Genomic DNA, 139,792 nt, shown 5'->3' on the forward strand with positions numbered 1-139,792 from the left:
CCCACACGCCCCGCAAAGCCTGCGATGTAACGCAGGTGTTTCCTCTGCACCCTTCATGCGGCGGCTGTGCCGAGAGAAAGCCGGCTTCGGAGGAAAGCAGGCTGCGGCGAGCCGGAAGGAGCCTCTTCAGAACCTGTGCACCCAGCGATCCGGCAGGTGGGCCGCAAAGGGCGGGCGGCCTGAGAGGGGGCCGAGGGGAGGGGACAAGTAAAGTTGGAGGGACCCCGGCGATGTGCCAGCCTGTGCCTTCTCACCCACAGAGGTCACGGTCGGGGAGCCCCTTACTCAGGGGACCACCGGATACTCCCGGGAAGCACGTGCAGACCCTTCCCCAGGAGATCTCGACCTGGGAGGGGCTGCCCCGAGCTCTGCCACGTCCCGAGCCCACGCGGAGGCGAAAAGAACCAGACACTCTGGCTGGTGGCGGCGCAGGTGCCCTGAAGCCCTGGGACGTGCGGTAGTTTCCTCGGCTTGGGCCAGTCTAGGTGGCTGTTTCCTGTCACCTGCGACCAAAGGACTCATAACCCATACAGACAGGATCCCATTTTCACGTAAGGAAACTGAGCTCACACGGCTATTTGGTTGTCCAGCTGAGCTTTTGGCTCAGCTCTGTCTGAATCTGTCTGAAATAAATCACACAGTTCATCAGTTCTAAGGCACGCCATTATTTTACGGAGCATGAAGAAAGAATTTAAAATGCTGCCAATTAAAAGTTTAACGCAATCCTTTCTTTTCCCTTATAATTTCATTTGACGATTTTTGAATTTTTTTGTCATCTATCCTTCGCATACATATGTAAAAAGGAAAACCCGTGGAATGAATTGGGGGTGGTCTTTCCCAGATTCCGTCCCGCTCAGAGCCCGGCTCTCCCGAGTCACCTTTTGACTCACAGCCTCGGACCCCAGGGATGCCCGCGGCGTCACCCTCCGCCCCGCTTCCGGGCACCGAGGACGGGAAGGACGTGTCCTCTTCCAAGGGGCCCCGGTCACGTCTGGACTCCCCTACACACTGCGGGAGACCCTCACACCACACGTGCGGCCAGAACTTTCCAGGTCTCGCCAGATGGAGTCAAAGGCAGGTTCTCATCCACGCCGGGGCTGCTCCGTCTCCGGACGGTCCTTTAGACGGCCTGCGGGCCAGAGAACAGACGCAGCAGTGGTCCCTACCCCACATCCATGGACAACCCTTCCTCGCCTCTGCTGAGCTTCTGGGGGTCTCTGGCCATCCTCGGGGTTCCCCGGCGTGAGGCTGCATCACTCCACCTCTGCCTCCGTCGTCCCACGTCCTTCTCCCTGGTGTCTGTCCATCTGTGTGTCCAGATCTCCCCATTATGAGGACAAGCTGGGTCAGGGCCGTTAGGCTGGGATGGCCTCACCATGACTACTTCCACCTACAGGGACCCCATTTCCCTAGAAGGCCACATTCAGGGGTCCTGGGGGGAGGCCTGACTTTGGGGGACAGTCGTGGTTGCCCTTTGCATGCATGCCACCACCTGTCGTTGAGTGTCTGGTTGTCGCCTGGGGCTTTTAACACTGCAACCCCCACCCCACCCCAGAACTCCTGGTCATCTGTCTGTCCCCCTTTGCGCCCGCCCCTCAGTGGGGTCCAATGTACCCCGTAACTCACCAATTGCGTGATTATTACTCTCCACCTCCCTTGCAGGGTCATCGACTTCACCAGGGCAGGTATGTGGGGTTGGTTTCATTCGTGGCTGTGTCCCCAGCCGTGTCCCCAGCAGCTGTGGCCATGCCTGGTACATCCAGGTGCCCAATAACTGCTGACGGGACGGGGAATCCTTATTCCACCTGACATAAGGCAAGTCAGGCCGTCAGCACAGCGCCTGGCCCGTCGTGAGTGCTCGATGCATGTCGGCACGCTTGTCACTATCATCCAGCTCCTCGGGTGGCTGGGGGAGTGAAGGAAATGGAAAGCTTGTCCCCGGGTGGCCCAGGACACTGTGCAACAGCCACTGATGCCACACAGTCAGGAGGGAAGAAAGCGCTGGGTTAGGCCAGGTGAGATGAGGCTGCAGACAGGTGACCTGGTGAGGGGCCTCGAAGGCCAGGCCAGGGAGACCGGAGGCCCCCCACCCCCCACCCCAGCCAGCCCGGGCTGGGACAGGCCAGGGCACCTCTCGGGCTGCCCTTTGGGTGGGCTTGGCTGCCCCTGCTCAACCACGCGCCAGGCAGCAGCTGCTCTGGCACGGGATGGCCATGCCCAACGTGTTGCGTTTGCCTTGGCAGCCAGGACCCCCACCGGGCTCGGCCCTGGGAGGTGCCCGGGGCCTGTGACTGATCCTCTGCTGCTGCAAATGGACATCGGTGATGCTTTGCGACGTCAGTGCCCGCCGGACGGGTCTGACAGTAAACCTGCGGGGCAGATCCCAGCTCCAGCTCCGCTTCTTTGTCCTGGTTAATGGAAGACTTGGAATCAAGCTGCCAAAGTGCACACCCAGGGGGTGCTAGAAACGCCCCAGCCTGAGCGTCACGGGGACCGGCCAGGTTAAGAAGAGATGGGCCTCTTTGGAAAGCTCTGAGGCGTCTTCCCTGGAAACCTGGGACCACCGTTCGCCCCTCCCCAGGTCCCCAGACACACCAGCGTGGCACCAAGGATGCCCTGGGAGGAGCGAAGGCTGAGAAGCAGAGCAAGAAGCAGAGTCTGAGACAAAAAGAAGAGAAGAGAATGCTGGGGAAGAAAGGGAACATCAGATCAGCCTTGGCCTGAGTCCTGTGTCCTGTTGGTCGCTCTGGGTTTCAGCAGGCAGAGTCCCCCGTGGATGGAAAACCGTGATCCTGGGGAGCCCAGACTTGACCAACCCAACAGGAAAGTCTGAGCGGAGACAGTTGCCTAAAACCAGGGCAGAGGCTCCGGGGGCCTCCTGGGCAGCGGACGCCGTGTGAAGGAAAAGACCCTCATTGCAGACACACGCTCTGGGTCCCCCATGGCGGGCACCGGGCCTCCTGCTGGGGTTTGTGGGAGCGCAGGGCCACCAGCCCAGCAGGGAATCCCTTTCAACAAAGCCACCCCCTCCCTCCCGCGCAGCACAGCTGCTGCTTCTCACCAACACATTTTTAATCCCCTGAGTTCATTCCCTGGTGTTCGCCAAGGTGTTTGGAAACTGGGAAACCGAAATTTCACCTTTTCTAAAGAAGCAGCTGCCACTCGCTGCAATCCTGTCCCGCCCAGAAGATTCTGAAGGTTGTTGGGAAAGGAGCATCTGCCCTGGCTCCCTAACCTGCCCTGAGCCCCATTCACCTGCCCTGTGTCCCCCCTCACCTGCCTCATGCCCCATCATCTGCTCTGCACCCCCTTCACCTGTACTGTGCTATCCTCACCTGTCCTGTGCCCCATCACCTGCCCCATGCCCGCCTCACCTGCCTCACCTGCCTCACGCCCCCCTCACCTGCCTCATGCCCCCTCACCTGCCCTGCACTCCCAGGCACCTCCCTCTTGCAGGCCAAGTCGGGGCTGCACTGGCATCTGGAGAAAAGGCAGGCCCGCAGCTCAGCCTGCCAGCTGCCTGGCTGCCGCTTCTCCTGTCTCATCCTGCCCCCTGGTGCTCTGGGGGGAGAAGGCCGAGGGAAGGGCTTTCCAGCTGGCTGCACCCCTGTCCACATTTACTCAGCACCCCCGTTTCTCAGCCCCCTCCCTGGAGACAGGTGTGCCCCTCAGAGACCCACGTGGTGGTGAGGCAGATGGGGGTGTCTGGGTTCAAATCCTGATGCTCCCAGCTCCTTACTGTGCTCTTGGGTAAGTTCCGGTCCCACTGCATGCCTCAGTTTCCCCAGGTGCAGCACAGGGGCAATGAGAGAATCTGGCTCGCAGGGTTGTCAGAATCAAGAAATTCATGGGAGAGGCTTAGAACAGCACAAGGCACAAAGGACAATCTCAAAAAATGTGGATGTCACACTGTCCTGACCGGAGTGGGGCTGAAACGACAGGACATCCCAGTCATTCCACCGGTGGCCGCCAGGGGCCTGCTAAGCGCCTCCTCGCTCCTGTCCCTCCTCACCCCACTCCGGTGTCAGCTACCTGTGCAGGTAGGTAAACACCCTCTCCCCTGCAGGGGACAGGTACAACCCCGTGCTGGCCAGACATTGGGGTGGCTGCGTCTGCAAGGCTGGGACATCAGCACATCCCGCTTCCCCTGCCGTCCTCGGGGGTCTCCCCAGCCCCGCTGTGCCCACCTGCCCCCTCCTGGCACCGCCAGCCCAGCCCATGGATGTGACAATGGACCCCCAGCCCCAGGGTTCAAAAGTGTCCTCGGCTGGGAACTTGGGGGACAAATGGAAACCCCCATTCCCGGACCGCAGGCGCTCGAAGGCAGCCCTGCTACTCCGGGGAGGCGCAGCCACGGGAGCTGAGCGTCCTGGCAGCAGGGCTCGAAGAGCAGCCACTGGGAGAAGCCCCGGGCGCCTGGAGCTGCGAGCGCCGCTGCTGGGACTGGGACGCGAGCTCCGCCCCGGGGCCACCAAGGAAGCTTGTCCTTGGGAGACGCCAGGGCCCACGGGACCACCAGGGCTTTGCCAACCCTGGCATAATCTATTGTTTGAAACCCCAGGCAGTAAATGAACAACAGAACTCCCTCGATGGGGATAAGGATGGTTAATTTCTCACGCCTTAGGAAAGACCTCTGGTTTGTAGAAGCCATGGGGTCACTGTAGGTTCGGCGGCAGAGGGGAGCTTTGTGCAGCTCGCGGCCTGGGGACCGCCTTCACGGTGATGGGGTGGGGGGTGCTTCCAAAATCCTTGTGGCGTGGAGACCCGGGGCCCTGAGAGCCTCCCTTTGAGCAAATATTTAAAAATATTTAAACAGCATGAGCTCTGGACCTCTGCTGGAAGGTTGCATCCCTTGGCAATGGAATCAAAAAATTTTAGTAAATTAAAAGTTATTCAAAAGAATACCTTTCTCTCACTGAGAACAAGGCAGCGTGCCTTCCCCCCAGAGAAAAAAGTTCCACAAAACCTTTTTCTTTGTAATCAGGTGCATACAATAGGCATTCAGCAGAAATCAGGAAAAATGAGACAAGAAAGTTCCAACCAGCACCTGAGAAAGGAAGTTAGAGACCCACTAGGGCAATGCTTCATTTTCTTATTCTTTATGTGTGTGGGGGGAAGGGGAGGGCCAAGAGGGAGGGAGGGAGAACAGAGATTTTCCTTCAATTTTCTGATCAGGTGTAATTACATCTTCTGCAACGCTCATGTTACATGCAGCATCCTGGAACTGGCAAATCCAAGGGAAAAGATTATCCCCGCTTTCTCACCTCCAGGTTCTTGCCAGCTGAACCTGCTAGAAAATGCCCATGAGCTCCAGATGGCTGTCAGAGCACCTGGGGCCAGGCCCAGGCCCTGTGGCCGCTTCCTGACCAGGGGCCAACACCCCCCAAAAACCAAGGGGCACCCACCAGGCCAGATAACGGAGCAGATCCTCCTCCCACCTTGTGCCCGGGGAGGGGCTGATGCCAGAGCAAGACAAGGCGAAACCATTTCCTTCCACAGTCTGGCGAGACTGGGGTGCCAGCCAGCCTTGGCACAGCACCCGCCGAGCAAGGGAGGTCCGTGCCAGTCCACACCTGTTAGCTGCTGGGTATGGGCAGCGGCAACCCCATCCTGCTCCTCACATTTACGTGTGGGGCCGTTTACCCAGACTTTAGCCGCCTCGGAAGGCGCTGGCCCGAACGTGCTCTGGACTCTTTGGGCCAGCACGGCTGGGAGACCAGCCGCAGGGACAGTGGCAGGCCCGGGCCCTGCAAGGAGATTAGGGATTTCTCCGGGAAGAGGGGCAAGACAGAGGGAGTGGAGACCGTCGTCTGCCTTTCTGCACCCTGTCCCCCATGGCCGATGTTGGGGAGCACACCTGAAGTCCCCCATAGGACCCCAGGTTATCCGGAGCTGCCTCCCCTGCTGACGCAGAGGCCTGCTGGCTGTTTTTGAGAACTCACCATCTCCCTTATAAGAACCTTCCTTCCTCCTCGGAGGCCCACCACACAGCCTCAAAACTCCACGGGGATCCCCCACCTGGCCTCATCCTCAGAAGCAAATGCTGCTATTGCGAAATCCCTCCGGGCCCACCTCGCTGAAAGCAAAGCCGCGGCCTGCAGTCTGCTGGGAGGACGGCTGGCCTGCAATGCCCCGTGCCCCCCAGAGCAGACACTTCCTCCTTCCCGCCTGCTGTCCACTGCAGCCAGTGCCCTGCCCACAGCTCCACCTGCCCCTCGGAGAGGCCCTCACCTGCCCCCACAGCTGGAGGGAGGAGTGGGCGGCTGGCACGTGGGGACAGGCCTTGACTTGAGGTTACTCGCTCCCGGCGCACTGGCTCCGCATCCCACCAAAATGTGACCTTGACAAGAACAGGCGGAGACACTGGGGCACCAGGTAGCTTTCCTAGGTCTGCGGGGGCAGGGGTGCACATGGCTACCCAGGTTCCACGAGACCCAGACGGACCCCAAAGAACTTATCCCCGCACACAGCCCCCCACCCAGATCATGACCAGGGCATGGAGGGTGAAATGACCACCAGCTAACGATCATCACGCTCATGGGCAAAATTCATCTCTTTGGCAGCTGCCCCTAACATGTCACTGATGTTTAGCCAAATGAGCCAAAAGGGTGAGGGGACACAGCAGCATGTGTGTGTGGGAGGCAGAAATAAATCTGCTGCGAGAGACTAATTTGCACATTGCATTTTGCAGTCTGAGCCTGGCTTGGCATTTAATATGATCATAGGCTGACTCCCAGCCCCACCCCCGTTGCTCGAAGGCAAGGGAGCTCTCAAAATAGGGCTTTTCATCTTTGCGCTTTTCTCCCTGCCTGCCCAGAGGTTCTCATAAAACCGCACTTTTTTAATCTAACTGGAAATTTAGCCTTTTCCAGGCTCCACAGCTTACAGGCTTTTTGTTCAAAGGGATTTGCAATTCGGATCCCCCGTGGAGCTGGCAGTGAGGGGCTACCACGGAGCGTGGCCAGTGGCTTGGAAGCGTTTGTGCCTGATGACGTCACAGGTCATGGTTTGCAAGATCCGTCCCGATCACAGTGTCATTACCACCCAAACAGACCATGTTCTCTGTGTTGTCTGTCGGCGCAGACGCAGACTACGGTTGTTCCAAACTTCACGTACCATGAAGCATTTCTCTGCCCACTTCGTGGGTTCATCTCTGACTCCCCAGGTAGAGGCGAGCTTCTCTGCACTTCCCAAGGCCCTCTGGCGATATCGCCTGCAGAATGTCTTACAGTGCCTAAGCACATACAAAGAGCTCAGTACATATTTCATGAATGAAACAAATGGATTCCAGTAGTAGCGACAAGGTGTTGAGATAATGGCTGGAGACAAGTTCTGGTTTATTCCAGTGCATTACTCTGGGACCCGTTTAGGTCTTCTAGTTTGCTAATGCTGCTGGAATGCAAAACACCAGAGATGGATTGGCTTTCATAAAAGGGGGTTTATTTGGTTACACAGATACAGGCTTAAGGCCATAAAGAGTCCAAGGTAACACATCAGTAATCGGGCACCTTCACTGGAGGATGGCCAATGGCGTCCAGAAAACCTCTGTTAGCTGGGAAGGCACGTACATGGCTGGCAACTGCTCCAGAGTTCTGGTTTCAAAATGGCTTTCTCCCAGGATGTTCCTAAGCTTCACTTCTCAAAAATGACACTCTTAGTTGCTCTTGGGCCATTTGTCCTCTCTTAGCTTCTCCAAAGCAAAAGTCTGCTTTCAATGGCCATCTTCAAACTGTCATCTGCAGCTACTCTCTCATCTTTCTGTGCATTCTTCAAAGTGTCCCTCTTGGCTGTAGCTCCTCTTCAAAATGTCACTCCGAGCTGCACTGAGTTCCTTCTGTTTGTCAGCTCATTTATATGGCTCCAGTGATTTAATTTAGACCCACCCTCCATGGGTGGGGTAACACCTCCATGGAAACTATCCAATCAGAGTCATCACCCACAGTTTGGTGGGTCACATCTCCATGGAAACACTCAAAGAATTCCAATCTGATCAACATTGATATGTCTGCCCACACAAGATTACATCAAAGATAATGGCGTTTTGGGAGACATAATACATTCAAACTGGCACAGGAGGTATATAGAGATTCTCCTTCATATATGTTTTCATCCTGGCTCAAAATGATTTGGAGTTGCTCTTAATAGAGATAAAAGCACAATTAGAATCTTTTTTGAACATGCACAATTAAGTTTGGGTTTCCCACCGGCAAGTGGCCACTCGCCGTCCCTCCCCTGCAACTCGCCTGCTCCTGACCATGTCTTGCACCCATGAGGACCTGGCAATTCTCTTTTTTTAATTATTCAGTGACATTTCCAGAGAGCCAAAGTGAAAACTGGAAGAATCAAAATATTTTCCCATGGCAGACAACTGTCCTACTTGGGGTTGTTACTGCCCCAGCAAAGTCAGACAGAAGGAGAAGGGATGCTTCAGAGAAACCTTTTATTCAGGTCAATCGAAAGAGAACAGTAACAAAGAAAAAAAGAGAGGCTGCGAGCTTTTTTTGCTTGTGATGATCCCTCCGTCCCTCCCTCTCTTTCTCACTCTCTCTTTTTTAATCATCGCATCTTTCTTTTCAATACCCAAGGTTGGAGTCTAAGCCAACCCCACATCTCACAGGACCTGTTCACTGGGAGTAAAAGGCACGCTCCATGCAGAGGTGGCCTCGGTTAACAAGTCCACAGACTGCTCATCAGTGGGAGTTCTCTTCCGTCTCCCATCCAGCCCTGCAGTGTTTGTGCAGGGTAAACAAGAGCCGCGTGCACACTGTTTAAGCAGTGAGTTGGGGCTCTGGGGGAGAATACAAAGTTCCCACAGAATCTACAATCCGCCCCCTTCCTTCGTCGGCAGTCTCACCACCACCCATCCATTCAACAGACATTCTTGAGCCCCTGGTATGTCCCAACTTCCGCACTGGGGGCTGGGATGAAGGTGGCGAGCAAAGCCCAGGCCCCACTTTCAAGAGTTTACAGTCGACGGGGGATAGACAGCAAGCGAGGAATTGCACAAACACCACACCTGCAGCCAAGATGAAACCTCTCACCATGCCCTGAACCCCGGAGAGGCAGGGGTATAGGCGATCACAAATTAAAAACAATGTGACGTGCACCCAAAGAACCCAGAAAGATGATTTTGGACTTCTCCCAGCCTCAAACTGTGAGCGAATAAACTCGCATTGTTTAACCTGACCCATTTCATGGTATTTGTTTGAGAAGCCAAGGGAACTTAAACAGCTCCCCAGCCCAGGGCAAGGCCTCCGCCAGTTCGGAAGGGGCAACCTCTGTCCAGTCTCTGGCTCCCCTGGACATCAGTTCTTTATCAAGACTTCCTGCCTGTGTCCGTGGAGGTGGGAGAAGGAGGCGGTAACTCCTGATCCACTTCTGCTGGTCACTTCCTCCTGAATGGACTGACATCCCCACCCCCATGAACTGTCACAGCATTGTGTGGTTTCTCCCCCGCAGCACTTAGTGAGCTACAGACTTACAATTCTTTATGAAATCGAGCCAATATCCTGTCCCTCCCACTGGACACTCAGTGCTAAAAAGGCAGGAGCAGAGTCTTGTTCAGCTCACAATCGTTATAACCCCAGCGCCCAGTCCCACCCCAGGCCCATCGTGACAGCTCAGCAAATAAATGCTGCATGAGTGAAAGAGTGAAAAGACCCAAGATGCCACCGTGTCCTGAAGGAACAAAAGCAGAATGCTCCAAAAGTTGTTGTTCTAGTTTGCTAATGCTGCCTTTTTGCAAAACCCCAGAAACGGATTGGCTTTTATAATAGGGGGGTTATTTCGTTACAAAGTTAGTCTTAAGGCCACAACATGTCCAAGGTAAGGGGGCATCTTCACTGGAGGATGGCCAATGGCATCCAGAACACCTCTGTTAGCTGGGAAGGCACGTGGCTGGCATCTGCTCCAGAGTTCTGGTTTCAAAATGGCTTTCTCCCAGGACGTTCCTCTCTAGGCAGCAGCTCCTCTTCAAAATGTCACTCTTAGTTGCTCTTGGGGCGTTTGTCCTCTCTTAGCTTTTCTGGAGCAAGAGTCTGCTTTCAATGACCGCCTTCAAGCTACTGTCTCAGTTTCTGTGCATTCTTCAAAGTGTCCCTCTTGGCTGTAGCAAGCTCGCTCCTTCTGTCTGAGCTTATATAGTGCTCCAGTAAACTAATCAAGGCCCACGTGGAACGGGTGGGGCCACACCTCCATGGAAATTATCCAATCAGAGTCATCACCTACAGTTATGTAGGTCACATCTCCATGGAAACACTCAAAGAATTACAATCTAATCAACAATAATACCTCTGTCCACACAAGATTGCAACAAAGATAATGGCGTTTGGGGAACATAAACCATTCAAGCCAGCACAGCTGTCATTGGCAGACTTGACTGAGTGCGGGAGGGAGCCCTCCCCCTCCCTGAGGACAATGAAACTTTGGCCAAGTTGAGTTTGGAGAATGGATTAGCCAGGCACAACGGGGGTGGCGAGGGCACTGGGGACAGAGGGTGCAAAGTGGGGAGGGGGCTTTGCGGCTATCTGGGGCCCGAGAGGAGAGCAGTGTGGGCAGCAGGAGGGCAGGGAGGTGGCAGTGGAGCTAGATGAGTTGAGAGGAAGAGTGAGGGGAGTTAAGCTTGCAGGGTCTTCCGTCCACTCATTCAACAAACATTTATTGGGCACCTCCTATATGCCAGGCCTGTTGGGTCAAAATAGGATTTTTGGTCATGATCCTAAAAGCAGTAGGGTGGCACTGCAGAGCTGTAGCAGGGGGGCAGGTCAGCACTGACAAACAATCACTGGCTGCTGTGGACAGTTTGGGCAAGGGCAGGCTTTGCAGACTAGAAATAGCAGGAATCGGGGCCACTGGATGTGGGCCCTGAGAGAGAGAGACAGACGGCTGCCAAGGAGCCCCTAGGACTCACCCCTGAGTAGCAGAATGGCCAGAAATGACAGCCACAGAGATTGGGGAGTTTGGGAGTACCCCAGAGCACGTATGGGAAGAAAGATCCAGAGACCCGAGCCACAGCAGGCACACTCAGGCAACACAGCATTTAGTATCCATTGACCCCACCATGACCCACGGTAGAGCCAAAAACTGGCTCTCAGCAATCAATGCCTAGTTTATAAGAACTTTGAGCTGTGGGGGATTCCAAAATAAAACCACCGAACCAAGCTTATTATGAAGCCAATTTCAGTGAAAATGGGACAGGTTAGGTGTTTAATAGAGTAGCACGTTGGTTGTTTTTTTTTTCTTTTTTTTCCTCACCAGCTGGCAGGGATGATAATAGTTTCTTTTACAAATGGATTTCCTGCCAGTCACACATTTGTCTTTTCCTTTCCGTGTATGCCAGGGAAATAACACAGTGAGAAGCACACGGCTTGGAAAGGTAGAGGAGTAAGTGTGTGTGTGTGTGTGTGTGTGTGTGTGTGCAAAGATTTCATGTGCCTCCACTCACAGCCAACAGCAAAACCCTATGTGCAGTCTCACTGACCGGGTCCTGCCTAAGTACCGAATAATGCATTTCTAAAGAGAAAGGGAGCCTGTGTTCTGAAGAGCTGGCGGGATCGGTCAACACTCACTTTGTACGCACTACAAAGAGGCATCCGCTGGATTTCTAGGCTTTGAGGGAGTTGTTCCATAAGAGCAGAGTACATTAATGCTTCTGGAAGAGAGTACGAATCGCCTCTCTGCTTTGGAACAATGCACAGGGGGACCCTCGAGCAGTAAATGAAACAGCAGCTCAACATACTTCACTTTTCAACCTTTCCAATTCAACTAGAAAACCTGATGCTTCTGACAAAACTGCCTGATTTAAATGTTCTCACCTGTAAGGAAAAATAATAATAAAGAAACACCACTCTATTTCCAACGCATGGTATGGGGTTGTGGCACGTGTTTCACGGGAAGCTGATCTCCACTGGTAACACTTAGACAGACGGCAGCCACCTGAAAAGATTAAAGAACGGAGATGGACTGGAAGTCTTGTGCCACCCGTCGTCCTGGTCCTTGGGCCCCTGAAATGTCTTTACAGCCCAAGATATCCTTTTCCAAGGCACATATGCCCAGAGAATTTGGAGCCTGGAGTGTTTAAGGACAAGATTGGACTTGTTTTTATTTTTAAAACTCTTAAAAATAGAATAGTGGTCGTCTGGCCGACCTCCCTGAGCAGACAAGACAAGGGACTTTGTCAGGGGCTTTGAAAAGAGACCAAAGATCCCCTCCAAGCAGCCGCTGGGGCAGAGGAGAGCTTGAGGAGGGAAAGCTGGGGTCGAGGGATTCGAACAATGTAGAGCCTCCTGAGGGGGTGAGCCCAGCTGGAAGAGCCGCCACTGCCCTGCATTTCCACCACGGCGAGAAAGGGGCTTTACAGAGGTTCGGAGAATGAGGTCTGTGTGAAGAGCTGGGGTTCATTCACAGTGACAGCCATCACAGAGGCTCGGGGGCACCCCAGAGGCACCGGGACGTGACCTCGGCTCCCTGCGATTCAGTTTTGTCCCCTGCGACATGGGCTAATCCTGACACCCACTTCCCAGGGGTGGCAGGCGCGAACTGAGCCGGCATAAAACTGTCTCCTTCCCACTTTGGCAACGCTCCACACGCAGAAATCCCAAAGCGGCGCTGCAGGGGGCCCTCTGCGGCCTCGAGGTCGGCCCCGCTCCTCACCCTCCATGGGAGCAGCCGCTGGGACCCGTCCACCAGGCCAGCCGGAGGGGCCCCGCGCTAGGACAGCTCATCGGGGGCTCAGAAATCAGGGGACCGTGAGCCCTGGAGAAATCGTGGAAAAACCACTTCCCGCCCCGCTCCAGGCGCGAACCCCTCGCAAACATGGCGGCCGCCAGGCAGCCCGGCGAGGCGCCCCTCACAAACATGGCCGCCGGCGCGCCCCCGGCGTCAGCGTCCCGCCCCCCGGCCCTCGCGCGCGAGTCGCCCCGCCTGTGACGGAAGGAGCCAACCGTCTCGGGTCACAGGTCTGCGACGCCTGACGCTGATTGGCCACCCTCTGGTGACGTCAGACGCCGCCCCGCGGGCTCCGGCCCACCAGGTCGCTTGTCGGAGGCGCTGGGCCGGGCTCGGGGTTCTTCGCGGCCCTGGGGCGGCGGCGTGGGCGCCGCTCACACTCATGAGGAGCCGGAAGGTGAGGGGGTCGAGGCCGGGCAGGGACTGCTGGCGCGGGGGCTGCGGGGACGGGGAGGGGCCGAGGCCACGCCCCGCCGGCCCGGGTGGCGATCCGCGGCGGAGTGGGGTGCTGCGGGGTCCCCTCGTGCTGAGGGGCGCGAGGTCAGCGCCCGCCCGCGTCGGGGCGAGAGCAGGGGGCCCGGGCGGGGGCAGGGGGTCGCGCCGCACGGTGACCACGCCGCGGCCCAGCCCCTCTCCTCGCGGCCGGTTTTGGGAAGCCTCGTGGTTGCTTCCGACGTGGCGGCCGACGCGGTCTGCTCGGAAGGAGGCGATCTCGCGACGAGAAAGGCGTTTCGGCTTAGGGGTGTTTGTGTGGGGGCGACCCACTTGCCCGGTTGGGGGCGATCCAGTTTCCCAAGTTGGGAAAAAGTGTAGTCGATTCTTGGCGTTTTGGAGCTGGCACCTCAGAGGTGGTTTTAGTCCATGATGAACCTGAAGCCAGAATGCTACCAAAACTGATTCTTGCAAATCGAGAATGGAAAATATCAGCAGCAGAAAGTCAGAGAACCCAACTGAAAAATGGGCAGAGGTCTCTAGTAGACGTTTCTCCAGAGAAGATACACACAGAACCATAAAGCACAAGACGAGGTGCTCGGCATCATTAGCCATTAGAGAAATGCAGATCACACCGGCTGGGGCGGTCTAAGAAAAACAGTGACACGCGGTGGGGCAAGGTCATGGAGAAATGGGACTCTCCTGGATTCCGGTGGGGATGCAGAGTGGTGCAGCCGCCTGGAACACAGTTTGACAGTTCCTCAAAACGTGAAACGTGGCATTACCTGGTGACTGGCACTCCCTCTGCTAGGTATGCACGCAAAGAAACTGACAGCAGGGCTCGAACAGATACCTGTACCCTCAGTTCATGGCGGCTTTATTCACAGTCGCCAAAAGGTTAGAAACACCCGGTGTCCGTCAACAGGTGAGCAGATAAGCATGATGCGTGGTATCTATACGGTGGACTATCATCCAGCCCTCAAAAGGCATGAAGTTCTGATCCACACTACGTGCAGACGAACCTTGGAAACATGATGCTGAGTGAAGTAAACCAGGCACAAAAGGACAAATACTGTTTGATTCCACTTATGTGAAATATCTAGAATGAGCAAATTTGAAGAGACATAAGTAGATCAGAGTTTACCCGGGCTGAGATTAGGAGGGAACGGGCAGTTACTGCTTAATAGGTACAAAATTTTCTGTTGGGGTGATGGATGGCACAACATTGTGAATGTAATTAATGCCCGTGAATTATACGCTTAAAATGGCAAATTTGATGTTACTTCAATGTTACCACAGTGAAGTTAAAGGCACCTGCACCAGGTGCCTCTAACAGCCACCGCTGAGCCTAGGGCCCAGCCGAGTTTATCTCTGCCAAGGGACCTAGAGAGCTGAATTTTAACAAGCCCATCCAGTGAGCCTGTTGCACCTTAAACTTGGAGACCTGCTGCTTCTGGGGGTGTGCTAGCATTTAGAAGCAAAGCTCTGCAGAAAGAGCCTGTTTGGTTTAGAGTCATGGACCCAAGATGACCCTGGTTCAGTCCCTGCTGCAGGCAGCAGGGCAGTTCCAGGAGGTTGGCTTTGGGACATTATATCTGGGGTGACCTGCGATGATGGAGCAGGGACTTGCAAGCCAAACATCACCTTTGTAACCCTGGACGCGTTTTTTTTACCATAGTTGTCCTTTTCGAGGCTGTTAAAACAGCAGTCACAGAGCCTGGCTTATCACCATTCAGTAATGGTGGCATCGGGGCCATCGTTTTCTTAGAGAACCTAGCTTGGGAAGAGTAAGGAGTGTTGGGATTTGTCTTGGGAAGGTTATGCTAGCCAGTGACGGTCTCGGACTAAAAAGATTGATTCCCTGGTCTTAAGAGTGGCAGGTGTTCAGGGACATGCTTGTCGGGACCAGGTGGTAGGGTTTTATCCCAATGACAGAGACGTCATCGGCCACTGTTTGCAAGTTTCATCACCTCTGTAGGCCTTGGTTCCTTCCGGGCATCTTACCGGCCCTTGGAGGTGATGGAAGCCCAGCTCCCCTGCACCCCCTCCTGCGATCCCCTTGATTGCACTACAGGTCACTGGGTGCCTCGTCCTGGTCTCAGCTGCTGTGCTTTCCTTTCCCTTCCTATCAGTGTGATCAGTCTTGGTCTGTCTGTCCCACCGAGCCTTGGTGAGGAGCTCCCACCTCCAGTGGCCCTGCATGGTGGGGACAGAGGAGACGTCATCGTGTTCTCTGTTCTGTTGAAGCTGGTGCCTTTCATCTGTTCCCTCGTATGCCCCTCCTGGATGTTCAGTGCTAGGGTCTGTGGTGACAGTAGCTTGCAAGCATTTTACTTAAGAACCTCTACCTGCCATTTAGTTGAGCTTTAAAATAAATTATTTCCTAAATGCAGTGTGGCATCCAGTATTGGGTCCTGGGAAAGTGTGTGAGTGGAAAATCTGGTGACCCTTTCTTGTTATTTAAAAGACTTGGCATTTGGGATAAAAGAGAGACCGACCAGTTTGTTAATGTTAAGATTTATCAGACAGAAGCTAACTGCTTTAAACTGATACAATTAGGACTCTCTGTATCTATAATTGAGGAGAGATGGGGGGATTGTTGTTTGTTTTTTATGTTACCTTTTATGAAGAACTTTGACACTATAATAAAAGCTTGAGAACTTCCAAGGAAAGATATGTGCTGCTAATCTTAAACATCTTCAAAGTTCATTTTAAAATCTATTAAATTAGAAATGGGTGGTTCATAGAAACATGAAGGGGGGGAATTGACCCAAACTTCCAAAATCATGGAAGGAGCAGATCCTTTATCTTAAACCCAAAGAGAATTTTGTTTGAGTTTGTGCATTTAGACCACAGAAGTCTTTCCATAAAGACAGTAAAAATGTCAGTGAGAGGCTGTTGTCTTTAAAATATGAGACTCATCTTGGATCACTTCAGGTTTTTTCTTTAGGGAGTTTCCACCTCCATGCTTGTGTTCGTTTCATAAGAGCATTTTCTGATGAGGCCTTCTGATGGAATCTAGCTCGCAGGTGGAGTGCGCTCCTCGGCCCGCCTGAGAGGCAGAAGTTGCTCGGCAGCCGCGTTGGCCTCTGCACAGGAAGCGGACGTCACCAAGTCTGCCAAGACAGTGTGTCTGGTAAGGCCTCGTTAGAGAGTAGAACAGGAAATCTTGATGCATGTTGTATGTACATTTTTACACAAAATTTCACTCTTGGGTATGTTATACTAGAAAACATTGATGGTTGCTTGTATGCCAGAGGGGAGAATATTTTAGAGGAAGAGGTAACAGTGCTGTAATTATTTTCAGAAAAAGATACATTCTCCAGAGTAGGGGTTTGCTCTTCAAGTGTTCACCCATCTGTGTGTGTGTCTCAGGACTGGGTCTCCAACAAGCGCCCTTGTTAGTCCAACTTCTGGTGCAGTCTTTGAGGGGTGTTGGTGTTTGATTATGGTCCTTCACCCCAGAAACATTAAGGGATTGGTCAGTGAGCCAGGGAAAGGAAGCTGCTGTGGTCTGCAGTTCACAGCCTGTCTCCGGGGGGTTTTAGTGTTTCGGGTTATGCAGTTGACCCCTAGAGCAGGCTGCTTTCCGGAGCACACAGAGATCCCTGCCTCCACAGGGCTTACGGTGTAGTGGGGGTGAGGGAAAATGGGCTTCTTTCGTTGTAATTACATAACCATACAAACACATGCTTCTGAATTTGCCCACAAAATATGACACCCTTAGGGAAAACCAAAGTTGTAGGATTAATGTTTGGAGATGTTTCTAGCTCTTTCCCAGCTGTGGATTTGAATTCTGTTCCTTCAGTGGCAGAACAGTGAAACAAACTGTCTGTAGGCAGTTCCAGCTATAGCATTTATGTTGTTAAAAGAACTGTGAAGAAATGTTAGTCTCTGAGATTGAGCCTTTCTTCATTTGCTATCCTCTTCCTAAATGTATCTGGTTTTCCCTTATATTTTTCTTTCTTGGTAGACTTCCTCATCACACAGAGCTACTGAGAGGCGAACATCCAAGAAGTTCAAGTGTGACAAAGATAGCCTTGTGAAGTCAGAGTTACAGAAACTGGTAACTAAAAGTGATAGTGCCTCCTTGCCAAAGATCATACCTGAGGCCCCTGGTGAAAATGAGCCTCCAGAATTTGCTGGAAGCCAAGTATTGTTTCTGGGAAATGAAGTTGGTGCCCCCATGCCACATGAGGGCGAAGGCCTTCCCCTCAGTCACCACAGAGTTGTGGATGACAGCTGCTCAACAAAGATTGGAGACAGCCTGCCCCTGCCAAATCACAGAGCCAGCGCGGAAGCATCTGAGAGCAGCTCCACAGTGCAGGATGAGGCAGCCTCGGAGGTAGAGAAGGTGCAGAAGCCACCACTGCAGATGGACAACAGCGTCTTTCTAGATGATGACAGCAATCAGCCGATGCCAGTGAGCCGATTCTTTGGAAATGTCGAGCTCATGCAGGTAAGACAAGTGTCTCGGTTTGCCAGGGCTGCTGTCACAAAGTACCCTAGATGAGGAATTTATTTTCTCATGGTTCCGGAAGCTAGAAGTCCAAATCAAGATGTCAGGAAGTCCATGTGCCCGCTGGAGTATGGTAGCAGCTCAGCACAGCCCGTAACTCAGTCTCTGCCTCCGTCCCATGGCCGTCCCTCTCCTCGTCTGTCCCTTCTCCTCTGTCCAAATGTCCTCTGCGGATAAGGACTCAGTCACACTGCATTAAGGCCCACCCTGATCAGTTTGGTCTCACCTTAACTAGAAATGGCTGCAGAGGCCTGTTGGCAAAGGACGAAGGCTCAGGCCACAGGGCCGGGGCTCAGGCCACGAGCCTGTTGGCGGCGGGGGAGGGTGCTGTTTCGATCCTCAGCAACTGCTGTCATCTTCCATAAGTACTCATTAGCAAACTGTACACTTAAATTGTGTACTCCTAATTTATTGCATATAAATAATACCTCGATGGTAAATAAAAATATAAAATAATGATAGTAGTAACTGTAACCCCGGAGAAGAAAATAAAAAACATTAGCTGCTCTGGGGCACTTCCCCCACCTGTCCCAAGCTGAGAACCGCGGCCGTGGTGACAACGGGCACCGTCCTGCGGCCCTGGGCACCTCGGCGTGTGCTGCTGGGCCTCCCGCGGCAGGGCTGGGAAGTCATGTTTGTGCTTTGTTCATACATCCGCCCAACACTTGCTGGCCTTCCGCTCATCCTTTTCTTAACCACATCCTTTCTTCCTTAGAATATTAAAGGCAGAGGGTCAGACTCCCAGCAGTTAATAGGAGGAAAGTGCTTCTCCCGAGAGAGAAAAGGAGGGAGACGATGAGCACAGTCTTGTTTCTAGCCCAGTGTTTTTCCTTTGCCTTGTCACCTCATCCAGCCAAGATCCAGAGAGCGCGTGCTGGGACTCCGTCCTCCTCCTGCTGTGTCAGTTCTTACTGAAATTGGTTTTTTTTCCTTCCCTAAGGACCTTCCACCAGTGTCTTCATCTTGTCCTTCGATGAGCAGACGAGAGTTCAGAAAAATGCATTTCAGAGCCAAAGATGATGATGACGACGACGATGATGCAGAAATGTAGATAATAAAATAAATAAAATAATTTCTTTACATATTTAGTCAGATTACAATTCAACAATTTAGCAGATTACAGGATTCATATAAAATTTATCTCAAAGAGCTGTTCTTAATCAAGAACTTGCTCATAGAAGTGAACAAATAATGCAAAACACCAAATAACCTGTGATATGATCTGAACTGCTGTAACAATCTTTGAGATTGTAAAGCTGCTGTCTCCATGTTCCTGTATTTTCTTATATTTGTATGTGTGTGTATATATATATATAAAAGGATGGTTTGAGTCAGCTGAGGGGGGTTGGGATTAAATAGTGGATACATTTGTAAAGAAAAATATTCACTTAAATAGTTTTAAATGAAGATGTAGTTTTGATAATACGCAAGTTTATTTTCCATTGTCAGATTTTGATCATTCTTGTGATTAATTCAATGCCAGTTCTTAAAGAACTCGACTTTCTCTGTATATGATGCTAATATTTACCTTGGAAATTTTGCAGAATACATATAGGAAAGAAATAAAATGTGTTTTAAAAATATTTTTAAAGAAGTCTTAATTAGGTCTTGAAAACTCTTCCTTTCCAAAATGTTGGAGAGACAAGCGGAGAAAATGAGTCCCGTCCTGAGTTTTGTACCCAGGCAGCAGCCCGGGAAGGGAGGCCCTGAGCCCAGTGGCTCTGACGTCAGGGTCACGGCCCCGCGAGTGGAAACGTCGGAAGTGCTCCGCACACCTTCGCCCGTGTCCCCGAGGTGGCTGGCTGCCCAGTGGAGGTGTCCTCTGTGGTGCAGAAGCCTTACCAGGTGCAGTGGTTCCAGCACCTCGTGCTTCGGGGAGAGCTCTGGGCCTCGTTCTTCCTGGTGGAATGTGAGGAGAAGCAGTGTGGGCAGGCAGCAGGCAACCCCGAGGCCGGGACGAGCAGAGGAACCATCCCCAGGTGAGCGACTACCAGTAAGAAAAGCCGCCTGCAACGCAGGAAGACCCTTTGGGATTTTTCATGAGGAAGCAGGAATCTTAACATTTATCAGCTCCCAGACATTTTTGGTTTGATTATAATGGCAGTTAGATTTAACCCCATTAAAATGTCCTATGCAGCACAATATTTGACGTAACAAAAAATGGGAGCAAAATGTAGTTGCTGTGTCCGGTAGGAAAATTCTCAACTCTGCCGTTCAAAACCTGCCCTGCAGGAAAGATACTTTTCCCAGCCGTCACTCTTTGCCTCCAATATGCAATATCCATTATCAGCTGTGAACTTCACCTTCTATAATTTTGTGACTTATTAATCAGCAAATTACCCTATTTAATAATTTGAAAATGTTGCTTGTAAAATCATTTTATGACAGAGAAACCCATTCACACTTGAGATTACTGCATGGCTGTGGCTGTTCGGAGCTCCTGGCACCAGTGGGGAGGGAGCCGCCTCAGCCTTGAGTTCTGTCTCCTGTAAGCCAACCTGAGTGAGACGCACTGGCCCGAGTCCTAGTGCACCTGCAGGAAGGTGTGTTACCTTTCCACCAAAAAGCTGGACGAGGCACCTGGATATTCTAGGCAACCCCTGTTCACTTGGAGTTTCTAATCTGAACTGACAGAGCGTTATCAGGTAGAAACACTTTCCTAGGCTAACTGCACTTTTAAAAATTCGCCCTTTGGATGTCCCAATGTGTGCTGCAGTTTTCCTTTCTAATTTATAATATAGCTTAAAAGGCAGCAAGGCTTTGCATTGCCTTAGGTGCCAGCTGGCTTCATAAAGGTGAAGAGGTTTCATTTCTTGTGGCAGTTTGAAGGATCTTTTTGAAGTACAAAAAACTGCAGGTGGAATCTCCTAGGTGTGGAGAAGGCGGCAAGGATGGCAAATAAGGTTACCATCACTAGCGTAGAAGATTAACATAAACGCGAGATGTCCCATGTTAAAGATATGGTACAGACGAGCGTCAGTTTTTCAGAGCCCTTGCAGGTGTTTGGGACGGCTGGGGCGGCTGGTGAAGGAGTAAAGGGGTCAAAGAGCAGAAAACCCTTTCCATGTGCTCACAATGCAAAACAGCACAACAGACAATGTGCCTTTTGATAAATTAGAGCAAGGCCATTTCAAGCTATCTTCAGGACCAAAAAGGAATGTACATTAAGCGCTAGGGAAAAAAAATAAAATTTCAAAGAGTGTATGAAAATATATAGTAAAATTTTACCCTAACTCTGAGCACTCAAGCCATATAGCCAGACCAGCAATCTGTCAGCATTTAAAATGAGTGCCTGGCCTACTGTAGGAGAGCAGCTGTGTTAGGAACATGAATTTTTAGAAACAATTTCTAATGTTAAATCTGGAAAATACCTACAAGTGCTTGAGCAGCATAGAGGAATATTAGACCATCCTGTAAGTATTCTTTGCTTTATCACAAAACACAGACCTGGGAAGTTGACACTAAACTAAATTGTCTTCTGCTCAGTCTGGCACGTCTGTGTCAGGTCCCAAAGACCACCCTTGGGCTTAGGGAGCCACGAGGAGGACCCCCGGGACTCCGGAAAGCCGATACACTCACGGTTCTTATCCCAGAGAAAGGAGGCGACGATTAAAAGCAGGGAAAAGGCGCCCGGGGTAGAGTCCAGGAACGCGAGATGCAAACTCCCAGGGTCCCCCAGGTGCAGCTGCACAGGGTGAGGTGTCACCTGCTGAGGGGGGCCCGCCGGGGAAGACCCCCCAGCCGCGGCATCCGGGGCTTGTCCTGCGGTTGGTGCCGAGAGCAGGCAGCTCCGCCCCGAGGTGCAGCTGGTCCCGCCGGGCCCAGGGCCGGGGCAGCTGCCGCAGCGCTCACGGGTCACATGCCAGCGTCCACCGCACGGCCAGGGCCTCCCTCGGGTGGGAACTGATGACGCGGAAAATCCCAGGAGGAACGTGCAGGGTCTGGGCGACCCGGGCCTGCCACGTTAACAGTAAAAGTTCCACACACAATCAGCTCATTGTGAGGTATTTCTTTATTTCAATTTAGAGAATAGAACAATTTGGGTCCATTTTCAAAAAGTCATCGCTCCCATATGTTTTATCCTTACGTTCATCATTTCCTCAATGAGTACAAACTTTTTTGACATGTCTATTTTTAAAGAATCTTTATTGTTTTTCTGATTATAAAATAAATGTAAAAATTGAAATAAAAAATGCATGACTTTCAAATGTTAATTTTTAAAAACCAAAAAAGTTAATTTTTAAATGTTATGAAATGCTTATTTCAAAAAATTCAAATATTATAAAGAATATGACTTAGAAAGTAAGTCCTTGGTAATCCAGCCCCCCATAGGCTACCTGGGATAACTGCTGTTCACAGCCGGTCCATGTCCTTCTAGAACGTCTCTATGCACGCACTAAAATACACATATGGCACATAACACAGCGCATTACCAGGCTCACACTGCAGGCAGCCGAGCCCCTTGCCTTCTGTGTTTAGCAGCTTCCCGATTCAGTTTATCTCATAAATGCTTAGTCTGTCAGCAAGTTTGGCATTATGTAGCTGTATTAGGTTCACTCAGATGAAATTAACATTCTCTGACCATTTTTGACAACAGCAATTTTACATGGTTCAACCTAACACCATCCCCACCTTTTCCCCAACTGGGCATTGGGAGGGTTTCCCGTTTTTGTGCCATTAAAACAATTCTGCAGCGAATGCCCTGCATGTGCTTTATGGAGCACACACACTTTGCCCCAAAGAGTCAGAACTCCTGAGCATTTAAGGAGCGCCCAGGGGTCAGAGCACTCTGTGTGTCCTGGGATTGGAGACCCAGCAGAAAGCCGAGGAGCAAAGAAACGCCTTGTCCCTCGGCAAGAGTGATGAAGTTCGGGCAGGATACCTGTTAGCATGGAGGCTATAAGCAGACAAAATATCGGTACAATCGTGGAGCAAAACAAAAAGAAAAAATGCTGAGTTCAAAGAACAGTTCCTTACGCAACCAGCCAGGGCTCCCGGGCGCTCCCAGACGCTCGGGGACACGCCAAAGGCTGTGCTCTGCAATCTGGACCGTCAAAAGGCTCAGCAGACACCAAGGTACCAAAACCAAACATCTGTAGAAGAGAGCTAAAGGCCAGTGTTTATTCCCGGAGTGAATAAAAAAACAACAAAGGGCGCCTGCAAAAGTCACGGCCGCTGTCAGCCCGCAGGAGGGCCTGGGCGGGGCGGCGCGGTCACTTGCGGTGCCGAGCGGGCCGCTTAGGCCGCGTCCTCCCGGGCCTGGGCCCGGGTTTGTAGATTCTGTCTGGGTCACAGCTGAGGTTGTGGGAGGTTTTCTTGTGGCAGGCGATATGCACCAACTTCAGATTCTCTGAGGTAAAAAGCAGGCCGTAAAAATACTCCCAGTCTATTTCTCGTCCATCTTGTTCCCGGATCGCTTCAGCCAGAGTCGGAACTACGGTGCGTTTCTTTTCGATTCTGCAAAGCAAGGTGAGAGGGTCACAACCCCGCAGCGGCCGGCTGCCCCGGCACCCTTCCTATTAAACCAAAGGGCATTTAAAATGCGGCTCTTGCTTGGGTGTTTTTGCTAAATCATAAAGCAGTTTGTGGCTGCTCACAGGAAAAGGCAACTGGAAAATTTTTTTAAGTTATTAAAAGCAACAACACTTGGAAACATCCAGGAAGGACCAGGATGAAATGTACATGATGCAGAAAGGACTCTTCTTGGGCTTTTCTCCAGCGTATCGCGAGCCGTCACCAGTCCTGCCACCGTGGTAGTTTCTGCATAAAGTTAGTCCAAGCACAAAACTGAAACTTGGTCATGTCTGTGGGGCCAGGTCTCTCCAGCAAAGCCTGAAGCAAACAACTTTGCTTGTTTCACTTTTTAAATTTTATTTGTGGATTTTTTAAGTACACAGAAAAAAAAATGGCAGCCAACCATATCTGTATCACTTAGAATGAACTAGCAAAACACTGTGGCTTATTTGCATCTACACTTTCTTCTTTACAAGAAGAAAATTATATAGTAACATATGGGAATTTTTTAAATAGAACTAATTACAAATGATGATAAGCCAACTTAGACTAGCACCCTTCATCTCACCTCCCTTCCAAACCTGCCCAGAGTAATCACTATTAAGAGTTTGATATGAATCTTCTAGTCCTAATCTTATATTTTTATATCCATGTATGTGTGTCCATTAAAAAATGGTGTTGCTTTCTGTAAACTTGCTTCACAATAAAGTATTTAAAAAAAAACACAATAAGTGTAAAAACTTATACATTGACAAGAAGGGATTAGAAATTCCACAAGTAGGGGGGTTTGTGCGAGATGGAGACTAACTAGCACAGACAGACTCCTCTCCCCAACCACGAGATGCTGGATAAAAGGTCCCAAGTTGTTTTTATTTTTACATAGTTAGGATCAAAAGTCAGAAGGGGCTCCCCAGCTCCCGGGAACCAAGAGAAGTTCACGCTTGGCCCAGAGGGCAGGTCACACCAGCGGGTAACAGGCCCAGGGGCCCTCGAGAGTCAGGGGAGCACCGGTGGGGGAGCACTGGCCAAGGAAGGGGAACACAAGAGCCCGAGGAGCATCCAGGGCTTTGGGTCAGAGGAAGGAAACAGCCACTGCGTCAATTACCTGCTGTGTGCAGCCAGCCGCACAAGCACTGTAGTTTCTGTGGGTGGGTCTGGCCTGCTGTGGCTGCTTTCTGCTGGAGGGTGGGCTGGGGGCTGGGCCCCTCTCCCCGCGGGACCCACACCAAGGCTACAGCAGCTCCCCTTGGCGGGCAGAGGCGTGTCCAGACAGGACAAGCCCCAGTGCGCGAGCACTTACCCTCCAGTGCTCCTTGCATGCTGGGGTCAGGCGGCACAGCCGGAATCCAGCATGGGGGGCCTGCCCAGGGCACAGACATCGGAGGGGTGGACCCCCGGGGGCTGTCACCCATGGAATCCAGAGCCCGCGGCTTACATCTCACCAGGCTCGGAGTCCACACTTAGAGCAGGCACAGGGTCACTGGCAAGACGCTAAGACACCCCCATTTCCAAGCCCCTGGGCCCCTGGGCCCCCAGACCACCAGCAGGGACACACACAAATGCTCTACGGAGAGCCTTTCACGAGCCAGTGCACTGAGGATGCGGCAGGAAGAAAAGGACTCCCAGCGAAGATGAACTGAGTCAAACCTCACAGATGTCGTGAGGAGTAACAGAACCACAGCGACAGAGGCAGACACGCACACAGCACGGTCCCCGACGGAGCCGCCCCCACTGGAGCACTCAGAAACGGACCCCAGAGCCGAGTGCCCACTGTGAATGAGCCAGGGGGTTACAGAGAAACAAATACTGAAGAGTGGACTGGTATGAAAAAGGCCTAATCGAAACAGAACCAAAGGGCTTCTAAAAAAGAACTTATATTCTATGGAAACACAAGCTCAGTGGATAGGTTGAACACATTAGAGCTGAGGAGAGAATCATGGGCCAGGGGCGGGGAGAGAAGGAAGGCCCCCCTGTAACCGAGCCCCCTGAGCCAGAACGAGGACAAAGCAGGCATCACGGAGGAGGCTGAACGAGAAGGCCCGATGCACGGCTGAGGGTTCCAGGAAACCGAACAGGGAGTTTCCAAGAGAAGCAAGACCTAAAAAATGCCAGAGAATTTTCCAGAATCAAAGATAAACGTAAGTTCAGCCCAAAGAATACAAGCCCTGGTCAGAAATTTTAAAAACATTTTTAAAAAGATGTGTACCTACATACATATTTTCAGAAAGAGAAAACCTGAAATTACCACAGAAAAAGCAGAATGTCAGACTGACAGCGCCTTCTATGAACACAGATGAGAAGACAATGAATTATATCTCCAAGTACTGGAAATATAATACCTTTCAACCTAGAATTCAATATCAGCTAAATAATTACTCAAGAGTAGACACTAAATGGACATCATTAAAAAGAGTTTACCCCTTTTGGGGGGCAAGATGGCGGACTCGTGAGCTGTATGTTTTAGTTACTCCTCCAGGAAAGAAGGTAGAAAGCCAGGAACTGCGTGGACTGGACACCACAGAGCAATCTGACTTTGGGCATACTTCATACAACACTCATGAAAACGTGGAACTGCTGAGATCAGCGAAATCTGTAAGTTTTTGCGGCCAGGGGACCCGCGCCCCTCCCTGCCAGGCTCAGTCCCGTGGGAGGAGGGGCTGTCAGCTCCGGGAAGGAGAAGGGAGAACTGCAGTGGCAGCCCTTATCGGAAACTCATTCTACTGATCCAAACTCCAACCATAGACAGACTGAGACCAGACACCAGAAAATCTGAGAGCAGCCAGCCCAGCAGAGAGGAGACAGACACAGAAAAAAACAACACGAAAAACTCCAAAATAAAAGCGGAGGATTTTTGGAGTTCTGGTGAACATAGAAAGGGGAAGGGCAGAGCTCAGACCCTGAGGCTCATATGCAAATCCCGAAGAAAAGCTGATCTCTCTGCCCTGTGGACCTTTCCTTAATGGCCCTAATTGCTTTGTCTCTTAGCATTTCAATAACCCATTAGATCTCTGAGGAGGGCCCTTTTTTTTAATCCTTTTTTCTTTTTCTAAAACAATTACTCTAAGAAGCCCAATACACAAAGCTTCAAAGACTTGCAATTTGGGCAGGTCAAGACAAGAGCAGAACTAAGAGAGCTCTGAGACAAAAGGCAATAATCCAGTGGCTGAGAAAATTCACTAAACACCACAACTTCCCAAGAAAAGGGGGGTGTCCGCTCACAGCCATCATCCTGGTGGACCGGAAACACTCCTGTCCATCGCCAGCCCCATAGCCCAGAGCTGCCCCAGACAACCCAGTGTGACGGAAGCGCTTCAAATAACAGGCACACACCACAAAACTGGGCGTGGACATTAGCCTTCCCTGCACCTTCAGCTGGTTGTCCCAGAGTTGGGAAGGTGGAGCAGTGTGAATTAACAAAGCCCCATTCAGCCATCATTTCAGCAGACTGGGAGCCTCCCTACACAGCCCAGCAGCCCAGAACCGCCCTGGGGAGACGGCACTCACCTGTGACATAGCACAGTCATCCCTCAACAGAGGACCAGGGGGTGCACAGCCTGGAAGAGGGGCCCACTTGCAAGTCTCAGGAGCCATACGCCAATACCAAGGACTTGTGGGTCAGTGGCAGAGACAAACTGTGGCAGAACTGAACTGAAGGATTAGACAATTGCAGCAGCTTCAAAACTCTAGGATCACCAGGGAGATTTGATTGTTAGAGCCACCCCCCCACCTCCCTGACTGCCCAGAGACATGCCCGATATACAGGGCAGGCAACACCAACTACACACGCAAGCTTGGTACACCAATTGGACCCCACAAGATTCACTCCCCCACTCACCACAAAGGCTAAGCAGGGGAGAACCGGCTTGTGGAGAACAGGTGGCTCGTGGACGCCACCTGCTGGTTAGTTAGAGAAAGTGTACTCCACGAAGCTGTAGATCTGATAAATTAGAGATAAGGACTTCAATTGCTCTACAAATCCTAAAAGAACCCTATCAAGTTCAGTAAATGCCAAGAGGTCAAAAACAACAGAAAATTATAAAGCATATGAAAAAACCAGACGATATGGACAACCCAAGCCCAAGCACCCAAATCAAAAGACCAGAAGAGACACAGCACCTAGAGCAGCTACTCAAAGAACTAAAGATGAAAAATGAGACCATAGTATGGGATACAAAGGATATCAAGAAGACCCTAGAAGAGCATAAAGAAGACATTGCAAGACTAAATAAAAAAATAGATGATCTTATGGAAATTAAAGAAACTGTTGACCAAATTAAAAAGATTCTGGACACTCATAGTACAAGACTAGAGGAAGGTGAACAACGAATCAGTGACCTGGAAGATGACAGAATGGAAACTGAAAGCATAAAAGAAAGAATGGGGAAAAAATTTGACAAAATCGAAACGGACCTCAGGGGTATGATAGATAATATAAAACGTCCAAATATAAGACTCATTGGTGTTCCAGAAGGGGAAGAGAAGGGTAAGGGTCTAGGAAGAGTATTCAAAGAAATTGTTGGGGAAAATTTCCCAAATCTTCTAAACAACATAAATACACAAATCATAAATGCTCAGCGAACTCCAAATAGAATAAATCCAAATAAACCCACTCCGAGACATATTCTGATCAGACTGTCAAACACGGAAGAGAAGGAGCAAGTTCTGAAAGCAGCAAGAGAAAAGCAATTCACCACATACAAAGGAAACAGCATAAGACTAAGTAGTGACTACTCAGCAGCCACCATGGAGGCCAAAAGGCAGCGGCATGATATATTTAAAATTCTGAGTGAGACAAATTTCCAACCAAGAATACTTTATCCAGCAAAGCTCTCCTTCAAATTTGAGGGAGAGCTTAAATTTTTCACAGACAAACAAATGCTGAGAGAATTTGCTAACAAGAGACCTGCCCTACTGGAGATACTAAAGGGAGCCCTACAGACAGAGAAACAAAGAAAGGACAGAGAGACTTGGAGAAAGGTTCAGTACTAAAGAGATTCAGTATGGGTACAATTAAGGATATTAATAGAGAGAGGGGAAAAATATGACAAACATAAACCAAAGGATAAGATGGCTGATTCAAGAAATGCCTTCACGGTTATAACGTTGAATGTAAATGGATTAAACTCCCCAATTAAAAGATATAGATTCACAGAATGGATCAAAAAAAAATGAACCATCAATATGTTGCATACAAGAGACTCATCTTAGACACAGGGACACAAAGAAACTGAAAGTGAAAGGATGGAAAAAAATATTTCATGCAAGCTACAGCCAAAAGAAAGCAGGTGTAGCAATATTAATCTCAGATAAAACAGACTTTAAATGCAGGGATGTTTTGAGAGACAAAGAAGGCCACTACATACTAATAAAAGGGGCAATTCAACAAGAAGAAATAACAATCGTAAATGTCTATGCACCCAATCAAGGTGCCACGAAATACATGAGACAAACACTGGCAAAACTAAAGGAAGCAATTGATGTTTCCACAATAATTGTGGGAGACTTCAACACATCACTCTCTCCTATAGATAGATCAACCAGACAGAAGACCAATAAGGAAACTGAAAACCTAAACAATCTGATAAATGAATTAGATTTAACAGACATATACAGGACATTACATCCCAAATCACCAGGATACACATACTTTTCTAGTGCTCACGGAACTTTCTCCAGAATAGATCATATGCTGGGACATAAAACAAGCCTCAATAAATTTAAAAAGATTGAAATTATTCAAAGCACATTCTCTGACCACAATGGAATACAATTAGAAGTCAATAACCATCAGAGACTTAGAAAATTCACAAATACCTGGAGGTTAAACAACACACTCCTAAACAATCAGTGGGTTAAAGAAGAAATAGCAAGAGAAATTGCTAAATATATAGAGACGAATGAAAATGAGAATACAACATACCAAAACCTATGGGATGCAGCAAAAGCAGTGCTAAGGGGGAAATTTATAGCACTAAACGCATATATTAAAAAGGAAGAAAGAGCCAAAATCAAAGAACTAACGGATCAACTGAAGAAGGTAGAAAATGAACAGCAAACCAATCCTAAACCAAGTAGAAGAAAAGAAATAACAAGGATTAAAGCAGAAATAAATGACATAGAGAACAAAAAAACAATAGAGAGGATAAATATCACCAAAAGTTGGTTCTTTGAGAAGATCAACAAGATTGACAAGCCCCTAGCTAGACTGACAAAATCAAAAAGAGAGAAGACCCATATAAACAAAATAATGAATGAAAAAGGTGACATAACTGCAGATCCTGAAGAAATTAAAAAGATTATAAGAGGATACTATGAACAACTGTATGGCAACAAACTGGATAATGTAGAGGAAATGGACAATTTCCTGGAAACATATGAACAACCTAGACTGACCAGAGAAGAAATAGAAGACCTCAACCAACCCATCACAAGCAAAGAGATCCAATCAGTCATCAAAAATCTTCCCACAAATGCATGCCCAGGGCCAGATGGCTTCACAGGAGAATTCTACCAAACTTTCCAGAAAGAACTGACACCAATCTTACTCAAACTCTTTCAAAACATTGAAGAAAATGGAACACTACCTAACTCATTTTATGAAGCTAACATCAATCTAATACCAAAACCAGGCAAAGATGCTACAAAAAAGGAAAACTACCGGCCAATCTCCCTAATGAATATAGATGCAAAAATCCTCAACAAAATACTTGCAAATCGAATCCAAAGACACATTAAAAAAATCATACACCATGACCAAGTGGGGTTCATTCCAGGCATGCAAGGATGGTTCAACATAAGAAAATCAAAGTATTACAAACATTAAAAATTCAAAAGGGAAAAATCAAATGATCATCTCAATAGATGCTGAAAAAGCATTTGACAAAATCCAACATCTGTTTTTGATAAAAACACTTCAAAAGGTAGGAATTGAAGGAAACTTCCTCAATATGATAAAGAGCATATATGAAAAACCCACAGCCAGCATAGTACTCAATGGTGAGAGACTGAAAGCCTTCCCCCTAAGATCAGGAACAAGACAAGGATGCCCGCTGTCACCACTGTTATTCAACATTGTGCTGGAAGTGCTAGCCAGGGCAATCCGGCAAGACAAAGAAATAAAAGGAATCCAAATTGGAAAAGAAGAAGTAAAACTGTCATTGTTTGCAGATGATATGATCTTATATCTGGAAAACCCTGAGAAATCGACGATACAGCTACTAGAGCTAATAAACAAATTTAGCAAAGTAGCGGGATACAAGATTAATGCACATAAGTCAGTAATGTTTCTATATGCTAGAAATGAACAAACTGAAGAGACACTCAAGAAAAAGATACCATTTTCAATAGCAACTAAAAAAATCAAGTACCTAGGAATAAACTTAACCAAAGATGTAAAAGACCTATACAAAGAAAACTACACAACTCTACTAAAAGAAATAGAAGGGGACCTTAAAAGATGGAAAAATATTCCATGTTCATGGATAGGAAGGCTAAATGTCATTAAGATGTCAATTCTACCCAAACTCATCTACAGATTCAATGCAATCCCAATCAAAATTGAACTTGAAAAAAATTGGACTTGGAAAAGCTAGTTATCAAATTTATTTGCAAAGGGAAGATGCCTCGAATTGCTAAAGACACTCTAAAAAAGAAAAACGAAGTGGGAGGACTTACACTCCCTGACTTTGAAGCTTATTATAAAGCCACAGTTGCCAAAACAGCATGGTACTGGCACAAAGATAGACATATAGATCAATGGAATTGAATTGAGAATTCAGAGATAGACCCCCAGATCTATGGCCGACTGATCTTTGATAAGGCCCCCAAAGTCACTAAACTGAGTCATAATGGTCTTTTCAACAAATGGGGCTGGGACAGTTGGATATCCATATCCAAAAGAATGAAAGAGGACCCCTACCTCACACCCTACACAAAAATTAACTCAAAATGGATGAAAGATCTCAATATAAAAGAAAGTACTACAAAACTCCTAGAAGATAATGTAGGAAAACATCTTCAAGACCTTGTATTAGGCGGCCACTTCCTAGACTTTACACCCAAAGCACAAGCAACAAAAGAAAAAACAGATAAATGGGAACTCCTCAAGCTTAGAAGTTTCTGCACCTCAAAGGAATTTCTCAAAAAGGTAAAGAGGCAGCCAACTCAATGGGAAAAAATCTTTGGAAACCATGTATCTGACAAAAGACTGATATCTTGCGTATATAAAGAAATCCTACAACTCAATGACAATAGTACAGACAGCCCAATTATAAAATGGGCAAAAGATATGAAAAGACAGTTCTCTGAAGAGGAAATACAAATGGCCAAGAAACACATGAAAAAATGTTCAGCTTCACTAGCGATTAGAGAGATGCAAATTAAGACCACAATGAGATACCATCTAACACCAGTTAGAATGGCTGCCATTAAACAAACAGGAAACTACAAATGCTGGAGGGGATGTGGAGAAATTGGAACTCTTATTCATTGTTGGTGGGACTGTATAATGGTTCAGCCACTCTGGAAGTCAGTCTGGCAGTTCCTTAGAAAACTAGATATAGAGCTACCATTCGATCCAGCGATTGCACTTCTCGGTATATACCCGGAAGATCGGAAAGCAGTGACACGAACAGATATCTGCACGCCAATGTTCATAGCAGCATTATTCACAATTGCCAAGAGATGGAAACAACCCAAATGTCCTTCAACAGATGAGTGGATAAATAAAATGTGGTATATACACACGATGGAATACTACACGGCAGTAAGAAGGAACGACCTTGTGAAACATATGACAACATGGATGAACCTTGAAGACATAATGCTGAGCGAAATAAGCCAGGCACAAAAAGAGAAATATTATATGCTAGCACTAATGTGAACTTTGAAAAATGTAAAACAAATGGTTTATAATGTAGAATGTAGGGGAACTAGTAGTAGAGAGCAATTAAGGAAGGGAGAACAATAATCCGAGAAGAACAGATAAGCTATTTAACGTTCTGGGAATGCCCAGGAATGACTATGGTCTGTTAATTTCTGATGGATATAGTAGGAACAAGTTCACAGAAATGTTGCTATATTAGGTAACTTTCTTGGGGTAGAGTAGGAACATGTTGGAAGTAAAGCAGTTATCTTAGGTTAGTTGTCTTTTTCTTACTCCCTTGTTATGGTCTCTTTGAAATGTTCTTTCATTGTATGTTTTTTTTTTTTTTTTAATTTTTTTTCATACAGTTGATTTAAAAAAGAAAGGAAAGTTAAAAAAAAAAAAAAAGAAAAACAAGGAAAAAAATATGTAGTGCCCCCTTGAGGAGCCTGTGGAGAATGCAGGGGTATTGGCCTACCCCACTTCGATGGTTGCTAACATGACCACAGACATAGGGGACTGGTGGTTTGATGGGCTGAGCCCTCTACCATAGGTTTTACCCTTGGGAAGACAGTTACTGCAAAGGAGAGGCTAGGCCTCCCTATAATTGTGCCTAAGAGCCTCCTCCCGAATGCCTCTTTGTTGCTCAGATGTGGCCCTCTCTCTCTAGCTAAGCCAACTTGAAAGGTGAAATCACTGCCCTCCCCCCTACGTGGGATCAGACACCCAGGGGAGTGAATCTCCCTGGCAACGTGGAATATGACTCCCGGGGAGGAATGTAGACCTGGCATCGTGGGACAGAGAACATCTTCTTGACCAAAAGGGGGATGTGAAAGGAAATGAAATAAGCTTCAGTGGCAGAGAGATTCCAAAACGAGCCGAGAGGTCACTCTGGTGGGCACTCTTACACACACTTTAGACAACACTTTTTAGGTTCCAAAGAATTGGGGTAGCTGGTGGTGGATACCTGAAACTATCAAACTACAACCCAGAACCCATGAATCTCGAAGACAATTGTACAAAAATGTAGCTTATGAGGGGTGACAATGGGATTGGGAAAGCCATAAGGACCACACTCCCCTTTGTCTAGTTTATGGATGGATGAGTAGAAAAATAGGGGAAGGAAACAAACAAACAAACAGACAAAGGTACCCAGTGTTCTTTTTTACTTCAATTGCTCTTTTTCACTTTAATTATTATTCTTGTTATTTTTGTGTGTGTGCTAATGAAGGTGTCAGGGATTGATTTAGGTGATGAATGTACAACTATGTAATGGTACTGTGAACAATCGAATGTACGATTTGTTTTGTATGACTGCGTGGTATGTGAATATATCTCAATAAAATGAAGATTAAAAAAAAAAAAGAGTTTACCTGTCACCGACCGTCACTGGAAGAAGTTCTAGAGAATGTTCATCAGTAAGTAGGAAATTAAACCAGAGTGAGATACGAGGAGGAATGGCGAACAGAGTAACAGGTAAATCTGTTGGTGAATATAGATATTAGCCACAAAAACACACAAACACTTTGCGCAGGGTTAAAAATAAAATGGAACTAAAACATTAACAGTAACCTGGAGGACTGGAAAGAGGCAAGATTGCGAGTGAGGAAGACGCTGATCCTAACTTTAGATATTCATGTGTAGGGACATGGTTAAGAGAATAGAAATAAAATCGCTTTTCCCAAGCAGTAAAGGGTGGGGTGATTGGCAAGGTGAGAAAGAAAATCCAATCAGACAACAGAAAACACAAAGGAGACCAAATCAAAGTAAAGTCAAGGTGCATTCCTCAAGAAACCCAAAATAAAGCAGTTAAAATAAATCCAAATATACTTATTCACCCAACAAAATATTCAACAAATACTTTTTAAATGGCCACACTGTGCCAGGCACTGTCCTGGGCTCTGGAGATGCAGCTTAGAACCCAAAGCAGAGCTCAACACTCAAAACAGATAAAATGGGTTCAGGATGCCTGTTTAAAAGTCAGAGATTCTCAGGTTAGATAAAAACAGAAAGCAGGTAAGCTGGGCTTATAGGAGACACGCCCTCAACCTAAGGACACACGACGGTCGAAAGTAAAGGGGGTGGAAAATGCCACGCTGACCAGAAAACAGCTGGGCCAGCAATTCTAAAGCCCAGCGAACTGGAATGGCAGGCAAAGAGCATCATGAGGTATGTAAAGAGAGCTGCTGGATGTTCACAAACAGGGACCATTTAAAAGGCTAAAAGGAAATCACAACAATTACCAAAATCCCACAGACCTCCTTCCCCAGCCAGGATGAAAGAAAACTAGAAATAAAACAAGACATGAAAAAGAAACCAAAATCATGTTTGGAAACTGAAAAAAAAACAAGACTTCAAAATAAACAATTTGTAGATCAAAACTAAAAGCCATAATGGAAAGTATAAATCAATCTTTAGAGCTGAATTACAAAATACTGAACTGATGGGATGCAGCTAAAGCAGTATTAGGGAAAATTCATAGCCTTAAATGTACAAATTAGAATACAAAGAGATAAAAATTAATGAAGAAGCACTTGAGTCGAGTGGTTAAAAAAGTAGAAGAAACCCAAAAAGTAAAAAGAAGGAAATCAACTAAGAAAGCCAAAGCAAATGAAGTTGAGGAAAGGGCTAACAATGGCCAGCGACAACTGTGAAGAAGCGTGAGAGGGAAACGCTCCGTGAGAGGGGTACATGTGCTGACCAAGCCCCCTCTGGCCCACCCAGAGCCCTCACCCGCGCCCCAGCCCCAGCCCACCCCAGTGACACTCCGGGTACACAGGCCCCAGGCCTCCTGCCCAAGTGCCCCTGGAGCTGCCCCCGGGGCCTGCAGAGGCCTCCCTGGCCCAGGGGGCAGGTGGCCAGGGCTGGGTGTGCCTGCCACAGGCCCCCGTGCTGTGAGGTGGTGCCAAAGGTGGGGAGACGGGGCCTGGGGCCAGCTCGACCCCTCGTTCCCGTGCAGACTCCAAGGAGCCAGCGAATTCTCCACATGAACCTGACCTTCTACTCCAGAACCGTGCATATGTCAAGGTAGGAGGATAACGAGTATTTTATTTAACAGTTTCTTAGCTGGAGTTTTAAGTTTTCAATACAGAAACATGTGTCCTCGAGGCCTCACAAACATCAGGGACAGGCCTGTGGTGCAGGGAAAACAAAACAACTCGTGTTTTCCAAACTTCTTTGATGACATTTTAAATCAAAACCTAATATACGTAACTGTGTTTAAATGTATGTTCTTGACAGAGGCCCTCCACCGATGAAAACATTTTAAATCTACAGGGATTAAAGACCTAAATGGAAAAAATGCATTTCGTTTCTTTAATTCTAGAAGAACACAAGGTACCTTTATGATAATGGGGTAGGAAAGATTTTTTAATCTACAAAAAGGAAAAGATAATCTGAGTGCCATAAAATTTAAAATTTAAAACTTGTCATGGTAAAAGACATCACAGAATTTAAAAAGCCAAAGACTGGGAAAAGATATCTGTGACACAAAGAGCCAACAAAGAGTTAATGTCCAGGATATGTAAAGAATTCCTACAAATAAATAAGAGCAAAACCCCAATGAAAAACGAGCAAAGCACATAGAAGTAAATGGCCAGGAAACACACGAAGATACACACAGCCTTCCTAGTCATCGGGAAAATGGAAAGTAAAGCCGGAGAATCTGCGTCTCACCCACCTGAGTGGGGAGATTCAAACGAGGCCAAGGGACCAAGTGCTGGCAAGGACAGGGAGCGACGTGCAGCCGCACAATCAGCGAGCGTGTGAGACACGGCCTCGGGCGAGCAACCCAGCTGTTGCTGGGAAAGGTGAGGCGCACTTGCCCCAGAGCCGGTGCTCTCCAGAAGGAGCCATGGGCCGTGGGTGGGCTGGGTGGGGCCTGAGGCTGCTGGTCCATGAGCCACACTTCAAACAGCATGGAACCAGGTGGCCACGTAAATGTTTGTTCCAGTTTTCATAACAGAGAAAAATCAGAAAGATCCTAAATGCCTACCAGTATGGAAATGGAGATTAAAAATACAGTCTAGTCAAAAGTGGAATATCTATACCTCTTCAAATGAATGAACCAAACCTACAGATGCATCACCATAAGCATGACACTGTGAAAGCAAGTTGCAGAATGGCAGTGATGCCATTTACATATCTAAAAACATATTATATATATATGATAAAGGTATTTAAACAAGCATGGGAAGGAATCACAAATTTCAGAACAGTGGTTACCCCTGGGCAGTAGGGAGGAAGGGGACTGAATTCAAGAAGGGATTAAAAGGGGCTTCAACTCTATCTATAATGTTTAATGACATCTGAAAAAATCTGAATCCAAAAAGTAATATAGCCATTTAAGGGGTATTTGAACACTTTCATTTGTCTTCATAAAAAGCAAGGTTAAAAAAAAACAGAAGCAACCCAAGTGTCCAGATGAATGGATAAACAAAATGCAGTCTACACACACAATGGAATACTATCAAGCCCTGAAAAGGAATGGAGTTCTGATACGTCGACCACCTGAAGGAACCTGGAAGACATCAGAGTGAGTAAAGTCAGCCAGACACAAAAGGACAAATATTGTATGATCTCACTGATATGAAATAATTAGAGTAAGCAAATTTGTGGAGTCAGAAACTAGAATACAGGCTATCGGGGATCAGGGTGGAAGTAGAGAATAGGGAGTTAAGTGTTTAATTGGTAAAAAATGTCTTTTTGGAGTGATGAAAAGTTCTGGTAATGGATGGTGGTGATGGCCGTACAACACTGTGAATGTAATTAAGAGCACTGAACTGTATATTTGAATGCAGTTAAAAGGGGAAATTTTAGGTTGCATATGTTACTATAAAATTAAAAAAAAAAAAGTAACATAAGATGGCAACACTGTGAACAAACCCTGATGTAAACAATGGACTACAGTTAATGGTACAATTACAAAAATATTATCTCATCAATTGTCACAAAGGTACCCCACTATTGCAAGATGTTAATATGGGAGAGAAATCTGGGAACTCTATTTTCTGCATAATTTTTTAGCAAACCTACAACTTCTCTAATTAAAACAAATAATAATAATAAAAAAAGGCAGAGGGAAGGATACAATCATACTGAAGGAAAGAATCTCTGGTTAAAATAAGATTTCCTACATCGGCTCTTTCTACAGAACGTGCTGACCTTGAGCAGCACAGGGGCAAAAATCCCACCTGCTCATCTGGCTCAAGCAGAGGCAGCCCCACAGGCCAAGGGCACAGAGAGCTGCCGCTTCCGGTTCTAGCCAGGAGCTGCACCTAGCCAAGCGCCACGGCAGCCCCGGCCAGGCGAGGCCTCCCCAGACCAGCCCACCAGCCGCCATGGGAAGCTGTGCCCCCCACCACCACCAGTTCCCTTCACAGGCAGGAAACGGAAGGGGGAGGAGGAGCTCACTTGGGGCTGCCCAGGTACAGACAGGGTCTGGGCCACCCCTGCTCTCCTCGGGCCACCCCCATGGGGCTGGAGCCCGTTACTATGTTGAAAGCCCACCGAGGGCAGGAAGGAACGGCGTGCGTCCAGCAGGCCCGGCACGTCTGCGGCCAAGCAGCCCCCCAGGCCACACGGCTACCTCGCTCTGCTGAGGCGTCACTTACATGTGGTCCAGGTTCCACGTGCTGAAGAGGATGCGGCTCTCCCTGTTGCTGTAGGGGTTGATGGAGTGCTTGGACCCACAGTTGTCCACGTCAAAAGGGCCCTGGGCGCCGACAGGGAGCAAAACAGAGGCCGTCAGAACAGGACCTGTGCCAGTTTCGATGTATTATGTCCCACAAAACGCCATTATCTTTGATGCAATCTTGTGTGGGCAGACATGTTAGTGTTGATTAGACTGTAATTCTTTCAGCATTTCCATGGAGATGCGACCCACCCAACTGTAGGTGATGACTCTGATTGGATAATTTCCATGGAGGTATGGCCCTGCCCATTCAGCATGGGCCTTGATTAGTTTACCGGAGCACTATATAAGCTCAGACAGAAGGAGCGAGCTTGCTACAGCCAAGAGAGACACATTGAAGAACACACAGGAGCTGAGAAAGGAGCTGCAGACGAGAAACATTTTGAAGACAGCCATTGAAAGCAGACTTTTCCTCCGGAGAAGCTAAGAGAGGACAAACACTCCAAGAGAAACTGAGGGTGACATTTTTTGAGCAGCTGAAGCCTAGAGAGGAACGTCCCGGGAGAAAGCCATTTTGAAACCAGAACTTTGGAGCAGACGCCAGCCACGTGCCTTCCCAGCTAACAGAGGTTTTCTGGACGCCATTGGCCATCCTCCAGTGAAGGGACCCGATTGCTGATGTGTTACCTTGGACATTTCATGGCCTTAAGACTGTAACTGTGTGACCAAATAAACCCCCTTTTATAAAAGCCAATCCATTTCTGGTGTTTTGCTTAACGGCAGCATTAGCAAACTAGAACACGGTGCCTCCCCTCATCACCCCTTGTGTTACACTCTGGACAGGTGGGCCCTGTACAAAGTGGCCTCCTGGGATCTGAGCGTGTCCAGAAGGCCGCAGTGGAGCTGGGGGTGACTGCCAGGTTAACGAGGGCCAGAAAATATCACATCCAGCCCTGAGAAACCTGAACACTGTCATCCAGAAATCTCACCCAAGGGGAAAAAGCCGTTTTTCAGAGGCTGCGGAAGAGCCCACCCTCGTGATTTAGTCTTATTTGCTGGCACAAGGGCTCTCCCTAGGCCACCACTCACTCCAGATGCCGGTCAGGTTTTCAGTGGAGTCCCCGAACTGCAGCACCCCCCGGGAACTGGCCAGCAATGCAGAGTCTCAGGCCCCACCCTGTCCCGCCAAAAGCAACTCTGGGGCAGGGCGGCCCTCTGTGTCCCCAGTCCTCCAGGGGACCGCCACAGCTGGCTGAAGTCGTCTGTCCTCACCCTGGAGGTGGTGGACGCCCAAGGGATCTGCCTCCCTACGGCTTTGCCAGGGCCGGCCAAGGCCTGGGTATGCCACGGACGCCAAAGCGCCACTCACCTGGCAGGAGAACCAGCCCTCCAGCGTGCAGAGCCGGCCACTGGCCTTGGCGCCCCGGTCAAAGTAGCTGCCATTGAACTGCACTGACCTCAGCTTCTGGCCCATGCAGCCCACGATCCTGGCGTACTCCTCCTGGGCCCCCGCGCCCACCTCGGAGGCGTAGGTGCTCACCTGGAAGACACCACTGCCTGGTGAGCCTGACATCCTGCCCCTCGCCTCCGGGCAGCAGCTCTGCACTCAGGGCCACGGCGACTCCCCAGCTGGGACACTCTCAGGGCCCAAGGGAGGGTCAGTGATGGCACATGGCCCTCGGACAGTTGAGGGTCACTCGAGAGGGGACGTGGAGAGTGGTAGGAGCCGAGGTGCCGAAGCTGCTGATGAGAGGAAGGAACCGAGACGCAGGAGGAGGTTCCGGGAGAAACAGAAAATCTGGGGGAAACGGTGATGCCAGCGCAGTGCTGTCACAGCAGCAGGGCAGCCAAGGGAACGGGGACGAGATGCACCCCTGTGACACCCCGAGGCGCCCCTCCTCGGAGCTGGGGTATCATTAGGGGAAAACCACATTCAGACACAGCAGATAGAAATCAGGGGCGAGCAAGTACCCCCAGCCAGCGGCACCTTAGGGAGAGTGAAGGGAGGCTACGAGGGGTCTGCAGACCAGAGGCGCCCCTGTGGAGGGGCTGTGCTCCACGTGTGGACGGGGTGCAGCGGCCTGCCCCTCGGGGCTGCCTGGCCCTGCCAACAGGTCCCAGCCCTGGGCCGGTGCTCACAGCCTGGTGAACAACGAACTTCCGGCCCACTGTCATTCCACGGCCCCACCCGCAGCCCTGCCCACGGCGGTTCCCAAGCCCGGCCAGGGCAGGGGCGCAGACCCTCGGGTGGGCTTGGCCGGGGCCAGGGAGGCTGGCAGGGGCGCAGATGGGCAAAGCCACAGGGGGCCTGCTGCCAGGCCCAGGGCTCCAAGAGCACCCTCGGGTTTTCTTCCCCATCGTGTTTTATCTTTATAGAGCTCTGGGCCGGGGAACCTCTTTGGAGGCGACCACCAGGCCGGCCCCTCCTCTTCCCGTCTGCGTTGACGGGCCTGAGGGCGCTGCACAGAGACCCCCACGATGAAATCCCGCTCCAGAACGGTACAGCGCTCCATTCTGGTGGGCGCAGCCACCACTGCCTGGCCTTCACTTGGAACTTCGTTTGTCAACTGGGTCTATTTCTTTGCAGAAAAGGAAGCGGAGCAGAGACCTCGTCGGGTAACGGACCTGTGGGCTCATTTCTTCTTGAAAGCCAAGGGCGGTTTCCACTGGGAGCACTTGAGCTTTACATCCTCAACCACTGCTTTCTTATATCTCCCAGAAAAGGAGGAATTCCTCTATTTAGCCCACAGTCAGCACTCAGTCCCCACAGAGTGCCCCAGAAAAGGCTTCCGGGCCACAGCCGCGACCCCGCTCTGCCCGAGCTTCTCAGGCCGGACGGCAGTGCTCTGCCTCGGGAGAGAGAAATAGATGGAAATTCCGGGGAAAGAAGGCAACCGCGTCAGCAGTCGTCAAAGCCGACGGTGGACAGAAGAAAGATGCTTATTTGGGAGAAGTTCACCAGACAGAACTGCCTGATTTATGGAGACATTCAAAGGTTATTTCTTTTCAGGAACTACAGGGAGAATGACATCCATTTCGGAAGGGGAGGAAAAGCTTCCCTGGCTTGGAAGACCACAATTCTGATCAAAGGAGCCAGCCCCAAGTGAGGGGCTGGTGCCGCCCTGTGCGGGGAATGGAAGTCAAACGCAAAAACTGTGCAAGAGAAACCTGGCGGGTTAGGAAAACGGGGGAGTGGCGGGCCCGTGGGGTGCAGGCACCCAGGCTGCAGCTCCTTCCTGGCTGTCGGCATGGACTCACCTCTCTCAGGTAACTCCGGATGCGGCTCTCACAGCTGTACCTCAAATAGCTGGACTTATTCCTGAATCGGGACTCCAGGCCTGGAGGAAGAGAGGAGACCCTCGTGGAGTCCACAGGGGCAGGCCTGTGTGTGCTGCCGTGCCAGGGGAAGGTGGGCAGTGAGAGGGTGAAATCCTTCATTGGGAAGAAAGTTCTGGTAACTCTGTGCACAGAACCTCTGCCGGTTATTTGTTTGCTCACTTTCAGCACAGGAGGATTCTCCTGGCTCACGGCCTGGAGCATCTCAAACATCACATCAAACATCACAGGGGGCTTTTGCCAAGCTGGAACCCGGGCCGCCCTGGACTCGGACCCGCCTCGCGCAGGGCAGGCTCTGGGTCCCTGCTGGGCACGCTCCCACGAGGCCCTGGGAGCACCCGCTTAGCCGCGCTTTGCTCAGAGACCCCCGGCCCGGCCCCCAGACACCCCCGGGAGCCCAGCAGGCCCCTTCACTTCGTGAGCTCCAGGACGACTGCTCCCAGGCTCACTGGCTCTGAGGGGGCCCCTCTGCCCCTCCCGGGGGGCACCAATCCGCACGAACCTTCAAACCACGGCTGGTCCTCGGCCCTGGTCTCGGCAGCGATGTTCTCACTGACGGTGTGCAGGAGGTCCGCCAGGAGCCGCTGCCTCAGCGGGGACTGCTCGTCACGCAGTAGCTGCCGCGCGGCCCGGATGACGCCCACGTGGGGCTTCTGGAACACGCTGAGGAGGTGGCCGATGTCACTGACGTCTGCCACCCAAAGGGGAGACAAACAGGAAAGCGTCCATCCCGAGAAAGGCTCCCACCGTCCCCACTGGAGCTGTCACCCGGGCCCAGGGGCGCAGGGGCCGCTCACAGCCGGGCACGTCACGTCTGTGATCATGTCCTCACCCAGAACCGAGCACAGCCTGCCATCCGCCCACAGAGTTACTCTGAAGGGCACATTCCGGAAGTCCTCACTTTCTGGCCACCAGCCCTTCCCTGGCATCTCCCAATGTTCCTCCAGTGCCTGACAGGCAAGTGGGAGGCAGAAGTTATTATTCCCATTTCATGAAAACGGTGCTTTCTCAGGATGCACCTGCACCTGAACGTGCTTTCTCGGGGTGCTGGGTCACATGGAGGAGGACCCGGGCCCAGCCTCACGGCTGGGGGCAGACGGAGGGCCCCCAGCTCCCAAAGGAGCCCACAGGCCTGTGCCTTCAAGGCGTGGAGCAGCCCTGGGTCCCCAGGGGGTGGAAGGCACCTGCCTGGGTCCCCCTGGAAGGTGGCAGGCACAGGATGTGTCCCCCTCCGCCCCCACCAATGGGGTCTTGGGGCTTCAGTGCCCTCATTTCAGGCCAGGGCTCAGCAACGGGTTCTCAGCCTGAACACCAAAAACACAATCAAATAGGAAAAAATCGACAAACTGGACCATATCCCAACCAAAACTTCTGCTCTGCAAAAGACCCTGTGAAGAGGATGAAAAGACAAGCCACAGAGTAGAAGAAACTATTTGCAAACCACACACCTGACAGAGGACTAATATCCAGAATATATGCTCTACAAACTCTCAAAACTCAAAAAGGCAACCAATCCTATTCAAAAACAGACAAAAGACACAGCAAAGAAGCACCTGGCAAAACGTTCACCATCATTAGCCATTAGGGAAACGCACATTAAAACCACAAGATAGCACAACACATCTAACGGAACAGCTCAAATTAAAAGTGGCAACACTACCGAACACCGAGGACGCAGAGATGGGCCCCCTCACACAAGGCTGGTGTGCCAGTTTGAATATATTGTGTCCCCCAAATGCCATTATCTTTGATGTAATCTTCTGTGGGCACATGTTATCGGTTTTGATTAGATTTCTTTGAGTGTTTCTTTGGAGATGCACCCCACCCGACTATAGGTGATAACTCTGATGAGATATTTCCATGGAGGCATGGCCCCACCCATTTAGGGTGGGCCTTGATCAGTGGAGCCATACAAATGAGCTGACGGGCAGAGGGAACTCAGTGCAGCTGTGAGCGACATTTTGAAGAGGAGCTACAGCCAAGAGGGACACTTTGAAGAAAGCACAGGAGCTGCAGATGAGAAACAGTTTGAAGACAGCTGTTGAAAGCAGACTCTTGCTCCAGAGAAGCTAAGAGAGGACAAATACCCCAAGTGCAACTAAGAGTGACATTTTTGAGGAACTGCAGCCTAGAGAGGAACGTCCTGGGAGAAAGCCATTTTGAAACCAGAACTTTGGAACAGACATCAGCCACGTGCCTTTCCAGGTAACAGAGGCTTTCCAGACACCATTGGCCATCCTCCAGTGAAGGTACCCGATTGCTGAAACTTTATGGCCTTAAGACTGTAACTGTGTAACCAAATAAACCCCCTTTTATAAAAGCCAATCCGTTTCTGGTGTTTTGCATTCTGGCAGCATTAGCAAACTAGAACAGCTGGTGAGAAGAAGACTGGTGCAGCCATTCTGGAAAATGGTTTGGCAGTTTCTTTAACAAGTGAACATGCACTTACCCTACAACCCAGCGATCGCACTCCTGGACACTCACCCAGAGAAATGAGGACTTGGGTCCCTGCAAACCCACACACATCGGTCTGCAGCAGCTTTATCTGTAACAGCACAAACCAGGAGCAGCCAGTGGGTGGGCGGTTAAACCAAGCATGGGCCATCGCTCTGGACCAACGCTCAGCAGAGAGCAGAGCCATTCACACCACAGCTTGGAGGGATGTCTAGGGCTTTAGGCCGAGTGAAAAGGCCCATCCCACAGGTTGCAGGCGAGACCAGAGCAACACGGCCAATTTGAAACTAGGGCAGCTCCCCCCACAAGAAGCTGGGGGATACAAGAAGCCCCCCGGAGACTTTGATCACTGACACCTCCTTGGGCTGAAAAGAAATCCAGAGTCCAAGCCCAGGGATCATACTTTGTGCCACATCCCAGCCGCTTTCCGCCGCCCTGGGTGGGGACGTGGGGACTTCACCAGTCACCAGCATGGCCTGGTCAGACATGCAGAGAAGGCTCCAACCAACTTGGTGAGCAAAACCAATGACACGGTAGCTGTACCCACAGTACTCGGGAGTGGGTTAACACAGGTGACACAAGCGGGAAAACTATGGTTCCTCCAGAAACATGAGAAGGTGGCCGGCCACCTGAGATCTTCTCAGAACAAAAAAAGCCAAGTAGCCTTCAAGGCCATGGCCCTGGAGGAAAGGGACGAGATCACTGCATGAACTCTGGAAGCATCGACACACCCACGACGCTGAGCAGATCCAACCAGCCGCCTCCATGGGGAGAGCGCCTCCCAGCATGCCAGGAGTGGGGGGTCGGGGCCTGGCGGGGAAGAGCTCCTGGGGCCCCAGACCAGTAGCTGAGAGTGATCAAAGCTCAGCCAAGACCTGAAGGCTTGAACTTTCAGGATCCACACGCAACCACAGCCTCGACCCGGCAATGAGGGACACATCTGTTTCACGGGCGATGGCCATTCTAAACCCACGGACACAGAGTAACTGGGTGGAATGGGGCACCCGCCGTGTTTGCAGCTGGGTCTGTTTTCACCACCTCTTGCCTCCAGCTGGGCATGTTTGGCCAGGTGACATCTAGGAAATAGTTTTTATCTATAAAAGGCCTCAAGTGGCACCCTTTTGAAACTTACTGCTCTTGTTTTGTTTGTTTTGTTTTGTCTGAAGCTCAGAGGGAGACGGGCAATTAACAGGGACATAAACCAAGACTGAATTTCTTGAAGAAGGCACAAATAAGCCAGCGAGAACACAGGAGAGAGGGAATTGGAAGAGTCACTCCCTGGAGAGAGGGGCAGCATGACTTAACGCTCGGGGGCTTGGGTTCCTGAAGCGTTACCTGTCGAGAGCAGAGGAGTAGACCCTGGGCCTGTGAGCGGAGACCTGGCCAGAGGCCCCCCGACCCCCGCCCGTGACCCCCACTGCCTCCATTTCCCACTTGCGTCATGCAGAGTTAGTTCCTCTCAGAACCGTACTCCCCATCAGCCTCCAGGTGCGACTGTTACTGAGGGTGCCGTCCTGCACAGGTGGCCTGTGGTCCCGCACAGGTGGCCTCCAGAGCCAGCATGGGGAGGAAGGGATGTGACTGTTTGTACAAAGTGCATCCATCTGCTTCATAAGACAGTTCCCCATTTCTTGCAGTTAAAAAAAAAAAAGGTCACATCTGAGTGATGCCACTTATCTAACATTCTTAAAATGACAAAATTATAGAGAGGGAGAAAAGATGGGTAGTTGCCAGGGGTTCGGGATGGGGGGCCTGGGGTGGGGGTGACCAGAGGGGAGCAGGAGGGAGAGCTGTGTGGCTGAGGCGGAATGTGCCGTGGCTCGAGCAGAGTGAGGACGTGAATCCACGCCTGTGGTCAGACCACAAGAGGATGCACACACGCTGCACCACGTCGGCCTCCTGGTTTTGACGGTGCTGCGGTTATGTGAGACAGAACCCTGGGGGGCTGGGGAACGACACCCAGAGCCTTTAAGACTGTCTTTACAACCTCCTGTGGATCCATCATTAGTTCCACATTTTGAAATTAAAAAAAAAAATCTGAGGAAAAGGACCAGTGGTTTCAATGAAAAGAGAAGGATAAATAAAGTACCAGAGAAAAATAAAGAGGGAGACATGGAGGGAGGGAGGAGGAAGAGAGAGAGAGAGGGAGAGAAGGAGAGAGAGGAAGGAAGACGGAGAAAGAAGAAGAGTGGGGGGTGATGGCTGGGTTCATGTGTCACCTTGGCCAGCTGACGGTGCCCAGCAAGCACTGGCCAAGCACTGGCCTATCTGTTGCTGCAAGGACATTTCATGGACTTAAGTCATTAGTACGCTGATTGCATCTGTGGCTAATTACATCTGCAGTGAGCTAAGGGGCGTGTCTTCCACAGTGAGAGATGTTTACTCTAATCAGTTGAAGGGTTTTAGGGGGAAGTGACAGCTTCAGTGGACAGAAGAGAGAAATTCTGTCTCTTCTTCAGCCAGCCAGCCTCTCCCGGGGGATTCACTGAAGACCTTCACCGGGGTTGCCAGCTCACGGCCTGCCCTACGGAATTTGGACTCGCGCATCCCCACAGTTGCGCAAGACACCTTTATAAAGTCTCATACTGTTCACAGGTATCTCCTGTTGGTTCTGTTTCCCTAGAGAACAGAGGAGAGGAAGAAAGGGAGAGGGGGGGAAAAAGGGAGGGAGAGAGAAGGAGAGGGAGAGTGAGACAAAGAGAGCGAGAGGTAGAGAAAGAAGGAGGGACAGAGAGAGGGAGAGAGAAGGAGAGCGAGAGGCAGAGAAGGGGCGCAACCTGGCTACCCTCTTTCAGCTACACCGTGAAAGAGGAAAGAAAAGGAAACCAGAGATTCTCAAAACAGAGACCCCCCTCCCACCCAGCAGCCGCCTCCTGCAGGGGCCACCTGCCTCACAGTGACCTCTGACCTGGCTACCTGCCCAGCACAGGGCCTGGCCCAGGAGCACAGGCCAGCGGTCCCCCACTCACCGCAGACCCAAAGCGCCAAGCAGCACAGCCTGCAGCGGGGGCGGCGCACTAGACTTTTGCGGCGGAACCACCTGAGTCCCCCTGAGCCCCCACTTCCAACATGGGGCACCAGAAACACCTCCTGAGACACAGCCACATGAACCAGACCACCCTCCCGGTGAGCTACCAGGACTCCACAAAGGAATATGAATAAAATTAAAGGAATTAAAAAAAAAAAGGACACGGAAAATAACACACTGGGCAACTCAGTCCCTGGGCAAGAGGGTTAGGGCTTCGCCACCTAAGCGGTGGTGTCCACCTCTGACCCAGGGGACTTGCCAAGCTTAGAGCCAAGTTAGGCCCCTTCCCCTCCCCGGCCTCCCACCACAGGTCCAGCCCCAGGGCCTGTCCCCCCACCCCCACCTCCAAGGTCGTGGCCACTCACAGCCCTGCCAGGCCTGGCCCACGGTGAGAAGCAGGAGCTCAGAGTCATCCGGGACATAAGGGAAAGAGTCCGTTGTCAGCTCGGCGCCGTCCTCATACAGGCACAGCCGGCAGCTGGAAACGGGGAGCTGCAAGCAGAAAGGGGGAGCAGAGGGAGAGCAGCATGGGACACTTACTGACTGGGTCTCATCCAGGCCCACTCTCTGAGGGCAAGAAGGTTTTGCATCTGCCCTCCTCAAAAACAATGAGTGTGTGCTCTCTTGCAAATGCCCGAGCTGCAAAAGCTGTACGCTACAGCTCGGCTAACACTGGAGACAAGCCTTCAGTGTCTCAAAACCAGTGTGTCACAGTGAGGGCCCCTGATTTTAAATTGTTCTAAAATATAAAATATAAAATGTCATATACGTAAAGCAGTAACCACTGGCTTTGCAAGATTCACCACACAGATCCTCTAAAAATGAGTTCCTTAAGAACCCAGACAAGTATTTCAAAAAGGACACCTAACTGCTCCTGCGAAGCCTGTCAACGTATCCCTGTTGATGATCACCCACGCTCAGTAGTCCTGCAGGACACACTCACTTCAGTGCGTTTTCATTTGTCACTCCTGGGCACTGACGATCACGCTGAAAGGAAATCATGGCCTCTGTCTACACAAGTGCAATCACCCACTGTGCCCTTAATTCGCTGGGCTCTGCTTCTCTCTTGCTTGACAAGGGGCAATTTTAGGCATTTTTATAGCAACACCCCACCCCTGCTGCCCACAGTACATACACACATGCAATTCCACCTAAGGACCAGTCAAAGCCCATTCGGGAAAAATGCATCAGAACAAAGACTTAAATCCCTAGCATGTGAATGCCACAAGGATGTCTGGGCTGGGCCCAATCCCTCGGCTTTGCAGATGGGGAAACAGAGGCCCTGAGAGGTAAAGTGGCCAAGTCCCCAACGGCACACACATATTAGCAGCACTCAGACCACCAGGCCCAGGAATCCTGAGTCTCGGTCCAGAGCTGCCGAGATCCCGACCATCAGTAAGAGGAAGTTGCTGTCCCAGACCCCCTTCGCAAACCCCACCTGCACCCGGAAATCAAGCTCAAGAGTTAAAGGAAGGTCTTTGTAAGTCCCAGGGTACAGGGTGGGGTGGGCCACGAGGCTAGCCAATGAAATGCTGATTCCCTGGGGCCTCCCCTCCCCACTCAGACATCAGCCCAGCCCCTCCTATTCTCCCCTCAATTTCTCCCACACCGCTCAGCCCCTGAACACTGTGGAAGTGGCTTCACTAACTCTATTTGCTAAAATACAGTTTCCTCAAGCAAGCCTGCACTGCACTCCCGTGGGCCCCCGCGCTGCCCTGAGGCAAAGGGCATGCTGCACGCTGGACCCATTCGGCACCAGCCCTGCTCCCCTGCTAAGCTCCAGGACCAGGTTTCAGAATGAGATAATCCTGCATAAATGCAGGCCCCATGTGTTAATAGCTACAGGCAAGTTACTTTGTTTTTCCATGCCTGGGTTTCCTCATCTGCAAAATGAGGCTAGAGCATAGTTCATAGGGTCGATTGGTGGACTGGATAATGCAACCCACACAGGGAGTTTAGAACCTTGCCTGCCACACGATTAGGGCACTGTCAGGCAAACCGTGCACCTTCTCCATCTGTGAGGTGGAGATAATCTTTAGCCCTGGGGTTTTGCAAGGGATACAGTATGTTCACCAGGCACAGTCTGAGCTCGCAATCCCTGGCGGCCTGGAAAACAATACCTGGGCACTAGCACCCTTCCTAAAGACCACAGCAGTGGAGAGAAATTTCCCCAGAGAACGCACCAGCCTCTTCCAGGAAGATGAGCGACATTTACTTCCTCTTCCAGGAAAAAGTGGCTGACGCCTGTGGACGGGGTGTCTAGCAAATCCCCGTCCCTCTGCGGGCCCTTTCTTTGGGAGTCTCTAGCTTGACCCATTTGGGTGCAGCCTCCACTTCCTACCCCTCCCGCAAGGCTCCCACCCGCTCTCTCCCTCAGCTGAGGAGACATAAGCCACCAGGGGGACTGGGCCCACCGGGCGGACGGGGAGCGAGGACCTGGAACTTGTCGCATCCCTTCCGCAGCACCTCCTGGTAGCTCCTGCCCGCCACCCCAAACTTCTTCTGGCTGTGCAGGGTCCGCAGCTTGAAGGTCTTGGGTTTCTGACACGCTGCAAACATCCTCGCAGCGTCTGGTCCTCGCCGGCGCTGCACCTGCTTGCCCTGCCCTCTCGGGGACGCCGGGGTCTGCGCGCGGGGTCCCGGGCCTGGGGCTGGCTCACCGGAGGGGACAAAAGCCGGACCACAGAAAACTACATTACCCAGAAGAGGCGGGGAAGCGGAGGCCAGACGTCGCCCTCTGCGCAGGCGCAGCCAGGGTCAGAGTCGGGTCGCGTCTGCCAGAAACTACATTACCCAAAAGGTCCCGGGAAGCGGAGGCCAGCCGTCCCCTTGTGCGCAGGCGCGGCCGGGGTCGGAGACGGGTCGCGGCGTCCGCGCACGCGCAGGGCCACCCTCCGCCCCCAGACCGGGCTCGGTTGTCATGAGAGCGGCGGCTGCGGCCCGGGCGATGGGCGGAGGCGGCCTGGGCTGCGCCTCGGCTGCCAGCGCCGCTGCGGCTCTGAGGTGCGCGGCAGCCCGGGGCGGAGGAGGCGGCGCCGCCTGAGTGCCGCCCAGGGAGTCGCGGCAGCCGAGGGCGTCAGCGCAGGGCAGGCCTGGCCGGTGCCCCGGAGCTGAGGCCCGGCCCAGGCGGCGCGGAGCGGGGAATCCCGCAGGGTCGGGGTCCCCGGCCCGGCGCGCCCCGCCCGCCCTCCGCACCCCGGCGGGGGGACCTCTCCGTCGCGGTCGGGTACGTCTGCGGCATCCTTTGCTAGACACGGTTTTCGGGGGGCGCGGCCGCGGCCGCTCCAGCCTGGACCCGGGGGTGCAGCGGTGTCCCGGGTGCCCGTGGGGACCCCGGCCCGAGACCCCCGCCGGAGACCCGCTGGTCTGCAGTTACCACGGTCGGGGCGATAAAAGCCCAGGCTCTGTGGGTTTGCGCTCCGGGCTTTCCGTCGCCCGGGAAAGCCGTGCGGTCGGCAGGGCGAGCCAGAATGCGGGGAGTCGGGCGCTGCCGGGCCGCAGCGGGGCGCCCCAGGGCAGTGGACCGCGCAGTCCGCCCTCCGCTTTTCCTCCGCGGAAGTTCCTACTTTGCCTAGTCTGAACGCATAAAATGAGCCAAAACCTCCAAGATTGACTTTCAGATGCGTTCTGCTGATCAAAAGATTGGAGAATGTTCCTCTTCCTAGGTATAGAATAAATTTTGGTCCTTTTTTGTGTTTCTTCAGTTTCAGGTTTTCTCCGAGGCACTTTGAACCCTTAAGATTACCAAAAATCATTATTTAATTTTATGATATTTGGATTTTCTTAAAAAGAAAATTAGAAGCAAGTTCAGTTTTCTAGTCTTGTAGCAAAATGTCTGGCAGTTGCTAAATTGAGTTTCCAGTTTAATTTATAAATCGGGTTACATACTGAAAAGTGGACTTCAGGAGAGGAAACTGGCCTTTTGCTGCACCTGTACAGGCACAGGTGCATTAAGGGGTGGTAGAGTGTTACTGCTTGGGGGCTAAAGGCCACCTGGCAGGTGGTAGCAAGGAGGATGCTTTGCAAGGACCGCTAGGATCCCACGTGCCTCTCGGGCAGGCAGACCAACAACTGAGCATTCAGCAAAGCTTTTGTGCTTCCCAAGTTTTTAAAGGTGGTTTTTTATAGTTCCTAAAAATAGCATGCATTGTTGCCACCCCAGATATTTCATGTAATACCTGAAGGTTTATACAAAGGGGACCCTGGGGTACAAAGTGGAAAAACTTGGGGAGGGGGTCGGCCCAAAAGGAATCCTCTTCAAAAATACCCAAGCTGAGGCAATTGTGTTGCCCCTATAGTGTCCATGTGTTTTCCTAGCTGCTTCATAAAGGGATTTGTTAGGGAATTAATGCCACATCATACGGTGGAAACAGGCTTCCGTTTGGCCTTAAAAGTCCTGTGTTTCAATGTTAGCTCCGTAGCACAGTGTACTGGTCAAGATCGTGGATTCTGGGTCCCAGTCGCCTGAGAACAAATCCTGCTGGCTTGGCTTGTTAATTCGGTGGCCTGGGACAAGGCCAACCTGTGCCTCCATTTCCTCTTCTCTAGAGTTGGGGTTATGGTGGTGCCTGCACCGAGTTTCTGAAGATATAAACAGATGCCAGGCACTGAGAACAGTCCCTGGCACGTGGTAAATACTATAAAGGGTATGTCCATGTGTTAGCAAATGTGCCCTGCTAAGTAGCAAGTGCTGTACAAATGTCAGGCAATGTTCACCATATTTCAAACCTTTAGAATTTTACCTTCCCCTGAAAATATCTAATAGATACCTATTGTTTTCAAGGTGGAATAGGGAGTAACAAGTCCTGTTAGTAATGATGATCACAGGATTTGGAGTCTTTGGGGCAGAGAGCTATAACTTTGGCTTTAGGTATGTTTGGCTGGACTTGAAAATGCATGACAGAAGGGGAGGGCTGAAAAGCAAATTGGGTCTGGACAGAGTCGGGACTCCCTAGAGGGAGCTCTTGGAGCTTCTTGAGCCGGGACGTGCATGGTGCCTCATGGAGCCAGGCTGTAGGAGGATTATCTGTCAGGAGGACTAGGATAAGGCTGGGGTGGGGGGGATCTCCAGAGAGGAGACCAGGTAATTGTAGTTGTCTGTGAAAGATAGCTGCCGAAGACCTATGTCACAGGAGACTTGCCCTCGATTAGGTGGGTGGGTTGGGTGGTCAGGGACAAGGAACTCCAGGCTCAGAGACTGAGTGACCCAAAGAAAAGGGATGGTCACAGGAAGACGAACTGGGAGAAGAGCTGCCGGGCATAGGGCTGGGGGGAGAGGGCGAATTCCATCCATGGCATAGAGAGCACGAACACAGGTGGGGCTGTCCAGCAGACAGTGCATAAAATCACACTCAGATTGTTTTGTGCCTGCTTTTCATCATTTGGTGGATTAGATTAGTGTAGATTTCCTCTATTATACTCTGACTTCCTCCAGTGAACTTTGTGTAAAAAATACCTAGGATCTGTAATAATGGTTTATCATTCTATTTTTAAGGTGTGCATTCATACATTCCAAGAAAAATTAGCAAGTGTCAGCTAATAATTTATTGAAATGGCCTTCTTCAAGTTCTCAATGAAAAGTAAAAGGAAGAATTAAGTATGTTAAAATAAGCAAAATTTCACACAGGATATGCTTATATGTCACTCCTATTGAGAATTTAAGTTAATAGCCCATCCTATCTGTATTGGTTTGCCAGCTGCTAAAACAAATACCATACAATGGGCTGGCTTGAACAAGAGAATTTATTGGTTCATGGTTTTGAAGCTGGGAGAAGTCCAAAATTGGAATTGTGGCATTCTGGGGCTGGCTGCTGGTGATCCTTGGTCCTTTTTCTGTCACATGGCAACATGTGGTATGCCGTCTTCTCCTTTGTCTTCCAGGTTCCATTGACTTCCAGCTATTTCCAATTTCCTTTGCTTATAAGGATGTCAGCCTCACTGGAGTTGGGCCACACCTTAACTAATAACAAATGGGTTCATACCCCAGGACCAGGGTTTGGGAACTGAACATGCCTATCTTGGGGGGCATGATGCCATCCCCCACACTATCCCCAGGAACTTTCTGGTCAATTCCTCTTTATCTTTTGTTTTAGTGAGGACTCTTGGCTGCAGGTGATGTAAACCTACCTCAAACTGGTTTACACAAGAGGAATTTGATTGATTTAGCAGCTGGAAAGTAACTGAAAAGTCATAACACTTTTGGCTTTGCATATGACTGAATCTAAGGGCTCAAGTGCTATTTCTCAGCATCCCTGAGCACTGCTTGCCTGGGTTAGCTTCAGACTCCGGAATGACCTCCCTGCCTGGTGGCTTCCAGCAGTCCCAACCAAATACTGTCCTGACACTGGCAGTCCTAGTGGAAAGAAGGTTTCTGCCCAGTAGTCCCAGCTAAGTCTGGAGATGGGTCTCATTGGTTCAGTTTGGGTCAGAGACTCTTCCCCATCTTGCAAGCAGTTACCATGGCCAGGGAGGTGGAGCTCACGGATAGCTGAGGCCTGGGAAATGTGCCCACTGCTGACAGGGAGCCAAGGGGCACAGGGCAGAGCAGGTTGCCAGCCCCACAGAAACTGGGTATGCAGAGGCGGAGGCCACACCGTGAAAGGAAAATCGAGAGGAGGTGCTGCTTCAAACGAAGAGAGGATGTATGCCAGGCAGACAAAAATAGGTGTTGTAACAGCCATCCTCCAAGTGATGAGATTCAACCGTGAGCAGAGACAGGTTCCCTAGAAAAATCTTGACCTAAAAAAACAAAATCACTCTACCAACTTTTAAACATGTCATACAAGTCAGTCACCTGCCAGGCTCCCCATGCGCTTGCTCTGTCAGGCTGCAGTCCCTGGCTGCCTTCTCCTGTCCTCTCATTTAGCAGCTATTACTATGCCCTTTGTTTGCATCTTAATGTAGAACATATTAACACTCTGGTCCAAGTTTTTGGATATTTATTTGGGAAAAGTCATGATCACTACACTTCATTGATATCTTAAGTAGAATTACAGCAGCCAAGAAAAAAAAATGTTTAATAAAAACTCTTTTAAAGTGACGGGGAGGTTCTGAATACACTCTGAATTACCTGGTATGTCAGTGAAGGCAAGGCATGAGCTAACACAGGAAATGTTTAATATATTTCTAAATTCCTCTATTTTAAAGAGATCTGTCATGCTTTTAATAGCCCAGCTGTGCAGAATGCCCCACAAGATTGGATTTGTCATTGTCAGTTCATCTGGACACGAGGATGGCTTCAGTGCCAGGGAGCTGATGATCCACGCGCCGACCATCAGCGGGTGGAGGTCCCCGAGGTACGGGGAACTGCGGGAGGCGCTGGGGAGGGGGCTCAAGGGACAGCGTGGACTGATGAAGAGAATGTGGGTTCCCTTTCTCTTAAGTTGCTGATTTTACTCTAACCACAAAATGGTCAGATGGTGCTGCAGGATCACATATCAATATGTTTGTAAAGAAGGTTTGTTGGTGTTTTCCCCCTTATAACGGGAGCCGGTGCTCACTTAAGAAAATGTACAAACACAGAAGAGTAGAAAGAACAAAAAGGATCACCCGTAGCTTTTTAGCCACTCTCTGAGGATGGCTGGGTTTTCCGTATCATACTGAGCTTTAACAGAAAAAATCTGTTTCAGATTTGCATTGAATATGTGTACACCTTTATAAAACATGTTCATTATTTGAGTGTTTTATGATTTTTCTAAAAATATTTGTCTTTTTTTTTTTTTTTTTTTTTAAACCCCTGTTGCTTTTTCCTGAGAAGTCTCCATTTTTAAGCGAAGGTGGGACACAAGCAGTGGCTGGGTCGTTTAAATGCTGGATCCAACCCTGGGCCCTTTATTGGTGTCCACTTCTCCTCCTCAGTGACATTAAACGGCTCTACCACCGAGGCTCCGGCCCCTCATGGTGGTCGTTCTTTGGGACTTATTCCCCACTCTGAGAAGTCACCGTTTGTTCCTAACGTGTAGATGTGTGTGACATTTTACATGGAACCATATAGTGACGTCTTGCTTCTATTCAGAAGACGTGTTGCTGAAAAATTGAGTTGTGTCACGTAGAACGTTAGAATGTGTTTCCTTTTGGAGTTTTTGAGGGGCCCACGACCAAGACCCCTTCCCTGCCCGAGTGCTGAATGAGTTGAGCAGTGAAACAGAGTGAAGCAGTTGGGGATAAATGGCACCTTGGTTACTGGGAAAGCTGTTGTTGGAGGCAGAGGGCTTTATCTGCGGCAGGTGCTGCCCACTGCTGAGCGCCGGACACGGCGTGCTAACAATGGCAAGCCTGCCTGGGGGAGCAGAGCCACGCGCAGGCAGCAGGGTCCCCACAGCGACACCATCTCCCCGGCTGCCGGGCTTCCTCCCCGCCAGCCGCCAGCAGCCGGCTCAGCAGAGGTCCCTGGTTCTAATCCCATTTGTCCCCTGTTCATGTGTGGATTAAAGGGGCTTAAACCCACAGACAGGGTATTGGGCAGAGCTCTTTGGGGTGGTATTTATAAAAGCAGTGCTCACCTGATGCTTTGGGGCTGTGACATGGTCCTTTCTTGTTTTAGCCGTGTGCTCTCAGACCTTATACTGAAGTCAAGGCCACTGTGCCCTTGTTTGCTACCCAGACTCATGGGGGGCTCACCTGGGGGACTCCTGGCTTTCACACAGAGGTCTCCCCTGACCAGGCACGTCCCTGGAAGGCAAAGCAACACACCCTCAAGCCAAGTCACCCAAAGACAGGGCCAAGTGCTCTGCTGCCCAGGGCACAAAGAGCCACATCTGCGGTGGGGCACCAGGGAAGTTCCTCCAAGACCATCCATAGAGCCCAGGGGTTCAAAGAACCAAAAACGTTCAGAGCAAGACCTGCTGCTCCGAGAGAGCAGGAAGTTTGCACCAGCCACTGTAGCTTCTGGGCGTTAGATTTTTATTGCCAAATTATTTGTATTCAAAAGAAACCTTTTGCTACTTTTATCTTTAAAAAGATAGATACTTACTAGCCTGTTTAGATATATTGTTTCATTCTGTAACAGCTTAAAGAGTACTTTTAGATTCCTCTATAGGGTGTTTATTAGCTACATTGGAAGAACTAAATCAGAGGCCCTTTTTTTGAAGTTTTTTTTTTTTTTTAATTAAATTCAGTTTTATTGAGATACATTCACACACCATACAATCATCCATGGTATACAATCCACTGTCCACAATATGATAACATAGTTATGTGTTTATCACCACAATCTATCTCTGAACATTTTCCTTACATCAGAAAGAACCAGAACAAGAATAAAAAATAAAAGTGAAAAAAAGAACACCCAAATCATCCCCCCATCCCACCCCATTTGTCCTTTAGTTTTTATCCCCATTTTTTCTACTCATCCATACACTAGATAAAGGGGGTGTGATCCACAAGGTCTTCACAATCACGTTGTCATCCCTTGTAATCTACATTATTATATAATTGTCTTCAGGAGTCCAGACTGCTGGCTTGGAGTTTGGTAATTTCAGGTATTTACTTCTAGCTATTCCAATACATTAAAACCTAAGAGGTGTTATATATATAGTGCATAAGAATGTCCACCAGAGTGACCTCTCGACTCCATTTGAAATATCTCAGCCACTGAAACTATTTCGTCTCATTTTGCATCCCCCTTTTGGTCAAGAAGATACTCTCAGTCCCACGATGCCAGGTCCACATTCATCCCCGGGAGTCATATTCTGCGTTGCCAGGGAGATTTACACCCCTGGGAGTCGGGTCCCACGTAGGGGGGAGGGCAGCGAGTTCACCTGTCGAGATGGCTCAGTTAGAGAGAGAGAGGGCCACATCTGAGCAACAAAGAGGTACTGAGGGGGAGACTCTTAGACACAATTACATGCAAGTTTAGACTCTCCTTTGTGGTAATGAGCTTCATAAGGGCAAGTCCCATGTTTGAGGGCTCAGCACATCAAACCGCCAGTCCCAATGCTTGTGACAACATCACACCAGTCCAGGTGAGGATGGCCAACACATCCGCACCCTCCCCCAGATCCTCGGGGCTGGGGAGGGGGAGGCTGTAAATATATTTTTTATTATCTGCCCAAATTACTCTGGGATGTGTCACTATTTCACTCCAGCCTATACTAACCTACTGTATCTCACTTCCTATTCAAAGTTCCATGCAGTTGTGGTGTTTGAACAAATCGACTGTAGAGTTGCACTGTTTAGAAAATTTAGATCCTGTACCAAATAGATATCTATTCCCTTGGTCTCATATGGAAGTTGAAGTTTTAAAACACAATCAGTTTCAACCTTTACCCTTTGGCCTGGCTTGCCCTGGTCTTAACCAGACCTGCTTCATTCATATCACTAATTGAAGTCTGGGCTCTTTTTCAGCTTTTTTTTTTGTTGTTTTTTTGACAGTGGCTGTATGCATTAATACTGACATTCATATCTGCTGAGCTCTAGCTCTGTGTTTCAGGTGTCTCAGAGATATGCATTGTTCCAGAGACCAATCAGGTTATACGCTAGGGGATCAGCATCTCAAAGTTTAGAGATAGGCATTACAATTCAGGGATAGAGTTAACTGCTGTAAGAGCTTACAATCTAGGGACTATTACAATTATTATGTCCACGTTAGGCTATGTTCTAAGATTCAATTCTGAGTTTACACATTGTAGTTAGTCCATATTGGTGAGGCATCATCCCTCTCACCATGTTTTCTCCAACACTTTTACTCCTATATATATTTTTTCCTACAATTTTATAGAGTTATATTCTCATACCATACATTTATCCACAGTGTACAATCAGTTGTTCATGGTATCATCATAAAATTGTACATTTATCACCACAATCAGCACTTGAACATACTGATTACTACAAGAAAAAAAGATTATTTTTTTTTAGCAATAAGAAAAAAATGATAAAAAGAAAAATAACATGTCATACAATACAATATACTAGTAAGGACAGCAAATAACACCGCTACCAAGAATCCCATATTCCTCCCCTATATCCCCCTCTCATATACATTTAGCATTGGCATATTGCCTTTGTTACATTTAATGGAGGTATATTACAATGTTACTGCTGACCATAGACTCCAGTTTGCTTTGATTATGTTTTTTCCTGAATACCATCCCCTTTTCAAATTTCTACATGGTTGACATTCATTTGCTTTCCCACATGCAAAACCATTTTTATATTTGTATATTTAGTAACAGTCATTGGCCACTCCAGTTTTTGCCACGTTATACAGTCCCAGTCTTTATCATCTATCTTTACCTCTGGTGTCATACATTCTCCTATCCCACCTCTTTCAGCTTTACTCACAGACGTCTTTGTTCAGTGTACTTACAATACCGTGCTACCATCACATGGTATTATGCTATCTGTTTCTGGATCTATGCAATCAATCCTAAACATTCTGTAGTCCGTCAGCATCAAATGGCTGATCTCTGCCCTCTTTCTATCTCCTGGTCACCTGTGTTGTCAGCTTTTAACTCCCCAAGTTTGTTCATTAATGTCTGTTCATATTAGTGAGCCCATACAGAATCCCTCCTTTTGTTTCTGGCTAACTTCATTCAACATAATGTCCTCAGGGTTCATCCACATTATTACATGATCCATGTCTTTGTTCTGTCTTACAGCTGCATAATATTCCATCATGTGTATATACCACAGTTTGTTTATCCACTCATCTGTTGATGCACATTTGGGCTGTTTCCATCTCTTGGCAATTGTGAATAATGCTGCAATAAACATCGGTTTACAAATGTCTGTTTGTGTCTTAAGTTTCAGTTCCTTTAAGTATATACCTAGCAATGGAATAGCTGGGTCATATGGCAGATCTATATTTAGCTTCCTGAGGAACCTCCGTACTGTCTTCCAGAGTGGTTGCACCATTCTACATTCCCACCAACAATGAATAAATGTGCCTCTTTCTCCACATCCTCTCCAGCACTTGTCATTTTCTGTTTTTTGGATAATGGCCATTCTGGTAGGTGTGAGATGATATCTCATTGTGGTTTTGATTTGCATTTCCTTAATAGCCAGTGAAGTTGAGCATTTTTTCGTATGCTTTTGAGCCATTTGTATTTCCTCTTCAGAAAAATGTCTGTTCATGTCTTTTGCCCATTTTTTAATTGGATTGTTTGTCTTTCTGTTATTGAGATGCAGGATTCCTTTATATATTTGGGATATTAAACCCTTATCTGATATGTGGTTTCCAAATATCATCTCCCATTGTGTAGGTTGCCTTTTTACTTTTCTGACAAAGTCCTTTGATGTACAAAAGCGTTTAATTTTGAGGAGATCCCATTTGTCTATTTGTTCTTTGGTTGCTCATGCCTTGGGTGTAAGGTCTAAGAAACCACCTCCTATCACAAAATCTTTAAAATATTGCCCTGCATTTTCTTCTAAGAGTTTTATGGTTTTGGTGCTAATGTTTAGGTCTTTGATCCACTTTGAGTTAATTTTGGTATAAGGTATGAGATGGACATCCTCTTTCATTCTTTTGGAAATGGATATCCAGTTCTCCAAACACCATTTATTGAACAGGCTGCTCTTTCCCAGTTGCTTCGGCTTCACTGCCTTATCAAAGATCAGTTGTCCGTAGATGCGAGGGTCTACTTCTGAACACTCAATTCGATTCCATTGATCAGTATATCTGTCCTTATGCCAGTACCATGCTGTTTTGAGCACTGTAGCTTTGTAATATGCTTCAAAGTCAGGTAGTATGAGACCTCCCACTTCATTCTTCTTTCTCAAGATACTTTTGGCTATTCGGGGCACCTTACCCTTCCAAATAAATTTAGTTATTGGTTTTTCTATTTCTGTAAAGTAAGTTTTTGGGGTTGGAATTGGTATTGCATTGAATCTGTAAATCAGTTTAGGTAAAATTGCCATCTTAACTATGTTTAGTCTTCCAATCCATGAACATGGTATGTTCTTCCATTTTTTTAGGTCTTGTTCAGTTTCTTTTAGCAGTTTCTTATAGTTTTCTGTGTAGAGGTCTTTTATGTCCTTGGTTAAGTTTATTCCTAAATACTTGATTCTTTTGGTTGCTATTGTAAATGGGATTTTTTTCTTGATTTCCTCCTCTTGTTGCACATTACTTGTGTATAGGAACACTACAGTTTTTTGCGTGTTGATCTTGTAGCCTGCTACTTTGCTGTATTCATTGACTAGTTCTAGTAGCTTTGCTGTAGATTTTTCTGGATTTCCTACATATAGAATCATGTCATCTGCAAATAGTGAAAGTTTTACTTCTTCCTCTCCAATTTGGATGCCTTTTATTTCTTTTTCTTGCCTAATTGCTCTAGCTAGAACTTCCAGCACAATGTTGAATAACAATGGTGATAGTGGGCATCCCTGTCTTGTTCCTGATCTTAGAGGAAAAGCTTTCAGTCTCTCCCCATTGAGTGTGATGTTAGCTGTGGGTTTTTCATATATTGCCTTTATCATATTGAAAAAGTTCCCTTCTGTTCCTATCCTTTGAAGTATTTTCATCAGGAAAGGATGTTGAATTTTGTCAAATGCCTTTTCTGCATCAATCAAGATGATCATGTGGTTCTTCTGCTTTGATTTATTGATGTGGTGTATTACATTAATTGATTTTCTTGTGTTGAACCAGCCTTGCATACCTGGAATAAATCCCACCTGGTCGTGGTGTATAATTCTTTTAATGTGCTGCTGGATTCGATTTGCGAGTATTTTGTTGAGGATTTTTGCGTCTATATTCATTAAAGAAATTGGTCTATAATTTTCTTTTTTTGTAGTATCTTTGTCTTGTTTTGGTATTAGGGTGATGTTGGCTTCATAGAAAGAGTTAGGTAGCTTTCCCTCTTCTTCAGTTTTTTTGAAGAGTTTGAGCAGGATTGGTACTAATTCGTTCTTGAATGCTTGGTAGAATTCACGTGTGAAACCATCTGGTCCTGGGCTTTTCCTTTTTGGGAGCTTTTTGATGACTGACTCAATCTCTTGTGATTGGTTTGTTGAGGTCATCTATTTCTTCTTGAGTTAATGTTGGTTGTTTATGCTTTTCTAGGAAGTTGTCCATTTCATCTAAGTTGTCTAGTTTATTAGCATATAGTTGTTCATAGTATCTTCTTATTATCTCCTTAATTTCTGCAGGGTTGGTAGTTATATTTCCTTTCCCATTTCTGATTGCATTTATTTGCATCTGCTCTCTCTTTTTTTTTGTTAGCCTAGCCAGTGGTCCATCGATTTTATTGATTTTCTCAAAGAACCAACTTCTGGTTTTGTCGATTCTCCCTATTGTTTTCCTGTTCTCAATTGCATTTATTTCTGTTCTAATCTTTGTTACCTCTTTCCTTCTGCTTGCTTTGGGGTTAGTTTGCTGTTCTTTCTCTAATTCCTCCAGGTGAGAAGTTAACTCTTCAATTTTTGCTCTCTCTTCTCTTTTAATATATGCATTTAGGGCAATAAATTTCCCTCTCAGCACCGCCTTTGCGGCACCCCATAAGTTTTGATAAGTTGTGTTTTCATTGTCACTTGCCTCGAGGTATTTACTAATTTCTCTTGTAATTTCTTCCTTTACCCACTGGTTTTCTAAGAGGGTATTGTTTAGCCTCCATAAGTTTGTGAATTTTATGACCTTCTGCCTTTTATTTATTTCCAACCTCATTCCATTGTGGTCTGAGAAAGTGTTTTGTATAATATCAATATTTTTAAATTTGTTGAGACATGCTTTGTGACCCGACATGTGGTCTATCCTAGAGAATGTACCATGAGCACTTGAGAAAAAAGTGTATCCTGCTGTTGTTGGATGCAGTGTTCTATAAATGTCTGTCAAGTCTAGTTCATTTATCATACAATTCAACACCTCTGTTTCTTTAGTGATCCTCTGTCTAGACGTTCTATCCATTGATGAGAGTGGTGTATTGAAGTCTCCAACTATTATTGTAGAGGTATCTATTTCTCCTTTCAGTGGTCGCAGTGTTTGCCTCATGAATTTTGGGGCATTCTGGCTTGGTGCATAAATATTTACGATTGTTATGTTTTCTTGATGAATTGACCCTTTTATTAATATATAGTGTCCTTCTTTGTCTCTTTTAATTGTTTTGCTTTTGAAGTCTAACTTGTCTGATATTAATATAGCTACTCCCACTTTTTTCTGGTTGTTGTTTGCATGAAATATCTTTTTCCAACCTTTCACTTTCAGTCTATGTTTGTCCTTGTGTCTAAAGTGAGTTTCTTGTAGACAGCATATAGATGGGTCCTGTTTTTTAATCCATTCTGCCAGTCTGTGTCTTTTTATTGGGGAGTTTAATCCATTTACATTTAGTGTTATTACTGTAAGGGCAGTACTTTCTACTACCATTTTGTTTTTTGGAATTTATATGTCATATCTTATTTTTTCCTCTCTGTGCCGGTTTGAATGTATTGTGTCCCCCAAATGCCATTATCTTTGTGGTCTTGTGGGACAGACGTTTTGGTGCTGGTTAGATTTGCTTGGAATGTGCCCCACCCAGCTGTGGGTGGTGACTTTGATGGGATACTCCCATGGAGGTGTGACCTCACCCATTCAGGGTGGGCCTTGATCACTGGAGCCATATAAAACATGCTGACTCAAAGAGACTGGATGGAGTGCAGCTGTGAGTGACGTTTTGAAGAGGAGCAAGCTTGCTAGAGAGGAACGTCCTGGGAGAAAGCCATTTTGAAACCAGAACTTTGGAGCAGACGCCAGCCACGTGCCTTCCCAGCTAACAGAGGTTTTCCGGATGCCATTGGCCATCCTCCAGTGAAGGTACCCGATTACTGATGTGTTATCTTGGATGCTTTAGGGCCTTAAGACTGTAACTGTGTAGCCAAATAAACCCCCTTTTTATAAAAGCCAATCCATCTCTGGTGTTTTGCATTCCGCAGCATTAGCAAACTAGAACACTCTCCTTTTACCTTTCCTGGTAATCTTCATTTCTGCACTCTTCTCCAACTCTCTCTCTCCTGTCTTTTCCTATCAGCCTGTAGCACTCCCTTTAGTATTTCTTGTAGTGCCGGTCTCTTATTCACAAACTCTCTCAGTGTCTGTTTGTCTGAAAATGTTTTAATCTCTCCCTCATTTTTGAAGGAAAGTTTTGCTGGATATAGAATTCTTGGTTGGCAGTTTTTCTCTTTCAGTATCTTAAATATTTCATGCCACTGTCTTCTTGCCTCCATGGTTTCTGCAGAGAAATCTGTACATAGTCTTACTGACCTTCCCTTGTATGTGATGGATCACTTTTCTCTTGCTGCTTTCAGAATCCTCTCTTTGTCTTTGACATTGGACAGTCTGTCCAGTAAGTGTCTTGGAGTAGGTCTGTTGGGATCTATTCTATTTGGGGTACGTTGTACTTCTTGAATCTCTAATTTTCTTTTATAAGAGTTGGGAAATTTTCAGTGAATATGTCTTCTATTACTCTTTCTGCCCCTTTTCCCCTCTCTTCTCCTTCTGGGTTACCCATAACACGTATATTTGTGCATTTCATGTTGTCACTCAGCTCCCTAAGACCCTGCTCATATTTTTCCATTTTTTTCACCATCTGTTCTTTTGTGTGTATGAATTCGAATGACCTGTCTTCCAGTTCACTGATCCTTTCTTCTGCCTATTCAAACCTACTGTTGTGTCCCTCCATTGTGTTTTTTATCTCCTCTATTGTGGCCTTCATTCCCATGAGTTCTGCCATTTGTTTTTTTAAGTTTATGAATTCTTCTTTATGGTCATCCAGTGTCTTCTTTATATCCTTCAGCTCTTTTGCTGTATCTTCCTTCATTTCATCGAATTTATTTAGCATTAGTTGCCTCCAATCCTGTGTCTCAGCTGAGCTATTAGTTTGTTAGTTTGGCTGGTCCATGGTTTCGTGTTTCCTGGTATGGCTTGTTATCTTAAGTTGTCTAGGCATCTGATTTTCTTGATTAGTTTATTTTGGAGCTTGTTTTCTGTCTTTTACCTAGTGGTTTTCTTGTTGGTTGGCTTTGTTCTCTGGCCTCTGTTATTCAGTTCAACTTATTCTAGACCTCTAACTTAGGTTCTATTTAGTTGATCAGAATTTTTCCCCTCTTGTTTTTTCTGTTTCTTGCTCTGCCTCTATATAACCTTTTTGTGAGTGGGTCTCCTCAGATATGGTCGACCCTAGTCAGATTTTCCCAGTCTAGTGAGGCCCAGGTCTCACTGGGAGGGTATGGAGTTTTCCTGAGAATGAGACCCTCCTATGAAGCCTTTAGAATTGGTGCTTTTCCTCTCCTGTCCAGCAGGTGGCACTGGCCAGCCCGCAGCTCCCCCACCAGTGTAAGGAGGTGTGGAGACTTTAGTTCTCCTGGTGACTCTGATCCTGTCAGGGGCGTGGCTGACTGAAGCTGGAATCTGAATTCCAGCCCCTGGGGTCTGAGTTCCCAGAAGGAGGACTGCCAGTTGAGCTGGGCCTCCCTCCACTCTCCCAATCCTCGGAACTCCAGTTGTCTCTCAGGGGCACTATTCCCTTCTCCTCTCTCCTCTTTGGGGCCTCTCCAGGTAGATTCCTTGGTCAGCCTGAGTTGCCAATTAAAGACGGGGGTGGAGGCCTTCAGTAGTGAATACGGAATTCAAAGACACTGTGGGTACTCTGTCTCCCCTCAAGCCCAGCCTAGTCCCTCAACCTGGGCTTTCCGATAGAAAATAACCACATATATTACTTTTAGATTAAAAAAAAAAAAAAATAGAAAAGAAAAACAAGAAAAAGAAAAAAGAAAAAAAAAAGAGTCTCTTTTAAAAGTCTTTCCCCAGCCTGGAAGTTTTGTCAGTGTCAGAATAGAGCATTTAAAGATATGCTTTGGGCTATTGTCTGATAATTACTCTCCAACAGCTTCAGTTCCACCCCTTCTGGGGGCTATTGAAATGCAAAAAGATAAGGGATCAGCAAGAAGCCAGAAGGGACAAAATGTAGGGGGGAAAAAAATGGCTTTTTTGGAGTCTGGGCAATGGGTGCCCGCTTTTACGTGCCCCCACTTCTCGGAGCCCAGCCCTTCTTTAGCACCCCAGCTCCCAAAATCAGTTAGTTAATTTGTTAATTAATTCTGCAGTTGAGGCTGGGTTGAGCCTCCCTTCTTGCCCTCAGCAGATTGCTGTTTTTTGGTTTTTTTTTTCTCCCCTTTCAGGGAGCCAGCAGCAAGACAGTCTGTGAGGTCTGGGTGGGGAGGGGCGCCAGACCCCTGGTCCGGGGAACTTACAATGTTCGCTGCGATCTCAGCTTTTCCTCCAATTCCAAACTTGCGTCCAATGTGTGACTGGTTACTGGAGACCCTGAAAACACTGTTTCAGATAGTTCTTGGGTAATTGCCAGCTGCTCTAGGGGGGAGACGAAATTCTGCTCCTCACCACTCCGCCATGTTGCCCCACCTGCCTGAAGTTGTTTTTAAAAATATACATCTTTGTCAGTTATCTTAGTTTTCTTTAGACAATTTTAGAGTCATTTTTTGTTTTTTGAAAGTAATGAATTGAAGGTTTTTGAAATAATAAACTGCTAAGTGCCCTTGTGTCTAGAATGATCTCACCATGAGTTGTTTATCATGTGCATCTTCCATTTAAAAACAGCAAACATAGTAAACGTCTTAAACATCGGAAGCCGCACTTTGCTGACAGGAAAGCCTTGTTCGTGTGATTATGACAATCAGGCAGCCCTGCTCCGCAGTAACAGGGTCTGGCCCATTCATCCTGTAGTGTCTGCTCAACCCTCTCCCCTCATGTTCTCCCCGACACTCTTTTACATCCAGTGTCTCTGGAGCATTGAACTTCAAGATTCCCACACACCCAGGTCCGTCCCGCTTCTGACCCTGCCTTTTCTCTTCCCTTCTGCTTCCGTTCCTCCTGCTGACAGTGACCGGGTGCGTCGGTGCCAGCAGGGGAGCGGGCAGGTTGGCACAGCTGTGAGTGGAGGGATGTCGGGCATGTCGGGGAAGACCCAGCTCTCCTCTTAGATGCCTCAGGAGGAGGCCTGGGCTTCTGGCCGGTGTGGCCACCAGGGGGGTGGGTGGGTGGCGGTGCCATTGCTGAGGTGGGGGCAGAGCAGGACAGCGGGGTCTGGAGATCTGCTTTGGCCCGGGTACATTTTATTCCTTTTAGATGTTGAAGTGGAAATGTCAAGCAGTCAACTGGGCATGTAGGAGTCAAAGCAGGGCAATGCAGGGTGGTTTCCATGTAAGCGAGAGGTTTTGGTGCCATGGGGCTGATGGGATCACCCAGGGTAGGTGTGGATGGAGAGGAGAGTGCCCAGCACAGGGACCATTTGGAAGTGGACAGAGAGAGCCCCAGGCAGGAGGAGGCCTGCAGGCTTGGTGTCCCAGACACTCACCGGGCAGAGGGTTTCTGGGGATGCGCTTGGTCATGCGGCCTGTGTTCAGGGCCTGGGCGAGGTAAGGACGAGAAGCAAACACCGGACTTGGCCCCTGGGGGCTGGTGGTGACCCTCCCAGGAGTCCCCAGTGGGAGGTGAGGGGCCTGAAGCCCTCCTGGCACGGAGAGGTGAAGAAGCCGGGAGACCATACACAGCCCCTGTGCGATGCTTGGCCTGGGGAGCGCCTGGCAGAGAGGGGGTCAGGAGGGTGCCCATGGGAGCAGAGCCTGTGAGGAGCTAGAAGGGTCGGCCCCGTGCCCAGGGAAGGTGGCTTAGTGCCACCCAGCAGGAGTGAGCAGGCAGGGAGGCCCTCAGGCGGGGCGGCCACCTTCGGGGAAGACCCTGCCAGGAGGCCCGTCTGAGTGCTGCTGTTTTCTCAGCACCTCCTCAGTGGCTAAGGCCGCTGGGGAAGGGGAGGAGCAGGACAGGTGAGGACAGAAGGCCGAACCCTGCCTGTGGAGTGGGAAAGCATACACTGGAGCCAGCAGGACCTCAGGATTGCCGAGCATCCTGAGGGCCTGGGGAGGCAGGGTTCTTGGGGCCTGCCCTGACAGTCCCTGGCTGTCCCATCCTTCAGTGCTCCCCCCCCCCCCCGAGGGCCCAGAACTTCCACTGTCCCCTTGACCCAGTGCTTGCCAGCTAGACCAGCGGGGCTGACCTCAGTCCTGATGAGACATCGCAAGGGGAGGTCTTTGCTGACTGCCGTGATTCTCTGATTGCGTGTGTGGTTGTGTCACTTCTAGACAAAATCCATAGTGTAGGCTTCCTCCTACACCCTGGGCAGGCGTGGTGGGCACCCGCTGGATACTGATGGCTGCACCTAGCTCCCGACTCGGCTCTGTGAGCAAGGGATGCCCTTTAGGCCTGTAGCTTCCTATGGAAAATCGTCGGGCACTGCCTTGTCTACCAGTGCAGCCCCTTCAGATTGCTTTGTTCAGCTCATGATAAACTTCAGGTTTCTCTTCAAACCATTTACTACCTGCCAAAGGTATGATGCACGTCGGGTGGCAGGCAGACCGAATTAAATTTAATCCCCGCTCCAGTGCCGACCATGAAGGGCTTGAGAGAATCGGAACAATGTCTCCATCAACTCTGCACGTGGGGTGCCTACAAACCACCTGCCTCCTGGCAAACACTTGGCAGATGCTCGTCACGTAGAAGAACGGGTGCCAGCATCTAGCAGCCTTCCGCAGGGATTGTTCAGAAAAAACAAAACTGTTTTTGCTTTCAGATTCTGCCAGTTTCCACAAGAAATTGTTCTTCAAATGGTAGAAAGATGCCGAATAAGAAAACTGCAGTTGCTTGCTCACCAGTATATGATTTCAAGTAAGATCGAGTTCTACATTAGTGAAAGCCTTCCTGAATATTTTGTACCATATCAAGCAGAACGATTTCGGAGACTTGGGTAAGAATCATGTTTGAAATTTTTGCCTTCAGCCTGCCTAGTTCTGCCTCCCAGCAATTAAAAACAAATGAACGGCCCCTTGCTTTTGGCCATATATTACAGACTTCTGTTTGGTTCAGAATTATCCAAATTCTTGACACCTGCCTCACACCGCTGATGCTTCGTCCGCAGTGTTACCATTTTTGTCCATAGCGTTCAACTCTATTTTTCAGACGCAAACTTTTCCTAAGAATGTTAGTTAGAATTTGACTTTTGTGCTGGCTCTTTTCCTAGTTGCCCCCCCCCCCCATTCTAAAACTTAACTTTTATTTAAACCGATTGAATTCGGTCGGAGCGGAGTAGTTTTATGCGAGACATGTTTTTCTATAAACATGAGTCCCCAGCTGTGTCCGTCTCTTTCAGTTACATCTCTCTCTGTGATAATGAAAAGACAGGCTGTAAGGCCCGGGAGCTGAAGTCGGTTTACGTGGATGCAGTGGGACAGTTTCTCAAGCTGATCTTCCACCAAAACCACATCAACAAATACAACATTTACAATCAGGTGAGGCTAACCCTCTTTACCTTGGATCTGGTCCTGCCCTCTCTGTATGATCAGGTACTTGTATAGCTTTTCTTTTTTTTTTTTTTTTTTTAATTTAAATTTACTTTATCAAATAAAAAAACATTTCCAAACAAAACAAAGCAAAGCAATGGGAAAAACAAATATCCTGAAATAACTTCATTCCTTCCAATGTACTTCTTGGGGAAACGATGATCTAATAGGAACAGACACAGTACTGAGACGGACCTTAATAATATGGGAATGCTCAGGTTTGACTGTGGTTCACTAATTTTCTTGTGGTACGGTTGGTGTATGTCTTTTCTGACATGCGTTTTCAAGATTGCCATTTAAAATGATATCTTTTGTGGAAGAATGCTGAGCTTTTCTGGATCTGTGCTGTCCGGTGCAGTAGCCCTGGCCACGCGTGCTAGTGCCCACTGGGAAGGTGGCCAGTCCAAGGGAGAAGTGCTGCAAGTGTAAAATAGACCCTGGATTTCAAAGACCAAATACGAAAGAAGAATGTCAAATATTTCATCAAAGCTTTTATCAATTACAGGCTGAAATGATACTGTTTTGGATATATTGGGTTAAGATATATTACTAAAAATAATTTCACCTACTTTTTAAATTTTTTAATGTGCCTACTAGAAACCTTAAAATTATATATGTGGCTTACGTTATATTTCTATTGGACAACACCATTCAGATAAACAATTAAACTTTAACGAGAAAATCTCCTGGTAGAAATTGGGAATGTGTTCAATGTTGCATGCAATTCAGAGTCTCTCCAGCTCCCGTCTTATTGTCTCCTCCCTCTCTCCCTCTCTTTTTTTTTTTTTTGCAAATTACTGTGATAGAAATCAGTTGTATTCAGAGCAATCTTGTTAGTTCGCACAAATATTTGCAGCACCTCCTGCTGCCTCCCAGAAGAATGCAAGCGTTCCAAAATGTCAGATTTTTATACTGAACATATGAATTGAAAGAAGGCTGTAACGTCCAATTAATGTTGCTTGGTCCATAGCGGCCTTACTAGGCAGGAAACTGAAAGAATGACAGTGAACCCTCTTTCCACCCCACCTGCACATGTTCACACTGATGACTGCCAGTGACCCTCAGGCTGCAGAGTTAGGCCCAGTGATCCTCAAGAAAGAGGAGGTCTGGGGAGGGGGCTTCTCCTCAGCTGAGAATCACTGATGTGGATAAACTGAGGTAGGTTAGTTTCCATTTTTATTTCATCCTCTACTTTACTGAGATCATATAGCTGTCACCTCTATGCTTAACCTTGACAGGATGGTTCATTGCGAGGCTATTTTAAAACTTTGGGGATTTTTAGCCTTTATTGTTTCAACATGTTTTTAAACAATTAAAATGGCCATGTAGTTCAACATTAGAATATTAATTTACATAATTTATAAAATTAGTAAAAATTCTATATTCACATAATGTTTTATAATTAATGCACTTTGATCCATTATCCCATTTGATAACATTGTCAGTCAACAGTTTGTTATCAAGAGGTTAAGTCATCTCAGGCATTTTATTTGTAACTTCTGTTGATTATTTAACTCTCTCTTAGGTTGCTTTGGTTGCAATAAATATCATTGGAGACCCTGCAGATATCAGTGATGAAAGCAATATTGTAAGTTTGGGAAGTTCGATTCTTAAGGAGGAAAGTGATAATTTATTAAGGAGGTGATAATTTATTTGCATCACAAAAAGCATCATCTTAAAAACCTTTATAAAATTGACTGGTGAATACTATTAAATTTTAGCAGCTATAGTATATTAAACTCTTCTTTTACTGAAGAATTCTAGCTGTCCCTTCAAAAAACTAGGATCACTGAAGCTTGCTTGCTGACATCTTTATATCAAATAGTTAAGATTTTAATTAACTATCATTTAGTTAAAACTTTTGTGGTTTTTTGTTGTTGTTGTTGTTGTCGTTTCCTGAGATACTAAGAAGCATATCTTGTTCCGTAAGTCTTCTAGAGAGAAGCTGATTGACCTTTACCTCGGGCACCACACAGAGGACCCAGCTCTAGATGGCACCTACACAGGGTAAGAAGATGCTCTTCCAAGGCAATTAATTTCTGTAACTTTTCTTAGAATCAGGAACATGTGAGTTGTTTCCAAAGGATCCTAGATTTGAGGGCCTCTCAGTTCAGTTTACACCTTGGTTGGCCGCTGATTGGATTTCTTAACTATACTTAAAGATTAAGGTCACTGATTTATTTAGTGCACTTTCATTTGTTGCCCTTCAGAGACAACATCATTCCTTGTGATATTCAGATAGTACTAGAAGGTTCTCTTTGGTACAAATAGGTCCTTTAGTGCCCTCAGTGTGCTCCCTGTTTATGAAAGGAAGGATCCCCACTCCTAAGGTGCCCTGATCGAAAGAAAAGAGGAATTTACAGCTATATCCACTTCCTCTTCTCTGAGAGCAGCTTCCCAATAAAGAAAGATCAAACACTTAAATCTTCATACAAATTTTAGAATTTGTCCACAACTTTTGATGTAATTCCACTTCCACCTGCACACAAAATGCCTACGGGAAGGAATTCATACTTAAGCTGGCCTTTTCTGTTCGCAAAAAAACTATGGAGTCGATTCTCCCTGCAGTTGCTCAGGAGCCATCTCCCCTTGTGGACAAGGAGCCTTTCCTCTCACAGAGGCCCACCCTGTCCCCGTGGGCCGGTCCCGTGGGAGCCTCCCAGCCTGCCGGCAGCCCTGTGGGGAAGGGGAGGTATGGACCAGGGCAGGGCGTGGTTGTGAGGACCAAGGGCTTAGAGTATTTATAAATGAAAATAATAACTTACTTATGCAACCTGAACAAGTTTCTCAAGTCTCTACTTCAGATTCTTCCTTTGCCTAGTAGAATAGTTACAGTAAGCCGCCTTCTGTTTTCAAGGTGTGATTTGAAACATTTTGGGGGAAAAAAGTGCTGAAGTATAGATAAATAAATCCACTTCTTATCTGCCTCATTGCAATGATTATACCCTGGCTTCTGCCCTTATTGAAGCTTGTGCTAATGCAACAAGAGTCACCAAACTAATTGATAATTCAAAGTTATTATCTCCGATGAGAGTTCTTTCCACTCTTTTGATTTATACTTTAAATTTATTTTTTTAATAAAAATAGCCAAATGGGATGGTGGTCTGTAGGCAGCCTCTTCTGCTTTATCCCTCAGACTTTTTGTGAGGGTAAAGGGAGAGGTTTGTGAAAAAGCTTAAGGGCTGAACTTGCTAGACATAAAAATCCGCTGGTGACCGCTAGGGGGCACGCTGTGTGGATCCCGGCCCCGAGTGGCCCTGGAGCTCCGACGAGGGCTCCAGGCATCGGGATGTTTGTTTTGTAGGGTTTTTATGATCAAATGAAGACGTCTCTGTTTTCATCTCTAGAACATCAAGGCAAAGAGGCTTAGATTTAAGAGTGTAGCCACAGTGACCTTGCAGACCAGCCGAAGTGTGTCACTGGTCAGAAAGTGTGTCCGAAACTGCTGGAGCCGACCCGCTGCAGTGCCTGTGGGCAAAGTGCTGCGAGCTGAAGGACTGGGGGGTGTTGCAGGGGTGCTTGGTGATTTTCAGAGGTCACTTAGTCCCATGTTCTAATGGAATTTGTTAGTGTACAGATTTACCAGCCAAGGTTTTATGACAAATAGTATTTTAATAAAAATTTACCTATACATACTCTCTCCAAGTTACCACTAACAACTGACTGACGTAGTTGATGCAGTGAACAAGTGGGGATACTTTGAAATTGGACCTCTATTAAAATTTGTGTTGAGTAGTTAGACTGGCATCATTGTTCTAAAGGTTAGACCCAGAGGAAAGCTGATTTAGAAAGAAGAACAGAGGTGATACTTCATCAGAAATGGGTTATTCAGTTAACTAAAAAGATCGTATATTACCAAAAAAAAAAAAAATTCTGATTGCCTATGGGACCTGGTGGTTGATATCATTAAGTTTAACACTCTGAGGTAAAAGCATGGTATTAGCAGTTTTCAGTATTAGCGTTCATTGAAGTTATTGTGGTGATGGTATAAAATGTGGATGCTGGATGCCACCTTGGACTCATCACATCAAGCTCTTTAGGGTTGGGCCTGGTCATCTGATTGTTTCGTCCTTTCGATTCTTTCCCCAGTTCTAGAAATGACTTGCCCCATCCTACCCCAGTGCCTACAGCAGAGCCTGGCATGGAGGGTGTGTGCTAGTATTTGCTGAGTGAGTGGATGGGTGGGTGGGTGGATGGGTGGATGGTTGAGATGCCCTGACGCGTCAGTTGGTTTAATCAGTGCTTAAGAGCACAGATGAGACAGGAGGAGCAACTTGCCCTTAACAGTTGTGTGACCTGAAGCTCGTGACTGGCTTCCCTGCGCCTCCATTGGTTCCTGCAGGAAATGCCCGGTAGTGGGAGGCGCCAGTGCCTTTCCCTCCGCTGCCCGAAGGTTGAAATGTCCCTGCCCAGCTCACGAGGAGCCTCCAGCACTAGACTGGTCAGAGACATTGAAATGAGCTCTGAAATCCTGATTTCTTCCCTTTAGGAAGCAAGACTATATTTCTCCACTAGATGATTTAGCTTTTGATATGTATCAAGATCCAGAAGTTGCACAGATTATACGCAAATTAGATGAAAGAAAGCGTGAAGCTGTCCAAAAGGAACGTTATGACTTTGCCAAGAAACTAAAACAAGCTATTGCTGATCTGCAAAAGGTACTACTTCTGGAGAAAATAGTTCCTGTTTTATGCCTGTGATAGGTTTTATGTAGAATGACCCTAACTACCCATTGAAACAAGTGAACAGGTTGCCAAAAGCTTTAGAAGTTAATATGGCCTCAAAAATCTAAGAGGATAAAGTTATGACCAGAAGAGCACCCAATAAAAACTCAACCCCAAGCACATCCTACCCCTCCTCAAACTCACACTCGGGACCCTCGGGTGCCTTGTCACTGTCAGGCTTCCAGTTATGGGAAATGCTAGAAGCACAGGGATCTTTCAAAACTCATCATGAACTCAGCATCTGTTAGTAGCTGGTAAAGGCAGCAAGTGCCACCTTGCAGACGAGTGTGGTCAGTCCCTTCTGCCCATAGAGGGACAGAGGTGGTCACTGCCACTGTGGTTTAAGCATTGCTTTAAGAACTATCTTTGCCCTTCATGTGAGTTGGTGAAAATTTGAAACAAAAAGCAAAAATTTTGTGCTTCAGGTTGGTGAACGTCTTGGAAGGTACGAGGTAGAAAAGCGCTGTGCTGTGGAGAAGGAAGACTATGACCTTGCCAAGGAGAAGAAGCAGCAGATGGAGCAGTACCGCACCAAGGTGTACCAGCAGCTGGAGCTGCACGACCTCATGGATTCTGAGCTGGTGGGTTGTGGCGCCAAGGAAGTGGGGGCGGTGGGGGGGGGGGGTGGTCCACGGGGTCCCCAGGGACAGCCTTCTTGCCTGGCTAGGGCAAAGTCTACAAGAAAAGAGATTCCACTGTGTGGTCCATAACATCGGTCACGAGGGAGAAAGCATGCTTTGTCAATGTAACGTGAATGGTTTTGGAATGCTCAGGCGACCACTGTAATGGTCACCAACCCTTGTGTGCCCTCCCCAGGGGGCTTTTCGCCTTGCCGGGCTCTTTCAGGACTCAGGGTAGTGAAGAAGAGGAACGAGTCCAGGCCAGGAAGAGCTGGGCTCTGCCACCTTTGCAGCAAGTCCCATCATCTCCCCAGCTCTCCATTTCCTCTTTTGGGAAGTGAATTGATGATGGCCCCTGCCCCCCTACCCCTCAGGATTGTTGTGAGGAGAAAATGAGAGAACCGCAGGCCTGGTGTCCTTGGCATATTGAGGATGTGTTTCTTGTAAGCGCGGTGCCTCCAGCTTGCGGAAACCACGGGCAGGGGCCCTGTGTCCCCTGCTGTTCAAACACCGAGGCTCGGGGAGGCGGAGAATGGGGTTGAGCTGCAGGCTTGGGAGCTGGGCCACCTGGGTTCAAATCCTCCATCAACAAGCTCTGTGACCTCCAACAAATTACTTAGCCCCTCCATGCCTCAGTTTCCCCATCACATTTTAAATGGGGGTAAAAATGGTGGGCATTCACTGAGGGAATCGATCTAAAGCCCTCTGTACCATGCCCAGTACATAACAACTGCTACATAAATTCTGCTCATTGGGATTACACTAAATAACTGGCTTTTGCAGACACAGAGTAAAGGACCAGAGTTTGACCACAAGCCAACGTGGATTCGGCCCGTGCACAAATGCCCGCATCACACCGTCGTCACGGGATCATTGTGGTACACTTGTCACTCTGGTAGTCCATGTGGTGACCATGAAGAGACAGCTAAAGGGAATGTGGTGGGATTTGTGTGGATAACAGCTCTCCATTACAGTTTATCTTTTATAGTGAAACTTTTCACTGTGCTGTAGATTCTCTTCCAGCACTGCCTTCCTAAACTGTTACTGATTTGAGGGAGCAGGACACATAGATCTGGTGTAGCAGCACATTTGGTGTTAAATGGCCCTCTTTTTTTTTCTAGACACGAAGACCTTTTGATTTGCCCCTTCAGCCCCTTGTTCACCCTGGCAGTCCTCATCATCGAAAACCAGTGCCCTCACTTCCACAACAAGAAGAAAGACCAACAGAAAAACGACTTGCAGAACCTTTCCTCCAGGAAAAGCCTTCATCACATTCTCAAATGCATTCTCCTCAGCGTGCTGGAGTAGCACAATTACTGCCTGCCCCAGACCCTCACCCCAAGGTCAGTGAGGGAATCAGTTTAAGGTTTGATTCAGTCTCCTCAATCCCAGTTACTGAGAGCTGCATGGGCCAGTCACTGCCCCATGCAGGAAGTATATCAGGCACAAAACAGGCCAGCCCCTTTCTCGGAAAGCTTGCCTTCTGGGAGAGGGACGCAGCCACTTAGGTGAGGGCACCGCTTTTGAAACCCACAGTGGGTGTGCTCAGCCTCTCCGCTGGGGCGGGGTCTGGGGCCACGTGGGCCAGGTCCCCGCCCTGCTGCTGCCACCTCTCAGCTTACTGTTTGGACATGTACTTCACCGCTCCGATAGAATGGACAGACAATACCTGCCTGAAAGGATTGTTTTGAGGAATAAATGAGACAGGCTTTGTGAAGTGCTGACCACGTGAACTAACCACATTAGAGCCACATTAAGGATTTGGGGTGTCCGGTACCTGTTGGAGCATCTATGTTCTAAGTAACAGAAAGCCTGATTCACACTGGGGCATGTGCTGGCTTTTTGTAACTTAGGAGGTGTGGATTTCAGGGTCGTTTGATTCAGTAGCTCAACAGTGTCGTCAGAATCCTGGTTTCTTCCTGTCATCCAACTCCGCTGTATGTGGTGTACCTGTCGCTCCAAGGCCAGCCACTCTCACAGCGACTCTAAGCTTCTCATTTGTGCATCGTCCCACTTGGAGAGGGTGCATCTGTCCCATTCTAGGCAGGAGTTCTGAAACCACCCCTGACTAGAGCAGCCTCTGTCACTTGCCAGCCTCTGGTGCAGTGCCTGGGGTGTGGTCCTCAGACTGTCCCGAGAGCATGTGTTTAAGTCCCTACAAATGGGACTTGGGGCTCAGAGGGCAGGGTGTCAGCGGGCTCTAGACAGCTGTCTGCTGTGGCCAGGGTTGCAGTGACACTAGGGAGGGGCTCGCTGCCTGGCGGCCTCCACGTCACCCTCGCGTGCTGGTTCTCCCAGCGCCCATCTCCACCCGGCCACCGCAACCCCTTCCTGTAACATCTTAGTTTTTATAACTAACCATTCAATTTTAAAATACTCTATCATTCTTTTGAACATCTCAGGGTGTTCTACTTCTCTCACTTCATTTCAGAATACAAGAAACTTATTCTCATACATGGCATACCCTCAATAAACGCTAAGTGTGGAAAGGTAGTGGCCCTGTCTGTTTCCGTGTCAGAAGCTGAGTCAGGAAGCTGCCCCTCTGTGCTCACAGAACCACCTGAAATCCTGCCCCACATCTGCCTGGAAGGCTCGGCAGTCTGTCGTGGTCGCTGCTATGTGCGGAGCCCCGAGAACGGTGCTTGGCAGGAAGTGTTTGTTGACGTGATAAATGAGTGAAGTAGACAAGTACTTGTCCCTGGTTTTAGTAGGCACTCCACAAAAAGTTTATTTGAAGATTCTTAACCTTTGGCTGCCTATTTTAAGCATAAGGCCACTTAATGATGAACATGTTTAAAATCAGGCTTGATACTTATTTCTAAGCAGTAAACTAAGAAAATATCAGAGACCTCGTCAGGAAAAAAATAACAAAACCTTTACTTTGGTAATTCACATTTCAATTGAACTGAAATTGCCAGTGGTAACTAGTAATAGTAATTGAGGCAGAATCTACACTGCTTTTTTATTAGGTCTATTCCTAGGTGGATAGGAATAGAAGCCCTGATGTAAATTTGTAAATTACATCCTATTAGTATAAATTATTCATATCTGATAATACTGATGTTTAGCGAAGTCACACCTTTTCAGGGCTGGTGAGAAAGGAGGGCGGGAATCAGCACGGCAGACGTGGGCAGTGTCCCCGCCAAGGCCCCACGGGCTTTCCTTTGCTCCCTTCCAGGCCGAGTCACTGCCCTACGACGAGCGGCCTCTTCCAGCCATCCGCAAACAGCAGGGGAGAACGGACGAGGAGTCAGAGATGCACAACACAGACGTCAGCGACGCCCAAAGAGGGGGCGCTTTGGGAGAGCCAGAGCCCTTAACAGAGAAAGCCTTGAGAGAAGCCAGCTCTGCCATTGATGTGTTAGGAGAAACCCTGGTAAAAAAAAAAAAAAAAAAAAAAAAAAAGATGTATACTCACATGCACACACATATATATACACACGTACACATCCTGCATACATGCACACACACGTGTGCACATGTCTGTATATCACACAAGAAGAATGGAAGGAGGCGTGCTCCAAGGCTTTGTGTTTGTAATAAGATGTTGATTTCACTTTGTCCTTCTTGTTGAATTGAAAAATCTTTTAATTATTAATTACATGAAACAGTAAAAACATAAGATTTTATGAATTAGTAGTCATTTAAGACTGGGTTTTTCTTTGTAATATTTGTGGAGCTAGTGTTGAAAATCAACTCCCTCCAGTCAACATGGGCTAATTCAGAGAAAAACATGCCCAAACAAAACAAAACTTGAAAATCCACCTCCTTATGGAAATTAGCTCAGTGGATTTTTCCCCCCTGGTTCCCAGCTTTAAAATATGTCTCTTGATCAGGCTTTCAGTACTTTCCATACTTTAACATAGTCTTAAAGTTTTCTTACTGGGAAATTTATTTCTTCAAAGGCATGTATTTATTCTGTATAGGTCCTGTTGTTTTAAAAAATTCTCCTTAATTAAACACTAAAAGCCTTCAAGTTGTATAGTATTGGAGGGTGGTTGTATGACGTCACTAAAATGCTAGCTCTGTAAATAAAATAAGGTTCCTTCTCTGCATTAGGTTGCTGGCGCCTATTCCAAGACATGGTCGTACCGAGAAGATGCGTTGCTCGCTTTGTATAAAAGATTGATGGAAATGCCTATTGGAACACCAAAGGAAGACTTGAAGAACATGCTGCACGCGTCCGTCTTTCTCATTAGAAGAGCCGCGAGGGACATCGTGACCTCAGTGAGTCCCGCGGCCAGGAAGGGCTGTGGTGTCTGGGTGAAATCCCGGCCCGCACCAAAGAGATCCTGATGGCTCGAGAGCGAGCCTGGTCGGGTGCATTGGCATCAACTCTAGCGCGACACTGCTGCAACCAAGAATTAAGGTTCACCAGCAGGAAACACAGGCCCCGACTGTAAACAGAGTGCCTTTGCTGGGTCAGTCCCTCCTGGCTTGAGCAGTGCCAGCCTCCTCCATGTGGTTTCAAGCCAGGGGTTTGCAGAGGCCTGGTGCCCCACCACCGGTGAATGTCCAGTTTATGTTTCTATTTCATGAAGCCTGAGGCCGTTTAGGAGTGACTTTGAATTTTTCTAACTTTGAAAGGGCCTTAAAAATGAACATATCACAATCACACAATTGTCTAGATTTGTAAAGGAACTTACCCATTTAAGCAGGAATGTAGGATTTTGATTCTCAAGGGAAAATGTTGAGGATTTTTAACACATTGAAAGATGCTTCTATTTGCAAAGCACTGTGTTTAGAAAGCAGTTTTTAATTTGCCATTTTCAGCCCTTCAGAAAGCATGTAATTTTCAGTATAATGTTCATATTTGTATAGTAAATTCATGATTACTTTTGGTGGAATTCAATTTTAGTAGCTCCTGTTTTTTACCACTTTTTTCTTAGGTGTTTCAGGCTGCTTTGAAATTGTTGAAAATGATAATTACACAGTATATTCCTAAACATAAACTGGGTAAACTTGAAGCAACTCACTGTGTGGAAAGAACCATTCCCATTTTGCTTACCAGAACTGGAGATTCTTCTGCTCGCCTCCGTATTATAGCTTCAAATTTTATTCAGGTATGAACTTCACCTGTAAAATTTAAAACCACAGGTATAAACACATTCCTACAGATATCTGACTTTCTTACTACCCTACAAGATTTTGTCTCTACTCAGCAGTGTTGTAATTTATCCTTCATAGTTCACCGTCGTAATTCCCGTAAGCTCTGAAAAGGAAACCTTGTTTTAGACATAACTTTGACAAAACATAGAGTTTGGTTTTTTCGGTATTTCTCTTACTCAACATATGCTATTAATTTTTAAATAAACAAAAATATATGGAAAACTAAATCAGAATAGAAAATTTCAGGGGAAAGAAATAACAAACAATAGCTGTCTTAACCTAACTCCTCCTCTTCATTGAACAGACACCTTCTCCAGCTAGGTGTTGTGGGAAGTGCTGAGGCAGAAGTAGATGTCCAAGGCCTTTGGCACACGTTTATACCAAGCAGTGTGAAAATACATGTTTCTGTCTTTAAATTAGCTTAAGAATGTTTCCAGTCTAGAGCTTCTTAAGTTGGAGCTTCACAAAGTCTGTAAATTCCTAGAAATTTTACATGAAATTTTGTGAATGTGCATGACTTTCTTGGGAAAGAATCCAAAGCTTTCATCGAGTTTCTCAAACGGGTCTTTCCCCAAAATATTGAGAAATACTGATCAAGTTTCATTAATAAACTGAAAATAAACTTTCAGGGAAAATGAATAAGGAAAAATAAGTAATGCTAAAGCCTTACAATATTCTCCTTGTTAATAAATATAGCTTGGAATTATTTTGCTAGAAAATACAGACTCTTCTGGAAAAGAAATTTAGAAAAGTAATAAATGCCCAGCAGGAGATTAGTAGAGTCCAGTGATTCGTGATTGTTTAATGGGACCCAAACAGAGGCCTTGAGCAAAGGAAAAACATTTTTTACTCAGCTTTTTTACTAAGTTAGCATTGTCTTTGGATGATATTCAGTCCTCATGTAATAAATTTGAAATGGGCGAGAGAACTATCTGTAGTGTGAAGCAAGGAGAGAGAAGCAGCTCTGCTTTCTTTACTGTAGTCGCAAGCTCAAAAGAGATTAATTTTAAATAATGTTTTCAGATATTAAGAATAAGTAACTTTTTGTACAGAAAAATATTTCCTCTACTTTCTTATTTCTTATAAACTACTACCTGTTTTTTAGGGTAGGTGGAGATGTCCTCTTTCAAAAGATATTTTGAAAATGAGAACGTGTTACTGATTAATTATTTTTAAACCATGTTAATTTGAGTAGTTTGGTAGTGCTAAAATTTCCTTTTTATTATTGGAAATAATCTTAAGGAAATATATTACAGGGCTAAAATTCTTATATCCTGCATACCAAGTAGCTGATGTTGAAATATGCAAATATTTGCAGCCTCTGTTTGTCCTTTGGGAGCTTGTGTTCATACTTCTCTAAAGAATCCTGTCATTCTTCTTTCCTGTTACGACAGAGGGCCACTCACAGGCACAAATACGAGTTACCCATGCTGGCAAAACTAGAGATTATTTTAGGAGGTATGACCCACAGGCCTAAGAAAATCGATTTCTTTCTATATTGCAACTTATATGCCTCAATATTTATCATTTATTTCTTTCTATGTACCTAAATAACAAAATAATATCTTAATGATAGACTTGTTTAGAGACATTAAAATAAGTAAAGGTCCTTAAATTTTTCATCTTTAAACGCGTCAGTGAGCATTTTAACTAGTCTTGTACGTTGTTCTCTTGGTTGAAGTTTCGTAGATTCTAAATAATGATAGAAAAGCAGAGCTGTAGTTTAAATTTCTGTAGAAATTAGAAAATCTTTTTTCTTGAGTTTGGGGAATACTGAGAACAGAAATCTTAAGTTTTTTATTATGTTTTCTGTGCAGTTCTCATCACTCTCCAGGTGAGCATGACTGTATTTGTTATGCTTGAGATTTTTGGTTTGTTTCAGGTATTGTGGCTTAAGTAGAAACATGAGCTTATAGACTGAGGATTTTACTGCCTCTGTCGTTTACGGCCCTATTTTTTTTTTCCTCCGGTATTTGATGATCAGACTAAATTGCCTTTAGTTTTTTCCAGTACAAATTAACAGATTTTCTTGGTTTCTATAGGAAATGGCCTTGTTTAAGGAAATTAAATCTCTCCAAATTATCCCAGCTTACTTGGTACAGCCACTGAAAGCAAACTCCTCAACCCACCTGGCGCTGAGTCAGGTGGACCTCCTGGCCCGGCTGCTGAGGGACCTGGGCACGGGGGGCTCTGGCTTCACCGTCGACAACGTGATGAAGGTAAGTGTAGCGGGTGGTGAGCGTCTCATTGGTGTACATTGAGTGACGGGATGATTCCCAAAAGAAGTCCCTGTTTGACTTAATGAGACTGTCAGGTGTGTCGCTCTATGTGCGCTGTGTGCTTTGGACAACGTAAGGAAACCATGGAAGTTATAGGAGAGAAGATTTCTGCCAATGAGAAATTCCCTATTCCTGATTTCAAATGTGTTGAAAGTACAGCTCTGAGCGGTAGCCAACACCTTGGCTGGCCCTGGAGATCAGATACTCTCTCGACTGTCGTGTTCTCGTCCACCTCCCACACATCAGTCTGTGTCACTTCTCTCTGTGGGGAAAGGCAGAAGCCGCCATGATGCGATTTCCCCCAGCATCAGACTCCCAGAGTCCTGGACTGGGACCCGATGTCGTGACGGGAAAGTCCGGATCATGCAGGCATATTTTTATTCATCTGTTTTATTAATAGAGGTGTGATTTAGACCAACTTTAGTAAGCAGAAGACTTTGAAACAACCCTCTTTGAAACCCTTTCCCCCCTCGGCTTCTGGAGCTCTCTCCACCCCTTCTGGTTATCCCCTTGCCCTCAGCCTCGTTGTCGTGGTCTCCTCTACTGGCCCCCCCCTCACCCCTGCAGCTGCACATACCTAGGCCCTCGGGCCCCATCCAGTAGACTGAAGACTCACACGCATAGCCCCCAGCCTGGCCACTCCCTGAACGTCTGCCTCTCCCAGTCGCCACCTGGACGCCAGTGCGCTGCAGACCTAACGTGCCCGAGTCAAACTCCCGGCCCTACCCTCCCGCCACTCCTCCCTCACCTGCCGCCGTCAGTGGATGGCAACTCCTTCTTCCCTTGCTCAGGGCTCACACCTCGGAGTCGTCCTGTTTTTTCTTTATTAAAGAAGTTGTGGGTTTACAGAACAATCATGCATAAAATACAGGATTCCCATACCGCACCCTACCACCACCACCTTGCATTGGTGTGGAACATCTGTTAAAATTGATGACAGCACATTTTTATAGGCGTACTGTTAATCAGAGTCCATGGTTTAACTTAGGGCTCACTGTGTAGTGCAGTTCCGTGGGTTCTTTTCTTTTAGTTTTTATTCTGTTACCATATGTGTAATCTAACATGTCTCCTTTTAATCGTATTCAGATATGTATTTCAGTGCCATGAATTGCATTCACGGTGTTGTGCCACCATCACTGCCATCTGTTACCAACACGTCCCCGTCATTCCAGATGGAAACCCTGTGCCCTTTAAGCCTTGACTTCCCATTCCCTATCCCCACCCCTTCCCCTGATAACTTATATTCTAGACTCTGACTCTATGAATTTGCCTATTTTAAATACTTCATATCAGAGAAGACACACAATATCTGTCCTTTGTGTCTGGCTTAGTTCACTCAGCATGATGTCTTCAGGGTCCATTCATGTTGTCGCTTGTATCAGGACTTCATTCCTTTTAGCAGTTGAATAATACCAGTTGTGTGTGTGTACCACGCTGTGTTTATCCTTTCATCAGTTGATGGCCACTTGGGTCAGAGTCACCTTTGGCCCCTCTCTCTGCCTCAGCCCTCCATCAGCAAACGTTGCGGTCTCCGTCTGCCAGTCCACACCACCTCTGCCACCACCCCCAGGTCCACCCTCTGTCACCTCCAGCCTGGGTGGCCATGACGCTCCCGAGTGGACTTCCTGCTTCCACCGCCCCGCAGTGCCCGCAGAGCAGGCGCAGTATCCCCTGCGCGAGCATTAGGTCCGCCACCCTCTACCCAGACCCGCCAGTGCTTCCGTCTCACACAGACAAACAGTCTTTTCATTTTTGATTGCAAACTGCCAATTCTTTCCTGAGCTCATCTCTTTCTTTTGTGAAACTTTTCAAAGGCAGCCAGTTGAGGTTGGTTTTAGTGGAAACACACCAATGCCCTGTCATTTCTCCCAGTACTGCCAGCTTGCTGGGCCCCTGGTCTGCTTTCTGGGTTACAGGAGGCAACACTTTTACCCACTGTTTGTTCCTGTGTAACATGGACCACCATCATCCCTGCCCACAGGTCCGTTTCGTTGCTCCCCACGTATTTAAATCCTTTTTAGGGCAGCACCCCCACTTCAAGATACCAGTGGAAGCTTTGATCACACCGAGTGCCAGGCCTTAGTGCAGTGAATGGGTCGGGCCAGGCCTTAACCACACAAAAGAGGCTGCACTAGGCCTTGGTCACAGTAAGAGGACCATGCCAGGCCTTAGTGTCAGTGAGAGGGATGTGCCGGGCCTTAGCCACAGCGAGAGGGCCACGCTGAGGTCTCGGTAGCTTATGGCAGGTAGAGTTGCTCGTTTGTTCCTGCCACAGCCCAATGCAGTTGGCAGGTCGGGGCACTGTGCTCCACGCAGTCAAGCAGGGACTTGCGGTCCCTCGGGGACAATGCCACCAGCCTCTTCACATGGCCTTTAGTTCCTGACTCAGGAAGAGGGACTGGAGGGTTGTGAGAGGGAGACCCCTCTGGGCCGAGCCACCCACCTACATCTCCCCTGAGCAAGATGGCCGCAAGCTCACTCCAAAGGGCCGGGAAGTGGGGGTAGCCATGCACCGAGGAAGAAAAGGAGGCAGGTTGGCTGAGCACGCAGTCGTAATTTAGAATGTCTGAATGCTGGTGAGACTGATCTGCAAAGGAGGGAGAAAAGGAGAAATTGATAAAGCAAGAGTGAGAAGGCCAAAGGTCTTGGGATCCTGTGAAACGCGGAAGGTTGGTCTAGAGCAGGGTCAGGACATCCTCTTAGCCGCAGGAGCCAGCGCATGGCCCAAGGTGGGCGGTGGAGGGTGGAGACAAATGGAGGGGTCTGAGGTGGTCCCTGGCAGTCCTTGGGAGCACGCAGGCTGGGTCCCTGGGTGGTCTGAGGCCCCCGGGGCATGTGTGGCTGTGGGTCTAAGGGGAGACCAGCCAGCCTGATCCTCAGTTCTTCCCTCACATTCAGCTTTGCCCAAGCACAAGGAAGCAGAGAGGGTCCAGGATTTCGCGGGTGTCTGTGAGAGCCAGCAGGGGACTGTAATGATGGGCTTAGAACTCAAGCAGACACGGAGGGACGTAAAGGCCTGAAGGAGATGGTGGCAAGGGACAGATGGCCATGGGCAGTGTGGGTGGTCTGAAGATCCCAAAGGGGCTGCAGGAGAAAGTAAGCTGGAAAGGTAGGAGACGGCAGAGGGTGGCATCCTAAAATCAGGACTTCGGTGGCAGTGCAGTGGTTGGAAGGGATGGGGTGTGTGGCTAGGGCCACGTGAGGCCATCAGAAACGCAGAAGCCGGGGAGAGAGAGGCCAGGATGTCCAGGGGGCCGTCGCATGGTGCCGGGTTTCCTGAGCTCTCGTCATCTGGGGTGGGGCGGGCAGCGCAGGGCTGCGAGGCTAAGAGAAGCAGATCAGCAGGAAGGAGTCTGCAGAGATCTTGAAAATGTTCTGTTGAGGAGAAAAGGAAACTTTCAGAATGATAAGTACAGTATGTTATCTGTAACATCCAAACGAGAAACTGCACATATGTACACACTTAGGCTTTGTATCTCTTTGAAATAAAAATATGGCTGAGAAGCATGTGCATCTGCTTCAGGAGATTGACCACTTCCAAGGGGGACACAGACAGTGGGACTGGGGGGACGTGCCAGGGGACCCACATTACAGCTATGATGTTTTATTTCTGAAAAATAAAAAAGATCTGAAACAAACATGGTACAATTGTAACACTGGTAAAACCTAGACGGTAGGTACATGAGAGTTTTAGTTCCACTTCTGAATGTTTAAAATATTTCATGATATTTAATATGAAGTTTATGGAAAGGATATAACCTTAAAATGCTTATTAATATGTTAAGTGGAAAAAAGTAAATCACAAATTGTATATACAATATGATCTCAATTATGTATGTAAATTAAAGCAAGAAAAATTATCTGTCTTAATATGTGGAATACTGTCGTTTTCTTTTTCTTTCTTTGTTTCTCAAATTTTCATAATGTATCTATATTCTTTTTATGCTAGGGAAAAAAACCTCATTATTTTAAGAATTAATAACAAAAGAACCCTCCCAACCTTATTTTTAGTTTTCAGTGAGTGCCCTGGAGCACAGAGTGTTTGAGGTGCGAGAAACAGCAGTTAGAATTATTTTGGACATGTATAAACAGCATCGGACTTTTATTCTTGAGTATTTTCCTCCAGACGACAACAACACACGCAAGAACGTTCTCTATAAAACCATTTTTGAGGGATTTGCTAAAATAGATGGCAAGCCTACAGATGCTGAAATTAGGGTAAGTTAACATTCATGAAATCATGGTCTACTTGTATACTTGGAATTATTTGGTACGTGAAAAAACAAACAGATTATCCAAGGAGCTGCATGGGCAGGAAGCACAACACACTGGCTAAGGATATCAGCTCCCTGGGGCACCTCCTGGCTCCACCACCTTTTGGCTGTGAGCCTCAGTTTCCCCTTCTGCAAAATAGGAATGATAGCCATAACATTTGCAGTTTTCTCTATCAATAAACGTTTTTAAAGTTAATCTGAAGAATTTACTTTTAACTCTAATCACATCATTAGTCTTACTGAATATTATAAATAGAAAAAATGTAATTTATATGCTATAATTTGTCTCTCAATTTCTAAGACTACTCTAAAAAGCTACTCTAATAGAAAACTAATTTTCTTAACAGGCACAGAAAAAAGCAGCCACAGAAGAAGTGGAAAAACAAAAGAGAGCAGAAATTCAAGTTTTACAAGGGCAGTTGGCAGCACTAAAGGAGATTCACGCCGAAGCCCAGGTTGGAAAGGCTCACGTGTCTTTTATCAGTGCCTTCGTGTTGAAACTGTTTGACCGTTTATCTCCTTATGCAGGTACTCGGTGTATCTGATGCACCCTTTCATGAGAAAAGGTGACACTACATGAAGAGGGGAAATGAAAGGAAGATAGTAGCCTTATAAATTAATGGGATCTGTGAATCCCTTGAAACTCTATAGAACAGTTTGCCAGTATGGATTGGTACTTTTATTTTTATTATTTTTAATTTAGTTTTGAGATAAAGTAAATATTCTATTAGTGATTGGAGTGAGTGGCTGTCAGTGTTTAGAGAGAAACCACTCGGGGCTTGGAGAGTGGACAGGCGTACACGGGAGTGAAGGAAAGGGAGGGGGAAGAAGGAAAAGGTTTTCCCTCCTCCGTGGTGCCACGGCCTCCTCAGAGACAAAGGGAAAACATAAATTGGAATGTGGAGATCTGATTTCAGTGCTTTAAAAAAGGGAGGCTTGGGGTAAACACTCTGCTTGGGTCAGCGTTTCTCAGAAGGCCCCGGGAGCGTCCTGTACCGTGACCAGAGAGGGTTTGGTTGAGTATAAACACGTTCCTTCTACACTGCCCCACTTTTGAGATTCACTTAGTTTCATAACACTAATTTTGTGGTCAAGTTCCTTAACTTGAAAGAAAATTTCTTTCAAAAAAGAAAGAAAATATGACTGAATATATATTGAAGTTCTTGTGATAAAAATTCACAGTAACATTTCAACTAAAGGCTGGAGTGTCAGTATAACAATAAGGAAAAAGAAAAAGAGGCTATTGGGGAATGGAAAAGGGGGTGGGGAGGAGATGGGGCACAGGCTGGCGATAATTCCTCATGTTTATGTAACGAGTCGTGGCTCAGCAAGAGCACTCACTTAGATTCATATTCTCCCAGCGCCCCTCTGTCCTAATATACACATGAGGAAACAAGTCTGACAAACCTCAGCGACACAGTCTAGACGCAGAGCTAGGGGGTGGCTAAGCCAAGACCTGGCCTGAGCCCTGAGGCTGAGTTCCCCCTTTCTCCCCTGTCTCGGCAAGAATCCAGGTTCCGGACTCCTGGTCAGTGTCCGAGGCTAGAGGCCATTGGTAACAGTGAGACCATGTTCTCCATGGAAAGCCCGAGGGACAGTGCCTGTAATCCGCAGACAGCTTTCTCAAGGGCCGTCACCGGCTCCGAGTTGTTCGTGTCATGTTGAGGAAGTGCCCACTGCGTGCCAGGCCCTGTGCGGGCTCTGGAAATGCAACAGGGAACGAAACAGAGCTGGGGCTCCAGGGAGAGGCCAAAGTGAAAGAAAAAGTAACAGCTCGCCTGCCAGCATGGGGGGCCCTGAGAAGTGCACGGAGGGGTGGCCGGCCACGGCGGGGCAGAGTCAGGGGGCTGGGCACGCCCACTAGACCCCACAGGGTGGCTAGGGGAGGCTTGAGAATTTCACAATGTTTTTTAATTGCCTGGTTGTGCCCAGGTTTTAGGAAAAGGGTGTAAAAAATTACTAAGTAGTTTTCTAAGCTGTTCAAAGCATAGGTAAAGTGAAATTTAAAAACTGTTTAACATTTTGCATTCTGTTTACATTGTCTCCCTGAAAATTATATAAACCTGAGTCTCAGTCCAATTATGTTAGGTTGGCTTTCTTGACTCTGTAGGTATATAAATCATGAACCGCCTCTGCAAGTTCAATGTTAATTTCTTAAGTCCTTTTCCAGTTCTAAAATTGTATGGTATGTTTTTTCAGATTCATTGATTGGGTTGAGAGAAGTCATTATCACGTAAAGGCTTATTATCTGTAAATTTAGTGGACGTTATTTTTGTTTGTAACATCACACTGCAGCCATTTGTCCCTAATCTTTCTCTTTTTGTGTCTTAGGAAAAAGAAAGTGATGCTATGAAGGCAAAGAATCAGGGTGTGTAAGACGCACGTCATGAAAACTCCATGTAGAAACCACTGTTATTCATGGAGCAAATATTTATTGAATGCTTACTGTATTTCAGACATTTTAGAACTGAATGTAAAATAATACTGTCCTTGTTAACATATATAATGTTTTTAATGCAAAATGTTAATTTTTAACATATTTTAAAACATAGTATTTTTTGTTACTGAAAATTTGAAAATAAGTTCTACAAAAGCTTTCTTTTTTTAATTCCTCAGACACTCAAGAAAGAAAAACAGCTCCACCTAATGCTCCAGAAATTCCAAATAACCATTATTTAGATAAGTGAGTAAAGTTATCTTTAACCCATTATATAGTGAGTAAAGGGACTAACCACATTAAAAAAAAAACTGCAAAATATTCTCCCTCATTCATTCTTTATGATTATGTAAATTGGCAGGCTCTTTCCAGTCATTTTTAAAGCTAGTCAAATTGCCTTCTAAATTATCAGCATTAACTCTATGTCAAGATAACGTCCCCTCTCTTTACCCCAGCAGAAGTTAGAAGCATATTTGTCATGCTGTTACAGACACAAAATACCAGAGCAATATTTTCACCGTGCAGTAGCTAAGATATATCTAAAGGAATTTAAGGGACATGTCTTAGCCATATCTTCTCTTGAGACTTAAAATTACCTTTCTGCTTGGTTTTGCTGGGACAGTTAGAATCTTAAGCTAACATTTCCAACACCAAGTTGGTGAAGAACCTTTCCTTCTGGGACATGAACAGGTGACGCCTCCAGCCTCCAGGGAGGATCGGCCCCACCCTGCCCACCTCTCAGGGCAAACCGAGGGCAAAGGCCACACACAGGGCTAGAGAGAGGGGGCTTCTCCTCTTGGTAATTGGAGCAAAATGGACATGACCAAATGACAGTGATTTTGCATTCTTTTTTTACTTTGTTTTATTTTAGTTTATGTATTTTCTGTGGGGAGAGGAGCGACTCCTTCACGGAGGAAGGCCTGGATCTGCACTACTGGAAACACTGTCTGATGCTGACGCGATGTGACCGCTGCAGACAGGTCAGGCCCGCCATGAGGCCCAAGCGAGCAGTCGCCGAAGCCCAGTCCCAAAATACCCGAGTCTGAGTGCTTAAAGGGGAGCAGCTCTGGGGAGAGTAACTGAAGGTCCATCACCCCATTTTGATTTGGTTGTGTTTTTTGGTCATTTTTACTTTCTTCACTGAAATATAGATGTATAAAGTCGTAAGTGTTCCAGCTCAATGACATATCACAAAATAAACGCCCTTGTGTAAGCCCCACCCAGATCGGAAGACAGCAGGCTGCTGTCCCTCAGCCCCCACCAGGCCCCCCATCATCACTCCACTCATTTCTAACACCACTAGGGTGTTTCTTGCATTTTGAGTTTTATATACAGGGACTCATACAATATATAACTCTTTTGTGTGATGCCCCATGCTATAGCTTGTTTTCTTGCTTTATAGTATTCCATCATTTGAATATTCTATTCTTCCATTTATGAATTCAGATTGCTTCCGGTTTGGGGACATTAGGAATCCTGTTGCTGCAGACTTCCTTGTGTATATCCTCAGGTGCTCCTGTGAACACACTTCCTGGGGTACATACCTAGGAGTGGGATTGCTGGGGATGCCAATGCTCAGCTTCAGAAAATGCCAAGTGGCTGTGCCAGCTCATAGCTCCCAGGAGCTGTGAGGACAGCACCCTATCCTCGTCAGCACTTGTTATTGTCAGCCTGTCATTTTAGCCCCTCTGGGGTGCGCTTAGTGGCACCTCATGGTGCTGTAATTTGCATTTCCCTGATAACTGCAGTGGAGTGTCTGGCCATTTGCTCCTTGGCCCCCTGGCCATCTCTTTTTGTGATATGCCTGCTGCAGTCTCTTGCCCTTTTTTTCAAAGTGGGTTGTTGATCTTACCAATCCATAGTAAGTCTATATGTCTGAATATGAGTCCTTTGTCAGTCATTTGTATTGCAAATCTCTTCAACCCTACTCTTGCCTTTTCATTGTCTTAATGTGTGTTTTTATGAATAGAAGTTTTTAATTTTAATGTCCACCTCCCCAGTCATTTTTATGCTGAATGTTTTTTATGTCCTGTTTAAGAAATCTTTCCCTACCCCCAGTCTTTACTCTCTTCTCTGATAAACTAGGCCTTTCGTTCCATAAAAGAGGAGAACTAAAAGAAAGAACTTCTTCCCTTTGCCTTGGACTCTTTCAGGCTTTAGAGACTAGTGTGAGTGGTCAGGCCTCTCCCTCTAGGCAGATGCTTCTTGGGTTGGCAGTGTGGCTCCAGCACCCCGGTGCAGTTGAACGGGCACGGGTACAGGTGTCCCCGGCAGTGTGGAAATGCCCCTGGCATACAGCCTTGAGGGCGTAGGGGAGTCATTCCCGCCCAAGGTATCAAGGCCCCCAGGGCCTTCCATAGCACTCCCTCTTATGACACGTTTCTTTGCACATTCTTAGGAGGCAATAGGCGCTGGGGTGTGACCCAGAGGCCACATGTAACCACCTGCCTCCTAGCATAAGTCTCCCACCTGAGGTGACGTAGCACCCCATCCCCACCCCTAGCAATGGACATTATAGGCTAAAAGGAGGACTGGGGATCTTCAGCAAGGTACAGCCAAGGGCTCCAGAAGCTCTAGGGGATGAGCACCTGCAGTAACTGTATGTGCCTGCCTCCACGTGCAGCAGACACAGACTGGCTGTCCTCAGCTTTTGCAGCCTCGGGCAAGCACACGTGGGACATAGCTGGGCCAGCGCAGGAACCCACAGCGTTCTCAGCAGCGTGCTTTGTTCTGTGTTTTGGAATCCAGGTAGTTGAGATATCCAGCCTGACGGAGCATTTGCTGACAGAATGTGACAAAAAGGATGAGTTTGGAAAGTGCTATCGCTGTAGTGAAGCTATTCTAAAGGAAGAGCTGCCCAGACACATAAAAACCAAAGACTGTAACCGTAAGTGGGTCCACAGGCCTGACTGTAACCGTAAGTGTGTCTGCAAGCCTGACGGTAACTGTACATGCATCTGCAGCCTGACTGAGCCATAGTGTGTCTGCAAGCCTGACTGTAACCATAAGTGTGTTTGCAGGCATGGCTGTAAACCTAAGTGTGTCTGCAGCCTGACTGAACCGTAAGTGCCTCTGCAGCCTGACTGAGCTGTAAGTGTGTCTGCAGGCCTGACTGTAAACCTAAGTGTGTCTGCAGGCCTGACTGAACCATAAATGTGTCTGCAGGCCTGTGCCCCAATAAACTCCTGTTAAGACCCCAGGCACTGTGGGCTTGACCAGTCCTCCTCTGTGAGGTTCCTGCAGCTGAGGTGGGTTGTCTGCAAGCACCTGGGCAGGGTTTAGGAGCATCCACGAGGTGGGCAGCTGGTATGGGCTCTTTCCCTCCTTGCTCAAGCGCTCCTTCGGTTTCCTAGGAGTAACTAAATCCTGTCTTATTAAAATCATTTCAGCTGCCAAATCAGAAAAGCTGGCAAACCGGTGTCCCTTGTGCCACGAGAATTTCACACCTGGAGAAGAGGTAAGGGGCCTAACTCGGGACGTGGCCTGACACTGAAGTAACTAACCCCTGTTAGATGCTGCCTTTGGTGCCGAACCCAAAGTAAACACTCTGTTCAGGAATAGAATTTCCTGTGTCCACTCTCTCAGGACTCAGTTCTTTGAGGAAATAATTGAACTCTAAACAGTTATTCCGTTTGACTATGTATTCATGTAATTTCTTCTTGTAACATTTATAAATGGTTTATTTGAGAAGTCTCAGCTCACTGGGATATAAGCATGAAAAGGTTTTATGTTTTCTAGCCATTGCTTTCAGTTATTTATTAGCCAGATTCTGTAACACTCTGGGCCCCGAGGCCCAGTTTGGTTTTAAAATGCTATTTCCTGTGCGAGTCCAGGTTTCTTCCTTCCCCAGAGCAGGCTGCACCTGTGACCCAGTGGTCCCGGTGTGGGGGTGGGCACGGTCTGCCACACCCACCCTCTCCTTCCCCATGTGCTCTTGCTCCTCTGGCGCTGGGGGCCGGGGGGGGGAGCTGGAGCAAGTGAGAGGTTCTGTGTTGTCATTCTGGCTCCCTGGCGAAGGCGGCTGGCTGCCCCCCCCACCGCCGCCGCCGTGCCAGGCATCAAGTGCCGCACCCCTGTGGGCCCACCCACCACACAGGGCCCACTGTTGGAGGAGGTCTGGCTCTGGCTCAGCCACTTCCACTGCAGCCCCCTTAGCTGCTGCCACTTGCAGTTTTTTAAATGGTGGTTAGTTTTGCTTTAAGGTGATGATCCAGTAGAGGACGAGTATCAGTGCGGTTGGAGAACAGGTGGAGGGTCGCTGGTGCACTATCCTGAGGAAGCACAATTTCATTGTGGGGGGAAAGGGGGCAACGGGGAACTGCCCAGGGGCAGACTTGATAAATAAACTGGTCTGTTTATATAACGGAAAACTCCGAAGCAGCGACAGAGACCAGCTCCGTGTAGCAACACAAACGAATCTCACAGTGAAAGCATCAAGTCACAGAGGAGCACATGCAGCGTGATTCCAGGGGCAGAAATTGCCAAATCAGGCCTACATGAAAGTAAAGAGCACACTCCTTAGGGCCGTCTGTGCTTGGTGAAATGCTGGCGTAAAGCAGGGTCAGGAGACAGTGCCTTGGTGAGATGCTGAAGAAAGGGGATCCTGGGAGTTCCCAAGGTCAGGGTGTCCTGTTCACCTGGAAGGGGCTCCCCAGGCAGTGCCCTAACCCTTTCTGTGCTGTAAACTATACACACCTGCACACTCGCAGGCCCTTTGTTTCTGCTGGGCTGTGGTTTGCAACTCAGGCTGAGGCCACATCTGCGCCCACTGTGCCTGCTGCCTGCTGCACACAGGCATCAGAAGGCACAACCCCAGAACCTCTGGACGTGGAGCATGAGCCGTTCCTCCAGCGTCTCTGGGGCGGCCGCTCTCATTTTGTCTTTAAAGGTGTGCCGTCTCGATGCTGTGAAAGCATCCGAAGTCCCTCTCCGCTGCCTGGTCGCCATGCAAGGCTCTTCTTTCATTTCAGGCGTGGAAAGCTCACCTCATGGGCCCAGCTGGCTGCACCATGAACCTGCGCAAGACACACCTCCTGCACCGGGCTCAGACACTGCAGCCAGGTAAGGCCCTCCTGCAGGCGGGCGCTGACGCAGGGTCCCTGCTCCATTTTCACTCATGCACCACAGCCTCCCACCAGGGCCTCCTGTGTCACATCCGTGGTTCTTTAGTAAACAGACAGAAATCACGGGACCAAAATGCTTCTCCATGAGCCCCCATTGTGCAGCCCTCTCAGAGGTTTCCGGGGTGGCATGAATTTGGGAATCCTGGACCAAACACGCTGGGTGTCCTCGCAGTGACCTTGTTCTCAGTGCCCTTTCTACATGCGTGGTCCCCGAGTCTTTAGACCCACAGACGCTGCCGCTACCTAACTACTAAACCCTGGTGTTAGTTATTTTGTGCCAGATTTTTTCACAAGAAAAACGGATTTTTTTTTTTTTTTTTTTAATTAAAAAGTTATTCCTGGTCCAAAGACCTTTGGATACACAACTTTATTTTAGGAGGGATGCCTGTAAATTTAGTGATATAAAACCCGGCATTTCTTGAGTGCTGGGTTAGCTCAATCCTCACATCCCCTTCTTAGAAATGAGATAAGGCCTAGAGGGGCCGTCTGCGAATTAACGCCTAGCCCTGGGGGCGTTCGTGCCTTCCTTTCGGGAGCTGAACTCTGAGCTCAGGGTGGCTCAGCCTCTCAGCTCTGCTCTCTCCTGGGTCCTCTAGCTGCCCCGTCCTGCTGCCACCACATGCACCACCTCCTTAGCAGCCAGCCCAGCTCTTTGCACGGCACCAACACCGGGTGCAGACCTGACACCCCTAGTGGGCCACAGACATTGCCACCAGCCCTTCTGATGCTGTTCCCGAGTCCTGGCCACTGGTGTCACCGACCTTTTTGCATTCTAGTTCTTATATAAGCGTGTCCCTTCTAAAGCAGTGCCTGTGTTTTATTGTCTGTGTGTCACCCCTGCAGGTAAAGGCTCAGCAGTCATCAAATCAGGCACTTCAGGATCCAAAGTTGGAAGCAAGATCCCCACCCCAAAGGCAGGCCTGAATAAAACCTCTAACAGGACATACACGAAACGATGACATGACAAATAATTTGTTTCCTTTGTCTCCATAAGTGACTGATTCTAAACTGTTTCTTGTAAAAACTGTCTGTGGATGTGGACCCCATTCTCCATCCCCACGGTCCCCAGGCTCCGTCCCCACCGTCCCCAGGCTCCATCCCTGCTGTCCCCAGGCTCCCGGCAGTGCTCCTCCTCTGACTTGTAGTTGCTCCGTCAGCTCTCTTATATAAATGGTGTGCGTAACTGACCAAAGAACCTAAATCCCAGAGCTAGGACCTGCTCTCACTGTATTTTCAACCTTCAGGTTTCCTCTTTCTCAGGCCTTCGTTATGAACAGGAGAGCAGTTGTTCTGTTGCACAGAATCAGAAACCATTGCCCAGGAAGCTTAATAGAAGCAACTCACAGGCAGGGCTGGAGCACTAAGGAAATGGCACAAGCAGAGCAGCGTCTTTTCTTAATTGCATGGAATAATTTTCCTGAAAAGTTCCCTGTAGACCCGCCTCTAGCCCTCTCCCTGGTGGTAGAATTTCACCAGGGCGTTGGCATGGGGGCAAGGGCCGTGTGTTGTGGTGTGGGTCTAACTGTGCCTTTTTCTCCCCACAGGCACTGTCTGCTAGTTTTCCTGCCCAGTGCACTTAGTGCCAGGGTAAGAGTTTTCAGTATCTGCAGAACATGTGTTTTCCACTTTAATGAGAAATAAAAGTAAAAAAGAAAATCTTAAAAATCAGTAACTGAGAACTGGTCCCACCTCAGCACTTACCTTCTAGAGGTTTCTTAAACAGTGCTGTCCCTGCGACATTCTTCACTTCCTGGCAGAGTTCCTGCCTGGTCCCAACTGTGCAGACCCGGATTTAGCCAAGGTCCACACCATCGTGCTTTTGTATCATGCCTTTTTCTCAGAGGCGCTGCAGACCCTCTCGACGTGCAAATTGCTAACAAAACATAATTATGGAGTGACTTTCTAACTGGCTATCATGTGCTCACCCGAACACCCATGTAAACAAGAGCCGGCCCTTCCCTAAAACCTCTAATAAAGCGTGGGCTTGCTTTCTGGTCTGCACGGAGTAGCTTCTACGCATATTTGAGATACACAAAAGGGCCTTCGAAATGTACTTGCAGACTCAGAATCACTGGGCTGGGTTCTGTGAGCCTGTCCATTCAAGTCTGTATGTAAATGGAACTGTACGTTTCCAGGAGGGTTTTAGAACACCCAAACGCTGCCTAAAATGCAGAACCCAAACCTCACAAACCGTCTCCTAAGCAGCTTGTCCGACTCTCGCCTTGGGAGGGTCCCCAGTCGCTGAGGGGAAGGAGCCCGTGTGTGTCTGAAGGTGGCTTCGAAACTCCAGGTTTCCTCCCAGCAGTGCCCACGTTCCCCAAGTGTGAAGCCACAGCAGGTGGACACTGGGCGTTCTCCCCTGAATAATATCAACTGGCATGTGGGCAGGCTTCTAAAAGGCCAAGCAGAGATGTGCAGGATGCACGTTTGTCTCATACAGTTGGTGTATAAATACTGTTTTTTAATTCCCAACCATGTGAAACAACAAAATACATAAAAAACTAAAAGCTCTGGGCGGTGTACTCCCTGGCCATATTAGTAACCATGAGTTTGCAGTGATCCATCTTCATTTTTGATTAACTGATACCTCATATGATTGACTCAAAATATTGAGCAAGAATAAAACTTACTAAAAGAGTTACCTTTAAAAAATACCGTATTAAAACGTTTGTAAGTGTGGGAAAGAGAAATAACTTAGAACTCTACAAAGCAAAGTACAGATGCCAAGATACTTATAAAATGATCTTTTCTGGTGTCAAAGAGATACGGGCCATGAGTTCTAATCTGTTGATTCTAATCTATTTTTAAAATACAAATAAAATACTTCTTTCAATGGAACAGTAATGAAGAAAGTTAACCAAGGAATTATCCTTTTCATTCCAGTCAAAACTTTAATGTATATATATAATATTTTCTATGTATTAGTAACTCAAGGAAGAAATTTGTAAAAATACTTTTTAATGAGATAGAAAAACAAAGATGGGTGTATTTAACACTGTAGTCTTGTGCAAGTTACAGAAGAATTCTTTGGTTATGTTGACATGATTACTAGAGTGATTAGTTGCTATTAAAATAAGCCTCCAAGTTATAACACTAGCAAGAATAAAGGATAAAAAATGTAAAAGGACCATAAGATCCCTTGGCTATTCATAAATATCTAAATTGGGAGCATATATAACTGAATTCTCATTCATGAATACATTGTGCCTATTTAATATTTATTTCTATTTTCATATCAAAATATTCTATTAATCTAATTTTAAAGAATTGTACCTATAAATCTAACATTAGAATATAAATGTAAATAATTTTAATGAAAATTTGCAACTTTTTAAAGTTTTCACAGTTTTCTAATTATCTTTATTTCAGGTACCAGAATTATAAAGTATCTAAGCAATATATTTTTGTTGTTGTTTTCTTAGGGTTTAGGGGTTAATTCACCCTGAGTATACTAATGGAATAAAAAAATGACTGAATGTTTTGCCATTTTTATTTCAAGATTATAATTAAAAACAAATTTGCGAATTACATTTTCTTCCATGAGCCTGCAGCTGAGGCTCACCCTGAGTCCTGAGGAAATAGACTGAAGGTTGCCAGGAAAAGTGGGAGTGAATATTAAGGTCCCATGAGAGAGTCTGGTTCCTGAAATAAGTTATTTGTCAAAATGGGTTTTCCTGCTGAAGAAGCTGAAAGATTGTAAGCTAACCAAAAAATTAGAGAAAATTGTTGACCAATTTTATGCTGAGGAATAACTTCAAAGTGCTCAGTTGAGGATTATACTCCAAAGTTCCTTCATGTGTCTTTCTACCCTTTGGAAGGGGATTTTTACTAGCCAACAAGTCTATTTTGCTTTTCAAATAAGTAAAAAATGCAGCATTTTCTCTGTGGATTTATAGTATGGTTCTGTTACACTTAATGTCCATTTTGATAATGATTTTATCATTCTTTCCATTTTGAAGTTAGTGTATACTATTTTCCCTAACACAGACATATATTACCTTAAATTTTAAGGCATTACAGTGTGAGCTGCAAAAATTACTTTTAAGATATGTATCTTACTTCGGTAAGTGGAATCCTTTCATTAGGTGTGGGGAGGGTTAAAGTGGGGGGAGAGAGAGAATGAGGTGGGGGGGGCTGGAGTGCCTGCGCTCGCAGAAGAGCAGGCTTGCCACAGAACGACTTAAGGGAAGCAGTTCTGCCCAAGCTATAAATTCCAGCTGTCTGTTCCAAGCTCTTCCAGGGTTGGGGACAAAAAAAGCCACCAAGAGAATTCTTTGGAGTGTGCTATTTTGAATTAGGTTTTCATTTGTGCAATTGCTTATTTGCTCTTAAATTTTAAATCAGTTCCAAAGATAAGAGCCTCATGTAATAGAACTTGCTGTGTAGTAGCCAAGCAGCATCCCCCATGTCTCTTCCAGTACCTTCCTTGCTTCCATACATTCTGTCCATCTTAGGGCATCTCTCGCCAACCCTACCCCCACCCCAGGGTCACCCCACTTCCTGAGAAGGGAAAGCCTTGGGGTGAGGGCTCCGTTTGGAGGCAGGAGGCCAGGAGACCGGTGGTGGGGGGAGGTCCGTGCACCCATCTGCAGGGACCTCAGCCACCTCTTAACGGCTTCGGAGGGACCCAGCAGGGGCGAGCGGCCCCCGGAGGGCCAGGAGGGGTATGTCCCGGGACATGGAAGGAAGCGGCTCAGGCACCCCTTGCCCTGGCCCTCACAACTCCAGGCGCCGAGTGCCCTGCCCAGGGGTCGCCTCGTGCTGCCACCAGGCCCTCAGGAGGAGACACCAGCCCCGCTGGCCCCCCAGCCAGAATGGCCATTGGAGGACTGGACCACAGCGCGCTCGGCCTCAGTGGTCTCGGGCTCAGGCCCTTCACCTGCCTGGGCCTATGCGCAGCCGGCGGAGGCGTGGGTTCTCCAGGGCCCTTGGGGGCCAGCACAGGAGGCCCGGGGATGGTTCCAGGCGCAGCCCTCTCTGGGAGCCCACCCAGCCTCCTCCCAACTCCTGGGTGTCCCGGGGTGCCTCTGCGCTTCCCGCGAGTGAGGCTTGGGCCCCACAAGCCAGCCCTGCTTGGGGGGACATCTCGGCCACTTAGTGGCCTTCTCTCCCCAGGGCGGGTGAGGGCCTCCACCAAATCCCGGAATTCCGACCTGGGGGACCCGCATAGGGCCTGTTCCCTGCGCTGTCGGCTGTTGAGGCGACTCCCCCAGGCGCCCCGCAGCCCGGGACCTCCCACACCCCATGGCCCTCATCCCCTTCGTGGGCCTGGAAACCCCCTTCCCTCTCCATGCCTCAGTTTCCCGACCCACCCGGGGGGCTGCGCCGTGGGAGGCCGGTGGGGTCGGGCAGGCACGCACAGCCCTGGGGCTCAGGGACGCCAAACATGGGGGCTCAAGGGGTGCAGGCGCACACAGGAACAACCCTGGGGGCATCCGGTGCAGTGGCGCCCGACCTCGGGCAGCAGATTGCTGGGCGCCATGTGTCAGCCCCACTTCCCCACTGCTGTGCGTGGGTCCTGGGGCCCAGACGGACTGGCACCCCCGGCAGAGTGGGTCAAAGTGAAGGCCGCACCTAGAAGCCCAAATCATGTCTCCCACAAAAAAAGTCTTCGAGTCCTAACTTACCCTTGGTCCTGAGGATCTGAACTCACTAGGGAATAGCATCTTTGAAGATCCCAAGATGTGGCCAGACTGCATCAGGTGGGGCTTTAATCCAGTATGAGTGGAATCCGTAAAAGTCAAGGAAACTTGGTTCCCGAGTAGGAGTGAGGTGTAGACAGAAGACCGAGTGACCCAGGCAGAGACTGTTACGGGCAAGCCACGACCTGACACCACGGACAAGGGGGAGCATGGCTCTTCCCACACTTTGCTGCTGGACTTCTAGCCTCCCAGAACGTGAGACCATAAATTCCTGTCCTTTAATCCAACCAGTCTGTGGATGTGTTATAGCAGCCGCAGCAAAGGAAGACAGAGACTGAAGGTTCTTTTGAATTGGGGTGTGTGTGTGTGTGCGCGCACACGCGTGCGCGCGCGCGCGCCTCCAGAAGGACACAGGGCAGCTGGGGCAGGCCCTGAAAGGACCGGCTGGAAGAAGGTACATTTCTACTCCCACCTCTCCCAGGATTGTCTTCGGTCAGTCATCACTCGACCTTCACAGATACAATCAATAGCAAGAACGATCAGGACACAAACCCATCTTCTCTGCATGTTGTGGGGTGGGGAATTCATCACAAAAGCCCTGCTGTGGATAAAGATGGTCTATACTAAACAGCAACGCAAATGATCTCCAACTGCATCCCACACCGCAGTGAACAAATCCCGCTGCACTATGCTGAGCAGAGGAAGTCATCACAGATGGCACACACACTGCACGTTTAGATGAAGCACAAACACGGGCACAAGTAATCTATGCTGTTACAAGTCAAGGCAGCAGCTACCCTTGGGGCATGAGGAGGCCTGGCCATAACTTGTTTCTTGTTCTGGGGGCTGGTTACACGGATGTGTTCAGTTTGTGCAAAATTCAGTGAGCCGCCACACACTTGGATGCGTGCACTTTTCTACATGCAATGTACATTACACTTCAACAAAAAGTTCAGAAGCTTCAAAACAAAATAAAACTAGAAGCCTGTGGGGGTGAGTCGATGAAAACAGGCGCCTCCGGAGCAGCCGCCCCAGCAGTGACCCCTCGTCCCTCCTGCTCTGAGCGCCCCCGGCCCGAGCACTGCAACACTGACGACTCATTCTCCCCGGAGCTGCTTCACAACCTTGCCTACTTAATGGAAGGCACCGGGAAACTTCTGAAGACCCGGATGCCCCGGCCCAGCCCAATGAAACCAGACTCTCTAGACGTGGGACCTGGGCACCAGCAGCTGGCAACCTCCAAGTGACCAATATGGATGTCGCCAACCTCTCCCGGACCCACCAGGTCAGAGACGGTGAGGGACTTCCTAGCCTCTCCCCACGGGACAGAGAACCCTCCTCTCTATGGGACACGCGGCGGCTCTCTAGCACCCAAGCACTAGCTCTCTGATTCCTTCCGGCCGAAGCCGGAAGTGACGCCCTGCGCCCCGGAAGGCTGGGGGCGTGGCTGCGGAGAGGTGTGGAACGATGGCGGCGTCCGAACCCTGGCCCGAGCTGGAGCTGGCGGAGCGGGAGAGGCGGCGGGAGCTGATGCTGACCGGGCCCGGGCTGGAGGAGCGGGTGCGGGCGGCGGGCGGGCGGCTGCCCCCGCGGCTCTTCACCCTCCCGCTCCTGCACTACCTGGAAGTGAGCGGCTGCGGGAGCCTGCGCGAGCCGGGGCCGGGCCTGGCTCAGGGCCTCCCGCAGCTGCACAGCCTCGTGCTCCGGCGCAACGCACTGGGGCCCAGCCTCAGCCCCGAGCTCGGGCCGCTGCCCGCCCTGCGGGTGCTCGACCTGTCAGGCAACGCCCTGGAGGCGCTGCCGCCGGGCCAGGGCCTGGGCCCCGCGGAGCCGCCGGGCCTCCCGCAGCTGCAGAGCCTCAACCTCAGCGGGAACCGGCTGCGTGAGCTGCCCGCCGACCTGGCGCGCTGTGCCCCGCGCCTGCAGACGCTCAACCTCACCGGCAATTGCCTGGACTCCTTCCCCGCCGCGCTTTTCCGCCCCGGGGCGCTGCCCCTGCTCAGCGAACTGGCGGCTGCTGACAACTGCCTCCGAGAGCTCAGCCCCGACATCGCCCACCTGATCTCGCTCAAGGTCAGCCGGGGCGGCGCGGGTGGGGGCGGGGTGGGCGCTTGGAGTACCCGCGGAGAGGGAAGTCCTCCAGGTACTGAGCCTCCCGGCCACGTCCCACGGGTACTGGGCCTGGAAAATTCCAGCTCGGCCCGAGCCAGCTCCAGTGTCATCACCTCTGGGAAGCCTTCCACGAATCTGACGTGTATCCCCTCCACCCTCCAACGCCCATGCCTTGCCAGCTGCCCAGGTCCCACGTCTAGAGAGTCTGGTTTCATTGGGCTGGGCCAGGGCATCCAGGTCTTTAAAAGTTTCCTGGTGATTTCCATTAAGTACACACACACACACACACACACACCAACATAGGGGGTTCTCTGAACTCCCACCACCACCTGTTCACAACTGGGTTTCAACACTTGACACACTGTTTTGAAATTAGCGTATTGACTTTTCCCACAGGTCGGAAGCAGATCAAGTGCAGGGACCAGAATTTTTAGATGCAAATTTCTGTCAAATAATTGAATGAGCCCTGGGTGAGGGTCCACCAGACAAGGTGTGAAGACATTCCCATAGGGCTAGACTATGTGGTTTCACATATGATATTTCATGTAACCCTAAATAACCCTCTTCTGAGGTTGAGGTTATTTCTGTTTTACAGAAAGCAGACAGGGTTACCCAAAGTAAACAGCAAATCATTTGGGTTTTCCTCTGAACCACATAATGCTTGGCCCTTTTTAAATCTGTTGAGTTAGGGAAGGGAGGATTGGAGGAACAGGACTTAAATACTATCTGAAAGCTCCAATTCTTTGTCCTTCTCTTTGCATCTTCCCTTATTGTTTCATCCTGTAAAAGGCAGTCCTGTACGTCCTTTTCCTATTTTTCATCCTTGAGTTTATGTGGACTTCTCTTAATAAAACATGGATGCAGTTTAATAGCTGGTCTAATATTTGCAATAGATACTGCAACTCAATTTACAAATAATGATATAAAGAGATATATATCTACATAAAGGTGTGTGTATCCCAAAAACATTTGAGTTTGTAATTAAGAGACATGGACAAGACCACTCTGCAGAGTAACCCGGGCCTGGTGGCATTTCCAGGGAAGAAGCTGTGGGACACCTTGGGTGTCCCTGGGCTGTGGGCTTCCCTTTACGGCTAAGACCTGACATGTGATACACAGTGACCTGCTTTCCCATCTGATGGGGGTCTTGGTTTTCCAGGAGGTTGGTGTGCCAGACCTGTAGCTTCCTGTGGAGCCTGATATCATATAGAGGCACAATCAATTATATTCTTCTTCTAACTCACAGATGTCTTACCAGTATTTAGATTTTATACGTTTTAAATATTCTGTACTATTCTCCGTGGTACCAGCCAATAGAGTAGCAGTCTTTTCTCATGTCCAAACCAACTAGCTCAAGTCAGGGAGTATCTTTCATTCACCAAATCCCAAAGGAGGACTTCAAATTCGTTTCCACCTGCTCCGTTCTGTTCCTCACTTTTAGGCCCCAGAGCTCTTTCATCGGAGGAGAACTGTTTCTTGGAGAGATCTTGCAGCTCCCTTGGAGTCCGCTGCTGGACCTGGCTGTGCTCTTGGGAGCTTTTCCTAAAATCATGCTCCATGAGGAACGCCTGTGGGAACAGTGCTCAGTGGCATGGTTTCAGGCAGGCTGGCATTTAGGTTACCAGTGCATTCTTTGAGGTCCTTCCAGGTGCTGTGGGACGACAGCTGGGGTGTAGATAACAACGAAAATAGAGCTCAGAAACAAGGCATGTGTTCATGTGTTCTACCCAGCTTCTAACTGGCTGTGTGCTGTTGGCTCTTTAGGCCCCTGCCCTTGTCCATGAAAGAATCATGAGGCTGGAGTACGCAGGAAGAGGGAGAGCCACCATGGCAGTGGTTTGGGTTAACTGGTTGCATCAGCACTCCAAAATTGGCTGCAAACAACAGTTGTTTTATTTGCTAATAATTCTCCATTCTGGGCGGTTCAGCTGGACAGTTCTGCTCTTGCACTGCTGCCTCATGTGGCTTCATGCAGCTGCCTGTAGGTGCGGGTCTGGGCTCAGCTGGGATGCCTGGGCCTCTTCCTCGCCATGTAGCCTCAGGACCTTGTCCCCATCGGCCTCTCCAGCAGGGAGTCTCCTTACGTGGCAGCTCAGGGCTCCTGAGAGTGCAAAAGCAGAAGCTGCCAGGCCTGCTGAAGGCTCGGCCTTGGAAAGAGAACCACACTCTGTTGGCTAAATAAATTAGTCAGTAAAGCCTGTCCAGAGTTGTGGGAAGACATTGCACAGGTGTGTGTCCGGCAGGCAGGGCTCTTGAGGGGCCTCCCCTCTCTGTCCCCTTGGAACCACTGCTGGCCCTTAACTTCCTTGCTCACTGCCGACTGGTGAGCTGGGCTGCACGGTGCTGGCTCTGACCACTCAGCCCAGCTCCCTCCTGGCAGGGGGAGAAAAGAGAACCTGGGGCAGGGGATGCTTTTCCCCAGGTGTGTTTGTGTGTTACCCATTGGGCCAGGTGAAGCCAGGGTATGGCCTCTCCTTGCTGCCTTTTGTGGGTCCACCTGGGATGGATGAGGTGGACTGTACGGGTGTCCTGAAGGCTTCTGAAGTAGGCCTGGACAGCACATGAGTTGGCTCAAGGACCACCCCATCCGAGGATCCTCCTTTTTCCCCCCAAGAATCATGCCCACCTATGTTGTCCGTCGAAGCTCCCAGGGTCCCACGGTAACTGCCAGTAGTGTGAGAGTCCTCCAGCGTGAGCAGGGCAGCCTTCCCGTCGCAGGGCTCACAGGGAGGTAAAATGAACATGAAGCCTCTTGTCCCATGACAAGGGAAACTGAAGTAAAAAAATAACCCTTCCCTGGTTACCATATTTTATTCAGTTGCTGCCAGAGGTCACGGCGTCACTTGTGCACAGGTTGAGTCAGGGCCCCGCAGATGGGTTGCTTCTCAGGTTTCACAACCACAGCATTAGGTGCCTTCAGCGGGCACATGCTGTGCGCCAGTTACAGCCCAGCCCCGTGTTGTCATGGGTGGCGTGGACCACCGCAGAGGCTCTGCAGCCGGCAGGAAGAGGACAGAGGCCACAGCATGGCCCACCCAGCCTCTTGCCTGGAGGCCGCCCTGTGTGGGGTGGGGGTTCCCATCAGGAGATGGCACCTCTCCTGCCCTTTGGGGGCTGGAGTGTGTAATCCACACCGAGATGCCCAGTGCCGCATCCCACGGGATCCTCCCCTAGGCCTGGCTTTTCCTCTGCGGCTTGCTCTGTTGACACCTCGAGGAACGTGCTTTTCCTCCATGGACGCAGAAACAGTCCACCCTGCCATGTTTCCACGCCGCAGCGAGATTTCATCCCTGGTCAAGTTCTTGAGCTTTAGAACCTGTGCCACTTTAGGTAGAGAAGACTCCAAAGCAACCACCCCAAAACAGAGGGATTCAGAGACCAGCCTTTGTGGTTGCTCTCCAGCCCTAGGCAGGGTCGGGCTGCCGACTTGTTCTGGTTGGAGTCAGGCTCCCTCCTGTACGTGTGCTTGTATGGGGCGGGGGCTCGGCCAAGGTGGCCGGGGTGGGCATCCCAGAGGCTGCAAATGAGTAGCAGGTTAGAGGCCAGCCCGGGTTCCAGAGGTGGGGATGGAGACTCTGCCCTTGAGGGGAAGGGCTTCTCAGTCCACATCGCAGAGGCAGGGGCCTCTAGTACCCCCACCCTGTCCAGTCCTGCTTTGGGAATGGAAAAGGCCTTGCGTGCCACAAAATGGTAACAGTTATGTTAAGCCCACAGCCCGGCTTCCACTAAGTGGCCCTCGGTGGTGTGGAAAGCAGTGGTGTTGGCCGTGGTGGCTGCCAGTCACTGTGGCCCTGCTGCCTGGCTTGCTTTGGGCCCCTGGAGAGGCACCGGCGCCTGCCCCCAGTGTTGGCCCATCCACTTCTGGAAACCCTCAGAGTTTTCTAAGCCTGGCCTTCTGCCTCCTCCCCTGGAGGGGTCACGACGTTCCTTTCCTCCAGCACTGCCCGTCTTGACTGCAGGATTGGAACCCGTTAGAGAGCTTGTCTGAGAACACTCTTTGTTTTCCAAACTGGGCCACCCCCTTCCTCACACAGGCTTTCTCTCTGCCTCTGACCAGACCTGACTGCTTGACCAGAGACTGTCAGACCGCGTATGCTTTGTAACTTCCTTCCCCACTTGGACTTGTGGAATTCCATTAAAGTCGTCCTCTGTCCCAGCTGAAGCAGACGCACAGTCTTCTGGGTCTCAGGAGCCCTGTCCCTCTTCTCATCATTGCTAACCTCCAGCGCCCTCGTGGCTCCGCCTGCAGCTGGGTCAGACAGCCCAGGGGTGATGGGTGCATTTGTCGGTCAGGCAGACCAAGCATGAGAGCCCTCTGGGGTGTGCGGTGGCCACAGCAGCCGGGGGACGCTGGATCTGCTGCGGCATCGTCCTCCACTGGATGGGTCCAGAAAGGCTGGGGCAGAGCCCTCACCCGGTACTCCCTGGGGGCCATCCTCTTCTAGGCTCCCTCAAATCCCACGAGCCGAGCACCAGGCCCTGGTGGTGTAGAGCAAGGCCAGGCCCGGGTGTCCCCACAGGCCTGGATGCTGGTGGGGAAGGGGGGCAGGGACCCCTCCAGGAGGGACAGACACGTGTCCTCTTCACACACCAGCCACGGATAGGGCAGGTTGGAGGTGCTGCCCGAGCATCCTGGGGTGGACATGGTCCCTCAGTCTGCCAGGAAGGGCTCCGAGAACGACGTCTGTGAACAGGTGAGGGGCTGCCTGGGGTCTGCATCATTTTAGCGATCCCAGCGGCACAGGCGGTGACGGCCGGCCAGTATCCGTGAGGGCTGCTTCTCGGGGCTTTCCCTCACCAGGCTGCACGCAGGGGCCGAGGGCTCCACAAGCCTCTTTAGGCACCAACCCCAGTGACCTCAGGCCCTTTTCCTGCCTCACAATGAAGGGCTGAGAACCCGTCACTGTTTATAAGCCAGCTTGCTGTGTTTTGTGATGTGTGAGATGTGAGAGCACCATGCATTTTACTGCTGGTGATTGTTTCAGCATAAAGGAGAGTAACGTTATTGCTGTGTTCTCTCTTCTGGGGTTATTTTATATATATATATATCTTAGCCCCAGTTGGTGGAGAACCCGTTTCTCCCTCCATAGAAGCACATACTTGTTCCTGAATCAGCTCACATCTCAGGGCCAAGCATCCTTTCCCCTGCCCCTTGGTACCTCCTTCCTCACCTAACGATTGACCTGGAATTTCTTCTGCCATTGTTACTGCCCAGGAACTCATAATCAGGTGAGAAGAGTCAGATGTTTGGGTTAGAAAAATTGTAGAGAGATAACCAATAACTAAGAATTGCCGATCCAGGCCCCCGGGAAGCTCCCTGGATGATGCTGTCATGGAGGGGAGGAGTCGGGGAGAGGAGGGTAGTGGACAGCTACATGCCCCTACAGCGTGCACAAGGCAGCGGGAAAACAAGGTTGCGTTTATTCTCACTGCTGCATGCAGCTCCTCAAGGGACATCTCACGGGATGGGTAGTGGCTCTCGCTGAGCTGGGTGGTCTTAACCTGTCTTTGAAGTCCAGGCATCTGGGGGTCTTTCTCCAAGGCCCAGGTCGTCTGATCTGGTCTCATTCTGTCTCCCCAGACGCTGGACCTTGCCAACAACCAGCTGAGTGAGATCCCGGCCGAGCTCGCCGACTGCCCGAAGCTCAAGGAGATTAACTTCAGAGGGAACAAGCTGAAGGACAAGCGCCTGGAGAAGATGGTCCACGGCTGCCAGACAAAGTCCATCTTGGAGTATCTGCGCGTCGGGGGCCGGGGCCGCGGGAAAGGCAAAGGCAAGCCCGAGGGCGCGGAGAAGGAGGAGGGCCGGAGGAGGAAGCGGGAGCGGAAGCAGAGGAAGGAGAGCGGAGACGGGGAGGGCCCGGAGGCGGAGGACGCCCGCCGGCTGCTCCTCCGGGTCCTGCACGTCTCTGAGAGCCCCGCGCCCATGACGGTCAGCGTGAGCCCCGAGGTCAAGGATGTGCGGCCCTACATCGTGGGGGCCGTCGTGAGGGGCATGGACCTGCAGGCCGGAAATGCACTCAAGCGGTTCCTCACCTCACAGGTTGTCTCCAGGGCACGCCGAGGCCTGGGGGGCGGCATGGAGGGCACACAGCCTGTTCCAGAAGCGTCCTTGGAGATGGGCGGGGGGCAGGCAGGGGCAGGGCTGTCCTCCTCAGGCATGCCTCAGGTTCCCCACCTCGACCTTAGGGATGGGGCTGGACCTGGCTTGGGTGGGGCTTATGGGGTGGGGGTCGGTGAGGACTCCCTGGGGCAGTAGATGCAGAGCTGTGGAACGGGACGTGGCAGGAAATGGTGGCCGTGGGCTCGGGGTGCTCTCGTCACCGGGCCCCAAACCCCTCACGGGAGCTGTGGGAGGCCTGTGTCCTCAGAGACCAGGGGTGCCCCTTGGACAAGCCACCCGCAGGGGAAGCCACTTCCCTGTTTTCTCTTCCACGCATGCCTTGTGCTGTAGCCTGGTTTCTGAAGGCAGCCTTACTGAAAAGGAAAGCCTGTGTTCCCTGAGTTTTCTGGTATTTTGCTGCATTATCTGATTTCTGCGATAAATCACACATTCTCTTTTATTTAAGATAGTATTAGTCATCAACCCTCTCGCCAGCAAGTTCTGACATGCTGTTTAGTTTCCAGGTTTTGGCTAGACTGACTCCCCTTTGCTGTCTTTCTGTGAAGCCTGCCCAGCTCTTTTGTTTTAAACAAATACATCTCTGCACGTGGGAAACAAGTGAGGCCTTCAGCAGCACAGCTTTATAGAAGGTCCTGTCTTAAGAGTCCTTTTTCCTTCAGTTCTAAGCCAGGTTTTTAGAACCTAAAGATCGGTGTTTGGGAAGGAAGACATGCTGAGATTGTTTTCCTTTTAAGTCAGACTTCTGTTTATTCAGTCATAAATTTTAGTTCAAGATTGGTTCTTTGAAATCTCAAACACTGTGTTCTAGAATTAGAGAAAGAAGGAATTCTGCTGTGAGCAGAAAATGATAGTTTTCCTGGTCACGATCCCACACAGTGACTGTTGGGTCAGAAGGCAGAGCAGAGAGCCGAGGGAGAAGGGCCGAGTGTGAGGTGAGTGGCAGGACCGGTCCGGCAGCCTCCAGTGGGGGGCGCGGCTGAAGGCCCTCCCGTTGCAGGCTGGCCAGTGGCACAGGCGGCCCCTCGGCCAGCCTCGGAGCTAACCAGAGCCTGGTTCTGCCTCGGTCTTGTGTTGCAGACCAAGCTCCACGAGGACATGTGTGAGAAGAGGACGGCAGCCACGATCGCGACCCACGACCTTGGCGCCATCAAGGGACCCCTGCTGTACGGGGCGCGGCCACCTCAGGACCTCAAGGTGCCACCAGTGCCCGCCCTGGGCTTGGCCGTGAGGTTTCCCTTGCGAGGCCTTCCAAAGAAATGCACGTCGATGTAGACATCTTCAAATAACACTTGAGTCAGAGCTTTCAGAGTAGGCTCTGGCGTTACTCCTAGGAAGCACTAGATTACATGAATAAAAACAGGCCGTAGCTACAGTTTCTTTTGAAACTATTGAAGTAGTTACCAAAAGAGGGACTGATGTGAAACTGGTTTCCTTCATTTGCTTACCAACTTTTAACCACAAATTTTGGTTTCTAGCCCAGTTGCACGCACTTGGGGTTGATTGTGAGGTGCACCGCCCCTTCAGGCCTGCTTGTGGTCTGTTGGGTTCTCTGCGGTGCACGGGGGTCCCTGGTCAGGGGAGGCATCCCAGGTGCCCTCCAGGCGGGCCTGAGCTACGGCCCGGCCGCCTCACCTGCCCTTGGCCTTCTCAGGAGCCACAGACACTCTGCTGTGTGTGCCAAGTAAAAGGCACAGCGTGGTTTTCCTGAACTGTTGCGTGGGCATTCGCATCTCCACAAGTAACCACTGGAAGGCACGGTTTTACGCCAGCTTCCTGTCAGACAGCCACGTGGTGATGTGGGGGTTGACTTGGTCCCCACACGGGCGTGCCACCCACATCCGTGAACGCCTCTCACTGGCCTTGAGATTAACGAAGGCAGAGTCAAGGGGGGACATTAACATGTAAAGCAGCATCGACAGGACAGGTGGGCTTGGTGAGTGCAGTGCGAACGGCAGCATGCCTTCCTCAAAGCTGATCAGGCGCTCGTCTGCCCCGGCAGATCGTCCCCTTGGGGCGGAGGGAGGCCAAGGCCGAGGACCTGGTGCGGCAGCTGCAGCTGGAGGCTGAGGAACAGAGGAAGCAGAAGAGGAGGCAGAACGTCTCGGGTCTGCACAGGTCAGCCGTACCCTGTCACCCCTGCAGGGCTCGTGGGTGGGGAGCACGCTGGCACAGGGAACGCCCTGATGGCCGGGCTGCAGGAGCAGGAGCGTGCAGCCCCCGGGCATCCTCAGGCCAGCTGTGAGGGCCCCTCTGCAGAGACCATGGCAGCTTCAGTGTGTGCAACTTAGTGAACGTTTACAGTTACCAAAAGTGGAAAACTTCACTTACAGTTATAAAAATAAAAGAGCAACTCCACCAGCTTCATTCCCTCTTGTAAAACCAGTTTCCCGTTTGGATGAAGCCGTGGGCGCAGAGGGGGAACATGGAGCTTCCTCGGAGAAGCTGACGGTGTTGGTGCAGGTTTTGTGCCACCTCCACAGGAGCGGGGGACACTCGGGAAAGGGAGCCCAGAACAGGCGAGGCCAGGAGAGGTGTTGCCCACGGGCCCCAGGGAAGCCGAGCCTCGGTCGGAGCGTGTCCTCCAGCTGTTGGCCCAAATGCAGACAGCACCTGCGTCTGCCCAGGTTGCATGCAGCCGGGACATGCTTGCGGGTGAAGGTCCCTGGGCCAGCTCTGCTTAAACGACGGGATCGTTAGTGATGTTTCAGAGCGTTCTGTTGCCTGAAGCTGGTTAGATATTTGCCCTTGATTTTACACTTCCTTCATCCAAAAAAACATCTTCATTTGTCTGTTTAACCCTTAGTGTGTTTTTTATGGTGATCTCTGTAATTTGTGTTCTTTCCACACAGATACCTTCACTTACTGGATGGAAAGGAAAACTACCCTTGTCTAGTGGACGCTGATGGTGATGTGATTTCTTTCCCACCGATCATCAACAGTGAGAAGACCAAGGTACGGGCAGCGCCATCGGTGTCCACTGTCCGTCACTGTCCGCTGTCCATCAGTGTCTGCCAGGCCGTCTCCCCAGAGGAGCCAGCACAGGGGGCCTGACCTCTGCAAGGCCCGTTGCCGTGAGCGTCTGGCATCACACTGAGATTTTGCACACACACAGTTGCCAGTCTGTCTTCTTCAGGGTGGCACAGCCTTGTGCTGGATAGTACACTATCTCATAGGTTTCTCTTCAGATGAGCTGGTGCTGTTGGTGATGTCTACTTTTAGTAACTTTCTTTTTGGTGTCCTTTTAGTAACTAACTTCTCTAAATTCTCTTGATTTTCTTCTTTTTAAGATTAAGAAAACGACTTCAGATTTGTTCTTGGAGGTGACGAGTGCCGCCAGTCTGCAGATCTGCAAAGACGTCATGGACGCGCTCATTCTGGTGAGTCAGCCCCCCAGGCCGCTGCCTCCTTGGGAGCCGTTCCTGAGCCAGGATGGGTGGGTTTTGTTTTCCTGCCAGCTTTTACTCGACAGCCTCTTGCTTCCTGCCTTGGGTTGCCTGGAATCTCTAGGTTTAAAAGATATTTTCACTTGCAGAAAATGGCAGAAATCAACAAGTACACTTTAGAAAATAAAGAGGGGGAGTCCCTGTCGGACTCGGAGGCAGACGCGGTCCCCGGCCAGGACGGAGGTGCCCCGCTGGTCGTGGAGCAGGTGCGTGTCGTGGACCTGGAGGGCAGCCTGAGGGTGGTGTACCCATCCAAGACGGACCTGGGTGTCGCCGCCCCCCACGTCACCGTGGTCCGCTGACGGGCCCTGGTCAGACTCGGTCGGTTTTGCCTATTTTACAGAGGCTTTTGTGTGGTGATGTTAAATTATTCATTACACTTACCTCAGCATTTTTTTAAGGTAGTGTGTTCTGTTTGGTTTTTCTAGACGGTGCTGTGGGGAAGCAGCACTGTGTGTCTTCCTCCTGAGTGGGTTTGCCTTGACAACACTAAACTGATCTTACTAATGTTTTTCATGAAAGTATTTGAGGATCAGAATTAACTGTTCCTAAGGGCTCTGCATTCAGATAACCACTCGCAGGGATGAAGATGACTGACTGGTTTGGATGTTCAGTTCCAAGTCGGGAAGCTCTGCCGCATGCATTCTACTGACCTGCACAATTATTTTTCTATGATAGAGCATCTAGTTAAATCTTATGCCGGTAGGCAGCTTAGGAATGTTGAATTATACTAAGTTTTCCAACTTGCAGTAAATCGTAATCTTTTTACCAAATCAAACTCAAGAAAAATATCCTCAAATTGGCAAAATCAGTTTTCTGCATATTGCTGTCCACGGGCTCCAGGAGGGCTGGGGTGGGGGTGAACGGGCCCTTTGTCTGGAGGCAGTGGCGCGTGGCTAGACTCGGGTGTTGCCTTCCTGCTGCCGGGCCAGGCGGGCAAGCCTATCCTTGGGGTTTGAGCGCTGGTAAAGGAGCGCTGGAGGCTGGAGTGGTGAGCAGGTGCCGGGACCTGCCTCTGGCCAGGGTGCAGGCTTTCCCCTGTGAAATGGGCCACCAGTGAATTATTTGTCGATGATCAGCAGTCACCAGCTGGACACTGACTGGAGAGAGCAGACGGGTCCCCACGTATGCGAGCAGGGAGTGGTCCCCAGCATCCTTTGTTTTTGGTATTTCTGTTCCGTCATGGGTCACAGGACATCTGTCTGCTTGTACATCCAGGGGTGTCCAGGAACCAGTGTGTTCCCAGATCCTGGAGACACGCCAGCCCCCTGGGAGGTGGTGCTGACTGCTGGCCTGGTGCTTAAAAAGTGGCTTATTTTTTCTTAGTGACACCACTTGCTTTTCATCTTGCAGCCTCTGACCTCAGAGGATCCTTTTGTACTTTCTAGAAACGGCAGACCACTGTTGGGGAGTGTCGGCCAGAGCCCCACTGAACAGCGTATTTGGGCATCAGAAACAGCCACATGGAAAGGCCGAGATCGGGGCGGGGGGAGGTTAGCGAAGCCAAGTGGCTTCTCTGCATTCAGCTGGGAGGTGGGGCTGGGGGCAGAGGCTCCCCACGGGGCACGGTAAGCCTCTTGCTCTTCCGTGTGGCTGAGCTGTGCTGGAGCTGACATGCCAGGTGACAGCTGTCCCACTGGAGCCCACCTGTCTATCTCTGGGACACCATGGTGGTGCGAGCGCTGCATGTCCTCACGGGAACCCTGCTGGGGGCCAGAGGCCACTTCCCTGGGCTGGGGGTGAGGCAGGCCACCTGAGGGGCAGGGAGGGGCGGGCTGCCACTCAGCTCCCTGGGACTAAGGGCTCCTCGGCCACGCTGTCACCGACCCTGTGCGCTCAGTGGCAATGGCTAGGTCTGCCTCTTCTGAAAAGCCACCAGCTCTCGCTACCCATCCGATAAAGCTTGATTCAGCATGAGATTTGGGGGTGTTTTCACTAAAAGCAAAAAACATATCTGACATTCGTTTTATTTGCCAGTCCAATCTTCAAAGTCCTTTAATAAACTTAACGAAAGCCACTTCAGCTCCTCATGCAGTGAATCCTTTCCTGCTGATGTCTCCAGGGGCCCGTGCAGGGGGAGACATAAAAACCCATTCTCCTCCATCGCTGCTTGACACGTGAGGTCCTGAGGACCGGGACTGTTGCCGGTGGCCCTATCTTCCCAGCCCACTTCCTGCCACCTGCTCTCGTGCAGGCACGGCCCAAAGTGCTCCTGAGCCCCGATCCCAACCCAGCAGGGGCTCTCCTGGCCCAGGGTTTGGGCCGCCCCAGGTGCTCGCTCAGACACTCAGGCCCCACCCTCAGCAGGTCCTCTTTTCCTGAATCTTCCCTGGGAGGGGAGGCTGTGTGGAGACTCAACGGGTCTCATCCTTCCTGCCTCCAGCCCCCTGTGGTCCTGGAACACGGCCCAGAGGTCGTGTCCCATCGAGGGAGCACCATGTCCCTCGGCCTGCCACCCCACCCTGACCACCCCCTAGGGACTGGGGCCAAGGACGCAGCATCTGGTACTACTTGGAGCTGTGTGTCCACCGGGTGAGCCTAGTGGGCCCCAGCCATCTGCTCCCACAACTCGGGGTCCCCCAAGTGTCTGCTGCAGCCCCAGTCACCCCAGAGAAAGCATTTGTGAGCTGAGCCAGTGTTACCCAGTTCTGCACTGGCCCTGGGACTGCACCCTCTTCTTGGACTCCCTGCATGGTCCCTCCTGGTCCCCGGGAGGGCTGGGGCCCTGTCCCACCTGTGCTCTCAGCCAGCCTGGAAGGGGAGAGCCTCTGCGGCCCTAGAGCCTGCAGGGCACCTTGGACACCCGGGGTCCCCACTGGAGGCTGGTGTGGGCCTGGGCAGCCTTGCCTACCTCTGCCAGAGCCACCCAGGTTTTGGGGTCCTGGCCCAGACGACGGGATAATGGTGCCATTCTCTTGCAGACTCTGCCTGGCTCCCCACTTACCCCACTGTGGCATCCTACCCTATGATGTGGGGCTGGAAGGCGTGGCTGGGGTGCCGGGACCAGGTCACCAGGCTTGGGCCACAAGTGGGGGACACCAAACGGGGGTGGGGAAGGAGTGGGGACTGAGGCTGCCAGAGCAGGGTGGGCGGCACCCCAGAGACAGGGGCCTCTTCTGTCCCACTCCAAGGACAAGCCAGAACTGCACGCTGGGGACCGTGTCGTGTTGGGAGCCAGTGACGTGCACTCAGCTCAGGTGGGCCTGGGGGTGGAAGGACCATGGCTTTCTGACACCCACAACCTGCTAGGTGGCCCCCCTTCTCTGGCCCAGTCCCTGCCCTCGGGCCTGCATGAGCTTCACTCCCTAAGAGCCCATTTCTGACAAGGACCTGCAGTAGTCAAGGGCAGGCAGCCCAGGAGGGGGTCTACTGGGACAGGCGGCCAGAACAGGTGGACAGGGAGGCTGGTTCAGGCAGGTGGGGACAGGTGAGTGTCAGATAGGGTGTTGTGGGACCCAGCGGCAGCAGAGGTGACCCCAAAGTACGGCTTGGGCCTTATCAATGGTCAGGCCACGTCTGGGCCCCCCGAGGCCCAGCAAGGAGGCCACCTCCAGCGGCGTGGGGCCAGGCGACACTATGGGGAGGCCAGGCCCCACCGCTGTTCCGGTGGCCTCCGGCTGGCCCTGTGTCTGCTCGGCCTCGGGGACGGTGGGGAAAGGCCAGTTACCTACAGCTCGTTCAACAGACATTTAATGACCACCACCAACGTGCCAGGCTTGCGTCCCCTGCAGAGGATAAAGCAGGGCTCCCCTGGCAGTGCCAGCCTGGGTGGATGGGACCCAGCTCCAGCCCTCCCATTGGGCCCTCCCTGCCCCTGGGAGGTGGGCAGCCCAGGAACTATTGGGCCACCTTTGCAAGAGAGAGGCTCCCCAACCCCGGGGGGTGGGGGGTGGGGACAGGGCCAAGGTCCCTCCCCGGCTCTGCACAGGGCAACAGCTGCCCAGGGCTGGTCTCAGCCCCTGGGGAAGGGTGGGCAGAAGGGACATAGCACTTCTCAGAACAGTCCTCCACACCAGGAGTCAGAAAGGCCCAGAGAGGGGGGGTCCTGCCTAGGGCCACACAGAAGGCCCCACCCCAGGGCGCTGCTGGGGAGGGGTAGGCTCCAGCTGTAAGCAGAGGGCCTCGCGGATACGAGCAGCCACTCCCACCCTGACTCACCAGGAGGGGCTGGGCCTGGCTGGGCGAGGGGGCCCAGCCTCCTGGCCACGTATGCGCCCGGGGTCTGTCTGTCGGGACTGTGTGTGTCCCTGTGGGGCCTCTGCTTTAGTAGATCTGTGATCCGTTTACCAGGGCGCCCTTAGGGGAGGGGGCTGAATCCGTGCACAGCTGTTTGCATGTCTGTGGGCACGGCCCATGGGAGCTGTGGGGGTGTGGGGGTGCGTAGGGAGCTGGGCGTCCAGGGATCCTGGGGGGGGGCATCCCTCCAAGCGTTTGCAGGCGTGGGTGCCGGGAATGCTATTTGCACTTGTGCACGTAGTAGCCGGTGACGTAGCCCAGGATGAAGACAGCCCAGAAGAGGGCCAGGCCGCCCAGCACCTTCAGCACGGTGCCCAGCCTGCCCGTGCACAGCCACCGCCAGGTCCTAGGAGGAGGCCCAGCCGCCCGTGAGCCCAGGCCAGGGCTGCGGGCAGGAGGGGAGGCCGGAGGGGAGGCCGGGAGGGGAGGGGAGGCTGGGCTGAGCAAGGGGGGAAGCAGGCCAGAGGGCAGCAACCAGTCAGGTGGGGCCGACCAGCGTTGCCTGTCCCGAGCCAGCTCTTCCCCAGGAAGGTGCCACCACGGCAGCGAGGACAGAGGTTTGCCAATCCTGGCGGTGCCTGGAGGCCAGGCTAGGGCAAGGGGGCTTGAGCCCGATGGGGTGGGCAGTCAGGAGGAGTCCCGCAGCCAGGGCCCGGGAGGGTTTCCCCTGGGGCCTCCTCACCTCTCGCAGCCCGAGGCCTCCCCTGGGCTGGACGCGGCAGACATGCTGACACCGTCCTGGTCGCCACCATCCCACCGGTTGTACTGGACCCCACTCACCGGGGCCTGCATGCTGCAGGGTGACAGGGAGAGGCAGGGGGCAGGTTGGGGCCATCGTGGGCAGGGAGACTGAGGCAGGGCAGCCGTCTGGGCTCCCCCGTCAGCTGGAAAGCAGGGCCATGCTGGCTGCCCCTCCTCACTCGTCCACAGACCCTGGGAAGAGCCTAGAGCCCGGATGCCAGGGGCTGCTTTTAGCAGGCAGGGGGGCCCTTCCGGGCTGACTTCTCCACCATGTGGCCCCACCTGACCTGTTCTGGGGGTGACCTGGACACACAGCAGCCAGGTCACTGCTCCAGGGTCACGGGAGAGGAGGCAAGGCGGGAGGTGGCTTGAAGGCGGCCAAGCCCTGGCCTCAGGAACCCATATCCGCCCGGGGCCCTTATCGAGCTGGAGCCACCCTGGGAGAGGACAGCCTGGGGCCTGGGGCCCCCCGGCTGGGCAGGCTGAAGCTCCCGGCTGATAAGTGCTGTCCTCCCCATCCTGCAGATAAGGGCCCATCCAGGGAGGCCCAGAGCGGAGGGCCTGGGGCGGCGGCTGGTACAGGCGGCACCGCGAGGAGGCCCCGGGCAACAGCTGTGTCCTCAGCAGTCACCTCGCGGCCCCTTCCCCACCCGCCTTTGGAAGGAGCTGGGGCTCAGGGGGCCTCGCAGAGGCGGATGGGTGGGCGCCTAGAGTGGAGGAGACCCAGTCTTGAGGGCCCAGTGAGCACCTCTGTGATGCCAGCACTTGGCACAAAGCCCGGCACCCCTGAGGGCCCCGAGAGGAAGGGGGTGGGGCTGGGACCGAAATGGGAGTAGCCGCTGAGCTACTGTCTCGTTTGCCCTCCCGACCGCTCCACTCTGACCCACCTTTACCGAAGGGCCAAGGCACCGGAAGTGGAGTAACTGGCCCAAGGCGATCTCAGGTCTGTTCCCGCGTCCTCTCGGCCCGGCCTCAGATGGGCAGGGCACCCACACACTCCTCGAGCCGAGCCGGGCACTGGCCTTCCTCCCCCTTCCTCCACTCCTGGGCACAGAGGCTCAGAGGCCCAGCGCGTGTCAGGCCTGCAAGAAGCCCCCGTGAGACGCAGGCAGGCTGAGGTTCCCGCCCTGCTTCTGTGCCTGCCCCTCCCCAAGCCCGGGCAGTGGGGAGGAAGGGAGGGAGTGCGTCTGAAAGCCTCCAGGCTCCTTGTGGGTCACAAGCACCATCAGGCACGTGGTTCAGGCAGGTGGAGCCACCGCTCAGACCCAGCAGAGGTCAAGTGTGCCCCCCCCCATGCCACCCCCTTCCTCCTTGTGGGCAGAAGCAGGCAGTGCTGTGCCCTCCATGACCAGGTGAAGGTGCACCCAATACCCCTGGCCTCAGCTTCCTCTTGCCAGACATGAGCAAAGTCTGCTGGGGCAGAGCTGGGGGTAGGATGGCGGGAAGGGCATTTACTTTGATGAAAGAAACAGCAACCACCTCCTTTTTGTCCTGCCTTGAAAGTGGATGCAATGGCTGGAGCTGCAGCAGCCAGCTGGCAACCTGAATGTCCGTGCAATTTAGCCCTGAGTCTCTGAGCCACTGGCAGACTTGGTGTGGGGAAGGTCAACCCCTCTTTGTTCAGGCCTGGGGTAGTGGGTTCCTGTTAGTGGCAGCTGAACTTACTCAAGTCACCTGGGTGGGCAAAGCCACCAGCAGCTGGTGAGGTGGTGCCTGGTGCTGGGCTCTGGAGGGTTTTGTCACTCTCTTGGGACAAATCTGTCCAACCCGCATGTGACAGTCACCCAGGATAGCAGAAGGAGCCTGGAGCTGAGCAGCGTCAAGGATCCGTCCAGCTGGGTGACCGCGGAAAGGGACGCCCCCTCCAAGCCCTGGGAGCCTCGGGGGAGGGGGGCAGATTCTGGGGCGAAGAGGGCGCCCTCCAGCACGCGCAGTCCTGGGCACATACCCCCTTCCCCCTAAGCATCTCCGAGGACCCCCCCCTCCAACTTACGAAGCCGGGCGCTGGGGTGGACGCTGAAGCCTCTGGGGCCCAGGAAGATGGTCAGAGCCCGCGCAGTGGACCTCACCTGCTCCGGGGCCGCCGAATCCTCAAGCCTTGAGAGGGGGCGGGGGTGAGGAGAGGAGCGGCCGGGGGCAGTCCCGAGGCGGCTACCGGCTGCGAGGCCGGTCCCGGGATCTGGCGGCCCCGCCGCGGGTTCGGCTCCCGGCAACTGGACTCTCCAAGGCCCAGGCCACGCGCAGGCCGGAGGGGCGGCGGCCTCGGAGCGCGCGTCTCACCTGGCGCCCCCGCGGCGGCTCTGCGGCGCGGAGAGGGAAGGACGGGGCCGGATGGGCGGGGCCTCGGGGCGGGTGGGCGGGGCCTCGGGGCGAGTGGGGCGGGCTGGGGTTGGGCGGCCGCGGGGCGGGGGCGGGGCGAAGGGGGCGGGTCTGCCTGGGGCTGTGGGGCGGGGCCAGGCCTGGAGGGCCGCGGTGGGCGGGGTCGGCGGCCGTGGAGCCGGGCGGGGCGGGCGGCTGAGCGGGCGGCGGGCCCTCCCGGGGAAGCGGCGCGGGAGGGCAGAGGCGACCGTGCGAGGCCCCCTGGCCTACTTCGTTGAATCCGGGGAGACGCGGGGGTGCTGCGCGTGCGGACGGGGCCGTGCGCTCGGCGCGAAGCAGCCTCGGCGGGCCCGCCTCTGAGCCCCTCTCCTGGGGACCGAGGGGCGGCGGGGCGGCCGCGCGCTGGGTCCCGCGCCGGGGTGCACCCCTGCAGGCCGCGTCCGCTGGGGCGCTGGGGGCGGCGGGCACCTGCGGGTCCTGGCCGGTGGCCGCTGTCGGCGAGCAGCTGCCGAACGAGGGCCCGGAGGCCCGAAGCCGGGCGGAGCGCGCGGAGGCGGCGCGAGGGACGCCCCGGTCGGCCCCTGGCCGGGCGCGCAGCCTCCCGGGTGCCGCACCGACGTCGGCGAAGCGCCGGGGACCCGCGTCGGGCATCCCTGCTCGTTTCTCCCAGCGGGTGGATGGATGCGCACAGGCACCCCTCGCCCCCCATCTGCTTTCCAGGAGATCCCACCGCCAGCCGAGCCCCGAGGTCCCGGGCACCCCTGCGGGCTGGGTGTGGCGGGTGGGCGCCCACCTCGGGCCTCGGCCGCCCGGGACCGCTGGAGGGGCCCCGCCCAGTGTGGGGTCTCCCCAGGAAGGGGCTGGTGGCCTGGGCGGGGCGTGCTGGCCCCAGCGCGTGAGTTCTGGAGTAGCCGGATGAGGGCGAGGGAAAGGCGCAGTTTAATTCCGGGGCCTGGGCGGGGCCTACTTGATGACTGACTTCTTGGCTTTGTTGGGCGAAAAGAAGACCTCGGCTTGGTTCAGGGGGGGCACCTTCACCCCCTTCTGCTTCAGCTGATTGTAGTACTCGGTTCTCTCGGCGATGACCCTCTAGGAGAGAAACGCGGGCCCCTGCTGCAGCGCCCATCCCAGGTGGCTGCCGCGCCCCGGTCCCTTTCTCCCCGGCGTGGGTCAGAATTTACAGCCAGCTCTGCCGCCCTGCGGTCCCTCCGCCGACCTCCAGCGCCGGGGAGAAGCCACAGGACTCGGGGTTGGGAGGAGGACATGCGGCCCTGGGCTCCGGGGCCCTGCACTGCCCCTCCCCGAGCTGCGAGGAGCCCCAGGCGCCTGCAGGCCCTTGAGGGGCCAGGTCTGTGCCCAGGGCAGGTGGCGCCCAGCCTCCCCTGGGGTCACTGCTGGCTCATGTCACACAAAGAGGCCAAGGCGTGTTCCCTGGTTACGGAGTGACAACACCAACCTCCCTCCCCTCCTGCCTCCCCCAAATGACAGTATCGAGGGCCTTCCCTCCAGGTCCCCACACAGGGCCCCACTCCCTTCTGAGGAGCACCTCAGAGCTTCACCTTCTCGGGGAGGCCCACCCCCCACTCCAGGGAAACGGGTGCTGGAAGGTCACAGCACATACGGGGTCACGGCTGGGAGCAGAAGCAAAGCACAGCATCCCCTGCGCCCAGCCCCACAAACGCCACCCAAGCTGATCCATGCCACGTCACCAGGATTCCAGCCGAGGCCGCCCGGAGGTGCTAGGGCCATCTGCTTCCTCTGCAGGTGACGCTCCATGGACCAAGCAGCTGGCCCCCTCCCCACATAATCTAGGGGGGTTGCTGCTGCTGGTCCCTGGATGCCCCCCCTTATGCTGAGAGCCCCCCAGGCTCTCCAGCCCTGTGCCACCGCCACCAAGCTGCCACCCATTTGTGGTTCCACCTGAGGACAGCCAAGCCCTTAGGGGCCATCTGCCCCTCTGCCTGAGCAGAGAGAAAGGACAGCCCCGGGGCCACCTTGTGCAGGTGGCACCACCAGGATGAGAAGGGGGTCCCCCAGAATCCGATCGAGGCCTCTCCCTCCGCCCCCCGCTGCAGGGCAAGGAGGCGGCGGGGTCCTGGCATGCACCTGCAGGCATTCCAGTATGTCGTTGTCTGAGATTTCGGTGCTCAGGGACCTGATGCCCACGGTGCTGAAGGTGGCCTGGATGATCTTGTTTCTCAGTCTCTCCAGCTGCAGGCAGAGGGGTGACTGATGCCCGTCTGTGCCACGGAGGGCACCCGCCGGCTCGGTCAAGCCGCGCCATGGCCTCGCGGAACTTTCACAACCTCATTTTTCATGACCTTGAAACTGGAAACAGCATCCAGCTTCTGCCTGATAGCTGGAAGGTACCAGATCAACATCAGACCTGACGGCCTCACACCAAAGCCCATGCTGCACCCCGTTCGGGATGGAATCACGCCTACACCCCCCAAAAGACATGTTCAAGTCCTAAACCCCCACTGTGGCCTCGGGCGTGACCCCATTTGTAAATAGGACCGTCAAGGCGCGGTTTTCAGTCAGTGTGGACGTTTGTGGACAGGTCTTCGAAGAGCCTAGAGACCACATTGAAGTGGGGTGGCCTTCATCAGGGCTGGGGGCCTCACAAAGAGGAGCTTCAGATGCAGACACTCAGGAGAAACCAGAAACCGGTGGAGAAGCCAGAGGGGACAGGACGATGGCTGTGTGAGAGGGCACGGCCTCGCTGACCTCTGGATTTGGGATTTCTAACCTTCAACACTGCAAGACAAGCTGTTATCACAGCGGTCCTGGCGGACTAAGACTCCACCATGCCAACTAATTTTTTTAAATGAAAAAGTAAAACCTTCACGTGGTTAAACAGACAGACAGAAAACAGGAGTCCAGCACCAAGCTCCACCCAGCCGCCTCCAGAGGCGCTTTCCTAACATGACCCTGCCCGGGGGTGAGCAGGAGCCCCTGCACACTTTGTCCCCCGGCTTTCAGCATTCACCAGTCGCCCGGGCAGGTGCTGCTCGTTTCCTAGGAGCAGGGCCTTCCTCGCTGTGTCGGGGGCCGGGCCCTCTGTAGCGGGTGGACACTTGCCCTGGGCCTGGTCCCGTGAGCCTTTGGGGCCACGAACATCTCGTCCACGTGTACGGCCCCTGCCCGCCTCCCCAGGGGGAAGCTAATTGTTCCTGCCATAACCTCGGAGTCAGCTCCTCCGTCTGCACCCCAGAAACTCTCAGGCAGAGACCCCTGGCCCCAGGGACAGCAACAAGTCCTGGTGCCTCTACCTTCCCTATCCAGAATCCAGACGATGTGGAAATTGCCCGAGAGCCAGGCCAGTGAGCCTTGACATTTGCCTGAAAGAGTTGCCAGCAGGTCTGTTTTGCCTCTCGGGCAGGGGTTAAGTGGCAGCGGGAGCATGACGAGCCCCTGGACCTCGAGAGGGGAGGGGGATTCCTTCCTTCTTTCCAATATTTATTGAGCACCCTCAGTGCCAGGTTCTCAGCAAGGGGCTGGAGCTACGAAAGGGACAGGGGACGCAGTCTCTGTGCTGGAAGTGCCTCTTGCTGGGACAGGCTGGCGGCCACCTGGGAGGGAGGTCCAGCCACACACCCCCGCCCAGGCCTGACTTGGCCTCACCCACGGCACTGTCTCCTGCTGACCCCAGACCGAGCCTCGGAATCTTTCTTAACACAGCATTCCAGGCAATACCAAATAAATCAGTGTGAGCCAGCACAGGAAACGAAACCTATGCCATCTCCAGCCTAGTGTTTTCACCGGGAATGCTCCTGGCTTGGAAACCTAGTTTTCTATAAGACAACGGAAGTGGGAACCCCAGTGATGCTGTCTGAGCCAGCCGGCAAGAGGCCCACCCAAACAGGAAAACAATGCCATCGACTTACAGTTGGCACTCTTGGTGGGAGGAGAAAATGGTAGTTCAAAGCCTGCCCGCCGCGACCTTTACCTCTGCTTGCTTTGGTGTTCTAACTCAAGGTCGGTGCCTTGGGGGCCCTGGACCCTTGCCAGCGGGGTGCACCCGCCTTCCTGCATGGATCCTCTGCTCATGAGTGACACGGAGGCCGAGAGTGGGCCAGGGTCCAACCCCAGTGCCACCTTTGAGGTCTGGGATCTCAGGGGCTCACTCCCCCCTGCTGCCTCAGTGTCCCTATCTGTAAAGCGAGATTGAGGAGCGCATCCGCACACTCACTTTGCTGAAGGGGCTAAAAGAGTTTACCATCAGTGAAGCACTGGCACTGTGCCTGGCAGAATGTAAGCGCTCTGTGGCTGTACTAGGTCAGTGCCATTGGCCTCGTGTCCCTCCCACCCTAGCACCCTGCTCCTCCTGGCCAGCTGTTGTCCGAATCCTTTTGCTCCTTCTCAGCCGGTCCTGAGTCCGGCCTCCCCCATGGCCAAGGCCAGCCCCTGCCCACCAGGCTCCCTGCTGCGCCTCCGGCTCCATCACACCCTCCCTCCCCCTCCTCCTCCATCAGTGCTGTGCCAGGTGGTGGCATACGAAGGAGGGCAAAGCAGGCCCCAGCCCCCTCGGTATGCACGGCCTGCCCCGGTTGGCAGCGGGCAAGGCCCCTGCAGCTCTGGGCCACCGGCTGCTGGCAGGACCCTCAGAGGGGGAAGCTGGGCCTACCCTGGACTGGGCGCTCTCCAGAGCCACGCGGGCCTGCTGCTCGGCCTGCTGGATCATCTCGTTCCTGCTCTGCAGCGCGTCCTGCAGCTGCTTCTGCCTCTGCAGGTGGCTCTGGTCCAGGTCCACTTGTGCCTGCAGCTGGCCCACCTTGGTGTCGTACTCCGAGAGGACGTGCTCCCGCTTCCTCAGCTCCCGCTCCAGGTCCAGCACTTGCTGGGGGCAGGGCCGGGAGGACGGAGAAGTAGGTCCATCTGGCCAAGCCCACAGCACGAGCTTCCTACCCCCCATCCCCCCAGATGGTTGGCTGCTCTCGCTGTGCCAAGTCAAATCCGGACCCCGTGATTGCAGGGGAGCCCTCCGCGTGGATCTGTGGTCCCGAGATTTGCCGAGAGGTGTGCTGCCTAAAGTAAGTGGATACTGACTCAGCTGTGAATGGACTTCCCAGCTTTGCCTCACCCCATCACAATCCCGGGACTCCAAGGGAGGACAGCAACGGGCTGACCCTTTGCCAGGCCCAGGCAGTCACCTCTCGGAGCAGAAGGTTGTCCTTCTCAACGAGCCCCATCATTTCTGCATGCTTCTTAACTTCTCGGAGGTTGGAGAACTGGAAGGCAGACAGGGGGTTGGCTCAGGGACCCCCAAGGCAAGACAGCAGGTTGAACACACGCATCTAAGTCTTCTTCATCCCTAAACCCCACTGAAACAGAAGCAGTGGGATTTCTGTTGAGGATAGTGTGGTGGGTGGAGCTGCACATACCCCAGAAAAACATGGTCTTCAACTTAATCCGTTCCTGTGGGTGAGAAGCATTGTAAGTAGGACCTTCTCATGAGGCTACCTCAATTAAGGTGGGGCCCTGCTCAGTCAGGGTGGGTCTTAATCCTATTACTGGAATCCTTTATAAGCAGAATAAAATTTAGACACGCAGAAAATTCTAGTAAGCAAGAAGCTGAAGGTCAGTGGAACCCAGAAGAGAATGGAGAGGCCAGGAGAGGCCTCACGTGCACGGCCACGTGATAGAGGAGCCCAGGACCACGGATTTTGGGCAGCTGCCCCAGAAGGCCACAGGCTCTGGGATGAAAGCATCACTTTGGTGACGCCTTGATTTGGCCTTTCTTTTAGCCTCAAAACCGTGAGCCAATAAATTCCCATTGTTTAAACCAACCCATTGCATGGTATTTGCTTGAGCAGCCAAGGAAATTAAAACAGATAAGGAGAAAAGGAGGAAAAAAATACTAAAAACATTTTGGAAGCTGGAAAGCATATAGATGAGAGTTATCTCATGTAGCAGATCCAAGAAAGCTAAAACCTAAGCTGCTGTCAAAGCCAATTTACACTCAGGGTCCAGAAAGTGGCGGTACCAGCTTCTCCCAGACGGATGGACAGGCTGCAGTGATGGGGTGGGCAGGCTGCTGTTTCAGAAATGCCCGGAGCCCCAGCCTCATCCCCACAGGGGGCTGGAGGTCGGAGGCCGGCAGGGGCCCCGTGGGGATGGAGACAGTGCTCTCCAGACATGTGCCCTGAGTGTGGAGACCCTCCTTTCCTTCCAGGCAGGAAATGCTTCTGGGTTCCAGATTCCAGGGAAGCCCACCAAGCCACGAGGAGAAACCATGAGATATCGCCGATAGGGTCCCCCACTGAAATGCCCACGTGCACCCTCTGCCGCGAAGCACCACGTTGTCACACCCACACCCCGCTGTGTGCTCAGAGCTTCTAGCAGCTCTGACATGCAGCAAAGTTCTAGCATGAACGACGGAGGCCAAAAACCACCTTGAAAAGGGAACTCGTAGGAAATACACGCAGTGCAAGAAGTTAAAAAACAACATCTACCATTACACTGTCTTCAGGTAAGAGAAGATACCACAACTGGGAAATGAAAATGGGGTGAGCGTCAAAAACAAAGGAACATTCAGAGAACAAAAGAGACACCTTGGTAATGTAAACTATTGTGACAAAATTAAAACCCAATAGGAGGACTTTTGACAAAGTTAAGGGAAACTTCTAGAAAACAGAGCCAAAAGACAACAAGAATAAAAATAGGAGGGAATAGATAGGAAGAAAGGAAGCCCAGACCAGGAAGTCCAAAGGCAGAAAATTGGAGGGTCAGAAGGAGAGCTCAGAGAAGACAGAGGGGAGGAAATGCAAAATCTTACACCCAAAGAAAACTTCTGGAAGTAGATGAGGGGGATTTCTAGATGGAGAGGACCAATGCATGCCCAGCACAATGCATGAAAACAGACCTTTGATCAATACCACCCTGCAAAGGTTCAGAACGCTGGGGACAAAAAGAGGGTCTTACAACTTGCCAGAGGGAATCAGGGTGAATTTCGGGCTTCTCACCAGCAACCCTGGAAGCTAGAAGACGATAGGACGATGCCCTTGTGATTCTCAGGAAAACCGTCTTCCAGGCTGGGCTTCTATATCCAAGCAAATTTTATGACTGTGGCGAATAAGGACATTGGCAGACATATGGGGTCCCCCAAGATAAGAGAGTAACTCAAGAGAGAGAAAGGTACGGGTGCCACAGCTTTTGAATTGTGTTTTGTGAGTCTTAATACTATTTCCTAGGACCTTTGTTTTGGTTACATGTGTGTGCTGCCAACCGCTGTCCTAATAATGTAAATTATGACAGAATATTATTGGGAGGTGGGTGGATGGAAAAAGAGGGGGAAACAGGAGGAAAGAGAAGGGCTAGATGATGCAAACACTGAGACAGAAAAATCAAGAAGGGGCGATATAAGCATGCTGTTAGTGATATGCAGAAATTTGGAAAAATCAGCTAAGAGTTATCAGTGGCGGCCCTGGGGGTGGGGCAAATGAGCTGGGGACTCGTGTCTCGTCGGCAGCCTGCAGAAAGATTTGACTCCACGAGCCAGTGCATGACTAACTCTGATAGTCATAAAGACTAAAAAAGTCTAACGACAACAACAGCCCGAGGAGGAGGCAGCTCAGTGAGGGTGCACCCCTCCAAGCACAGCCGTCAGTCACCCCTGGGACTCTTGCTTGGGAAGTGGCCGGGATGCCCCAGCTCTGACGGGAAGAGGGGGCCGGGCCGCGTCTGGGCAGGTGGGCTCTGGCTTCCCACGGACCTGGGTGTCAGCTCCGGCTCTGCCACTTGGCAGCCACAAGCCCCTGGCAAATTCCAGAGGGCCCGTCAGCGGGACAGACGCACGCTGCCTCCCAGGGCCGGCCGTCGGGGCTCGTGAAGTGGGGCGTCGGCGTCGACGGGGGCACCCCACCTTGTCAGTCATGGCTTGCAGCTGATGCTTCCGCTCTCGCAGCTCCTGCTGCACCAGCTGGTTTTCCGTGCTCAGCTTTCTCATCTGGGACTCCTGGAAGTCCACTTGCCTTTGTAGGGACATGATCGTTCCTGAATGAGCAGACGGCCGCGGGCTTGGAGGCGAGCAAGATGGGAGGTGGCCGAGGAGGAAGGGGCACCCCCAGGCCACAGGCCGCCACCGCCGTGGACAGCACCCCCCCTTTGCCCGGAGCCACAGCCACCTGTTGCCATGGAGTGTCTGCTCCTGGCGACCGCCAGCTCGTGCTGGAGCTCCTGGATCACCTGCTCGCACTTCTCCAGCCGGGCGATCAGCTCCTCCTCGAAGGCATCGTCCACGGAGCAGCGCCTCCTGCCCTGGGCCTCCTCTTCCTCCCGCAGTTCCCTCTGCTCGCCCAGCTCCCGCCCCTCCTCCTCGTCCTCGTCCTCGTCCTGGTCCTCCTCCTCCTCCTCCTCCTCCATCTCCTCCTCGCCTCCCTCCTCTTCTGGGAGCACTCCCTCCTGCAGGGCCCCCTTCTCGCCCGCGCCCCCCTTGGCTGCGGGCCCCTGGCCCCTCTCCAGATCCTCGTCCTCCCGGCTGCCGCCTCCTTCCAGGGCCTGGGCCTTCTCGCCCCCGGGGTGCTCCTCCTGCAACTGGGAGAGGGGAGGGGAGGCGGGGCCGGGCTGTGGGCACCCTCCACCCAGGGGCGGGGGCTCCAGCGGTGGGGGGAGCCCTGCACAGTGGGGGGGCCTGGGGAGGGCGCCGCCTTTCCGGCTGCTCCGGGAAGCCAGGGGGAGCACCAGCTGGGAGCACCAGCCCAGGCACACGAGGGACGCCCAGCTCCTCCTCCCTCCTCCAGAGGCTGCAACGAGCCACATCCCAGGAGCCAGCCCTCCCACCTGTTCCCGGGGGTCGGCCAAGCTCAGCCCCCATCCGCTCCACACCTGCTTCCCACCCAGCTGCTCCTCCTGCTCGTCCCTGGGCTTTGGCGGAGCCTCCGGGAGCCGCTGCTGCAAGGGGCCTGGGTGATCCTTGAGGGCCCCCGCCTGCCCCCTCAGCTCCTGCAGGGCAACACGCTGCCAGCCCGGCCTGCTGGGGGCACCGCTGCCCTCTGGCCCAGGGCGCTGGGGAAGCGGGTGGCAGGATGGCAGGCAGGGCAGTAGCCGGCCAGCCAGCACCCATGGGCAGTAACGAGGGCTGGGGCAGCCTCCAACATGGCCATTGCCTGGGGCTGGGCCCCTAGCTCCCCTCTAATGGCCTGGGAGGGCCCCCCACACCCCTGCCTCATCCGGCCCTCCACCTGGGACTGGGGGAGGGCAGCACCCCCCACCTCACAGTCAAGGACACCAAGGCCAGTTCAGGTGGGTCCAAGCCTGCAGCGCTGGCCGCTGGGCTACCCGGCCGCCCACAACGCCCAGGCAAGGGCTGGGATCCACCTGCGGCATGGCCGTCCGCCTCCTAGGGTTGCAGAGCAGCAGGTGAGCTCAGAGGTGGGCTCCGGCCCTCGTTTTGCAGGTGAGGAAAGCGAGCCAAGAAAGGAGCCCGGCTTACCCCAGGTAGAAAGCAAGTTGGCGGCAGAGGTGGGGCCAGGTGGCAGGTGTGCAGCCACCGGCTCACAGCTCTCTTCTCGGCATCGCACCTCCTGCCCTCTGGCTTCCCAGGGATCCAACTCCCACGGCCCCGGCCAGCTCCAGCGAGCCCCAGGGAACCTTCCCGGGTGGCTGGGGACTTGCCCGGGAGCCTGTGGTCCGTTGGAGGCCGAGCCTCCGGCCGCCACTCACCCTCAAGCCCGGGGAGACGGCTGTCCTCCGGCCTTTGGTTTTGAGGAGGCGCCTGAGCTGCCTCTTCAGGGCCCGCTTCTCCTCCAGGAGCCCCGAGACCACCTGGTCCTTCTTCCGACTCTGCGCCTCCAGCTCCAACAGGTGCTGCACCTCCTCCCCCAGCCTGAACAGCTGGTTATCCTGGTAGAAAGAGGGGCGCCCATGTGGGTCCCCACGGCCACACGGCACACTCTCAGGGCCCAGGAAGAGCAGATCCACTGTCCTGGGACCCCCAGGTCCCCAGACCAAGGCGCGTGCCCCGGCCCTTTCCTGCAGCCCGTGGCTCCGTCCTCACTGCGCCCGTTCGAGGGGACGCGTGAGCAGCCCTCCTCTCGGGCCTGGCTCCTGGTCATCCTCCACTGTGACTGAGGGACGTCTGTCTTCCACAGAGCAACGCTCTCCGAGGGCCCCCCCAGGCGCTGGTCGGGAGCCCCCCTCTCCCTCCACCCCCAGGTCTCAAAACCTCAATTCCTTCAATTCTTCCAAAATGAAGGCAAGATAGAGATGTTTTTGTACAAACAGGAACAGAACAACCTAGTCACCAGCAGACCTGAACTCCAGTACTGAAGGGAATTCTTCAGCCAGGAGGAAATGATCCCAGGCAGAATTGTGGAAGGACAGATAACTAGACAATCTCCCAAACAAAAGAGAATCAAGCAGTGTGTTTCTACATGACCCATGGATCAAAAAAAAAATCACAAACGAAGTGAGAAAATATTTTGAACTGAATGAAAATGAGCATTTGGACATATTGAAAGCTGTGGGATGCATCTAAAGCCGTGATGAAAGGCACATTTATGGCCTTAAGATGTGAATATTAGGGGATAAAGTTGAAAATCAGTGATCTAAGTATTCATCTCAATAATTCAGGAAAAAGAATTGCAAATGAAATCTCAAGAAAGTAGAAGGAAAGAAAGAATAAAACTATGTGCAAGAATTAATGGCACGGGGAGGGAAAGAGGGGAGGGGATAGGCAAATATGGAAACATTTTAACATTTGGAGAATCTGACTGGAGGGATTGTGGAATTATTTGTCTTAGTTTACATCTGAAATTGTCAAAATACAAAGTTAAAGGAAAATATAATGATGCAGCTGATCACATTGAATTCCCCGGCCACGGTGATTTTAGAAATGAGCACAGGTCCCAGAGTTGCCCGGAGACCGCTGAGATAATGAGGCTTGTTTCCCACTGGGGCTGCGGGCGGCTCCCTTGGTACCAAATGAGAAGAGCTTATCTGCAGCGGAAGCCAGCTCGGGAGGAGCATAGGTGAGTGAAAGGGGGCCCTGGTGATGCTATTGGAGCCCCTGGAGACAGCCATGCCTGTAGCCCTTCCCCTGCACAGTTCACACACATGAGCCTGTGAATCCCCACCTGCCGTTTGGATTAATACAGCAGTGAACATCCTTTTACATATATCTGTATGTGTGTTGATCTAATTATAGCCTCAGGCTGTTTCCTGGAAGTGAAATTGCTTGCTCAAATGGTATAGACATTTTTAAAATTGTAAAATCTATCATAAAATATAGAGATCAAGTTTAAAGAATACAAATAAAGTGGAATGCTCAGAAACCCTCATTGTCAGCACCTAGAAGCCCCCACTGTGCCCCCCACCCAACCGCATCCTCCTTCGTGCCCCCCACCAACTACCCAAACGCTCGTGTTACTCATTTCCGTAATTTTCATCAAGGCTTCAGCAGCTTTTTTTTTTAAAAAAAGAATGAATGATATAGAAAAATATGTATCAGAGAAAACCGAAAACTGATTCTATGAAGAGTATTAAAATTGATAAACCTAAACAACAAAAAAAGAGGGAATTTAAAAGCCACCCGAATTACCTGAAGTAAGATTGCCAGATAACCCACATGGGAATGAATGATCCCAATTCTGAATGTCCATCGGGGGAGGCAGACCTTGGCAGGAAACAAAAAAGAGGGGAGGCCCAAGCGATTGGTGGCTGGAATGGAAAACAGCCTGCCCCCACAGAGCCCAAAGATTCTGGAAGGCGAGTAGGAGAATACCACGTGCAGGGTTAGGCTAATACATTTGAAAATTCATATGAAATGGACAAATTCCTGGAAAAACACAGCTCACCAAAACTGAAACCGGTGGAAAAAGCAAAATCTGAATATCTTTCCAAGGAACTGGATTTGTGATGAGAATAAACCTTCCTTCTAAGATTAAACTTCCAGGCCAAGAAGACTTTGACAGCGAATTCTTCAGATCTTTATGGCAGAAGTAACACCAATCTTAAGAAAATTTGCCAAAGAATAGAAAAAGAGGAAACACTGCACTTCTCAACTTTTTAAATGAGGCCAGAAAACTCGGGCACCACAACTGGACAAAGAAGTTGCCACTCAGGTAAATTATAGGTCAGTCTTTCTCGTAAGCACAGATGGAAAAAGAAAAATAGCACCAGGACAAATCTGCTTGTCCGTGAGCATTTGCATACGAAGCTGATGTCTTCTCTCCAGAGTGGAGCGTGGAAGGTTCGAGATGGCACTGGTCAGGGGTGTGCGTCGGTGGGTCTCACGGCAACTGAAAACTGTTGCCTGCAGGGGTGAGGGTGGACCAGTGGCTGGAAAATTTGTAAGGAGTCCGATTCGGAAAAGCCGGCCCGACCGAACCCACCCTGTGCCAGAACCAGAGCCTCCCAGGGTGGGCTTGTCACCCCCGGGGTGATGCAGGGCAGGGGTGAAGGGCCGGGATGTGTGCAGCCTCCGGGCCTGCCGCACCACCCACCCCAACCGGTACCTTCTCGTGGATGACCGAGATGTACCAGGGCACCCTTTTCCTCGGGGCGCCCTGGGCCACAATGGGGCTGCTGGCGACTGGGCTCCCCGGCCCCGACTTGCTGCCCTTCCATAGGCTGCTGACCTCGCAGGCGCTCTTGCTAACGGGAAGCCCTGCCGGGGAAGGGAGGCAGAGAGGGGTCTGTCCCCCACACCCCAGCGGGCTGGATCCCTCGTGACCCCACTGGCCCTCTCGGGGCTTCCTCAGAAATGCGCTCTGCCCAGCTGAGCTCCTGCACGCTCCCAAGTCTTATCAGGACTGCAAAATTTCAGTACTTCATCACGATTGGTCTGATGTCCGTCTTGCCCACGAGACCCAAGGTTCTGGACTTGTGTGCCTGCTGACCCCGCGCCTCGCCCAGTGCATGTTGAACAATCAAGTAAATGCCTCAAAGAAGAATCCGTGACCCTCGGCATGGGGGACCCAGGAAATCAGGGGAGGGGGCCCCGGACACTTGCCCTTCCCCTCCTGGGCCTCGGTTTCCCCACCTCGGGGGTAGGGGCCCTGGTCACTACAGGTCGCCCCCCACTTGGCTCTAGCTCTTGACACTTTAAGGCAGAGAAGGATCAATCTTAGTGTGGATTTCATCTTTGAGTAAAAGAAAGCAAGTGAATTTGTCTGTAAACCCAGTGTTGAATGGGGGCTTTTGCTCGGGGGGATGCTGGCCCCTGTGTAAGGGACGTGGGGCGGGTGGGGGATGGATGAGTGGGGGGGTGGATGGGGGATGATAGACAGGTAGGGGACAGGTGGTGAGGAATGGATGGGTGGGGGGCAGGTTGGGGAGAGTCATGTGGGAGATGGACATGTGGGGGGCAGAATCTGACTATAGTTTTGCCAAACATAAAACCCCACTGCCCCAGGGGACTCAGTGAGTCCTGGAAAGGGGGTTCCATCGGGCATGACCAGGTACCCCTGAGGGGGAGCAGGCCCTCATGCCCAGGGTCCCAGGTGCAGGCAGGGGGCCCACGCGGCCAGGCTGAGACCCCACAGTGGCTCACTCTGGGCTAGACAGGCCCCACCTCACCTTTCACGCTCGTGTCTGAGCCCTGCGGGGCCGAGAGCGGGTCTGCCCTCATCTTCCAGGGCTCGGCGCTGACGCACACATCCCTGGGCAGAGCCGCAGTCGGGGCCAACCCTGTGGAATGGTCGACACACCAACTGGTCACTGCTAAGGCTTTTTCTTGCAAGTCCTCAGGAGCAGCCATGCCTGTCTTTAAACTTCACGTAGGGATGTTTTTCCTGGTGGATGCATGGAATCGGAAACACAGGCTGAACTGGAGCCGATGGGCTCCATCCTACTGCCCGCTTCTGGATGTGTCCACCTGCCTCGGAATAGCAGACCCCACGCTCCCTTCTGCAACACTGGCTCCTCTGAAAGTCTCATCAACATCCCTCTGCCTCTAGACAAGGCCCACCTAGAGGGCAGGACCTGTTCCCATTTATTGCCCGGTTGGCTGGCTAAGGTCTATGCCCCGTCCAGTTGTATCATGGGCACTAGACCACCATCTCACAGTCCCTAGGGTTATTGTGTGTGGGGAAGCGGGCAAGCCTAAGGTGCAAGCCAGGGTGCCTGGGACAAAGCCTGGGCTCTGAAAACCTGCCCTTGGGTGGCCACTGAGTTCCTTAGCATCCTTCTCAGACCCACGTGTTCCATATCAGTACAATGAATGGTTAGATGAAGCAGTTGCTAAGGCTCCTGATAGATGTTTATCATCCATGAGCTATTTTGGCCCATCCTTACTTGCAGGAAAGAATATCTTTCAGATTCCTGAAGTTTCTAGAATCTGCAACCATCTCCCCCCTGTCCAACCTTACTGAATCTTTGATGAGTAGGAAAATAAGAAAAAAAAACAATAAGGCTGGGAGACAAAGCACAATGAGGAGGAGGAGGAGAAGGATGCAGATGATGGTGGTGATGGTGATGATGGTGAAGATGCTGGTGATGGTGATGATGATGGTGGTGATGATGGTGTGATGATGATGGTGATGAAATGATGATAAAGGTGGTAGTGATTGTGACGGTGATGAAGATGGTAGTGTGGATGGTGATGATAATGATGAGAGTGGTGATTATGGTGAAGATGATGGTGATGGTGATATGGTGGTGGTGATGGTGAAGATTGTGATGGTGATGATAGCGAGGGTGATGGTGAAGATTGTGATCGTGATGATGGTGATGGTGGTGATGGTGGTGATGATAACAGTAGTGAGGATGGTGATGATGTTGATGAAGGTGGTGATGATGGTGATGAAGTGATGATGATAATGGTGGTGATGATGAAGGTGATGGTGTTGGTGATAATGATGGTGATGATGGTGATGGTAGTGGTGATGGTGATGATGGTTGTGGTCATGATGGTGGTGTTGGTGTTGGTGGTGATGGTTATAGTGTTGGTGGCGGTGGTGATGGTGGTGATGGAATGATGGTGATGGTGATTGTGATGATGATTAAGTGACGATGATGGTGATAGTGATGGTGGTGGTGGTGAGGATGATAGTAGTAACCTTGGTGATGGTTATGATGGTGATGATGATTATGGTGGTGATGATAGTGATGGTGGTGGTGGTGATGATGGTGATGGTGATTAGGGTAATGATGGTAGTGATGGTGATGATGGTGATGATGATGATGGTGATGAAGGTGGTGATGATGGTGGTGATAATGTTAATGATAATGATCAGATAGCAAAAAGGAGAAAGCAGCCTTCTTCCCATCCCTCCCTCCCTCCTCAGCCTCAGCTGCTTCTTCCTGCTCTGGCTTCTTGCACACAGAATGACTTTTCAGGAGAAGCCACGGCTGCCAGTGCAGGCCAGAGGGACCTGGTGCTGGGAGGTTGCCTGAGCCGGGCAGGTGGGGGGTTCCTGCAGGGGCCCCCACCAGTGGCTCTCACCATGGCGGGACATGGACGTGGCTCTAGTGCTGAACTGCGGGCAGCCGGGACGCATGAGAAAGGCGCTTCGCAGTTCCTCCACTTGGGACACAAAGCCGCTGCCCCCAGGGCTGGAGGCCTCCTTGGCTTCACTCTGGCAAGGCGGGAAGGGGGACAGCGGCTGAGAGGGGCACCCGGACAGCCCTCGCCCACTGGGCATTCAGAGGCTCCGCCCTGGGTGCTGACTGCCAGGCGCACTCCTGGCCCTGCTGGATGCTTAAGAAACGCAACTGGACGCTGACTGAGAAACGATTGTCTCCTGAGTCTGGAACACTGTGTCCATCCGGAAAGTGCCTGAGGGATCTGGGGGTGGCTTTCCTGGGCTCTCAGCATGGGGGCAGGGGCACCTCCAACCTTTCCAGCCGAGCTTTCTCACCTTTTCAAGACCGCGCCTCGGAAGTCTCAGGGCAAAACTGCGCCTCCTGTCTCCCCGGCCAAGGATGGAGCCCTTCACTGGGGAAAGCCGGGGCCCAAAGCAGCTGGTCCCCAGCAGAACCAGAGGCTGAGGCCATGGGAACCAGGCACCAGACCCTCGGGGGGCAGGGCAGGGGCTGGGACGGAAACTGGCAGGAAGCCTGAGAACGGGCAGGTGGGTCCTGTCCTAGTTCCACTGCTCAGGGTTTTGAGCTGCTTCTGGGGCCCACTGCGAAAACTCAGGGGGCGACGGGAAGCCACCTGTCCCCCGGACGCTGGGCTGGCCACATGGCCCCTCCGCCAAGGCCAGTACCCTTTTTCCGTAGTAGCGGCTGATGGTCTGCGCGGCCTTGCTGAGGGAGCGCTGACCGCTGCACAGCTTCCACTCCGGGGCCCCAGCTCCCCGGGCGGCCACGCTCTGGAGAACCGCCAGGCCCTTGGCCATGGAGCTGGGCACCGCGGGGCACTTCTTGGGCGCGTCGGCTTCCATTTTAGGGAACATCAGGAAGGGGGAGCAGCGGCCCAGTCTGGACATTTGAACCGACCACCGGGACCTGGATGACAACCCAGGTACTGGTGCAGGACGTCGGGGAGAACATGGGCTCCAGCAGGAAGCCCAGGAGGGCAGCTTCTAGAGGGAGCCTGGGAGTGGAGTGTGGCATCACAGTTGTCTCCATAGAAACCGGGCATGTCAATCATCTTGATTTTCTGCAATTAGGAAAAGGAGCTGGAAAGGGGACCCAGAAGCTGCTCCCACCAAATCTTAGCTGATTGCAAGTTTCAGAGAAATGGCCAGAGGCATCACAGCCCAGTGTCCTTTTTTCTTCTTTCTTCATCATCAGTTTTAACTTGTTTGAAATCTGATACTGGGGCAGTGGCTCTGTCAGGAAAATTTAAATGTCCTTGGTTAAATTCCATAATTTCGAAGCATTTCTTAACACCAGAAGAGGTAATTCTTTCTTAAAAAGGAATTGGGTATTATTCTTGTTATTTTTGTGTGTGTGCTAATGAAGGTGTCAGGGATTGATTTAGGTGATGAATGTACAACTATGTAATGGTACTGTGAACAACCGAATGTACGATTCGTTTTGTAAAAACAAAAACAAAAACAAAAACAAACAAACAAACAAAAGGATATGTAAGTGCAAATGTTCAAAAATTAATTTCAGTGATGAACGCACAACTATATAATGGTACTGTGAACAAATGAATGTATGCTTTGTATGACTGCATGGTATGTGAATGTATCTCAATAAAAATGAATTAAAAAAAAAAAAAAAAAGGAATTGGGGTGTGTGGGGGGGACCTCTTCCAGGGAAAGGCTTTAGGGTTATTTTTTAAATCTCGGTGTCCCAGGTTCTCGGACTGGGGCTCAAAAAGGGCATTAAGAAATGATGTAGGAGGCGGGGCAAGATGGCAGACTGGTGAGCTGTAAGTTTTAGTTACTCCTCCAGGAAAGTAGGTAAAAAGCCAGGAACTGCGTGGACTGGACACCACAGAGCAATCTGACTTTGGGCATACTTCATACAACACTCATGAAAACGTGGAACTGCTGAGATCAGCGAAATCTGTAAGTTTTTGCGGCCAGGGGACCCGCGCCCCTCCCTGCCAGGCTCAGTCCCGGGGGAGGAGGGGCTGTCAGCTCCGGGAAGGAGAAGGGAGAACTGCAGTGGCTGCTCTTATCGGAAACTCATTCTACTGATTCAAACTCCAACCATAGATAGACTGAGACCAGACACCAGAGACTCTGAGAGCAGCCAGCCCAGCAGAGAGGAGACAGGCATAGAAAAAAAACAACACGAAAAACTCCAAAATAAAAGCAGAGGATTTTTGGAGTTCTGGTGAACACAGAAAGGGGAAGGGCGGAGCTCAGGCCTTGAGGCGCATATGCAAATCCCGAAGAAAAGCTGATCTCTCTGCCCTGTGGACCTTTCCTTAATGGCCCTGGTTGCTTTCTCTATTAGCATTTCAATAACCCATTAGATCTCTGAGGAGAGCCTTTTTTTGTTGTTGTTGTTTTTGTTTTTTGTTTTATGTTTTTTTTTTTTAAATCCTTTTTTCTTTTTCTAAAACAATTACTCTAAGAAGCCCAATACAGAAAGCTTCAAAGACTTGCTATTTGGGCACGTCAAGTCAAGAGCAGAACTAAGAGAGCTCTGAGACAAAAGGCAATAATCCAGTGGCTGAGAAAATTCACTAAACAACACAACTTCCCAAGAAAAGGGGGGTGTCCGCTCACAGCCACCATCCTGGTGGACAGGAAACACTCCTGCCCATCGCCAGCCCCATAGCCCAGAGCTGCCCCAGACAACCCAGTGTGACGGAAGTGCTTCAAATAACAGGCACACACCACAAAACTGGGCGTGGACATTAGCCTTCCCTGCAACCTCAGCTGAATGTCCCAGAGCTGGGAAGGTGGAGCAGTGTGAATTAACAAAGCCCCATTCAGCCATCATTTGAGCAGACTGGGAGCCTCCCTACACAGCCCAGCAGCCCAGAACTGCCCTGGGGGGACAGCACTCACCTGTGACATAGCACAGTCATCCCTCAACAGAGGACCCGGGGTGCACAGCCTGGAAGAGGGGCCCACTTCCAAGTCTCAGGAGCCATACGCCAATACCAAAGACTTGTGGGTCAGTGGCAGAGACAAACTGTGGCAGGACTGAACTGAAGGATTAGACTATTGCAGCAGCTTTAAAACTCTAGGATCATCAGGGAGATTTGATTGTTAGGGCCACCCCCCCTCCCCGACTGCCCAGAAACACGCCCCACATACAGGGCAGGCAACACCAACTACACACGCAAGCTTGGTACACAAATTGGGCCCCACAAGACCCACTCCCCCACTCACCAAAAAGGCTAAGCAGGGGAGAACTGGCTTGTGGAGAACAGGTGGCTCGTGGACGCCACCTGCTGGTTAGTTAGAGAAAGTGTACTCCACGAAGCTGTAGATCTGATAAATTAGAGATAAGGACTTCAACTGGTCTACAAACCCTAAAAGAAACCCTATCAAGTTCAGCAAATGCCACGAGGCCAAAAACAACAGAAAATTATAAAGCATATGAAAAAAACCAGACGATATGGATAACCCAAGCCCAAGCACCCAAATCAAAAGACCAGAAGAGACACAGCACCTAGAGCAGCTACTCAAAGAACTAAAGATGAACAATGAGACCATAGTACGGGATATGAAGGAAATCAAGAAGACCCTAGAAGAGCATAAAGAAGACATTGCAAGACTAAATAAAAAAATGGATGATCTTATGGAAATTAAAGAAACTGTTGACCAAATTAAAAAGATTCTGGACACTCATAGTACAAGACTAGAGGAAGTTGAACAACGAATCAGTGACCTGGAAGATGACAGAATGGAAAACGAAAGCATAAAAGAAAGAATGGGGAAAAAAATTGAAAAAATCGAAATGGACCTCAGGGATATGATAGATAATATGAAACATCCCAATATAAGACTTATTGGTGTCCCAGAAGGGGAAGAAAAGGGCAAAGGTCTAGGAAGAGTATTCAAAGAAATTGTTGGGGAAAACTTCCCAAATCTTCTAAACAACATAAATACACAAATCATAAATGCTCAGCGAACTCCAAATAGAATAAATCCAAAAAAACCCACTCCGAGACATATACTGATCACACTGTCAAACATAGAAGAGAAGGAGCAAGTTCTGAAAGCAGCAAGAGAAAAGCAATTCACCACATACAAAGGAAACAGCATAAGACTAAGTAGTGACTACTCAGCAGCCACCATGGAGGCGAGAAGGCAGTGGCACGATATATTTAAAATTCTGAGTGAGAGGAATTTCCAGCCAAGAATACTTTATCCAGCAAAGCTCTCCTTCAAATTTGAGGGAGAGCTTAAATTTTTCACAGACAAAGAAATGCTGAGAGAATTTGCTAACAAGAGACCTGCCCTACTGGAGATACTAAAGGGAGCCCTACAGACAGAGAAACAAATACAGGACAGAGAGACTTGGAGAAAGGTTCAGTACTAAAGAGATTCAGTATGGGTACAATAAAGGATATTAATAGAGAGAGGGAAAAATATGGCAAACATAAACCAAAGGATAAGATGGCTGATTCAAGAAATGCCTTCACGGTTTTAACATTGAATGTAAATGGATTAAACTCCCCAATTAAAAGATATAGATTCGCAGAATGGATCAAAAAAAATGAACCATCAATATGTTGCATACAAGAGACTCATCTTAGACACAGGGACACAAAGAAACTGAAAGTGAAAGGATGGAAAAAAATATTTCATGCAAGCTACAGCCAAAAGAAAGCAGGTGTAGCAATATTAATCTCAGATAAAATAGACTTCAAATGCAGGGATGTTTTGAGAGACAAAGAAGGCCACTACATACTAATAAAAGGGGCAATTCAGCAAGAAGAAATAACAATCGTAAATGTCTATGCACCCAATCAAGGTGCCACAAAATACATGAGAGAAACACTGGCAAAACTAAAGGAAGCAATTGATGTTTCCACAATAATTGTGGGAGACTTCAACACATCACTCTCTCCTATAGATAGATCAACCAGACAGAAGACCAATAAGGAAATTGAAAACCTAAACAATCTGATAAATGAATTAGATTTAACAGACATCTACAGAACATTACATCCCAAATCACCAGGATACACATACTTTTCTAGTGCTCACGGAACTTTCTCCAGAATAGATCATATGCTGGGACATAAAACAAGCCTCAATAAATTTAAAAAGATTGAAATTATTCAAAGCACATTCTCTGACCACAATGGAATACAATTAGAAGTCAATAACCATCAGAGACTTAGAAAATTCACAAATACCTGGAGGTTAAACAACACACTCCTAAACAATCAGTGGGTTAAAGAAGAAATAGCAAGAGAAATTGCTAAATATATAGAGACGAATGAAAATGAGAACACAACATACCAAAACCTATGGGATGCAGCAAAAGCAGTGCTAAGGGGGAAATTTATAGCACTAAACGCATATATTAAAAAGGAAGAAAGAGCCAAAATCAAAGAACTGATGGATCAACTGAAGAAGCTAGAAAATGAACAGCAAACCAATCCTAAACCAAGTACAAGAAAAGAAATAACAAGGATTAAAGCAGAAATAAATGACATAGAGAACAAAAAAACAATAGAGAGGATAAATATCACCAAAAGTTGGTTCTTTGAGAAGATCAACAAGATTGACAAGCCCCTAGCTAGACTGACAAAATCAAAAAGAGAGAAGACCCATATAAACAAAATAATGAATGAAAAAGGTGACATAACTGCAGATCCTGAAGAAATTAAAAAAATTATAAGAGGATATTATGAACAACTGTATGGCAACAAACTGGATAATGTAGAAGAAATGGACAATTTCCTGGAAACATATGAACAACCTAGACTGACCAGAGAAGAAATAGAAGACCTCAACCAACCCATCACAAGCAAAGAGATCCAATCAGTCATCAAAAATCTTCCCACAAATAAATGCCCAGGGCCAGATGGCTTCACAGGGGAATTCTACCAAACTTTCCAGAAAGAACTGACACCAATCTTACTCAAACTCTTTCAAAACATTGAAAAAAATGGAACACTACCTAACTCATTTTATGAAGCTAACATCAATCTAATACCAAAACCAGGCAAAGATGCTACAAAAAAGGAAAACTACCGGCCAATCTCCCTAATGAATATAGATGCAAAAATCCTCAACAAAATACTTGCAAATCGAATCCAAAGACACATTAAAAAAATCATACACCATGACCAAGTGGGGTTCATTCCAGGCATGCAAGGATGGTTCAACATAAGAAAAACAATCAATGTATTACAACACATTAAAAACTCGAAAGGGAAAAATCAATTGATCATCTCAATAGATGCTGAAAAAGCATTTGACAAAATCCAACATCCGTTTTTGATAAAAACACTTCAAAAGGTAGGAATTGAAGGAAACTTCCTCAACATGATAAAGAGCATATATGAAAAACCCACAGCCAGCATAGTACTCAATGGTGAGAGACTGAAAGCCTTCCCTCTAAGATCAGGAACAAGACAAGGATGCCCGCTGTCACCACTGTTATTCAACATTGTGCTGGAAGTGCTAGCCAGGGCAATCCGGCAAGACAAAGAAATAAAAGGCATCCAAATTGGAAAAGAAGAAGTAAAACTGTCATTGTTTGCAGATGATATGATCTTATATCTAGAAAACCCTGAGAAATCAACGATACACCTACTAGAGCTAATAAACAAATTTAGCAAAGTAGCGGGATACAAGATTAATGCACATAAGTCAGTAATGTTTCTATATGCTAGAAATGAACAAACTGAAGTGACACTCAAGAAAAAGATACCATTTTCAATAGCAACTAAAAAAATCAAGTACCTAGGAATAAACTTAACCAAAGATGTAAAAGACCTATACAAAGAAAACTACTTAACTCTACTAAAAGAAATAGAAGGGGACCTTAAAAGATGGAAAAATATTCCATGTTCATGGATAGGAAGGCTAAATGTCATTAAGATGTCAATTCTACCCAAACTCATCTACAGATTCAATGCAGTCCCAATCAAAATTCCAACAACCTACTTTGCAGACTTGGAAAAGCTAGTTATCAAATTTATTTAGAAAGGGAAGATGCCTTGAATTGCTAAAGACACTCTAAAAAAGAAAAACGAAGTGGGAGGACTTACACTCCCTGACTTTGAAGCTTATTATAAAGCCACAGTTGCCAAAACAGCATGGTACTGGCACAAAGATAGACATATAGATCAATGGAATCGAATTGAGAATTCAGAGATAGACCCTCAGATCTATGGCCGACTGATCTTTGATAAGGCCCCCAAAGTCACTGAACTGAGTCATAATGGTCTTTTCAACAAATGGGGCTGGGAGAGTTGGATATCCATATCCAAAAGAATGAAAGAGGACCCCTACCTCACCCCCTAC

General features: G+C 50.2%; 6 protein-coding genes across 14 annotated transcripts; 3 read left to right on the forward strand and 3 right to left on the reverse strand.

The window, feature by feature from the left end:
* Positions 1–13,001: 13,001 nt before the first annotated feature.
* C2H1orf174 (chromosome 2 C1orf174 homolog) lies at positions 13,002–19,260 on the forward strand. The gene is made up of 4 exons (XM_037828697.1): positions 13,002–13,123; positions 16,181–16,294; positions 17,132–17,617; positions 18,618–19,260. Exons 1-4 carry the CDS (start codon positions 13,109–13,111, stop codon positions 18,726–18,728), a joined length of 726 nt encoding a protein of 241 aa, XP_037684625.1. The 5' UTR covers positions 13,002–13,108; the 3' UTR covers positions 18,729–19,260.
* Positions 19,261–21,671: 2,411 nt separating this feature from the next.
* Positions 21,672–49,948, reverse strand: DFFB (DNA fragmentation factor subunit beta). 3 transcript variants are annotated; one of them, XM_037828694.1, is made up of 8 exons: positions 48,941–49,948; positions 46,870–46,996; positions 43,507–43,567; positions 41,525–41,685; positions 40,945–41,024; positions 39,056–39,226; positions 37,667–37,767; positions 21,672–23,134 (listed from the first exon to the last, which is right to left on the reverse strand). In XM_037828694.1, the coding sequence occupies exons 1-8, from the start codon at positions 49,061–49,063 to the stop codon at positions 22,891–22,893; spliced, it is 1,068 nt and encodes a 355-aa protein (XP_037684622.1). In that variant the 5' UTR covers positions 49,064–49,948; the 3' UTR covers positions 21,672–22,890. The 3 variants fall into 3 exon arrangements, with proteins under 3 accessions (XP_037684622.1, XP_037684624.1, XP_037684623.1); XM_037828696.1 differs by lacking the exon at positions 43,507–43,567 and having other exon boundaries at positions 46,848–46,996; positions 48,941–49,946; XM_037828695.1 differs by lacking the exon at positions 43,507–43,567 and having other exon boundaries at positions 41,525–41,713; positions 48,941–49,938.
* CEP104 (centrosomal protein 104) lies at positions 49,386–95,229 on the forward strand. Of its 3 annotated transcripts, XM_037828692.1 has the most exons (23): positions 49,386–49,730; positions 53,673–53,799; positions 67,054–67,227; positions 67,630–67,768; positions 69,345–69,407; positions 69,750–69,826; positions 72,309–72,477; positions 72,969–73,124; positions 74,285–74,506; positions 76,342–76,539; positions 77,223–77,390; positions 78,053–78,226; positions 80,315–80,491; positions 84,563–84,769; positions 85,173–85,280; positions 87,157–87,193; positions 87,442–87,508; positions 88,134–88,242; positions 90,011–90,149; positions 90,652–90,719; positions 92,233–92,323; positions 93,229–93,299; positions 93,930–95,229. In XM_037828692.1, exons 2-23 carry the CDS (start codon positions 53,687–53,689, stop codon positions 93,963–93,965), a joined length of 2,763 nt encoding a protein of 920 aa, XP_037684620.1. In that variant the 5' UTR covers positions 49,386–49,730; positions 53,673–53,686; the 3' UTR covers positions 93,966–95,229. The 3 variants fall into 3 exon arrangements, with proteins under 3 accessions (XP_037684620.1, XP_037684619.1, XP_037684621.1); XM_037828691.1 differs by having other exon boundaries at positions 93,229–95,229; XM_037828693.1 differs by lacking the exon at positions 53,673–53,799 and having other exon boundaries at positions 93,229–95,229.
* Positions 95,230–99,467: 4,238 nt separating this feature from the next.
* On the forward strand, positions 99,468–111,728 carry LRRC47 (leucine rich repeat containing 47). The gene is made up of 7 exons (XM_037828698.1): positions 99,468–100,100; positions 105,721–106,182; positions 107,341–107,457; positions 108,263–108,378; positions 109,113–109,215; positions 109,551–109,640; positions 109,796–111,728. The coding sequence occupies exons 1-7, from the start codon at positions 99,495–99,497 to the stop codon at positions 110,006–110,008; spliced, it is 1,707 nt and encodes a 568-aa protein (XP_037684626.1). The 5' UTR covers positions 99,468–99,494; the 3' UTR covers positions 110,009–111,728.
* Positions 106,985–117,022, reverse strand: SMIM1 (small integral membrane protein 1 (Vel blood group)). Of its 5 annotated transcripts, none has more exons than XM_037828703.1 (5): positions 116,677–117,022; positions 116,349–116,441; positions 115,571–115,765; positions 114,625–114,735; positions 106,985–114,288 (listed from the first exon to the last, which is right to left on the reverse strand). In XM_037828703.1, exons 4-5 carry the CDS (start codon positions 114,732–114,734, stop codon positions 114,162–114,164), a joined length of 237 nt encoding a protein of 78 aa, XP_037684631.1. In that variant the 5' UTR covers position 114,735; positions 115,571–115,765; positions 116,349–116,441; positions 116,677–117,022; the 3' UTR covers positions 106,985–114,161. The 5 variants fall into 5 exon arrangements, with proteins under 5 accessions (XP_037684631.1, XP_037684629.1, XP_037684628.1 ...); XM_037828701.1 differs by having other exon boundaries at positions 116,349–116,583; XM_037828700.1 differs by lacking the exon at positions 116,349–116,441 and having other exon boundaries at positions 116,753–117,022.
* A 943-nt stretch (positions 117,023–117,965) lies between these two features.
* CCDC27 (coiled-coil domain containing 27) lies at positions 117,966–133,330 on the reverse strand. Its single transcript, XM_037810505.1, has 14 exons — positions 133,154–133,330; positions 132,388–132,520; positions 130,521–130,631; positions 129,458–129,609; positions 126,666–126,845; positions 126,220–126,342; positions 125,784–126,008; positions 125,400–125,537; positions 125,129–125,369; positions 124,867–124,997; positions 122,156–122,233; positions 121,630–121,842; positions 119,109–119,213; positions 117,966–118,091 (listed from the first exon to the last, which is right to left on the reverse strand). The coding sequence occupies exons 1-14, from the start codon at positions 133,328–133,330 to the stop codon at positions 117,966–117,968; spliced, it is 2,133 nt and encodes a 710-aa protein (XP_037666433.1).
* Positions 133,331–139,792: the final 6,462 nt, after the last annotated feature.

Source organism: Choloepus didactylus, chromosome 2 (assembly GCF_015220235.1).
Source record: "Choloepus didactylus isolate mChoDid1 chromosome 2, mChoDid1.pri, whole genome shotgun sequence".
Taxonomy (NCBI): Eukaryota; Metazoa; Chordata; class Mammalia; order Pilosa; family Megalonychidae; genus Choloepus; species Choloepus didactylus.

Coding starts and splice junctions, on each gene's coding strand:
- C2H1orf174 (XM_037828697.1), top strand. Junction 16,295..17,131: donor CTGCCAAGACAGTGTGTCTG/GTAAGGCCTCGT, acceptor CTTTCTTGGTAG/ACTTCCTCATCACACAGAGC. Junction 17,618..18,617: donor GAAATGTCGAGCTCATGCAG/GTAAGACAAGTG, acceptor TCCTTCCCTAAG/GACCTTCCACCAGTGTCTTC.
- DFFB (XM_037828694.1), bottom strand. CDS start 49,063: ATGTTTGCAGCGTGTCAGAAACCCAAGACCTTCAAGCTGCGGACCCTG. Junction 41,686..43,506: donor CCAAGTCCTCATTTCTCTGG/GTGAGTGTCCAG, acceptor CCACCTCCTCAG/CGTGTTCCAGAAGCCCCACG. Junction 39,227..40,944: donor TCCGGAGTTACCTGAGAGAG/GTGAGTCCATGC, acceptor GGTGTCTTCCAG/GTGAGCACCTACGCCTCCGA.
- CEP104 (XM_037828691.1), top strand. CDS start 53,687: ATGCCCCACAAGATTGGATTTGTCATTGTCAGTTCATCTGGACACGAG. Junction 88,243..90,010: donor GATGTGACCGCTGCAGACAG/GTCAGGCCCGCC, acceptor TTTGGAATCCAG/GTAGTTGAGATATCCAGCCT. Junction 90,720..92,232: donor ATTTCACACCTGGAGAAGAG/GTAAGGGGCCTA, acceptor CTTTCATTTCAG/GCGTGGAAAGCTCACCTCAT.
- LRRC47 (XM_037828698.1), top strand. CDS start 99,495: ATGGCGGCGTCCGAACCCTGGCCCGAGCTGGAGCTGGCGGAGCGGGAG. Junction 100,101..105,720: donor CCCACCTGATCTCGCTCAAG/GTCAGCCGGGGC, acceptor CTGTCTCCCCAG/ACGCTGGACCTTGCCAACAA. Junction 109,216..109,550: donor TCAACAGTGAGAAGACCAAG/GTACGGGCAGCG, acceptor CTTCTTTTTAAG/ATTAAGAAAACGACTTCAGA.
- SMIM1 (XM_037828700.1), bottom strand. CDS start 114,734: ATGCAGGCCCCGGTGAGTGGGGTCCAGTACAACCGGTGGGATGGTGGC. Junction 114,289..114,624: donor GAGGCCTCGGGCTGCGAGAG/GTGAGGAGGCCC, acceptor GCCTCCTCCTAG/GACCTGGCGGTGGCTGTGCA.
- CCDC27 (XM_037810505.1), bottom strand. CDS start 133,330: ATGGAAGCCGACGCGCCCAAGAAGTGCCCCGCGGTGCCCAGCTCCATG. Junction 126,846..129,457: donor TCTCGGTCATCCACGAGAAG/GTACCGGTTGGG, acceptor TCTTTCTACCAG/GATAACCAGCTGTTCAGGCT. Junction 119,214..121,629: donor TGGAGAGCGCCCAGTCCAGG/GTAGGCCCAGCT, acceptor CTCTGCCTGCAG/CTGGAGAGACTGAGAAACAA.